Here is a 144,179-nt window from a genome sequence, read left to right on the forward strand (position 1 = left end):
AGCTTCACAAGCCGAGCAAGTTAGCTTCCTTCCTTATCCTCGGCTTCGAACTTCCGGGATAAACTGGGTAACTGCTATCAAAGTTACACCTCGTGGACGCATTGTCGTTGGAGAAGAACCGCCCTTGCAAGAAGAAGACGCTATCACTGAAGTTGAGGTACCAGAACAACCAACTGATGAAATCCTTTTGATCGACCCGCAAAACTTTCAATATGAAGATATTCCCGAAGATGCGACAGATGAAGCACGTGAAGACGAGTTCGAGAGAAGCGACGATGATGATTGTAATGATAGTGATGAGAACGAAAACGATTTAGAGTGATGTAATAGTGATGAGAACGAAAACGATTTAGAGTGATGTAATATATGTATCAAATGTTGGATTTCTCTATTGTAACATTTTCTAAAAGAAAGAGTAAGAAGTAGTATGAAATAAGATATGATGTTAGATGATATGTGACTTTGGGGTTTAGGGATTTCATTCTCGGTGTTTAGGGTTAAGCGTCGTAATTTCGTCGTAAATGGAAAAACGCGGGCCTGGTAATTTCGTCGTAAAACGAAAAACACGGGCCTGGTAATTTCGTCGTAAATGAAAAAACGTGGGCCTGGTAATTTCGTCGTAAATGAAAAAACGCGGGCCTGGTAAATTCGTCGTAAAATTACGTCGCTTTTACGACGAATCCTAATCTATATAAGGAGACGCCGAGAGCGAGGCTGCCTCGCTCATTCCTCCCAAATTCCTTTGCTCTCTCTAAGGTAAACTCTCTCTTCTCTCTTTTTTTTTTTAAATTAGTTTAGGTGATTAGTTAGGTAACGGAATTAGTTTAGGTGATTAGTTAGGTAATTAGTTTAGGTGATTAGTTAGGTAACGGAATAATATTTTTATTATGTCGTAATTGATTAAATTTATTTTAGTTTTTTTAGATGGCTCCTAGAAGAAAATCCAGAGCACCTAGCTATAGAGATTTGTTTGGCGACGATGGTTCCGGTACATCTTCTTCCGGTCCATCGTCTTCCGGTCCATCATCCTCCACCGCAGTTCCAGACTCTCAGCCTCCTCAGAGAGTTGCTTGGAGTCCTCCTCCACCGCATATGCCTCCACCGCAAATGCCTCCACCGCATATGCCTCCACCTCCTCCTCCAGCGGCTGCACCTGAGCCTGTCCCAGAAGGTGCAGTTCATCCGGATTTGCGTGTGCCTTCATATGCCCCATTCGCGAGATATACGGTAGAGGATTTGCTTGCCCAGCCTGGACGGGAGGGTTTGGATGTTCTAGACCCCGATAGACCCCGAGGAACTTATTGGTAAGTTATTAATTTTTATTACATTAAAATTTAAATTATTTTTATTTTTTAACGGTTAAATTGTTTTCCTTTCAGGTTTGGGGCTAACAACCGTGTTGGCCGGAGCGTTTCGAAAACGATTAAGGGTTACTACGACGGGGCATATCCGAACTGGAGCAAGACTCCAAATCACGTTAAGATCACTTGGTTTAAAATGTTTGCGGTAAGATTTTTAAATTTAATTAAATTTTCACTTTTAAATATGTATATATTTTTTAAATATTATTATTAATTGTAATTTTTCAAATTTTTTGTGTTTCAGCAAAAGTGGCATTGGTCTTTGGGAATCACCGAGATGGTGAAGGCGGAATTCGTTGCAAAAGCAAAGATCCGCCTCTGCAACACAGTCTCCGATTGGAAGGACAAGTGGGAGCTCGACGGGTATGAGGGAAAGCCCACTGAGCTCACGAAGGATGTGTGGGATGGCCTCATCGCCTACTGGAAGCACCCCTCTTCGATCAAAAAGGCCAATTCGTGCTCGGCTTCTCGAAGAACGAAGGATAAAGATGGTAATTTGCCCATGCTTCACAGAACCGGCCAAAAACCACATGCAGGCATCCGTCTAGAAGTTGTAAGTTTTTTTTTTAAATATTTATTTTAAAATATTCAATTAATATAATTTTTAATATTTTTTTTTGTAGTTGGAGAAGACGGGAGTCTTACCATCTCTGTCTGACCTATTCAAGATGACTCACGCCACATCCGACGGAGTTTTTGTGGATCCTGCATCTGAGAAACTCGCTCAAGCAGTGGCTACTCGGATTGAAGAACGGGAGACGCAACTAACTCAGGAGTCTCCCGATGGATTACCCGTCACATTGTCCACCGAAGAAGCCGACAGAATCTTCGAAGAGGTAGTACAACTAAAAATTTTTGTTTACATTATTTTTAATAACTATATTAATATATGTTTTAATTTTATAGCTGGCTCCTAGAAAGAAGGGACGAATAGTCGGTATAGGCTCTGTTAACCAAGTTGCAAGGGCAACTTCGTCATACACTTCGAGACGGGATGAAGAGACTTCTCAGATGAAAGCTCGAATGGATAGCCAGCAGGTTCGTTTAGACTCTCTTGAGGATTTGCTAGACGTGATGGCCGTGGGAAACCCGGTTATGCAGAGAATGTTGAGTCAGAGACGAGCCGCTCTTGGGTTGCCAGTACGAGATCCCCAAGAGTCCGATCCAACCCGTCAACAGCCGAGCAACCCCACCGACTACTTCGATGATATGTAGTTTTTTTAATATTTTGGTTTGTATTATGAATTTAAATATTATGACTTTTAAATGCTTTTTTATAAATGTTTTTTATTTTCATATTTCGTTTTAAAATTAAAATTATTTAAAATTCAGAATTTTAAATAAATTCAAATTTATATATATATATTTGAGGTTAAAAATAATATTCAAAATATATTATAAAACGAAACGTCGATGTAGGCTCGACGTAAACATTTACAACTGATTACCGTCGAAAATAATTACGAGTCTTTTACATCGAAGATTTTACGTGGTCTTTACATCGAAATGTTACGTGGAGTTTACATCGAAATATTTACGAGGGTGTTACAACGAAAATGTTTACGTGTGCTTTACATCGAATCCATTACGTGGAGTTTACCACGAAATTTTACGTGTCGTTTACGACGAATCTCTGCCCTGCGCTTTACGAGGAATATATTTCGTCGTAAACTTAACAAGTCATTTACGACGAAACGTCGGTTACGACGGGCGTTTTACGACGAAACGTGTTTCGCGGTTCATTCGTCGTAACATCCCGTTTACGACGAAGTTACAACGTATATTGCCCTCGTAAAAAATATGTTTTCTTGTAGTGAGAGAAGAAAAGGAAATAAGGTTGGTCAGCAAATGAATAAAGTAGGGAAAAAGAACATCATGGATGCGTTTGAGCTGAGGTTTAAGAAGGGATTTTCTGATTGGAAGAGGGACTACAAGAAAAAGTACGACAGCAGCAGAAAAAAATACATCATGATTAGGATGCTGACTCAGAACAGGACAGGACTTGGGTATGATTGGTGGAAAGAGCGCGAAAGGGTCAGTTTCTCATTTTCTCTTTTGTGAACTTAGCTGTTAAGATGTACTTGTGTTGAAATAATAGAACTTAGCTCAGTTTCTCACTGACTTACTCTTTCTCTTTTGTTATATAGGAGTGTCCTGGGATTAGAAAAGCTTCCTGCAAAGAAATTGATAACATGGATATGTTTGAAGCAGAATTTGGTAGTGTAGTAGTTACTGGAGCAGAAGGTTGGAGCGGTCAACATGGAGAAGCAAGCTTGGATTCGAGAGTTGGTGGAGATATTGGTGAGGATGAAGCTGATTCTCAGCCAGCAGCAGAGACTCAAGCATTGGAGACAGAAACCCAGCGCCAAGCTCCTCGCCAAACTCAACCAGCGGCTCAGACTCATTCTGGAAGTTCAATAGCAAAACGAAGGCGTAAAGAGAAAGATGTGGCTGTGGAGGCTTGTGAAAAAAGGACTGCTGCTCTTGAAGTGAAGAATATGCTAGCAAAACAATTGATGGAGCGTGAACAACCATTCAGTGTTGAGACCGTATTGGAAATGTTGTATGCTCTCCCTGAAGTGAGAGAGTGGTCGCCTTTATATGAAGCATCGATTGAGCTTCTGATAGATAGTGAAGGGAGCCGAAGGGGATTCATAACGATGAAGACAGATGAAGCGAAGACTAAGTTTCTGGAGCTTAGGACCAAGATAAAACGTGATGAGTGACTAGTTAGTGAATTGGAACTAGTATGGATTCACTAGTTTATGTTGAGTAGGAACTTAAGTTTGGTACTGCTTTGTGTTATGAAACTTAAGTTCAGAGGTTTATGTTCCTGGTCGGTTTAAATATTGAAGTTGCACAAAACGTTATGTAAACCGCTGTTACTGCTTTATCTTTTTTTTTTTTAATAACAGGTCTGATCTTGAGTCTTTAAACCTCATGTTCCTGGTCGGTTTAAATATTGTTTCTTATTGGTCTTGGTCGGTTTGCAACATATCACATGTCTTGTTTCTTATTTCTATCTTGAACATTTATTTATTTGAACTTGTTGCAACAGATCACATTTATTTCTATCTTGCTGGTCTTGTATTGGACAGTGTCTTATTTAGACTGATGATGATTTATTCAATATGGTTTTGTAGATGCTTGAAAGATGGATGTTGGAAGATGAAGATGGTGATTATGATGATGAACTTGGTTTGTTTGATGTGGCTATTACTGAGAGACTGAGTCATAGAACAGATCGAGGAGCAGGATGGCGTTATGTTCAACAACTTATGTACGAATCTGATCAGCAATGTTACGACATTCTGCGCATGAATCAAAGGACGTTTGAAGCTTTGTGCAAGATGATAGCTCAGCGATATGGATTGGAAGAGTCTCACCATGTCTACCTTGAGGAATCTGTTGCGATGTTTCTCGAGACTGTTGGTCAAGATAAGACGAATAGGGATATTGCTGCAAGGTATCAAAGATCGTTGGATACAGTACAAAGAAAGCTTGATGAAGTCTTGAGTGCTCTTCTCAAGTTTGCAGAGGATACACTAAAACCAGAAGAAGGCGAGTTTGCAAGAGTGAGTCCTGTTTTGAGAAACGATGATCGGTATTGGCTTCAGTTCAAAGATTGTATTGGAGCACTTGATGGAACTCATATCTCGGTTCGCCCTCCAAGTCAGAATGCAGATGCATACAGAAGCAAGATCCTACAATGAATGTTCTTGCTATATGTAACTTCGATATGAAGTTCATATATGCATATGTCGGTGTACCTGGTAGAGCACATGATACCAAGGTCTTGACTCATTGTGCGAGAAACGAGGCTTCTTTTCCACATCCTCCTCCTGGAAAGTATTATTTAGTTGACTCCGGATATCCGACCAGGACAGGGTATCTTGGTCCACATCGTAATATGCGATATCATCTTGGTCAGTTTGCTACAGGAGGACCACCAGTTAGTGCAAGAGAGTTATTCAACCGAAAGCATTCAGGTCTGCGATCAGTGATTGAGAGGACATTTGTAGTATGGAAAGCAAAATGGAGGATTTTGGATCGTAAGCATCCAAAGTATGGTCTGGTCAAGTGGATTAAGTTGGTGACAGCGACGATGACGCTACACAACTTCATACGTGATTCACATCGGGAAGATCATGATTTTGTACAGTGGCAAAATGGTGATGATGGAGAAGGAGAAGAAGCTGATAGTGACGGTGATGAAGAAGAAGGTGATGATGATGATGATGATGATGAAGATGATGGTGGTGGTGGAGGTGGTGGTGGTGGTGGACATATTGTATATGAGCCGACAGGTGATAGAGCGATGGAAGATTTGCGTGATAACATCACAAATGAATATGGTAGAGGTCGTTTACCCCTATTAAATGTTTTAGTTGATGATTTAATTTTTTTTTTTTTGCTTATAACTTTGATTGTCATTTAAATGTGATATTGATTTAAGACTTGATGTAATATTTAGCTTTCGTTTATGATAAATATTTTGAAGTATTATTTTGTTTCTAATTTAGCTTATGATGTATGAAAAAATTTATTACATTTGTATAATTGACCAAAAAATTATTACCAAGTAAACATAATATTTTAATGGATGTAAATATATTTAAACTATACTTTATTTATTTAAATACAATTTTACAAAAATTTTAAAATAAATCTGAAAAAATAAAAATAGCCGCAGCGTCTGTCAAACGAACAATCCAAAAATCTGCTTCCTGCGGCAGCGTCGGCGTCGACCTCAACTTCCTGCGTCTTCTAAACGAACAATAATCTGCGGCAGCGGCGGCAGCGTCAGCGTCTGCGAAACGAACAACAACTGTCCTCATTGACGCTGCCGCTGCCGCTGACGCAAACACTGCCGCCGCCGCCGAAACCTGTGGCAACCAAACGAACAGGGCTGTAGACGTACACTTTACTCAAAACAATCTCACGCCGCCTTTAATATCCAAAAACCATACTGATTAGCATACAAACATATACATATGTATACATATAAAGCAAACCCTTCCCTTCAATCTAAATCCTTCATCGAGCTAAAGAAAATTTATATCTCATGATCAACTTAATTGATGTCTTCCCCTTCACATCTTCTTCTCATTTTCTCTCAACAACAACAAATAGGAGATCAATAACTCATTCAAGATCAAAAATGGCGACAACAACAACATTCTATTTTCCCTCTCTTTCACTAATAATAATAATCATATTATTAATATCCTTCCTTCTCATCTAAAAGGTTCACCCTCCACTAGTAGTATTACTCAAGAACGTTTCAAGGGATCTTCAAAGCTTCTCGATCTCCTCCTAAGAGATTACACTCTAAACTCTTTCAAGAACCAACATTACACAATCAAGACCGGCGTTCTTCGGCGTATTCATCTCCCTTATAACTACTCCGGCATAAATCTCGACGCTATCAGGTTCCGTTGTGGGAGTCTTCGGCGATATGGAGCTCAGCTCCAGGAAATCCATATCGGTGTCGGAGCGGTTCTTGAACCGTGTGGTGAACGTCTTGTGGTTGTGAGACAGATCTTGGGATTAAAATGGTCTGATATCTATTACAAGAACTATGATCTATCTGGTTATAGACTTATCTCTCCTGTTCTAGGACTCTTAGCTTATAATGCCATAAACGACGTTGTTTTGGGTAATAATTTGAGCAGCTCTTATCAGATAAGTCTTCTCCTAGACGATGCTAAAGATCCGTCCACAGTTAATTTTTGGAAATATTTCTGAATAAACCAATGTGTGTGACTTTTGGGCTAGACGGGAAAGTAACGTTTGCAGGAGAAGTGAAGCCGTATGTCTGCGCCGTTAAAACTAACGGACATTTTGGTTTAGTGGTGACGGATGATCAGGATTCGTCCAAATCAGACGGTGGATGAGAAAATGAGATGAAGAAGGAGAAGATTGAGCGGTGGAGATCGGTTGTTGGTGGGCTTGTTGGATCTGTGACGGTGGGGGTGGTGCTTTTAGGGCTTGTGGTGGCGGGGGCTGTTGTGACGGCGAAGAAGCGGAGAAGAAGGGCAAAAAGGGAAGAGAAGGTGAGAAAAACTTATGAAGAAGAAGCTCTGAGAGTAGTGACAATGGTGGGGCATTCTACGGTTTTTGTTGCTTCTCCTACAAGGACTTTGCCTGGTTTCGTGGAACATGAGTGTGTTCCTAATTAATTAGTTTAATTTACTTACGTTTGGTTTCCATTTTATTTTTTCCCGTTTCTTGTAAAAATGTTTTATTTAAATATATATGCTTTTTTGTAACTGATTTAAATATATACTAGGTGGTATCCGCAATTTCACATGTATAAACATTGTATAATTAAAATTATATATTATGTTGAATAGTAATCATAACTATTAAAAATAACTTCTCAACTAAGCTGGAAGTCATCCAAAATTCTCCAGATGTGTTTTCCGGGATTTAAGATCATTTATATTCCAAGGGCGCAAAATGGAATTGCTGATTCACTCGCTAGGAATGCTCGTTTTTTTCATAGACCTCTTTGTTTTATTAGTTGTTCTATTCCGATCTTGTTACCCAGATCACCACAAGTTTGAGTAATAAAATAGCTGTTTGTTAGCAAAAAAAAAAAACTATTAAAAAAGCTTTTTTTATTTTAAATAGTTTAAAAATAAAAAATTTTGGTATTGTATAGTCGTAGAAGATTATTGAGATATAGCGATAATTCTATAAATTTTAATATAAGTCTCCAAAAATCTTTTTATTACATAATTTGTGATTAATAAAAAACCCAAAGATTAATGAACAAAAAGTTATTTTATAACACTTTCTACTTTCGCATTATTTTGTCTACCACTTTATTTTATTTAGAAGTAAAATAGTTACAAAATTTTCATTATTGTGTCAAATAATACTTTCTCACGTGTTTTTGATTTAGTGTTTAACATAACACACAATTGGTTAACCAAACAAATGCATCCTTAATTCTATCCAATCATCACACTCTCGTATCAAACAATTGTTTATTTAAAAGTGTTATTTTTGAAAAGTATTACTTACATTTTTAAAAAGATATTTTAATACATACATATTTTAATTTAATACTATTAATAATTATATATAAGAAAAATATTATCTAACATTTTAAATAACATGATGTCATTATTATAGACATATATACTTATTATTAATGTGAATAATTTTATTACATCAAAATAACATGATTCTATTTGGATAATTTTTTGTATAAATTTGTTATCATACATTGAAAAAGTTTATTTTACCGCAAAAAATACATATCATTATTTCGTAAATAAACTTAATTTATTTTATATTTTCCATCTTCTACCATTTTAATTTTAGAACATTTCGTATATATATTGATTTTTCTTACTTAATTTGTCTTCATGTTACAAAAACATATGAAACTAATTAATTAACAGTTATAGTAATACGTAAAACCCATGTATTTTGTCAAACAAATAAAAGATTAAGTATGTAAAAGTATAAAATAACCAAGAATAAAAAAAAACAATTTTTATTATTCTTCACACATTTCTTTTATATATGTGTCATTTTATTTTTTTCCTATTACAAAAATAAGCATGTCAATTTGATCTTAACTCTAGTCTTGTATTAATATATTGTTTCTGTTTCTTCAATTTATATTATAAAAAATGAATTAGTCTTAGCTTATTTTTATTATATATTATAATAAAAATATAAAAAAAATTTTAATAAATGAAAATTCAAATAAATGAATTAGTTTCCTTTTAGGAGGGCAATCACCTAGAATTCGCGGACAACCACCTAGAATTATAGATTTGGTTAATCTAGAATTAGTTTCCTTTTTAAAATTTTAATTTAATAAATAAAAATCCAAATACAAACAACCAAACAAATTAAGAGAATTAATTCTAAACTTCACCTATGTATAGTTTAATATTATTTTTTAAAAAACTTACCATTTGTTTTTATTTTTTTTAATATACAAGTACTTGAATCATTTATGACAATGATAACTCAACTATACTATCAACATTTTTCACTGAAAAATGGCTTAATGTTTTTAGAATATATATATATAGTGAGTATAAAAAATATTATTAGGTTTAGGTTAATTAGTTGTTTGTAATCTATGATTTATTGTATCATCTATTAATAGAAACATGTTTAAAATCGTTTATATAATTATTTCTATCATATCATATGTATTTATATGTATTATCCAAATTTTTATTATGTAATATATGATATTTAATTGTTTCTATACACAAATTATGTTAATTCTTATATCTTTAAAATGTTTAAATGTTTATATGGTAATATATATTAGATTAGGTAGTTATAGAATTAGTTTCCTTTTTAAAATTTCAATTTAATAAATGAAAATTCAAATACCAACAACCTATCAAGTTAAGAGAAATTAATTCTAAACTTTACCTATAAATGATACCTAATCAAAAGTCACTTAAGTGACTTCTGAATTAATATATAGTAGGATATACAACCATTATATTTATTTCTATAAAAATATATAAAATTATTTTAATAATTATAAGTAAATAATTTATAAAAAAAAATTGATGAAACATTATATATTCTTTCTATAATTATGCAATTAATTAACATAAAATATTATTTGTTATATTACTTGTGCTTTTTGGTAACTTGTATTAATTGGTTCTAGAATTTTTTTTTATTTTTAGATTTGATTAAAATAAATATTTAATAAAAATTATCAACCAATCAAATTATAACAATTTCATGAAACTTCACCTATAAGCGACACGTCATCAGAAGTCAATTAATACATAGGGGGATATTGTATATGTTGTTGGGAGTTATGGGATATAAGAATTTATTTGGTCTTTTTTAAATATCAGTAAGTTACAACTTACAAGTAACAATGATGAAATTATAAGGTAATTGTTGTATAATATAAACGTGGGAGTGAAATATATATGTATATTATATGTTGGAAACAAAGAGAGAGAAAGAATGTGATTGGATGAGAAGTGAGTGGAGAGGTGTGTGATAACACGTGAGAGAGAGAGGAGAGCTTTATTATTTTCTGTATTATTTTCTTCTTACTTCAGTCATACAAATAAGGAAGAGAAGGAGCTATTTAGAGCCCATCAAAGTCGGTTTAATTTACCGACTCAAAAGAAAAAGACAAAATATTAACACTGACATCTGGATGACGATGCAGCAAGACATTTGATAGGAAGGGAACCAGTGTCCAGTACGTGGCAATATTTAGATAATCATACGTAACACTCCCTCTTGTTTATCCATCATGTATTACATAATACCTCGTTAAAAATCTAATCATGGAAAAATCTATCAGAAGAGATTTTGTGAACAAATCAGTCGGATTGTCGCATGACCGTACATACTCGATGTCCACCTCTTTATTTTTCTTGAGCTCCTTTATGTATGAGAAAAATTTCGGAGGGAATGCTTTGTTATGTCGCTTTTGATGTAGTCTTCTTTGAGTTGAACAACACAAGCCGAATTGTCTTCAAAGATTTTCGTCGGCTCTTTCTCGTAGACTATTCCACTTGCTTCTTGTATGTGTTGACTCATTGATCGAAGCCACACACATTCTCGACATGCTTCGTGAAGCGCAATGTTTCTGCATGATTTGAAGATGTCGCAACCAGAGTGTGTTTCTGGGACCGCCAAGAGATCGCGGTTCCACCAATTGTAAAAACATAACCGGTTTGCGATCGAGCCTTATGAGGATTGATAAGTATCTTGCATCTGCAAAACCAACCATACCAAACTCAATAACAAAAGCAATATCATGTCTGGTACAGTTTGCAAGATATAAAAACCCACCGATAGCACTTATATAAGGTACTTCAGGACCTAATATCTTCTCGCTATCTTCGCAGGGACTAAAAGAATCTCTCTCAACAGCGAGAGTTCTACCAACCATTGGAATACTCAAAGGAGTCGCTTTATCCATATAAAAGCATTTCAATAATATTTTCAAATAATTTGATTGATGCACAAATATTCCTTCTCGAAGATGCCTCAATCTGGAGCCCAAGATAAAACTTTGTCTTGCCGAGATCTATCATTTCAAACTCCTCTTTCATATGAGTTCGAGCATCATCAACCTCCTTTTGAGTTCCAATTATATTCAGGTCATCTATATATACATCAATGATCACAAAGCCAGATGACGATTTTTTTTATAAAAATGCATGGACATATCGCATTATTCACATATCCTTTACTCAAAAGATATTCACATATCCTTTACTCAAAAGATATTCACTTAAGCGATTGTACCACATGCGTCCGGATTGCTTTAATCTGTAAAGTGATCGCTGTAACTTGACCGAACAAATCTCCATGAATTTTTCTTTCAATGCCCCTGGCATTTTTAATCTCTCAGGGAGTTTCATATATAGATATATATATATATATATATATCATTATCCAACGATCCATACAAATATGCAGTCACAACGTCCATGAGATGCATTTCAAGATTTTTAAACGCCGTTAGGCTCATCAAAAATCTAAACATAATTGCATCCATTACCGGGTAATATGTTTCCTCAAAATCAATTTCCGGTCTTTGAGAAAAACCTTGGACAACTAATCGGACTTTATATCGTCTTACTTCATTCTTCTCATTTAATTTTCTCACGAATACCCACTTATATCCAACAGTATTTACATTCTCAGGCGTTATGACTATAGGTCCAAAGACATTTCTTTTATTCAGGGAGAATAATTCAATTTGAATGGCCTTCTTCCACTCCTCCGAATCATGTCTTTTCCGACATTCTAAAATGGACCTTGGATCGGGATCATCATTTTCATAATCGATCTCTTTGGACCCAGAAAAGGAGAACATTCCATCAACATCTTTTATCTTATTCATGATCCATATCTTTTCATCTCGGGCGTAGTTGATGGAAATCTCATACTTTTTCGTTCCCTTCTCGTCATCTAGATAATTTTTATTTATGCCTTCTTTCAGAACTTTTTCAGTAACAGGTTCTTCTGGAACCTTTCCATTTATGTCTTCTTTCAGACATCTTTCAATATCAGGTTCTTCTGGAACCTTACTATTTTGCTCATCCAATTTCTTTTTCTTTCGAGGATTTTTATCTCTAGAACCCGCTGGCCTCTCCCTCTTTAACTGAACCCTATGTTCATTCATTTTATTTCCATCAGTTTGCCCTTTAGGAACTCTGGATAGAACATTTTCAGCGGGTATACATGATTTTGTCACCCTTCTCGTATCTGTGAACGCATCTGGTAACTGATTTGCCAAATTATACAAATGCACAATTTTCTGAACTTCCAGCTCTCTTTATTTCGTAGGGGATCAAGGTGTAACAACGACGGTGTACACCATGTAATCTCTTTAGGAATTCTATTAATTCCTCCCCCTAACGCTGGAAATTCATCCTCATTAAAATGGCAATCGGCAAACCTTGCCGTAAACATATCACCAATTACTGGTTCCATATATCTTATTATACTTAGTGACGTATAACCCACATATTCCCAATCTCCTTTGTGGGCCCATTTTTGTCCTTTGTGGCGGAGCTATCGCAACATAGAGCGCACATCCAAAAACACGGAGATGGGATACATCTGGCTCTTGCGCATATGCCAATTGTAATGGGGAGTACTTATGATATGCACTCAGTCTTAACCGAACCAGTGCAACCGCATGCAATATAGCATGACCCCATACATAAATTAGGAGCTTTGTTCTCAAGACTAACGGTCTTGCAATCAACTGCAACTGTTTTATTAATGACTCGGCCATGCCATTTTGTGTATGCACATGGGGAACTGGATGCTCCACATCAATCCCCATTGACATACAATAGTCATCAAAAGCTTGCGATGTAAATTCACCAGTATTATCAAGCCTTACTTTCTTAATGGCATACTCTGAGAATTGTGTTCTCAGCTTTATTATCTGGCAATGAACTTTGCGAAAGCCGTATTTCATGTCGTCAAAAGAGACACACTTGACCATCTACTAGATGCATCAATCAATACCATGAAATACTTAAACGGCTCGCACGGTGGGTGGATCGGACCACATATATGACCATGTATTCTTTTCAAAAACATTGGTGATTCATTGCCTACTTTTGCTTGTGACGGCCGAGTTATAAGTTTTCCTTGAGAACATGCATTACATGTAAACTCGCTTGTTTGCAAAAATTTTCCGTTTTTCAACGGATGGTTATTTGAATTTTGCACTATCTTTCTCATCATGACTGAACCAGGATGTCCTAGCCTCTCATGCCATATTTTAAATGTATCAATAAGCTTCATGTTTACCACGGCATAGGACTCAGTCATGGTTATTTTCGTACTATATAGTCCAGAGGATAACATTCTTAACTCTTCCAATATATGTTTCCTCTTGGACTTAATGCAAAAAAATTCAATGCCATCTTTACTTATAGTCTCAATATGATATCCATTTCTTCGGATATCCTTAAAATTCAACAAGTTTCTATGAGACTCGGGGGAATACAATGCATCACTTATTTCAAATATCGGTTCCCTTGGCATTGAAAATTTCGCTCTTCCAGAGCCCATAATAATCTTTGCATTACCAGATATTGTACTTACGCTTCCAGCGTAATCTCTTATTTTGAGACTGGAGAAATATTTCTTATCTTTAATTATCGTGTGCGTTGACGCACTATCTGCCAAACACATATCTCCATCCATAGTCTCAAAGTTTGGCATTTTATGAATATAAAACATATATTATTAAACACGAAACAAAACAAACATAACATATATCTTACAACAAAAGCTATAGATACTATAATACAATTTACTTATATCACATCGATTCTATATCACTTATCGATACTCTCTGGTTCAACCAGAAAGTCTGATACGTCGAGATGAGTATCATCATTTAAACCATGAAAGGATGACTCAGGTTCATCAGAGATGAAGTTAGTTTCACCTCTTCCTTTCTCTTTTCCCTTTTGGGATTCTCTATACAGATCGGCTAAATGTTTTGATGTACGACAGTTATGTACCCAATGACCTTTCATGCCGCATCTGTAGCAAACTTTTCCCGTTTACTTTTTATCATCCTGGCCCTTTTCATTCATTTCATTTTCGTGGAAGTATTTATTATTTCTTTCATCATAGGGACAAAATCTTCTTCCTCGTCCTCTTCCACGTCTATGATAACAGTTTCCACCACGTCCACAACCTCGTCCTCTCTTATTATCATAACTGGATGATGCAGCATTTGCTTCTGGGAATGGAGCAGATCTAGTGGGACGAGTTTGATGGTTTAAAGTCACGAGTTGATTATTCTGCTCCGCTACAAGGAGGACTTACATCAACTCCGAGTAACGGCTATATCCATTCGTCCGGCACTGTTGCTGCATGACTACATTTTCAGAATGGAACGTGGAGAGAGTTTTTTCGATCATATCATAATCACGTATTTTCTCTCCACATAACATCATCCTAGATGTAATTCCGAACATCACGGAATTAAATTCACTAACACTTTTGTAGTCCTGGAACCGAAGATGGATCCATTCGTGTTTAGCTTTCAGTAAGATCACATACATCTGGTGATCAAACCTCTCTTTTAAAGATTTTCAGAGGTCACAAGGATCCTCTTTTGTAATATATTCATCTCTTAAACCATCATGTATGTGGTTTCGTTAAAATATCATGGCTTTTGCACTTTTTTTCATCTGACACCATTTTTGAACTATCGATGGTTTCCAAAATCTCGTTTCTTCTAAGGTGCATCTTTGCACCCACTGCCCAGGTCATATAATTATTTTCCGTAATATTCAGGGCATTATTTCGAGCTTTGTCAAATTCGACATGATAACTGTATTTATAAAATAATAATATAAATATAGTAAATAAGGGAATTTAAATCTATAATTTAAATGCATAAATTAAAGGCATAAAATAAAAGCATAAACTTAAATTGCAGAAATTTAAAGAGCATAAATAAAATCGAGAAGCTTAGCCTACCACATGATCGGAGGAGTCATAGACTGCCATATTGAACATTATTTTTCAAAGTCCGAAGAGACATGGTCTACTATTTTGACTTTTACTTATTTCAACGTCCGAGGAGACTTAGTCTACCATTTTGACCTTTTGTTTTATTTATGGAGGCAAATCCTACCACGTGTTTCTCTGATCGTGAATGCATAGTTTACCATAACGATCAGTCGAGAAAGGCAACGCCTATCATCCAGAAAAATAAACGGAGAAGGCCTAGCCTCTCACTCCGGAACAATAATAAAATTTAAATAAAATACGTATATTGAAATACATAAATTTAAATATTACCTCGGTTGGTTTAAGAACTTTTGGATTGATAAGCTTCGGTTGGTTAGAGTTTCCGGATTAATAGACTTTACCGGTATATGAGAGTTCGAACATGTTGTATAATATAAAAGTGGGAGTGAAATATATATGTATATTATACGTTGGAAACAAAGAGAGAGAAAGAGTGTGATTGGATGAGAAGTGAGTGGAGAGGTGTGTGATAACACGTGAGAAAGAGATGAGAGCTTTATTATTTTCTGTATTATTTTCTTCTTACTTGAGTCATTCAAATAAGAAAGAGAAAGAGCTATTTATAGCCCATCAAAGTAGGTTTAATTTACCGACTCAAAAGAAAAAGATAAAACAATAACACTGACATCTGTATGATGATGCAGCAAGACATTTGATAGGGAGGGGTCCAGTGTCCACTACGTGGCCATATTTGGATAATCATACGTAACAGTAACATTATTAATTAGTGTAATATTGTTTCCTCTATTTAAATTTCAATTGATGATAAACTAAACATTACACAAATGTGATATAACCAACGCCGACGAGAAAAGAACGAGACAAAAAAAAAAAAGAAGAAGAACCTTTCCTAGAAGCTAAAGCAAGCGGACGAATTAAAAGTCCGAGAAAATCATGAACAAAGCTAAGAACTTAACAATATAGATCATATCACACAACAGAGAGAAATATCGTGTAAACTATAAACTGGAAGTACGTTAAATTAGGGGTGGGCACAGAGCGGATATCAGGAATTTTAAGGATATTCGTGATCCACTCCGTTTCCTACGAATAATTGATTTTTGATCCGGATTTGTAACTTTTTGAATATTCGGTTTTCCGGATATCTGCAAATATCTGAATTTTTCCTGGATATCCGATTCGATCCGTAAAAATAATAAAAATTAAAAAAAAAGAAAAAAAAAGAAGAAAATCTGATATAAAATAATAATATTTCTTTAATTTTTTTTAAAAAATGCATACTTTTAAAAAAATTAAAAACTAAAAAATTAATTTAGTGAATAAAAACATTATAAAACTTATATAGAGATATACAAGTATATATATTATATAATTTTAGAAACATATATACATATATATGTATATAACGGATCAGATTATATAACGGATCAGATCGGATGTCCGTTTTTAAAAATATTAGTATTTGTGATTTGCTTCGTCTTTGGCAGATACTAAATTTTGTTATTTGCTTTGATTCGTTAAGTTACGGATATCCGGATTTTTCGGATCAAATCGAAACGAATAATGGATCGAATCAAAATTTACGGATATTTTGCCACCCCTACATTAAATAAGGCCCAAAAACAGTAGTAGTAATTTTTTCCCCAAAATCATCTTAACAAAAGAAGAGATTCTTTCAGATCTCTATTTTTGACTAAAAGGAGATAAGGACCAAAATTTATATGCTAACTTTATATAGTTTCTAACTATAAGGGTTGTAACACATTACTTTTACTGGCCCAATAGGTCCAAACCGAAAATATTATTTGGCCATCTATAAGTTACGGATGAGTATTGTATTACACTAATATTACCCTTTTTTTATTACCCTGATCAGGGGATTATATATCTTCATTTATTTTTCCCTGATCATTTATAATCCTCGTAAAAATACCAGGTCGCTCTGTTTGAGTTTGAAGTCGCGATCGCACATCCGAAGAAGGACAATGATCCTTCTCATGGGTAAGCATACCACATGTAGAACAATGCTTAAATAACTTCTCGTACTTGATTTCGATGGTGACCTCATCTCCATCCTTCGACTCCACTTTCCTTGAGAATTTGAGAGGTTTTCTAGAGTCCACATCAATGAGCATGCTGCCCTCAGCCACATCCAAAGAATCAACATGAACATGGCCTAATCTTGCCCCAATGTTCCTAAGATTTGTATCCGTCCAAAGAGGCAAAGGGAGGCCAATCACTTGAACCTTAAAAGGGACGATCCACGGGTAATCATCATGAACAATGGGTTCCCATCGCACCAGCACAAACATACAGAAGTTGAAATGAAAAGGACCCTGTCGAAGAACAGAGCTGAGATCCTCTTCCGAAGTAAAATTAAGGAGAAACTTCCCATTGCCCAAGTCATTGACCGTAATGCGATCTTCCATACCCCATTGTGATGGCATCTTCTGAAGTAGCTTCTCAACGTTTTGTTTCTTCAGGTTGAGCACCTTCCCAATAAGCGAGAGACTGATAATGGTTGCATCAAATAAAAAAAGGGTTTATTATATATCTTCTGGACCATTGCATAAACAGTTAGAGATATGTTCCATTACACTAATACTCTTTATAGCAGTGCATTATAGCGCTTATTTATGTTGTGCTATGTTTAAGTTTTTAATAGAGTTTTATTTTTGGGAAACGCTACGAATATGTCGTCTTTAAAAAAAATGGTGACGCGTAGAATACATTGCATTACGTATTTTAAAATGCTGTCGAAACTGGAAGCGTGAATAAAAAAATTGAACCGCTTAACACTTAGTGAAATTTTTACTCTCCCTCTCATCTCACTTAGAGAAATTGTTCTTTCTCGAGTTTCAAGAAATTTATCGAGAAAATTGTTGGAGTGAAAACGAGAAGAGATTTCTCAATTGGTTCATTGTTTCTCGACTTTTGATTCATTTGGATCTGCTCTATTTGTAATCGACAAGAATTTCAAAAGCAGCCGAGGATCTAAACCTAGATTTATCAAGTACGCGAAGAAAGTTTTCGACTGAAGGTTTGTATTTGTCTTTGGCTTATCGATTTCATTGTAGATTTAGGGTTTAGAAACTATAATTGGGGGCTCATTGTTTGTTTATGTTTCAATTTGTGGCTTATTGTTTGTTTCTTTGTTTGTTAATTTTGTTTTACTATTTATGTGACTAATTTCAATACTTTCTGATTGGTCTGGGAGCTGTTGCGGGTTTCTTGTAATGGATAAGTCATGTGTTTGGCTTCCGAGGTATGAACTTGTCTACAACATTCTCTCAAAATCTTGAACTTGACTACAACTTTCTGTGCTAATCAAACGTTAATCGTTTTATAAATTTACAGGGCAAGCACTGAGTATGAGAAAGGTGCACGTGCTTTTGTGTATGCATCAGCAAAGAGATTGGGGAATCCTCTGTAGATGTTCTGTCCTTGTATCGGTTGTCGGAACGTGTGTCATAAAACCATAAGCACAGTACTGGATCATTTGGTAATTAAAGGAATGGATCACAAGTACAAGAGAAATGCTTGTTGGAGTATCCATGGAGAGATGAGGACTGAGAAAACAGTTAATGATCAACGTCCTGAGTTAGAAACATATGAGTTGTTTAGATCTGCCTTCTTTGACAATGAAGATAATTCAGAATCCTCGAATAAGGATGAAGAACAGCCTGAAGTTGTTGGAAGTGAAGAAGAACTTCAGTTTAAGAAGAAATTATAGGATGCAGAAACTTCTCTATACCCGGAATGCACAAACTACACCAAAGTTGCAGCAATTATGGGTCTCTACCGCATCAAAGTCAAGAGTGCGATTTCAGAGAATTACTTTGATCAGCTTTTAAGTATGGTTCATGACATGCTTCCCAACGGTAATGTTCTTCCAACATCAACATTTGAGATAAAGAAGTTCTTGAAGATATTTGGTTTTGGATATGATGTCATCCATGCGTGTAAGAATGACTGCATTCTTTACCGGAAAGAGTATGAGGATATGAGTAGCTGCCCAAGATGTAGGGCTTCAAGATGGGAGGTTGATAAGCATTCTGGTGAGACAAAGAATGAGATTCCAGCAAAGATACTCAGGTATTTCCCTATAAAAGAAAGATTCAAGAGGATGTTTAGATCTGAGATGATGTCTACGAATTTGCAATGGCATTTCAGTAAGGCTTCTGAAGATGGAACAATGAGACACCCGGTTGACTTATTGACATGGGCTCAGGTCAATGCTAGATGGCCACTTTTCGCAGCTGAACCAAGAAACCTAAGACTTGGTATATCTACAGATGGGATGAACCCGTTTTCTATTCAAAATACCAAGTATAGCACCTGGCCAGTCTTGTTAGTGAACTACAATATGCCTCCCACGATGTGTATGAAGTCAGAGAACATAATGGTAACCCTTCTGATACCTGGACAAACTGCACCAAGTAACAACATCGATGTTTATCTTGCTGCTTTGATTGATGATCTGAATGATTTGTGGAATGAAGGTATCCAGATATATGACGCATTATCCAAGGAGAATTTCACACTTAAGGCTATACTATTGTGGACTATCAACGACTATCAAGGTTTGGGGACCTTGTCTGGTTGCAAAGTAAAAGGGAAACAAGGATGTAATGTATGTGGGAAGGATACACCTTGTAGGTGGTTGAAGTTTAGTCGTAAGTACGTCTATTTGGGAAATAGGAAACGACTCAGGCCTGGTCATCCTTACCGACACCGAAGAGTTTGGATTGACAACACTGTGGAGAAAGGGACTGCTAATAGAATTCAAACAAGAGCTGAAATATTTGAGCTGCTTAAGGATTATAAGAATGAGTTTGGGAAACCTTTGGAGAAGAAAAGCAAAAGGAAAAGATCAGGTGTGTGTGATGTTGAAGAGCTTACCCATGAAGAATATGAAGAAGACTCTAATCAATGGAGGTGGAAGAAACGTTCTATTCTATTTGATTTACCTTACTGGAAGGTTAGTACTCTATCAAAATAAAAATGTATAAAGGAAATTTAAAATGCATATAATTTTCTAACCAATTTATGTTGCTCTATGTTGAGTTAGGATATGCCGGTGCGTCATAACATCGACGTAATGCATGTGGAAAAGAATGTCTTTGATGCCATTCTTTCCTTTTTGATGCACAATGCTAAGTCAAAAGATGGTGTGAAAGCAAAACAAGATTTGGAGGACATATGGATTCGAAGTAACTTACACACTCAACTACGTGGAAAGAAAACGTATTTACCCCCAGCTGCTAATGAGCTGAGCAAGGAAGAGAAGAAGAGATTCTGCAAGAGATTATCTGAATTCAGAGGACCAGATGGCTACTGTGCGAATATTCCAAACTGTGTCTCACTTGATCATCCTCTGATTGGTGGTCTGAAGTCTCATGATCATCATGTTCTTCTGCATAACTTGTTACCAGCTGCATTGAGAGGGTTGTTGCCAAAAGGACCTAGGACTGCAGTTAGTAGATTATGCAACTTCTTCAGTAGACTATGTCAGCGTGTAGTTGACCAGAGAAGCTAATAACAATGGAGTCTGAGCTTGTGGAGACGATGTGCCAAATAGAGAGGTTTTTTCATCCATCTCTTTTTGATATAATATTCCATCTCCCTATACATCTAGCTAGAGAAGCTCCTTTGGGTGGCCCGGTACACTTTAGATGGATGTATCCATTTGAATGGTACATAGTTATTTTGGTTTTTCTATTTTGTTGTTATATTTGTTATAAGCAAATATATGACAAATTTTGTTTATGATGGACACTTAGGTACATGAAAACACTAAAATCATATGTTAAGAACTTCACAAGGCCAGAAGCATGTATGGCAGAGGGTTACTTTGCAGCTGAATATATTGCTTTTTGTTTGGAGTTTCTCAAAACATCTGTACCAGTTCTAAAGTCTGCAAATCGTAATGAAGATGTTGATTTGGATGAGCATATACTTGAAGGGCGTCCAATTCATAAGGCTGCAGAAGTTACACTATCTGATAAAGAGCTTGACATTGCTCACAGATATGTGTTAATGAACACTGCAGTTGTAAATCCATATGTCGAGTAAGTTTTTATTTTTAGTTAATAATTCTTATTTAATATATGATTGTTGGTTGTTAGTTAATAATTCTAACTCTTTAGATTTCTAAATCAGAATGCATCTTGAAGATTTACAAGATAAGAACGTATGTTGCAGAAGAAATCAAACTCTTTTGTGGAAGTTACATGGTGAACGGTTTTCACAGTGGATAAAAGAAAAGGTATTTACAAAGTTCTCTACACATCTCTTTCTCTTTTACTCAGTATTGAAATTAAAAATGTTAGTCTAATGTTTTTGTTTATATCAGATCCCTAGTAATTCAAAAGAGCTTTCGACCAAGCTAAGATGGTTAGCATTTGGTCCAAGACATAATGCTCAAACCTATAATGGCTATATCATCAATGGACATCGTTTTCACACCGAATGCTTAAAGCGGAAGACTCAGAACAATGGAGTAGCATATGAAGCTATTTTTATATGTAGATCAAGTGTGAAAAATACCAATCACGTGGCAGATGTAGTTTCCTATTTTGGAGTGATACAAGAGATAACATTGTTGGACTACCACATGTTCCAGGTTCCATTATTCAAGTGTAAGTGGGCCAACAAAGGGAATGGTCTCAAGGAAGAAGATGGCTATATGCTTGTGAACTTCAGCATTAACCAAGCAGCATTTCTCCAAGATCCATACATTGTGCCTTCTCAAGCAAAACAAGTGTTTTACTCCAAAGAAAATGACTCAAATTGAAGTGTTGTTATGAGGGCACCTCCAAGAGGGTATCATGAGTTAGAAACCGAAGAAGAGTTCGTAGCTGCGCCAATATCCATCGAAGACAATGATGATCTGGGGAATGAATCTTCTTCTGATGATAGTTTCTGTGTTAGGGCTGATTGTGATGGTCCTAGTAGTTGAATAATTGGGCTAGGTCACTAGGTTTATTAGGTAGTTAGGATTATTAGGTAGTTAGAATTATAGTTTCTGATTGTTTACAATAGTTTCAGGTCAAACATTATGAAGCCGAGAACTGATGCAGCTATGCTTAGCCAAAAAGGCGAAGATGCGAGTGTTGAGCCATGGAACACTCAAAAAAGACGCAGGAGGCTTACTGGTCCAACAGTAGAAGAAACAACAACTGATATGCAGATTGGTACTCAGGAATCTGCATTGGAAGAACATCCTCTTGAACAAAATTCAGAGAAAGAAAACGAAAGAGAATCACCAGAAGACGCAGGAGAAAAACTAGAAAAAGGATACGCAGATGATACGCAGCATCCAACTGAACCAGTCCAAGGTGAGCAGTCAGAGACCAAGACAAAAAGACAAAGAGGGCGCACTAGGATGAGTAAAGTGGCTAAAAACATTGAAGACAAGGTTGAAATTGAATTTATAGGTCTCGATGAACATGTAGGGATGGATCAGTAACACTTTCCTCATTTCTTGGTCCTCTTATGAGAGAGCATGTACCAGTCCTTCTTGGAGATTGGAGACACCTTGATGAACAGACAAAGGATACAATAAGGAAGGAAATTCAAGTATTTTTTTAAAACTGAAAATATAAGAACTCTTTACATAACTTCTACCATTGTGTTAAGTTCTGAAACTTTTGTAGGCGAGGTTCAAAAAGACAGAACATTGGCAAAAAGAAGCCGTGTTAAAGTAGATGGGGTGTATATGGAGGTCTTCAAAGTCAAGGCTTGTTAGTAATGTGTGAGCTGTAGGGAGTATGGAACAAACTTATTAGCTTAAAACCAAGCAATGTTCAATCTGCGTCAGCTTGGATGAATTGGGTGAAGATGAAGAAAGGCAAAGAATTTAAGGTTGTTTAGGTTGAACAAATTTCTAAAAATATGTTTGCATATGGAGAATTCTAATCTTACTGTTTGGTTTTATTTGAAGGTCCAAAGTGACAAATTCAAGGAATTCAAGAGAAAGCAGATTCCTCACACCACTAGTCGCAAGGTAATGGTTCGCTTGGCTCATGAAATGGTATGATTCTGTTACTTCTACTTTCTGGGAAATTGTAATAATGTAATATCCTTTTGTCAATTGTAGAAGAAAAACAGTTCAGACCCCACAAAAGGGACTAGGAGTAAGGTATGGATAGCAGGACATACACATTCAGATGGGAGACCTGTGAGGCATGAGCTTGAAGATACTATTGTTAACATTCTAAATATTTTAGTGTATTATTGTTCTTGTTGTCTGAATCTTTAGTGTCTTATGCTATTACTGTCTTATTTTTGGAAATCAGCAAAAATCAAAACGATTGATATTGCAATGGAATCAACTGACAGTACGAATGTTACCGACGATGCTGTGAGTCAGGTCCTAGGAAAAGACAAACCAGGAAGGATTAGAGGAATGGGCAGAGGAATAACTGCTACGAAGATAGCATTCATGCATGCCAGAGACTCACATGTAATGATGCTTGAAGCTAAACATGCTGAATTGCAGGATACAGATCGTGGTTTGCAGGACGTAGTTCATGGATTAACTGCATCAAAAAGTGTAAGTTAACATCAATTTGGCTTTATAAGTTAGGAAGTTAAAGTTAGAATCATTACTGTTTAACTTTTTCTTTCTCTTTTTCTCTCAGAATCTTGATGGTGTCTCCAATTCTGAGGTCAATGATCTTAGCAAAGGACCTAGGTGTCAGATTTTAGACTGGTGTTCAGTTGATGATGTTGTCATCAGAGAAGGAGAATTCTGCTCATCTGAACCAACATACAAAATTGGATGAATTCCACTTGGTATGCATGTTGGTGCTATTTTAGTTAAGTCTGTTACAAATGAAGAAGCACCTATCTGGAGGCCTACGACATCTGTTACCACACTTGGCCAAGCCATTGGAATGAAAATTGCATGGCATCTTGATAAGCTCATTCTGGATGAAGACTACTCAGCGAATAATAAGACTGATGATTCAACGGTAAGTAAATATGTAAAGATGCTGGAGAATCATGTTGATAACTAATCTAGTGTTTGTTTTGTGTTTTTTTTAAACATGCCTTTGTAGGCTATAGATGCAGAAGGCAATAGAATCCTAATCTATGATTGGTCAAAGGAGGATGTACTTGTTGCTGAGGGTCGTCTCGAGTCAACTGACCCAAATAAACTGGTAAACAACATTCCTTTGGGTCCTAGTGCTGCTATTGTCAAATAGATAGGGTAGTAAATGAAGAAGGTTTTCTATGGAGACCAAATGCGAAGAAGTCGAAGATTTGTGATGCACTCTATGAGAACATCCCATGGCCTATCCATAAGATTCTTACGGCTACTGTATAAGCAAGCAGAGATGAACTGATATCGAAAAGTAGATCACATGCAGTAAGACTCTAAACATTCTCAGTCTTGATTGTTGTTGCTAATTTTCTTCTGTGGCTGAATGATTTGTTGTATGGAATTTCTGTTTAGAGTGCAAGTAACATCTCTAACACCAGCAAGATCGAGAAAAAGAAATGCATCCTCTTAGATTGCAAAGGATCAGGGGAGAAGGTTGTAGAAGGTCGAGTTTTCTCGACTAATTTAGATGATGTAGTTCATTTTGTTCGCTTAGGTTCAATGCAACCAAGATATGGGTTGATATTCCTCTTATTGAAGATGCACCGATTTGGAGAACTAATTCAGAACTTCAAATCATTGCTGATGCTAAAGGAAGTATAGTTGCTTGGCCAAATGACAAACTCCTTTACATATGAATGCTCAAGGAATGTACTTTAAGAAATCTATTATGTTTTTCTTTTAAAAACGTAAAGCTCTTAGTACTTAAAAAAAAAAATTATAAGTTTGTGTTAATTTGTATTATGTACTACTTGGAATATTTGGCGTTTTCCTTGTTTGTTAAATTATTACTTAGGTACACTTGTACATTTCTTAGTTTCAATATAATAACAAAAAATATAAATTATTAAATTCATAAATTATAAATAAACAAAATAAAAGGCTTTTTCCGAAAAACAGTTGCTCAAACAATCAAATCGAAAACCCTAAATGGTTTAGGGTATACAATTTAGGGTATAGTGTTCAATCTTGACACAAATTTCATAATCAAACTAATTTAAAATATAAAATTATATTTTTAAAATAATTATCAAATATGTTTCATCATTCAAAACCTAAATTCTCAACCCATAATATTTTAGGGTATAGAGTTTAGGGTATAGTGTTCAATCTTGACACATAATTCATAAAAAAATCAATAAACTAAAATAAGATTAATTTTAATTAAATTTTGTAACAATAATAACCTGAAATCGAATCTTACAATATTTTTCAATTATTCAAAACCTAAACTCTTTATTTTATCCACTAAGATGGTTAGGGTATACATTTTAGTGCCTAGTGTTTCAATCTTGACAAATATTTCATAAATTATAAATAAAAACATAAAAAAGAATTTTAAAATAGATTGTAATGTTGTTGTGGGAACCGAAATTCGCACTGTCGATTTCCGTTTAAATAAGGAAACTAAGAAAACCCTAGTTTCCCAGAGGACCCGGATATCTGTTAATTACCACACGTCAAGCAATCAGAACACGAGAATAACAACGATAAAAATAAGAAATCGAAAAGAGAGCAAAATAGATCTTATTCCGAATCTGCGTATGAGCGTTACAACAAGGTATAAGCCTGGGCTCGAGAGCTGTCGGCGAGATTCCTAGTTCTAGCAACCCTAAGACGGCTAAACCTAATTGAGTCGCAGCTCGAAATAACAAAAACGGAAAGTTGCCTAAATCGCTCTAAGTGCTAAGTTTGCTCTGAAAAAAGTTCCTCCCTTCTGCTCCTCGCCTAGGACTCCTTATATACTAGCTCCAAGGTCGGTTTACGCTTTTACTCTTCTGCCCTTAAGCCGTCATAGCATAAAAATGGAGATATTCCATTTTTCCCGATCTTCACAATTATCTTCAAAACTTCCGTATTTATCCGCGGAAACTTGACATTTATCCTTCTTCGCGGGCCAAGCGCGAACCATGCTGTGGTTCACGGGCTTTTGGTTAGGAAAAATCGTAGGATGGGCCTCGAGTCGTGTTTTAGGTCCCTTTGGGCCGTCTTCCGACTCGACACGTTTACTACGAGTTTTCCGCGGTTTCTAATCCGCGAAGTTTGATCGATGAATTAGAATAGCGGGAAACATAGACTGAGCTTGCTACGGTCTTCGGGAGATAGCATTCGAAGGTTTGACGAGAATGCAAGGACTGGTGTCGTATCGATGTTCGGAAAGGTTCAATCGCTACACAGCGACCGAACTTTGGCTCGAGCCCGGTCGCTATGTAGCGACCGAGCGAAACGAGTGCTCGGTCGCTACGTAGCGACCGAGCTTTGGCTTGAGCTCGGTCGCTACGTAGCGACCGAGCGGGACGATCGCTCGGTCGCTACGTAGCGACCGAGCTTTGGCTCGAGCTCGGTCGCTACGTAGCGACCGAGCAGGACGATCGCTCGGTCGCTACGTAGCGACCGAGCTTGGCTGAGCTCGGTCGCTACGTAGCGACCGAGCGGGACGATCGCTCGGTCGCTACGTAGCGACCGAGCTTGGCTGAGCTCGGTCGCTACGTAGCGACCGAGCGGGACGATCGCTCGGTCGCTACGTAGCGACCGAGCTTTGGCTCGAGCTCGGTCGCTACGTAGCGACCGAGCGGGACGATCGCTCGGTCGCTACGTAGCGACCGAGCTTGGCTGAGCTCAGTCGCTACGTAGCGACCGAGCTTTGGCTCGAGCTCGGTCGCTACGTAGCGACCGAGCGGGACGATCGCTCGGTCGCTACGTAGCGACCGAGCGGGACGATCACTCGGTCGCTACGTAGCGACCGAGCGGGACGGACGTTCAGTCGCTGCGTAACGACCTGTTTCGAGCTTTCGTCGGACGTCTCGATTCTTTCTTCCGCCAAGCTTTTTCGTAAGGAAGAATCTATTTCGAAAAGTACTCTTCGGAGAAACTCTTATTTTCTTCTTCGAACGTTTTGAATGTTTAAATTTGTCGTAACCGTTTTTGACCCCAACAGTTAGCCCCCCAGCCCGTTAGAGTTGTGACTCTAGCGGGCGGATAGATGACTTTGACAAGGTTAAGTGTATTGGACGAAATTTACAGTTAAAACTCCGCGGAAAAAAGTTGTCGAGGCGACATTCCGAACCCATACTTCTATAAGTAGTGAGCTCTTGTCATTCATTCTCTTCACACCTTTCCTCCTTCATTTTCTTCAAAACCTCTCTAGTTTCATAACTTTCCTTTCAACATGTCTTCCTCCCAAGGTGATAAGAAGGATTCCGACGTCGAGATGGGTGAGGCCACCTCTCTGGCTCCGGTTCCAACTTCTCCGGCGGAAGTGCCGGCTTGTGTTGCCGGTCATCTTTCTTTCCGAGAGAAACTAGTTCGTCGCCAAGCCGAGAAAGAATTGGCTCAGACTGGCTCCGAGTTCCCGTCTTCCTCCGCGCAGGTCGTTGCCCCGTGTCACGGGACCGGCTTCGCGGCTCTTTCCCCGCAAGTCCTACCTGCGGGATCTTCCACGACTCCGATCCTCGTCGAGGACAAAGAGAAGGCCGCTGACTCTATGCCTCCGCCTCCAGCCAGAAAAGAAATCGTTCTGGCATTGCGTGCTCCTAGCGCTGTCCAGGCTACTCAGCCTAAGAGTCGGAAGAGGAAACTGGCCAAGAGCGGTGACGGGGAGACTTCGCAGCGAGGTGGGTCGAGCCTAGCGTCGGGACTTCGCGGAAAGGTTTGTTTCTTGTTTGAATTCTCGATCGTCTGTCGTGCATTCTTTTCATGGACTTAGTCTTAAGAATTTTTTTGTTCGCAGTTCATATCGTTGATCGATGGGATGATCAGCGAATGTGGTTCTGAGACCAGTCGTCTTTCCGGGGAGTTGGTGGAGCTTCAGGGCAGATGGTCCGAAACCGAGGCTATGTTGACGGCTGTCGAGGACTCTCACTCTGCGAAAGTGTCGAAGCTCGAGGTTGCGATAGGAGAGCTTGAGAGGGACCTCGGGAAGACGGCGAGTTCCTTGCTTAAGGAAAAGAAAACCAGGAAGGCCAAATCCTCGGAGGTGCGTCGACTCCAGCGTCAGATCGAGAGTGACGCTGGACTAGCGCGCCGCGGGATCCAAGAGGCTACGGATGCCCTTCGTGCGGAGTTTCAGGCTCGCTTGGCGAAGATTTCTGCTTCCCTGGGTTCCCTCGAGCGTATCCGGAGCAGGGATTTCGCTTTGGCGACGATTGAGGGCGGGATGGCCGTGGTTCGGTCGTTCCAAAGTGAGACTCCCCCGACCTTGGAGGCCGAAGAGGCCCGACTGTCCGGCTGCAAGGGAGATATGGCGGCCGAGGATGGCGATTTCGATCTCATCCTGGCCGACCTAAAATCCGCTTGCTTCCTTCCGACGTGTCCAGAAGACCCAGAGGGGAAAGATCCGATGGTCGGAGAGAACGGAAGCGACGTGGCTCCAGGCTCGGACGAGGCGGCGGGTGAAGAGGGAGCGTAAGTTCTGAGGGTGACTTGGGTTAGATCTCTTGCGAGAGATTTGTTTTTTTTTTTTATGTCTTTATGCTTCGGCCTTGAACGGCCTTGTTTGTATTTCGGGACTGGCCGTGTGTGGCTTTGAATCCCTGCCGCTCCGCGGCTTTATGGTATGATAATCGGATAACGTTTTTTATGAATTTGTGAATAGTGGGGAGGAAGGTGATGAGTTGTCGTCTCATATCCTTCTTCGATTGTGAAATGTTTTATTCGAGACCTGTTTCGAGAGTTCTTCCGCGAGATGTGAACTCTGCGGGGGCGCTGAAGGTATCGAACGTAAACATAGAGGCGTGGTTTAAGAATCTCTTATCTTTTGATATCATGCCTTTGAGATGTTAGAGACCAGTGCGCTGGGTTTAGGGCAAGACCTAGGTTTACTTTCGGTTTAAGGATTGTGCGGTGACTAACCGGCTATCGTTTTTCCTGTCGCGATTTCTTCCTGATTCGTATCGATGTAAAGTCCGCGAAAAGTTCTCGGCTTATACGACTTGTTTGATACGAATCGAGCATCTCTCCGGAGACCGGAAGTGCTAGACCAAAATTTCGGATTTCTTTTATAGCGCTATTATCCTTGTGTCGGATGTAAGAGAGTCATCTCCATGAGATGGCTATGTCTGTTTAGGACGTTTGTGAGTTCGATGTGATCAGCATCGGACTTGGTGGCGTGTGCCGTTGTTTTGATTAATTTGCGCAAAATAAATGTTAATGTGTGCATATATGTGTCTTTTTGCGGAGATTTCGTTTGCTCGGAAGAAATCAATTTTGAGGCATCTTTTGCGACGTCTCGCGATGCTAAAGGTTCGATTCTCCCAAGCGGCCGACCAATTTCCGAAGACCTCGTTGCGATTTCGCGGGTGAGGATGTTTTGATAAGTCGAAAACACCAAAAGTGCGGTAAGAAGTTTTTCGATTTTTTGGGAGTATACGAGTATACGTACCCACTCCCCCCTTTTTAATAAGGGAGGACAGCTGAATTTGCCTTTCGGCAAACTGCCTACGTACTCCTTGCGGAGATCAAGCCGTCTCGTAGTTCAGTGATTGCGAGTTGGTTCGTTTAGTGATAGTATTTTTTGAGATGCATCGCATTCCAGGTTCTAGGGATTTTTATGCCCTGCATGTTGGCTATTTCGTAAGAACCTGGTCGGACGACTTTTTCGATTTTATAGGGACCTTCCCAGTTTGCTCCGAGTTTTCCCGCGTTTCGTTCAGCGGTGTTTTGGAAGACTTTGCGAAGGACCAGATCTCCCTGATTGAACCTTCGGTTCCGTACGTTGGAGTTATAGTATCTCGCAGCGGCGTGCTGGTAGTTTTGAATTCGGATGAGCGCTCGATCCCGGCGTTCGTTAATGAGGTCGAGATCGTCCAAGAGCATAGCATTGTTGAGTTCCTCTCGTTCGGGTAAGAACCTTCTTCGAACACCGGGAAATTCTACTTCTGCGGGAATCATGCACTCCGCGCCGTATACCAAGGCGAAGGGAGTTTCTCCCGTTGCTCGCCTTGGGGTGGTACGGTGAGACCAGAGGACTCCCTCGAGTTCGTCGGCCCATCTACCTTTTTTGGCCTCCAAGCGTTTCTTCAGTCCGTCGAGAATGGTCTTGTTGATTGTTTCAGCCTGTCCGTTGCACTGCGGATATCTGGGAGTTGACTTGTTGAGTCGTATCTTCCACTTTTCGCAGAATGCCTCGAATCGGGTGGAAATAAATTGAGACCCGTTATCGGTTACGATTTCGTAAGGAACTCCATGCCTACAGATGATGTTTTTCCATACGAAATTCTCGACTTGGACGTCTTTTATACTTGCGTACGAGTCCGCCTCTACCCATTTTGAGAAGAAATCGGTAAGGACTAGAAGGAAACGCTTTTGCTTTGAATTATGCAGAGGTCCGACAATATCCATGGCCCAGCGCATAAAGGGATAAGGCGACGTGATGGAGGAAAGAACTTCGGCGGGTTGTCGGATAGTTGGCGCATGCCTTTGGCATTTTTCGCATTTTCGTGCGAATTTTTCGCAATCTCCGATCATTGTTGGCCAATAGTACCCGTGGCGTTTGATTTTCACGGCTAGTGATCTTCCGCCGGAATGGTTGCCGCATGAGCCGGAATGTATTTCCTCCATTACTTTCCTCGCCTTTTCCCCTTCCAGGCACGTCAGGAGCGGTCCGGAGAATCTCCACTTGTAGATTTCGCCGTCCACTGTTACGTAGCGTGCGGCCTGTGTTCGGATCTTGCGAGCTGACCATTTTTCGGCGGGCAGTTGCCCGTCGATAATGTAGTCTCGAATCGTCTGAAGCCATGGGGTATCACAACCGTAATCGGATTGCTCCGATGGTGGTGGTATCGTAATCTCTTCTTCCTCGTCGTCTTGACCCTCTATGAGATTGACAATGACTGGGGGTCCGATACTCGGATGTTCGATGAACTCGACCGGAATTACCCTTTTGAGTCCTGGATCGGAACTTGATGCTAAGGCCGCGAGGGCGTCCGCCTGGACATTCTCGGAACGGGGGATCCGGGTAAGGGCGAAACAGTCGAAGTCTTGAGCTAGACCTTGGACCAGTTTGAGGTACGCGTCCATCCGTTCGTCTCTGGCTTCATATTCTCCGCTGAATTGACTGGCCACTAACTGGGAGTCGCAGTAAGCGTGGAGATTGCGTATTTTTAAGCCGTGAGCCAAACGTAGACCTGCGATCAATGCTTCGTATTCGGCCTCGTTGTTTGAGGCATGGAATTCCAGTCTGAACGATTGTTCCAGGATCTCGCTTGTTGGAGATGTGAGACGGATCCCGATACCCGATCCTTGCTTGGATGAAGATCCGTCGACGTGGAGGAGCCAGGTGGAATTTGGTTCCTCGTTGGTTATTGCTCCCGTTGGAAGTTCGACCAAAAAGTCCGCGAGCACCTGTGATTTTGCGCTCGTCCTTGGTCGGTATTCGATGTCATACTCGCTCAACTCGACCGCCCACTTCGCCAATCGGCCTGATTGACTTGGGCTATGCAAAATTGTCCGTAAGGGAAAAGTCGTGAGGATAACAATCGTGTGGGATTGGAAATATGGTCGTAGTTTTCGGGCCGATGTTACGACCGCGCATGCCAATTTTTCCATCAACGGATACCTAGATTCGGCATCCAGCAAGGTTTTGCTTATGTAAAAAATAGGTTTCTGCTCCCCGCGTTCTTCCCTGATCAGGACTCCGCTTACGGCTGTTGCCGATACCGCGATGTACAAGAACAAAGGCTCTCCTTCCACGGGTTTTGCGAGGACTGGAGGAGTAGCTAAATAACGCTTCAGCTGTTGGAAGGCGTTTTCGCACTCTTCCGTCCATTCGAATTTTTTATTTCCTCGCAGGACGTCGTAGAAGGGCAGGCACTTATCTGTTGATCGTGAGATAAATCGGTTAAGTGCTGCGATTCTGCCGGTCAGTCTTTGGACTTCCCGTTTATTCTTTGGCGAAGCCATCTCGATTAGAGCGTTGATCTGTTTTGGATTTGCTTCGATACCGCGGTTGGTGACCAAGTAGCCGAGGAATTCTCCTGATGCCACGGCGAATCTGCATTTCGTCGGGTTGAGCTTCATGTTATGGGAATTTAGTTGTGCGAAACATTCTTCGAGATGTGACACGTGATCCCTTGCTTTGAGGGATTTGACAAGCATGTCGTCGATATAAACTTCCATCGTTTTTCCGAGTTGTTTGGAGAACATTCGGTTCACGAGTCGTTGGTAAGTTGCTCCAGCGTTTTTGAGGCCGAAGGGCATTACCTCATAGCAATAGGTTCCGCGATCGGTAATGAACGCAGTCTTCTCACGATCGTCGGGATTCATCCTAATTTGATTATAGCCTGAGAAAGCGTCCATGAAGGATAGGAGTTCGTTGCCCGCCGTTGCTTCTACCAATCGATCGATATGTGGTAGAGGGAAGCTATCCTTTGGACATGCCTTGTTTAGGTCGGTAAAATCTACGCAAACTCGCCACTTCCCGTTTTTCTTTTTGACTACTACGGGGTTGGCGAGCCAGTCGGGGTATCTTACTTCCGTTATCGACCCAACTTTAAGCAGTTTTTCGACCTCATCGTTTACTGCGGTAGCACGTTCGGGTCCCAGCTTCCGTCTTTTCTGTTTGACGGGTTTGAATGTTGGGTCGATGTTCAGCTCGTGACATGTTATGTTAATGTCGATTCCTGGCATATCTTCCGCAGCCCACGCGAAAGTATTAAGGTTCTTTTTAAGACAGGTTATGAGTTCTGTCTTTAAAGGCTCGTGGAGATTGGCTCCGATCTCGACGCAGCGTTCTGGGAAGGCTTCGTCGAGACAGATCGTTACCACGGGTTCACAAGTTGGCTCGCGTTTTTCATCTAGAGCTGCGAAGATACGAGATTGCCAGAAGAATTCCGCTGAATCCTGACTTCGCGTATCTTTGCTGGAGGTCTCTTTCTCCGCTTTCTTAGGAGTAATTTCGAGGATCGGTCTCTTTCGTTTTAGTTCCGCGGCGAAACAGACCTGAGAAACTCTTGGATTTCCCCAGATTACCTCGACTCCGTTAGGGGTCGGGAACTTGAGGCAAAGATGGTAGGTTGATGGGATTGCGCGCATGGTGTTCAGCCATGGCGTCCCCATGATAACGTTGTAAGATGCGGGGCGGTCGACGACTAGAAACTCTGTGATGTTTGTCACGGTTCCGGCTTTGACAGCGAGTCTAATCGATCCGTAGGCCATGGTCGTTTCCCCCGAAAGCCCTAGCAGTGGGCTTGGGCATTTTGCGATCTCGGATTGACTGATCCCCATCTTTTCAAGAGTGTCTTTGAAGATGATATCGGCCGAGCTTCCGGTATCGATTAGTACTCTAGCGACGTCGATATCTCGAATTGTCAACTCGATAACAAGGAGATCGTTCCGAGGTTTGGCTCGATCGACCGTTTCTCCCCCCCTGAATGAGATGACATTCGCGCACGTCGAACCTCGCATGTCTGTCCTGATCGTTGAGTGGTTTTTGCGGGTTAGATTGATCCGTAAGTCCCCCTCCTTCTAGCGCCAAACTGTGGGAACCGAAATTCGCACTGTCGATTTCCGTTTAAATAAGGAAACTAAGAAAACCCTAGTTTCCCAGAGGACCCGGATATCTGTTAATTACCACACGTCAAGCAATCAGAACACGAGAATAACAACGATAAAAATAAGAAATCGAAAAGAGAGCAAAATAGATCTTATTCCGAATCTGCGTATGAGCGTTACAACAAGGTATAAGCCTGGGCTCGAGAGCTGTCGGCGAGATTCCTAGTTCTAGCAACCCTAAGACGGCTAAACCTAATTGAGTCGCAGCTCGAAATAACAAAAACGGAAAGTTGCCTAAATCGCTCTAAGTGCTAAGTTTGCTCTGAAAAAAGTTCCTCCCTTCTGCTCCTCGCCTAGGACTCCTTATATACTAGCTCCAAGGTCGGTTTACGCTTTTACTCTTCTGCCCTTAAGCCGTCATAGCATAAAAATGGAGATATTCCATTTTTCCCGATCTTCACAATTATCTTCAAAACTTCCGTATTTATCCGCGGAAACTTGACATTTATCCTTCCTCGCGGGCCAAGCGCGAACCATGCTGTGGTTCACGGGCTTTTGGTTAGGAAAAATCGTAGGATGGGCCTCGAGTCGTGTTTTAGGTCCCTTTGGGCCGTCTTCCGACTCGACACGTTTACTACGAGTTTTCCGCGGTTTCTAATCCGCGAAGTTTGATCGATGAATTAGAATAGCGGGAAACATAGACTGAGCTTGCTACGGTCTTCGGGAGATAGCATTCGAAGGTTTGACGAGAATGCAAGGACTGGTGTCGTATCGATGTTCGGAAAGGTTCAATCGCTACACAGCGACCGAACTTTGGCTCGAGCCCGGTCGCTATGTAGCGACCGAGCGAAACGAGTGCTCGGTCGCTACGTAGCGACCGAGCTTTGGCTTGAGCTCGGTCGCTACGTAGCGACCGAGCGGGACGATCGCTCGGTCGCTACGTAGCGACCGAGCTTGGCTGAGCTCGGTCGCTACGTAGCGACCGAGCGGGACGATCGCTCGGTCGCTACGTAGCGACCGAGCAGGACGATCGCTCGGTCGCTACGTAGCGACCGAGCTTGGCTGAGCTCGGTCGCTACGTAGCGACCGAGCGGGACGATCGCTCGGTCGCTACGTAGCGACCGAGCTTGGCTGAGCTCGGTCGCTACGTAGCGACCGAGCGGGACGATCGCTCGGTCGCTACGTAGCGACCGAGCTTTGGCTCGAGCTCGGTCGCTACGTAGCGACCGAGCGGGACGATCGCTCGGTCGCTACGTAGCGACCGAGCTTGGCTGAGCTCGGTCGCTACGTAGCGACCGAGCGGGACGATCGCTCGGTCGCTACGTAGCGACCGAGCTTTGGCTCGAGCTCGGTCGCTACGTAGCGACCGAGCGGGACGATCGCTCGGTCGCTACGTAGCGACCGAGCTTGGCTGAGCTCGGTCGCTACGTAGCGACCGAGCGGGACGATCGCTCGGTCGCTACGTAGCGACCGAGCTTTGGCTCGAGCTCGGTCGCTACGTAGCGACCGAGCGGGACGATCGCTCGGTCGCTACGTAGCGACCGAGCGGGACGATCACTCGGTCGCTACGTAGCGACCGAGCGGGACGGACGTTCAGTCGCTGCGTAACGACCAGTTTCGAGCTTTCGTCGGACGTCTCGATTCTTTCTTCCGCCAAGCTTTTTCGTAAGGAAGAATCTATTTCGAAAAGTACTCTTCGGAGAAACTCTTATTTTCTTCTTCGAACGTTTTGAATGTTTAAATTTGTCGTAACCGTTTTTGACCCCAACAGTTGTTATGATTATTAACTAATTAGTATTAATCATAACACATTTTTAATTTTATACAAATAATTTTAATACATTTTAAATTAAAAAAATGTTTAAATGACATAAGAACAAAATTTACCATAACAGCCAATCATATTATATCACCAGGATAACTATCCTAAACCACACGATCTGATTAACCTTCTCACATCTCACCGTTAAATCAGCATCAACTCTTTACCTACTAATGAAAACAATCTCTCTAATAAGAAAACTATCTCGTGACCCTAAAACCTTCTCACATCTCGTTTCTCCCTCAAAAGAAAGAAATCTCATATCTCTGCAACCTTCTCATATTTCTTAGGCTCCACGATCTCTGTAACCCTTACCCTCTTTGGCAAAATCTGTAACGCTCTCCGACGATGAACCCTTACTTTCGCCGTCTTCTGTGAAGAGATTTGGGTCAGGGTTCAGCTTTTCGGTGCCGCAAGAAGCAGATACAGAAACGAGGTACAATTAATCGTCTATTTGTTTTATCTAATCTTAAGTTTCACACTTTGATACTTAATCGGCACCGTAAGACTGCTTCTGATCCGTTTCTTTTTGTAGTTTTCCTCTCGGTTAATGCACGAACGAGCAAAGGTGGCAGGGACTCCTAAAGGTTAGGTCTTTCTTACATATGATCCTTAGATGAGACAATTTCTACATAGCAACTGATGTAGGTTTCTCTGTCTGCAGGGTCTAATTTAGGATTTCATATTGCGGTAACCTTATTTCTAATTGACAATTTCTATATTCAAATGCTAATCATAGGTTTTGAGGATTTTCATTAGCGTTAAAGGATTTTCTAATTGTTGCTTTGTGTTCAACGTTTAATTGTCGAGTTTGGTTTATATTTGGTTCTGCTTCTTTCGACTTTCGGGAGAGCTCTTGCTAACTATTGGGAATGTTTTTTTATGTTCAACATTTAATTGTTGTTTTTCTATTCTATGATTCAGAAATGCAAGCTAGGGGAGAACCAAGGGGAATCCTCATTTGTGGACTCCCTGCAAAAGGATTCATACCACATCTCCACCAACAGCCACGAGAAAAAGCAGATGATGATGTGGTCGAGCTCACAGAACGACAGTACCGGAGAGCTGAAGCAGATGATGATGTGGTCGAGCTCACAAAACAACAGTACCGGAGAGCTCTTGGATACTTGATCCTGCATTGAGGAAGATGAAGAAGACATCGATCCAATGTACCGCAGAGCTATGACTAGACTAACATGCGAAACAGTGCAGGCAACTCGTCTCAACTGAGAGGCCCGAAACAAGAGGAAGGAGAGTCTTCCAGAGGCAAGGCTCCGCGAACATAAGGAGCAAAAGCTGAATGTAATTTGTTCTTTTTTCATGAAGCTGAATGAATTTTCCAGTTTATGTTTTGGTAGTATGAAGCTAAAACTTGGTTATGATTAAAACATATGTTATTTTGTATTCGGATTAATAAAATTAATTAAATTTTCTATTCTAAATGAAATATATTAAATTCTATTTTCTATTTAAATCATATATATCAAAACTAATTAAATTTTCCAGCTACAAAAAATAATTTGCAAAATTGATTTTTGTATTGTATATTAGACTATTGCAGAAATAAAACGCAATTGTAGAGTACCCGACGAAGCAAAATAAAACACTGTATTACAAAATACATAACAATAGCGCTCAGTAAGACGCTATATAAAATGTTGTGCTAAACCAAATAATAACATAAATAAAACGCTATTGTATTACAAATATATACCAATAGCGTTTTGTAAAACGCTATTTAAAATGTTGTATAGTCTGATACGAGTACCAACTATGACATTAATAAACAAAGTAAATACATAAATAAAACGGTATTGTAAATTAAACTATTGCAAATAATAAAACGCTATCGTAAAAGTAACTATTGTAGCATAACAGGAAACCGCTACGATAGCTCTCGGACCTATTGTCGCGGTGGAAGACAGATAACAAACACATGTGTAATTTCTAACAACGTTGAGATATTATAGACAGCGTTTATTGGACACTATCAATAAGCGAATTTCCTGTAGTGAAGGGATCGAGGACGCCATTGATGGGAAGATGAGGTTTCAGTATGAAGATGAAGTGAGGAAGAATCCGTACTTACATCCTCATCATCATCGGCGTATTGTATATTAGACTATTGGGGAAATAAAACGCAATTGTAGAGTACCTGATGAAGCAAAATAAAACGCTGTATTACAAATACATAACAATAACGCTCAGTAAGACGCTATATAAAATGTTGTGCTAAACCAAATAATAACATAAATAAAACGCTATTGTATCCTCATCATCATCATTCTACTCCTCCTCTTAACCCTTATTATCTACGCCACAGTTTCCAAATCCTCCCACAACCGTCACAACACATGGCAACAACCTCCCCCTCCTCCAATAGCTCAGATCCGCCAAGCGTGTAACGCCACACGTTTCCCAGACCACTGCTTCTCCTCCCTCTCCAAACCGGGTCTGGTCCCGCAAGATCCTAAGCCGGTTCAGATCATCCACTCGGATATCTCACTCTCCTTCGAGACTCTCAATTCCGGTCAGTCTCAAATCAAATCAATCCTAGACTCCTCCGCAGGGAATAAAAACCGCACGAACATCGTCACCATTTGCCTCCAGATACTATCTTACTCGTAGCACTGAACGGAGTCGTCGGACGTCGCAGTCACGAGCGGGGCAATCAAAGACGCACGTGCGTGGATGAGCGCAGCTCTCGCTTACCAGTACGACTGCTGGTCAGGTCTCAAAGCCCACCTATTCTGAAACTTGTGAAGTTACTTCCATTTGTGTTTCACTCTAGCAGTTTAGTCTGACTGTCTGTATTCATCTTACCAAACATTACATAGAATGTCTTAAGCTTATTCCCCACTCCAAATTTTCCTTTGCAAAAATATGGTTGCCGGTGCTCGGCAGATATGAGGAAACGCTATTGGGAAAGCTCCAAAAGATAAGGTAAGCATGAAATGTGTTTGACCGTTATATGTTTCATTGCTCTCATTTAACATACTTATTTTTGGTTATATTTTTCTTCTGTAAACAGATATTGAAGAACTACATTGAGATTGAGCTCCAGCTGGGAAACATAGATAGATGTAGAAAGCTTTATGAGCTTTTGAGTGGTCTCCAGAGAATTTCTATGCTTGGAGCAAATACGCTGAGCTAGAGAGGTCTCTTGCTGAGACTGGACTAGCTAGAACTATCTTTGAGCTTGCAATATCTCAGCCAGCACTTGACATGCCCTAACTGCTATGGAAGGTAAAATATTCAGTCCAATAGATTCAAAAAAGTAAAATATTCCTCAAGACTTTTGAATCGCTTGGATCATTGAAATTTGTTTTTGTGGCAGGCGTACATAGGTTTTGAGATATCAGAAGGAGAATCAGAGAGGAGACGAGGTTAATATGAGAGACTATTGGACCGCACAAAGCATTACAAGGTGTGGCGGTGTAGGTTAGTTTTGCAAAGTTTGAAGCTTATGCTGCAGAACAAGAAGAAGATGAGGGAGAGGAAGACCAAGAAGAAATAGATGCTATTGAACTCCAGAAAGAGTGCTTCAGACGTGCCTGAGATAATTTAAAACTACATGTTATATGAATTTTGATTATAACCTTGAGACATGTATTAACTGTTTTTTTCTCTCTCTATCTTCTTTCTTCTGATCATCTATATTCGAGAGAGCCAACAACTACTAATTAAAAAGACTGCACCCGAGTAGAAAGAAGAATGAGCTACACTATTGGAAGATTGGCTTAACATGTAGACTAATTTTGGTAATCTCGAGTATGTGAGTGTGGTACAATCTAAGCTCCCGAAGAAGTTCAAGAAATCATTAGAGAAGATGGGTCTACAGAGTACATTTTGCAATTCATATATCATTTCTCAAGTTTTATCTTTCGATTTTGATGATCGAAGGCTTAATGCGAACATTTTGTTGGAATCTTTGGCAGGTATGAAGAATACATTGATTACCTATATCCAGAAAAAATCACAGACAACAAATCTCAAGATTCTTGAAGCTGCTTACAAGTGGAAGAAGCAGAAACTTGCAGCTTCTGAGAAGGATTACGATTATTACGAAGTTTCTTTTGAGTTATATCAAAACTGTGAGTTGATGTTTTGTATACTTTCTTAGTTCTCTGTACATCGCCACTCACCCTTTATGATTTTGCTGTTATTTTTTTTTTATTGTGTTAAAACTCACTGTTATTGTTTTTGTTTATTTTAGCATTATTGTTATGTTATAGTCCTTCGGTAAGTCCTCTGTACATCGCCATTGTTATTGTTTTTGTTTATTTTGGCATTTTTGATTGTGTTAAAACTCACTGTTAGTTCTATATGTACATCGCCATTGTTGTTATGTTATAGTCCTTCGGTTTACTAACATGTATCTAACAATTGCTTAAACTTTTAGTTTGTTTTATATTTGTCATACATTAAATTTTGTCTTTATTGGTTTTTGAATTTTTTTTTTCCTTAAAATTTCAGAGTATTGACTTGTAATTCCATTTTGAAATCGAATGTAGGCCTCATGGTGTTGTTGAATTGAGTGGTATTGTAAAAACAAAATCCAATGTAGTTCTGAAAATAAAACCTTATACTTTTTTTGTTAAATAACAAACACAAACTTCTAGCAATGTTTATAGTAGAAACATGTGGTCACACTTTTAACTCCGTTTCTCTTATATAAACATGATTCATTATTGAGAAAGAACAATGCGAATACATCCATATTTATGAGTTTAATATTCACAATTTGCCTAGATCACAATTTTACAATTCAATTTGCTTTGACACCATCCAATAAAATATTTTTAATTTGGATATTTGATTCAGTCTGTATGAATAAATAAAACATTATTTACAAATCTATAATTTAGTGAAAACTAAATTATTTACAAATCTATAATTTAGTGAAAACTAAAATTTTCACTAAATTATTTCATTATAAAAAAAAACACTGCATTTGTAAAACTGTAATAACTAAATAAGAATTTAATGGATAAAATATTATAAAAATTATATAGATAGAAACAGTTATGGAATATATATCACAGAATTCTTTGTAAAGAATAATAATACGATATTTTTTAACTTGTATATGAAACTCTCTATATGAAGCTTTACAACAAATGTTTCTTGATTGCATAGCTTTTGGCCATTTTTGACCCGCTCATCAAGGTTTATTCTTAACTAATCCTCAAATTCAAATTTGGTATATTTAGTTTTCTACCTCTTTAGATGGCTTTCACAATCAAACCTTCAGTATTTGTTCTTTCTGAATAATTTGTCTCGAGTCAGAAAATGAATTAGATATATTCTCTTCTGGTTTATGTTCGTATTGATAACAGATCGAATTCTAGCATAAAATTACAATATTGGAATGTCATGTCTTCCTTATTATATTTATTCACTGTATGCACATATTTTTATGGCAAGAACAATAGAAATTCAAGGTCTCAAGTCGCTGTCATGATGATGACACTAGGCGGAAGAAGGCATAAAACCAACTACAGCTCTGAAAACGGTGAAGAACTTGAAATGTTGAAATTCCATATGTCCACTTCAGCAAAGTACCTTCTCATTGTGGCGATCTTGCTCAAGAAATCCAGCCGCGCTAATGCCTGAATGTTTGACTCCACAGAGGAAATGGATAATCATAAAAGAAATCGGAAGTAAGTTTTAGAAACAATATATGTGTTTCTCTTCTTTGGTTTTTCTTCATCTTTTTTTTTTTTGCTTTTTTTGTGTGAAATGGCTTTAGTATCTGTGTTTCGCTTTTGGTGTATTTGTCTTATTTGATGACAAGTGTACGTAATCGTAATTATGCTGTTGAGATATACATTTCGTCTGAATTCATTCATTCTTATCTATTTTTATGAGGTCATTTACAACTATTATTTTACTATACCTATTTGATAGTTTTACAAATATGTAAAAATGTGTTTGTATGTTCAGTAGGCACGGTAGTAACACATGCTACTGCTAGGTTCATCACTTGATTCCCTAGCGATCGTTACTTTTTAGATCATATTTTTATTAGTTTCATAAAAGAAAAATACTGTCATTTACCTTTTTGAGTCAAAAAAATAATTCCACGTATGCTACAAAGTTTCACTGTCTGAGTATCTGACATAGATTATCATCAATTGGTTAACATAAAAACATTTCTAGTGTATTTTACTATATTTTAAAACATACTATAATAAATTTTAAGTTTACTCTAATTATTTTCTGTAAAATAACATTTCATCATAAAGTACAAAAACATATTATGTTTATAGAATAAAAATATATAGTTAGTTTAGAAAATAAATACAATTGGGTTAAAGCATATATATGTCTCTAAATATTATTATATAGATATAAATATAGAAATGTCTTGAAGATGTCGAAAGCAACTTTTATTTTTCTCAAAACACATCTCACCGCTGATAACCCATACCTGCTCATATTTTATATGAGAATCAAATTTTATATAAAACAAAATAAATCAAGTAAATAACAGAAAATTATGATGCTAACTGGTAGTAACTGGTAAGTGTTGATGTGTCAAAACGTAGATTCTATGTCATGTTGTTGAAATCTTATAAGAGATTATATTCCCATATATTTGGCTGTAAATATTTTTCTTTGCCTATATAAAAAAAATTAAAAAAAAATAAAATGATTAAAATAAAACTTTCTTTACAGCTATCTTTGACTAATAAAAAATATATAGATATGTGCATAATAAATACATAGTTTATGCTATAAATATGATATAAATCTCTGCCAACCATGTAAAAGTTTTTGTACCTCGGTAATGAAAATCTAAATATTATGTATTTCAGGTTTTTTAAGAAAGTATGTTAGTTGTTTAGAAAAAATAATTCTCTATGTTTATAGAACAACAAATATTGATTTCTTCAAAGAAACTAATTTCTACCAATTGGTCCTCCAAATATTGAGAATAAAAACATCTTGGTAACTGATCTCGAATGTAACATAGAAACCATTATCAATCTCTTCACCCCCCCCCCAGAATCTGAAATCATATGGTTAAGAGTAAGACCAAGTAAGAAACGGTTCAGAGATACTCATATTTGTTCCTGAAAAACAATAACAGCTTATTTTACCAAAACTGAGTATCACCCAAGAGTAAACTTAAGAAATGAGACCGATGAACACTAGAACAACATTCCAATCCGGAAAACCATTTCCAACCCAACTGGATGGCTAATGTCTGGATTGCCAATTTCTCACCAAAGTTGAGATTTCCTTTTTGAAAAATTATGCAAAGGCCTTACGGCCGAAGAGAACCTCAAAAAGAGTCATATACATTAGTTGTTAGATACAAATTATTCAAAACATAACAACTCACGTGATGATGCCATAGAAACAAAAATTCAAAACAAAAATTACTTACAAACAAACTAACCAACAACTTAAATTAATAAAATAGTATATATCAATACTAACCAAATGTTCATTACGCGACGTTTCTATATTGAAATTTTTTTGTTATGGAACTAATATGATCTTTATTATGCCACCGAGAAAGTGCCATCTCAATAATCTAGAAATCAATGCAGTGGTTGTTATTAGTATAAACAAGTGGAAAAGTTCTTGGAGTTGGTTTTACGATGAGTAACAAGTGCCTACACTCATCAACCACTACTCAGTTCTTACACTTTCATGTTTCAATGTTTTCTTACTTTGATTAGCTTTGCTTTACTATCTTCTTCGCACTCAATATAACATTCTACTCTTAATAAGAAATGCAACTTCAAATAATCACCACTTTCATTCCAATAGCACGTCGAACGACTATTATTTCAACATAAAAGTAAATTACCCTTATAACATACACACAAATTACCCTCATTATGTGTTGTGTCACGTCGGTCTCATATCAAGTCTTAGTCAACGGGCAACCAAGAGGGAGAATCCTACCAAAGAGAGGTTTAAGACAAGGAGACCCCCTCTCCCCCTTTTTGTTCATCCTGTGTACAGAGGCGTTGATCTCACTTTTGAATGGAGCGGAAGCAGAAAAAAAGATTGTAGGTCTCCGGGTTGCTAGGGCGAGCCCAAGGATCTCTCACCTTCTTTTTGCAGATGACAGTCTTTTCTTCTGTAAGGCGGAATTAAGCCAATGCAAGGAGATCATGGACATTCTAGATATATATGGGAAGGCATCAGGACAACGGCTAAATGCGTCTAAATCATCGATGTTTTTTGGAAACCGAGTGGAGTATTCTCGGAAGCAAGATATAAAACATGTCTTAGGTTTCTCTTCAGAAGGAGGCATGGGGATGTACCTTGGATTACCAGAACAAATCGGTGGCTCGAAGATGAAAGTATTCTCCTTTGTACAAGATCGGTTCAATGGGCGAGTTAACACTTGGTCATCGAGACTCCTTTCCAAAGGAGGAAAAGAAGTTCAAGTCAAGTCTGTGGCTCAAGCAGCCCCGACTTTTGTTATGTCGTGCTACTTGCTTCCACAAGGCATTACCAATAAACTAAGGAGCACAACGTCTAATTTTTGGTGGAGTTCAAAACAAAACAGCAGAGGTTTACATTGGATAGCATGGGACGAGATCTGTACCCCTAAGGATTTGGGGGGATTAGGTTTTCGCGATCTTCATGATTTCAATATAGCGCTTCTTGCAAAACAATTGTGGAGACTAATTCATTACCCGAACTCCTTATTAGCGCGTGTGCTAAAAGGAAGGTACTATAATCACACTTCTCCTTTGGAAGATAGACGTACATACTCACCATCATATGGATGGCGTAGTATCATGGCAGCAAAACCTCTACTCATATCTGGCTTACGGAAAACGATCGGCACAGGTCAAGATACGAGGGTTTGGAGTGAGTCTTGGGTTCCAGATACAGTGGCTCGACCACCTAGACCCGCCGACCACATTGTATACAGACTACCCCAACTTCTTGTTCAGTCCTTTATTAGGAATGATACCAAGGAGTGGGATATACAACTTTTACGTGAGTTCTTTCACCCAGATGATATCCAGTTGATACTTGGGCTGAAACTTCCTCGCTCTCGTGTTCCGGATGGATATGTTTGGAACCACACAAAATCAGGAGTTTATTCAGTTAAAACCGGCTATAACCTACTCCGGATGACCAAGTTGAGTCTTTCACAGGAAGGGGTTTTGGAACCAAGTATCACGAGCCTACAGAGTCATGTGTGGAAGATAAAGGCCCCAAGTAAGATGAAGCATTTTTTGTGGCAGGTTATCTCGGGTTGTGTGGCGACTGCCGAAAGGCTCATGTATAGACACCTGGGCACCGATAGGAGTTGTCCTAGATGTGCTGGCCCAGTGGAGTCGATTAATCATCTTCTTTTTGAATGTCCCCCTGCTCTACAGGTTTGGGCTTTATCGGACTATCCGTCCCTTCCGGGTTACTTCCCGAGTACATCAGTATACCAAAACATGAACTTTCTGTTTTGGAAGAGAAAATAGGTGGCTCCGCTGAGACCACAATTCGATACCTTCCCATGGATCTGTTGGTACATTTGGAAGGCGAGGAACGACAAACTCTTTAATGGTAAAGACGTATCTCCATTGGCTACTCTCCAACATGCGTCTCTCGAGGCAGAATGTTGGAAGAAGGCTAATGAGAAGGAGGAAACATATGAGGATCATGATGTTCCTCTTACTACAGAGGTTGAGATACAGCCCTCCTGGATACCCCGAATCCCTACCTGTCAAATTGATGCATCTTGGATCAATAATGGCAGCGTTAGTGGCTTAGGGTGGAGTCTTAGGGATGAAATGGGCTCGGAGTATTGCGGATTACGAGCATGTAACCGGAGCCTCTCAGCTTTGCATGCTGAGATGAAAGGTTTACTTTGGGCAGCTTCATGTATACGAGACAGAGGAATAACCTCGATACGGTTCGAGACGGACTGCTCAGATTTAGTGGACATGACAACAAACCCGGTGGACTGGCCAGCATTCGCAACAGAGATTGAGGTGTTCCAGAGGTTACAGGAAAACTTCGAGGATGTGAGTCTGTCTCATATTCCTCGGAGTAGAAATGGCCGAGCAGACGCGCTAGCAAAAGAAGCAAGAACGAGAGGCTATGCTTTTTCCCATATAGATCAGATCCGGACAGATGGAGATGCTCTTCGGAGAATCGGCACGTCTGTTCTCCACTTGATCTAGTTTAGATGGGTAGACGACAAAAAAAAAAAAAAAAAATATTACCACACTCCAATCCTTCCGAACCTAAAATATTACAAACCACAATTAACACACCGAATATGAGATAATTTTTTTGTAAAAGGAAACAACATAAAAACCATTTGAAGTCCTCACAACATATCAATGACATGTCTCTTTAATATAGAAACAACTATTGTTTTTTTTGGACAAACAACTATTGTAAACAAGCAAAGCATATTTTCTCACGTATAATTTCTCCTGACCTAAAATTTTCTAAAAGATAAAAATCATTAACATATACATCTTTTGCAAATGCAAACCTTAAACGCCAACCACGAAATCATACAAAAAATAATAATCTAAATCACAAGTAAGTATATCCCGCCCGTAGGGCGGACCGACCCTAGTGTTCTTATATTTATTGTTGCCTTGTCCAAATATATCACCAAATTAATATTTCAATATTACTTAAAATAGGAAACTATAGTACATCACCTTTTGTTTAATTGTTGTTGCTTTATAATTCAAACTAGTATTAATATGTATTGTTATTAAAAATTTAATTAAAAATAAATAAAAATAAATGCATCAAGTACAGATAAAAAATGTTCACATATCTTACAATTTTAAGATACCAAATTTTAAATTTGGATTTGCTAGATCCAAAATAACAATTATTCATATCCAGATCTGCCTACATAAAAAAAAAAAAGATCTGCCTACATAAGAATATCATATATATAAATGAACATAAATAATTAAATAATATTATGGAGTTATAATTTTATCTTGAAAATAGAATATAATGATGATCAATGGTTCGACTGAGGCTATAAAAATTTCGATGTATAAGTTTAGTTGTAGGTAATTTAGTTGTTAAAGTTTTTACTGTATGTTTTTTTTGCAAAGACTTTTGTTGTACTTGAATTTGTTAATTGTAGTTGTAATGTATATGATGTAGATATTTTAAAATAAAATATTTTAATAAAATATGTAAAATATGTCATGTATATATAAAATAATTATTTTGTTAATTAAGATAATTTATATTAATATTTTTTATAAATTATCAAAATTTATTGTTATTTAAAATGCAATATTTAAATAGTATTTATGTTATTTAAAATATTTCAGTAATTTAAAAAAACTAAAATTAAATATTAGTAGATATTTTTATTATGATTATCTTATTTTATATGATATTATAGATAATTTGTTCTTTATTTTACAGATTTTACAGCATATATAAAAGAAAAATGTAAGTTTTTAGCCTAAAAAGAAAAAAATGTTTTCTTTTTCTTACTGTAGCTTTAAAAGTAAAGGCAAAACATGGTTGGTAAAATTTAATAGAAACTTAATATTGACTTTAACTTTTAAAAATAAAGCTATATTGTAGTTAGTAAAGTTTAGTCATTTAAAAATGGGTAATTGCCACAAATACTACTTTTCATGTCTACACTAATCATTTTTACCTTCACTTTTAATGAAGGGTAACATACACTTATACTCCTAGAGTTAACTAATCTAGACTTAGTGCTTAGAGTTGAGCGGTGGGGTAGGATTTTTGGTATATAATATATATGATTCTAATAAAAATATAAATAAATACTTAAAAAATTAAAAAAAATGAAAACAGAGTCTCAAACATAATTTTCGATTTTCAAAATGAAAATTTGAAAAAAAATTAAAAAGAATTCGAAAAAAATTCAAAAAATATATATATACAAGTTCAAATTTGAAAAAGTATAATTCGAAAAAGCTACATTTTAGTATTTATACTAAACCACTTAAATTATTAAACGGTATAATTTAAGTTTTTAATCATTTGTTAAAAGTTAATCTCAGATTTTGAGTCACCAAATATATGCATGTAACATTTTTAGGATATTTTTTTGCATGTGAGATTGGAATGGTTTCCAAGAATCCGACGAAGTTCAGAAGCGGGTGAAAATCTGATCAATTAAAATTGATTCGACAACATCTCTGCCTAAATAAAAGCCAAGTAACTGTCCCAATAAAGCGTAAGATTGTTTTGACAAAGTCTAATTTCTGATGAATTATTATTGACGGCTTTAGAATCTGTGTTAAAAAAGTATGTTTATTAAAAATGGGTTATTTGTTTCTTTCTTTTCAGGAACAATGTACTCTCGGAGAAAATGAAATATTCCGAATACAGCTATCATAGAGATGTCATTTGTCTATGGACAACAACTTGCGGGTCAAAATCAAAGATAAGTTACTTCCTGATACTTTTGCTTCTTTAACATTAATATATAAGTGTAACTTACATATAAATATAGGTTGATTAGTTACAGATTTATTGACATGGGACATAGATGAGAAACTTTAGGTGTTTTATATTTGAGTCTGTTGACTAAAAAGTGTTACACCTCTTGACCTGGTCATGCAGTTAAAAGTTTGAAGACACATATTAATTCAGCTGAAGGACCATGGGACAAATACATAACGCCAAAGCAATACGAACCAATAAGTAAGTGCATTTTAGGAAGTTCAAATTGTATAGATTAGATTGCGAACTGATACTGGTAGTTAGGATAAAAACCGGAGATTGTTTGATGAATGTTGATTGAAGTGTGGTGTTTTTTTGTTTGTTTGATGGACTGTTTGAATTGTTCAATTTTCTACAATATCCTTATTGTAAAAAACTTGTTTGAAACAAATTGTTTTGCTTAACAGTAAATAAAAAGCAGTATCAAATTGGAAGTAGTATAACTTGTCCTGAGAAACAAATGCAAAACGAAAATCAAAGATTCGCATATATCTCTTTGAATACCACATTCATTGTTTGACGTTGAGGCTTGCCTTCAGGGTCGACAATCAAAATCTTCAGTCCTTTTTTAGAAGTCACTCTAGAAATAGCCACATATAGCTGCCCATGAGAGAAAACAGGTCTCGGTAGAAACAAACCAACCTCCGAAAGTGATTGACCTTGGCTTTTATTGATTGTTATAGCAAATGCCACAGCAATAGGTAGTTGCCTCCTCCTCATCTTGAACGGCAGTTTTTTTATCTGAAGGTGTTATTGAGAGTCTAGGAAGAAAAACAGTGTGACCGACCTTTTCCCCTGTAATGACTTTAGCCTGTATCATGAAGTCATACATTTCTGTAATCTGGAGTCTAGTACCGTTCATTAGTCCCCCTATAGGATCAATGTTTCTAAGCAACATCACAGGACACCCTATCTTCAATCTGAGACTATGGTTAGGTAAACCTGATGCCTTGATTTTGTTCAGAAAATCTGGAGTAAGAGCATGGTCATTCTTTGAAAACCTGTCTGAAGAGTCTATAGAATCAGAGCTCAAATAAAACTTTTCCTCACCTGCATTGACAACGAAAATTTTAACTTATAACAAACAAATCGTTCATCGAGAAGTCAGTAATCTTAACAAAAACGTATCCACAATCGAACCTGGCAGCTTGTCCAACATATGCTGATTAATCATGTTCACATCTTCATTAGTAGTACAAAGTATTGCTCTTTCTTGAAAAAACTTAGGATCTCTATGCTGCAGTAAAGAAACAGCATCCCCATACACTGCTTTGCTTATAGAATCTATTGGATCATCAGCATCAAGAATCAAAAACTCATCTGGAATAGTGATTAGAGCTTCGCCATCATTTCCATCACCAATTTTTCCATCTCCAATGTAATAACCCTCACGAGCCAGTTAATTTTTGGTCGAGAAAAACTCCGCTCGACCAGTTTGGAGTTGGTCGATCAGATTTAAAAATAAAGTCGACCCGGTGAATTAATACCTCGACGGGACTGTCTTGTGGTCGAAAGGCCTCTCATTGATAGTTCTGGTCGAGTGTTAATTATTATTGTCGATTTTTATTCATGCTGGGCGAGTTTATTTAGAGCAGGACGAGATTAGAATGATGAAAAATATTTAGTCGAAATAGTCCGAAAAATATCGACAAAACTCTTAAAATTATTTCTGAACAGTCACATGCTTTGCACCTTCTAGCCTACTTGCTTCCTCAGTAATTAGGTCACATGACCTGCACCTACTTGCTTGCCTGCTTGCTCATTAATTCAGTCACATGATTGTCACCAGCTGCTTGCAGCTTTCTTCTAGGGAGGGAAAGGACAGCAGCTTGCTGTTGGAAGTGCTGAAGCTGCTCTCCACATGTCTTTTCTCAGCCTTGCTTTGTGCTGAGTGAAACCCTCACCTGAAGCAACTTCTTATGTGATAAAACACCATCTTCTCTCCTCTGGACGTTCATAACCTGCAAGAAAAACCAGAGAAAAATTCAGAGAGAAAGAGAGAAAGAAGAGAGAAAAATTTGTGAGAAAAACTAGTTGAAAAATTCAGAAAAAAATTCAGAGAAGAGAATTGAGCATGGACAAACCTTTCTCACCATCCTGTGACTTTATCCAGTGTGTTCTGGTGTGGTTAAGAGCTGAAGGTTTGGTGTCCAAGAGTTTAGAATCACCCATGTTCTTCAGCCTTTGATTTTGATCGGTAAGATGGTTGTGAATCAGTTTCTGTGAGAAGTTTTGTTGGTTTGCCTACACTGGAGATAAATTCTGAATAAATCCAACCATGGATTCTTGTGGTGTTGATCAGGTTAATTTGTGGTTAGCTTGAAGAGAGACAACCAGTCAAGTTTAATTAGTTGAGTAAAACCGGTAAGCTTCAGCTTCTTGATTCAGCCATGTTTTGATGAGAACCAATTGATGTATGTTGGTTAACCTGTCAGGATCAGTTGTCTAAGGTCTTGTTCTCTTCAGTCTTGGTTGGTTTATGATTTAATCAGTCTCATAGAACCAGTAGACGAACTGATAAGAATTATGGGAATTAAACCGAACTGATTTGATCTTGTTTAGAACTGAATTGAGCTGAGTATGTTCTGATCTGATCTGAGCCGAGCTGTCTATGGTCTGAAATTGTCTTGAACTGATGTCGTCTGAGTATAACCGAGTTAAGCTGTTGGGAACTGATTAGAACCGGAGTTAGCTGAGCATGAACTAAGCTGATATGAACCGAGTTAAATTGTTAAAGCTTGAACCGAGCTGAACATGGTATCAATCTGTCTTGAACCGAACTGATATGAGAGAACTGAACTGAAATGTTATGAACTGAGTTGAGTTTCTTCTTGAACCAGACTAGTGAACCTTATGTTCCAACTGTTATGTTTTGAATTCAGATGGCCAAGGAGAGTATTCGGATCAGCCGGATCCTTGTGATGGTTCTGAACCGAGAGTGATCCAGAAGTGAAGTGTGATTAGCTTGAGCTCGGGTCTAGTCTTCCTTAGCCAATCTCATGGATTTAAAGGTGAGTCTAGATAGATGATGAATGAATTATGAATGAGTATGCATGATTGCATATTGAATATGGTTGATTAATTAAGAATTAATCATGAATTAATTAAGAATTAATCATGAATTAATTAAGGGATAATCATTGATTAATTAAGGATTAATCATGGATTAATTAAGGAGTAATCATGGTTGATTGATTAAGTATTATCTCTTGATCTATATTTATATATGAAGTATTTATCTAGTTTAAATACTTGAGAATTAATAAGAATAATTCTTTGAGGTTATCCCGAGCCTTAGTACTTGTTCTCAAGTACTAATCTATAAGTATTCTATTAATAAGTGCGAATCATGTGAAGTCTTATTGTATACTCACTCTCCCGAAAGTCCCGCATTGCCGTGAATTGGTCCTGCGATATGGGTCAAGGTCATGAAGACACGATGATGGGGTCGCACCCTGGAGGCCGTGTAACTGCATGCAGCGTTGGATGTTCTATCTTGGAATATCTGATGGAGATGATGGTTATATTTATTCCCCATTAAGCTCGGTTAGCCTTGGTGGTTTTCCGGGTTTAGCATATATATATATATTAAGAGTGAGTGATAGGCGGGTATCGTGGAGGTGATGTTTAAGATAGATTCACATGGATGGATTGAGAGGCCTTATAATTATATTAATTATGGAATATAATTCCACTGCATTCAAATGGTGTCGCTTGCTCGGGATACTATTGATATGTGTTTGGGTGTGGGATTAGACTCACTGAGTGAACTAGTTACTCATGACTCATTTGATATGCAGGTAATCAGTAGGTGGGAGACCTTTACTCTAGGACGGGAAGGAACGGCATTAGCCAGCGGTAGTTTTATTATCCTTGCAGTCGTTTTGATATACTTTATGTATAAGGTTTGTTGACCGAAAACTTCGAGGTTAATCTATAAGATTTTGTAAGATTGTTTTAAATGAATAAGTATATAGTGTATAAAGAATGTTTTTTTAAAGTACGGGTTCCAAATTATATTAGTCCTTGTCCGGACGAACCAACTATTGGGTATTACTATTAAGGTTGTAAAGCCTCGGGTTGTACCTAATAGGATATGTGTACTTAGGCGGTTGGCCTAGGGTACTTGGATTTATTTCGGGAACTTCGGGTTAGTCGTTTATGTACACATTGTGGCTTCTCGGTTTGGTTTCAGTTACGAGTGATCGGCTGTGCATGTTCTTGTTTGATTGTTGCACGGCTGGTCGAGTCAACTTATACTTAGACCAGATCGGGGTGTCACATCCAACATCTAAAATCCACTGCGAAAACTCATGTAATTCTTTTGCATCTTCAGGTGTGAGATCATTTGACATCAGCCTCATGTTCTTGGTTAGCTCTAAAACTTTAACATGCTTTCAGAGATAAGAAGAATTAAGTGATTCCAGAACTATTTCCGGCCTTCCTGCTCCATGAATAAGTGGCAGTACTTGTCTAAAATCTCCACTCAAGACAACTACTTTTCCGGCAAATGGTCTGTTATCTTTGTTTCCAATGATATCTGCCATGCTTCTATCCAAAGACTCAAAACAGTGCTTACTCATCATGGGAGCTTCGTCCCAGATGATAAGAGAGGCTGCTTTCACCAAATCCGCCTGATCAGCTCCTGGTACCAGATTGCAATAAGAAAACTCATCTGGGTTTATAGGAATCCCGAATCTAGAATGTGTGGTTCTTACTCCTGGTAGCAATAGAGAAGCTATTCCACTTGATGCCACATTCAGACAGATTTCACCCCTCATTCTGATAGCAGCAAAAAGCAGCTTCCACAAGAAGGTTTTTCCAGTTCCACCAAATCCATAAACAAAAAACACACCTCCTTTCTTAGTAAAAACAGCATCGGTAATCTCATCATAGATTTTCCTTTGCTCATCAGTGAGTTTTGGAAAGTCACGATCATGATCAGCTTTTAACTCCTCCCGGTTGTAACTGAGCTCATCCATAATCAGCACGTTTTCATTTATGATGTCTGGGATTGGCTGTGGCATAGAGGTGCAGTTAGCCAATGAAGTTCCATTACTTTTTAAAATCTTTTCGATCTCTATAAGGGCTGCTTCTTTTTTTTCTTCATCCGATAAATAAAGATCTGCGTCAATCAAAAGTTCAAAATCGTTAAGTGGTGTTTTAGTAACTGAATCCACGCAATCAGTCTCAAATAAAGACCATATTTTACCTGGTCGATGCAGTTGCTGTCTTCGTTTATATTGAATGTCCTCAGAAAGGAATTCCCAAGTATTCTCCCACACCTCTTCAGGCTTTGACAAAGTACCAGACATTAACATGATCACAAATGCATGGCGCATGTATGATGCCGAACCAGTAAAACTTGTCCTCACAAGCTCATTAATATATTCTTGATCATCTTCAAGTAGCCCTCTTGCAAAACATGTCTCTTTATATGTTTCATAAACAACACCGTTGAAAGTTCTTATGTCCTTATCCTCAAACGGACCTTTAACAATGTTTAGCAAGACACGCATGTAGTAAGCTTCCTCGATCTTACGTGGTGCATAATTGATCCTCCCAATACTAAATCCTTTCTTTCTATCATGAAACTTCTTGTCCTTTTTATTCCAAGTAAACATTGTTGGAATCTCAGCTAAAGTCAGAGTCCGAGCAACTTCACTAACCTTGCACAATTCGAACCAGCCCATAAACATAGTATTTTCAATGAGCTTTCGGCTGGTCACTTTTTCGTACGTGTCATCATCCTTAAAAACAATGATCTGTTTTCCTGGTAGGTGAAATTGTATTCTCTCAACTGGAGTTGATCTATAATGTATTGGGAACTGAAAGATCCTCCATCCACTTTCACTTGCAGATACATATCTGTAAAAAAATTAGTCATAGATGTAAACTTTAAAATATTTGAAAAATCAAAATATAAGCAATAACAGAGTCGCAATAATTTGCACCTGCAGTTAAAAAAGTCTTCGATCTCATTTTTACTCTCTTCTTTTGAAGCTGCATTTGTGCAAGTCTCAGAATTAGGCGCACTCACATCTGAAAAACATTAAAGCAAAACCGTTAGTAAAGAGCAGACAATGTCATACAAAAAAAATACACTACTCACAGCAGTTAAATAATTACTTCTAATGCACGTTAATCACCTGCTGGTACAGAACTATTTTCTTTCGACGAACCATTCTCCGGAGGTTCAACAGCAACAGTAACACGATCCTGCCCTTTATTAATATACTTGAATAAGTATTTTACAGCACCATTCTGATTGCACCATTCCAAATTAATGTGAGCTCGATAACGAAGAGACAACTCCTTGTTATAAGGTATGACATGGGTGTTGTCACACTTGAATCTTTTTTTCTCTATAAATCCATTCCCCTCTTTCCTTCTCCTATAAACTGGAAATCCTTCCTTGTTCACAAATGTTTTTTCAACATGAGGCTTAGGATACTGATTCGAACATTGCCCATTCTCCATGCATGGAGTGTTCAAATTAACAGCTCCACAAGGACCATGGATCATCATGTCCTTAACCACTTCATAAAGCTCTGGCTCTTTTTCTTTATCTGGAATTTCTGCTGAGATGATTTTGTCAATGTCATCGTTTGTTCTAATCTTGGAATTAGGATGCATGAATAACAGAATGTGTGCATGGGGTAGGCCACGTTTCTGGAACTCAATCGTATACATCGCTGAAAAAAAATATTAGACTGATAAATTACAGACCAAAAACAGGAATAGTCAAATCGTACTGAATAACTCACCCGAAGATGTCTTCCCCAAAAGTTGTTTATCTGTTAAATCTGTCATAAGAGATTCCAATTTGATTTTAAAGATTCTGGAGAGAATCTCTGGCCTATCTTCAGCACTAAGCTTTATGGGTTGTAGATGCCTGGTGATCTCCGGCCATTTAGGATTGCAAGTAAATGTGATAAAGTAATCAGGAAACCCAAAATATTTACAGATAGCCATGGCATCTAAATACATATTCTTCATGTATCTTGCTCCTCCCGTAAAGGATGCTGGTAGCACAAATCGACTTCCTTGCTCATGCATATCTGTTTTGCCCGAGTTTTCAGCTTGTTGGATAGAGTCATAGCTGTCCGATCTTAGACTTTTCTGGTTCATTCTAAGATAAAACAGCCTGTTCGCCTCTATTGTTGTATAACCATCGACCAAAAATTGCTGAAACAATCTCCTCGAATGGAGAAGAGTATGACACTCATTCTCTCTTTCTTGTAAACAAAACGCATACCATTGTCTCATGCTGAGTGCCTTCCTCTTTAGCTTTGCTGTTGCGTCCGTTTCCCTCTTTTGAATCCCAAGTCTGAACCCATCTTCACCATATGTAAAGATCAGAGGATATTGAAGAGCCAGATAAGTAGGGTGAATTTCACTAATCCTCTTAAGCCATCCCGTCTGTTTCTCTTGCAACACAATATCCCTTTTATCCATGTCCAAATTGAAATCTCCAGGAATTAGTGCAGCTACTTCAGATGCGGTAGGAGTATCATATGTTCTTCCATCTTTCTCTCGACTACTAATGATATGCATATGAAATGTCTGGTCAGGATTAGTGTCAAATCGATCACGTGCTGATCTAAATTGATGGACATAGGGGTTGCACTCGTCTAGCATAGCCATTAACGCATGTATAACTTTTTTCCTAAGTTCTTCTTTCCTTGCTTTTTCAGTTGATTTCTTGTATTTTCTGAGAAAAATATAAACACGAGGTCGTCCAGATTAGTTCAAACTCATTTATTAACGAAAATCATATCTCAAACTGGTTAAACTATGAATCAAAAAATTACCCGAGAATACCAGATCGGTTGACTATCTCATTTTCTGTGTCAACAATATAAAGCTGACCAAACTTGGGTTCACCGTTCGGTGGCTTTAGACTACCCATCAAATGGTAGTTCTCTCCTTGAAGCTGAAACATCTGAGGGCCAATACCTTTTTTAACAGAGCGGTCCACTTTCCCACCAAGAGAGGTAAATGAGAAAACCATGTTGATAACTCTAATATTCTCACGAAAATATCTACTCATTTCATCATCCTCTGTCAAAAATCTTTTCAATATGGCGGGGGATTCTTTTAACAGTGGCAGCTGAACCTGACCGTGCCCCCAACACATTGAAAATTTAGGTTTACGGGCATATCTCTTCCTGTTTATGCGCTCACCATACCACATGATAGCCCCACAATGCTCACATTTATGTGTTGCATCACCTTCGTCGATGTATACTGCCTCTGGAAAAAAAATGAACAAAACTAATTGGTAAATTATAGGCAAGCACAGTCAATATAACGAATTAAACCTAAAAAAAAAAAATTTAGCCTACTGTTTTTCCCCTTCGAAGAAGTTTTCCTTTTGGAGGGTCCAACTGTGTCTGATTCAATGTCAAAATTCACATTTGATTCAGACTCCATGTCACTTTCTTCACTGCTGCAATCATAATGTTGTTCTCCGTTGACTTCATATGCACCTTTTAATAAAAAAATTCATGTTACGTTCTTTCGCTATTGTCAATATCTTTAACATTAAAGAACATTAAACCATCCATAGTCTTCGTGCGTATTAATTACCCTCGTAATCATGATATATAGATTCATCATTTTCTTCACTCGAGTATCCATCACCATGAAAGCCGATTCCTTCTGTTTCTGTTGCTATAAATTAAAGCATGAAGGATATATAAATTCCTCAAAACATTGTAAACAAACAGATATATAAATTCCTCAAAACAATGTAAACATAATCAGTGAATTCAATACGCCCTTTATAACATAAACAACATACCATGAACTGTTTTTGATTTTTTTTTCAGAGGCAACAGCTTTTCCTTTTCCTTTTTCTGAAAACAAAAAGATTTTATAAATTATGCAGACATAACGTTATGATCTTGATAACTTCCCAAGGCTTCTCAGAATAATACGCAGAACAACACAAATAATACGCAGAACAACACAAATAATAATCACCTTTAGCTGTTAATCTGGACTTAGATGATTCAAACGTAGGAGTTAGAACCTCTTGTTGTGTCTGTGTCCTTACAGAAGGACTGACATCGGTCGTATCAGATAGAGGTATAGAGCTTGTAGGAAAAGAAGTTGGTGGTGTGTGAAGGTTAGAATGGGCTGGTAAATGACATCAGATAGACAATTAAAGAACAAAAAAACCGTAAACAGCAATAGAACACGTAGACAGGGACTACTGAAATAGCACAGGACTTACATGAAAAAGAATCGTTCTTTCTTAGTCTCTTAGCAGATGCACATGGGTTTCCTTTTACTTGGTAATCTGTTTTAGTTCCTGTAGGCGAAGTCGTTGAATGAATTCTTGTATTCGCTATAGTTCTCTCATCATGCGTTGCAGTGAGATAAGATTGTCGTGTATGTGTCGTTCCAGAAGGAACTTGATTGGTAATATCAGATAACACCATTACTTCTCCTTCAATGGAATTGGTTGTTCTCTTCCTCTTATAACGAAGACGTTGAGCTATCGAGCGTGAACTTAACGAAATGGGTGGTATCTGTGAGTTAGCTTGGGCTTAAGACAATAAAAAGATTAGTAATGCCCGACAATACAATCTCAAGCAAACTAAATTTTACATTCTAAGGAAGACTTACAGAAAATGTTGTCAGTCGTTTTTAACCTCTGAGCTGGTTCCTGTATGATTGTATTTTCCTTAGAAAAATCACTTGTCGCTGAATTGATAGTGCTTTGAGTGGACACTATGTTTGCTTGTGCTCTGTCAAGTATGAATTTGATTACATGAAAACAAAACACAACAGATCATTCCTGAACACAAATCCAATATCTTTATATACATAGGCAAAGGATGACTTACACAAGATAGCTGAATTCTCGTTGTTAGCAATAGTTTCATTGTTTTTTGTACTGTGTTCTCTCTTACTGGTAGATCCAGTTGGTACTGTCTTTTTGGTTGTATCTTTCATCGTTCTCTGCTGCAAAATAGACTCTGCTTTATTCTTTTGGCCAGATTGAAGAATAATTAGTTAGGGAAAAAAGGATACTATCTTGTTACTGGATTGCCCTTGCAAGTTTATTTATTGTCTCTATTATTTATGGTTAAAAAATAAACTATAGTATATTGAATTACCTTTGTGAGTATTAGGCGTCTATTTTATAAATATGTCTCAAAAAAATAATTGCTAACCATCATCAACTTTAATCTTCCAGGAGCCGGTTTACTTAAGGTGCAAGAAATCAGTTGATGATTTGGACATGGCAACAATGGAATCTCCCTCATAGATACGCCCATATAGAACTCCCCTTGATAAAGTAAGCCCATTCTTAAAACCATAGCTAATGCATTATAGGTATGAAACTGATTGGTAGTTAGGGAACACAGTGGATTGAAATACATAGATTTTTGGAGGTTAGGTATGTAACTGATATTGGTACCTAGGGAACATAGTCGATTGCGATACTTAGTTTATTTTTATGAATGTAAACAATCAAAACAGTTTACAAATTTTAGTCTACAGTTAAGGAAGTTTAGAGTAAATAATAGGTTACACAGCAAGCAATGCTATATAATAAATACTGAAATTAAAAAAAGTAAAGGAAAAAAGGCAAAGAAATTATCTGAAGCATTCTTTATTATAATAAGTTTAACCAAAAACATAACCAAAAATAAAAAACGAAAACCAAACAATTATTTAAAAAAAAAGACCAAAACAGGAACTTGCTTCAGAAATAAGAAAACAAATAAAACCAAACAAAAAAAAAAAACAGAAACTTCAGGCTCGCAGATTTAGGTCTTCTTGCCTGCTTCAGCCTCCAAATCACTCATCTTCTCCACCTTGATAGTTTTTAAGCGAAGGTTCTTTGAAGTCGAAGTGATATCGCGTGGTGGGTCTGACCATGCTCCTTTTTTCTTCGTGGATGGTGTGGTGGATGGTGTGGACAAACCTTCAATGTGTTCTTCATTGTCAAGGAGATTGACAGAGTTCTGAAAAATAAGAAACATAAACTTTAGCAAGTCTCATTATTAATACAACAAATGCATTAAAATTTAGATTACTGCACATCACTCAAAATAAGAATACAGTCATACCTCTTCTCCACTTGTAAGAGCTAGATCTTGATCAGACTCAGAACTCTCAACATTGGCTGACTCATTGAAAACAATTTGGCTTTCACGGTAGATTTTCCCAACCTTGTAGATTTCAGATCCATACAAAACATGTTCCTTTTCCACAGAAATTCCAAATGTGAAAGTCTTTCCAACAACAGCAAGGATGGCGTCAGGCAAATCTGCAGGATCCTCAAGCTTGATGACAAAAAGACCAAATCAGAAAATATTAGAAAAAATTCAAGTATCTCGAAAATAACTCAAAATACACAATATGTAATGAATACCTCTTCAAATGATCCATTCAAGAGAGTCGCAGCCGATTCGACAATCATTCCCTTGGCAATTTGGTCAAGTAACATCAGTTTTGTTTCTCCTGTGTCATCCTTAACAATCAAATGGAGCTTAAACCTACAATCAAAAACATCAGTAAGCAAAATTGCGTAAATGAGAGACTAATTACGAATGATTCAAATACATGCGGTTTGAATATAAAAAGTGTTCTAAAATTCTCACCTTGGTGACACATTTGAAACATTATCTTTGCACACCTCACACCACCAGAGATGTGTAGTGACCTCCTTTCCATGAATTGTCTTAACTAAAGTTCCCACTTTCACAACCTTTTTGTTGCATGTGCAGCAACCAAAGTAATACCAGCCACAGTCCGAGTCAATAGCATTGACTTTGCACTCGACCAAGCACTTCTCCACCTAGTAAATAAGGTGATTTTTAAATATAATTGAATCACTATAAGAAACAAACAACTTCAATAAAAAACGAAGGGTTACCTGAGTGGATTCAAGAAGTCCATGGATGGTTCTCTTGGGAAAGAGCATCCATTTGCCACGCTTGTCTTGGATACTTTTCACCTCTTCCAAATCAAGTATTTCATCACGACCCTCACAAATGGCGAGGGGTTTAACCTCATCAACAAACCTAACAAAGTGTTATAACCAAATAATATAAGAGAGTAGTTCAAAATTACATGTATAGACAGTAAGTATTATATAATTAAAAAAACACTACATTTGTTTGAAAGCTGCAGTTTCTGCTATGTCAGGATTAATCAAGAGCAGTGATGCCTCAAAAGCATTGGTGATTTGGAGTTCACCTGCAGATTTTTTAAAAGTAAATAAATATTATAACACGTTCCTTACAAACTTTATTATAAGGTCATTAATATATTGAAGTAAACTTATACCTCTAAATCTCCCGATCTTTGCAAACCTTATTAGACAAATGGGCTTCCCTTCTTCGTCTTTACTACACCCCTCGTAGAGGATCTCCGCAAATTTACCCCACAGACAGCAGGGAACACGAGCATCACTATTTAAAATATAAAGAAAAATATCAGCATCACCAATTTAAGTTGATATCTCAAAAAAAAATAGCTTGTTCAGGAATACAAACTTCATGTCCCGAAGGGTAAACTCCACTTTCATCCTTGGTTTGGCTGAGACTTGAATAGTTTCAAGATCTCCCAAGTACACAACTTGACCAATCACATCTGTAAAAATAAAACATCAATACTTAGACAGAGGCCACGAGAGTACAATAGATAAGAAGATTGCGCAAATAATTACCAATGAGAAAACATGTTTTGAGTGATCCACTCAAAACAGTCTGGAAGTCCACCAAGCTTAGAAACATGTCTTCGTTGATAAGAGGAGACCTTGTGATTGCCGTATTCTGAATGATGCTCATTTTGAAGGGATGATCGGTTGCTCGGTACATGCCAGTTGAAGGACTGAGGGTGAAATTCTGGATGTGCCTCCATGCTCCAACAGGAAGAAGGCGGCCTTTACTCTCCATGTAAGTTCTCTTGCAAGAGGCATGTATTTTACATCCCTAGTTCAGGTTGAAAAAAAAAAGAAAGTTAGTGAACAAACGCAAAGCTACATATTACGCTAAACAACAAATAACCAACTATGTATTAGAACACTCACAGCTTCATCGGATAGCACCATCTCGAGGGTGTCCCCGTGCACTGGGTTGTACTGCTTCCAAGAGTGCAGAACCTTCACATGTACTTTCCAGCCACTCTTGTAGGGTTTCACATCTTTCAAAGGGGTTACTTTCATTGCGGTAGACTTTTTTTTTTTGATTGCGAATGTAGTTGTGAGTAAATGTGAGAAAGCTTAGGCATGTTGTAGGTGTTTATACAGCAGTAGGTTAATCGATGGTTCTAAATGTCTGGTAAAAAAATATCTCTCGTATATTCTTAGTTCTCTATAGGAAACAGTTAGAGTATTGATCAAGAAAAGATATTTAGAGACCGATATTTCATACGGTTGTTTACATATCTTAACAATATTTACAATTCTGTTGGTTTAGATATCTTTTTAACATAAACGAATTAAATGAAACAAATATTTGGGTAGTTATTACGTATGCTTCATGGGCAAGCTAGTATATTCTGATTCATTAAAGGGAAAATCGTTAGAGAATTTATACGGTTAAGATTTTAAGGGGGTGTTAGTGGGAGTTAGATTTATGATGATTGAAAGTGGGAGTTAGATTTATAGAATTTATAGATTTTAAGGGGTGTTAGTCAGATTTATTTAACTCATAACACAAGATTTTGAGAATACTACTTATATACCTTAGATTCTTAGAATCATTATATCAATGTATTTTCATAAAATTTCACAATATACAAAACTCTCTACAACTCTTTCCAAATTTAACAAATCTTTCAACTTTTAAAATCAACAAACTCTATATAAATCTTACTCCCACTAACACCCCCTAAATATTTGTTACTGAATTTGCCTAATATCTGCTTGCCGTGGGCCATTTAGACAAATGTGTAAGGAGAAATTCGATTGGGCTAACAATCAAGCTTGGGCCATTTAAAAAACTTTGAAACAAAACGTGTTGTATGTAATTCACGTATTTACCCTTTCCTATTCTTTGAAATATAAAGAAACAAAAAAAAAAAGGGCAGGCTAAGGTAATTTTTCAAATAGGATCCTGCTTTAATAGTATAGATGTACACCGACCAATCAAACTAAAAGCACTTACGTAATTGTAATTAAGTATTTTCTCATTTTTGGAAAATATTGACTTTTCGTTTGCCGTTCAAAAAAAAGAAGACTTTTCATTTGATCATTCCATTAGGTTTCTTCATTTCAAACAAGACTCGTAAAACAAAATTAGAAAAACTAATATCATGTTTGAATTTTTTACATATACAAACACATTTTAAGTTTCTATTTACACCTACAGGCAAAATTAACTATACACTTCCCTATTTTCAAACTAAACGAAGATATGTAAACTATTAGATTCTTCCTTCTCTCTCATATCTCAAATCGGAACCACTTTCCCAAATACCAAATTCATGACCCTAATTTTGTTGATATACTTTTTTTTCTTCCGGTCCTGTTGAAGATAACAAGAACGAACGAGATCCTTTCTTAATCTTTCTCGCTTTTTCTCGATCCATGACGAAATTGAAGAAGCCCAGGGAAGCTCTCGTAGAAGCATCAGAAGATGGGTTACTTGTCAAATCTCAAGACCCCGAGTTCCTCCTCCGTGAATGCACCGGGTTTTCATGTCGCCGTCCCGCCTCGTCTCCGTCAGCCAGGAACACGGTGAAGAGCTATTTACTTCCGCCAAGTCTTCTTAGTTGGATCAAGTGATTGATTGGCGACCACAGATAGAAGCTTGGGTCAAGAGCTTCGAATCGAGCGCTTAGATCGTCGGGAGACGTGTGATATTGATCCGTCCTTCGCCGCATCCGAACCTTTGTAGAGGTGATTGCCGCCGACTTATATTGGACTTTCCAGGCGTTGCATTTGACGGGTGTGATGCTTTGTTAATGCTAAGTCAGAGCTTTAGGGTGATTCATGTTGAGTTTATCTAAAGGATGCCTAATACTTGAGAGGATCGTAGTAAAGTCAAGGTCTAATGCTGTTCATGCAAGAACCATTAGAGTAACTAGAAGAGATTCTTTTATACTGCCATTATGTTGAAACTCTACTTTTTCAGGGTATTGTGGATGATTTTGGTGTTCCTGGAAGAACAAACCCGAGATCAGCTGAGTTCCAACCAGCTTGGGTGTTTGCAAATGGAATGTTCGGTTTGGTTTTTTGTTTGAATAGCCGTAAAGCAAGGTCTTGGAGATTTGGTACTGGTAAGAAACCTATTGTAATTAAAACTGTGATTCTGGCTAAGTATCATGTCCACAAAGATGATGAAACCGAACCTCTAGGTAGAACAAATTGTGCCATCAGTTTGATAATTTTAAGAAAGTAATTTGCTGCTGGGAATCGTAGTGTAGTGTAGTCAAGGTGTATGATTCTTGGCTAGATAATTATTTTGATAGCTAAGACCTCTTCTCACTTTTTTAGCTAAACTTATATTTTCTTTTGTTTGTTTCTTACCGACGATTCAAGTTGTCTTCCTTGTGCACACTTTGTATGGATTTTCTTGCATCAAGAATGTTAAACCTGCCCATAATGCAGGAAAGATGTGTGTACATGGATGCCACATTATCAAGATCTGCCTGAAGTCTTCCTTGTCCACAATTCTATGTCCATAAAACAACCTTATGTACACAATTCAAGCGATTTTACATTTTGATTAGTAAACTATTATTCAAATACAATTCAATAAAATTTAAACTTAACAATTAACTAGATTTTGACCCGCGCTTGGAAAGCGCGGGGTTGTTGGATTTATATTATAATACAAAGTCTTATTATATCGAAAAACATAATTTTTAACAGCTATATAACCTACAAATTAGTTTATTTGAGATTTTATATGTACATTTTTACGTAAGTTTCTTTTCGACATGAGAATTATATCCGGATCAAAAAAACAAACCGAACCGACCCAAAATTATAGGTTTAGTTCAGGTCCAGAGAAGATAACATATTGGATTTTTTTTGACCCGCAGGTCTTTGTTTAAGTCCGGGTCCTACCCTAGACCCGATCATAAATATGTGTTTATTAGATATATTTGGATATTCCGAATATGTTTCCGGTATTATGGATACTGTTTTTAAGTTTTTGGTTTACGATTAGAGTTTTGATTTCAGGTAAATTTTTCAAATTAAAAAAAAAATTGGGTGTTTGGATAAAATTTTGGGTATTTTTCAGTTCATCGTGTCAGATGTTGAATAAAATTTTAAAATTTTAGGTATTTGAATTTTTTTGGTATTTGTTTGGAGTTACAAATACTTTTCATGTTTCGGATATTTTTCAGATTTTTCATATATTTCAAATTCTTTTAGAATCTTAATTACCCGAACAGATGTGGACCCATTACGTCCATATCAGGTCCAACAACCTTTTGATATAAATTTTTAACGTTATTGTACAAAAACATGGTTGATGAAATATTTTTCTGAGTAAAGGTATCATAAGAAATAATATTAAGATCTGTTAAAAATATTTAAAATATTGTATGTTTAGAATGAATAATGTATTATCAGAAAAATAATAAATAGTTATACATAACTCCAACAACTTTTTTATTTTAGATTTTTTAAAAATCTTTCCTTTTTAATAGTATTGATTCGTTTTAAGTGAAAAGTATATAAAAGTATAATATCTAAATAAATAATTTTCAAAATCTTGAATAATCAATATTGATATCGTGAAGTCAAGTTAGCTTTAATAGAACCAATGAATTTCTTCATTTTTGTGAAGGTAACATGAATATTCAGAAAAATCATTTTTAAATATAAAAATATTATCAAACTATAAACGGTTGAAAATTTAGTATATGATATGAGATTTTAGTGGGAAAGTTTATATATGAATCATATATAATATGATATGATTATTTTATAATATGATATGATTATTTTATTATAAACGAAAGAGGAAGTTAGAATGTACACATATATGTCTTGTAATTTATCTTGCTTTAAATCATATATTATATGATAAAAGTGATAATATAAAAATTAGTTTCAATGCTTTTACGATTAAAAATCAAAATGATAAATATAGTAATAGTAATGATAAAGATTTAGGAGTGAGATTTAAATAAATAAAAGAATTGACTAAATTATTGTTAGAGAAATATATGGTAACATATTGTTAGTATAAATTTAAGGTAATACCAAAAAATAATGAATTAAATGAAAGGGTCCAAACAACTTTGATAGGTAGATTTCTTTAGACTCTTTCTCTTTTAATAGTATTGATCCTTTCTAACATTTTCTTAATCTGAAGAATCTAATATGTTTTTTTTTTAATTTTAATACAAAGTGTTTAAACAAGTTTTAGATGAGTGTTCATATTTTATAGATCCACATCTTTTTCTGTCTAACATTTTCTTTGTCCACAGTTCATTTATTTTTAAATACATATTTTTTGTGGATGTCTTATCCATCTAATACTATCCACAATATTTTAATTATAAAGATATTTTCTATGTTAAGTTTCTAAAGTATATATAAATTGGATGTCGAAATGTAGAGGATGAAAAGTTAATATTTGAGATAAAAACAAGTAAAGAAATAGGGTTAAACTAATAACAAAACCACAAAAGCTCTCATGAAGAGTATTTTTGTCCGAGCAGATAGCAAGTCCCAAAGGAAAGTGCCTCAAATGTTGAATGTACTTTTGAGTGTAAGACAAATTCAGAATATAGACAAATTCAGAATATAGCCCATGGTGTAAACAGCTCATCATGTTCATGTTTGGTTCCACGATATTCTCCTTCGCGTAAAATTACGAGGAAAGTACTCGTTGATAACGTGTTTTATACAACTATACTTATGAATCTAATATTTTATATGTTTTTTTTGAACAACAAACTACTTCATTAAGAATCAGGGCCTAAACCGGCAAGAACGAGTGTGAGTTACAAGCAGCATCCTTAGCAATAAGGTCCGCAACAGAATTGAAACGACGAGGAATAAAGGAAAAGTGCAGAAAAGAAAAACATGATGATAGATTCTTGATATCCAGATTGAGTCTGTAGATCTCCGTCGGATGTATCTTCGTGTGGAGTGCATTGATCAGCACTTGGTTATCTGACTTCAAGCAGATTTTAGTGAACTGTAGTGTCTTCGCATGTAGTAGAGCCTCCCTTACTGCTAACGCCTCAGCCATGAGGGGTGATGCCACAAATTGTTCAGTCGAGGCTAATATTATGTAAAAAACGTAAAATGAAAGTATATCTCCTCTCTAACCAGAAAAAAAAACGCATGCTTTTTTCTTATCTTGACAATGATTTTGAGAACTAACAGTGATTTAACGACAACAACATAAAAATTAGTTGAAAATTATGAAAATGATGAGATAAAGAAAATATCTTCCTACCTTTAACGACGGGACCGGTAGACACACCTAATCTTTATATGGTCACTTATGAATTATGACTTATGTGATACAGCTTTCTTGCACCATTTCTTAGTCATATAACATCTAAAACAGTAAAACTCGCATAGTCTAATTTTATTATACAAAAATGATCTGAATAACTCAGTTCTGAATTAAGAAAATTCATTAGCAGAACTGTGACCCAGTTCCTACACATTTAGACAAATCAGGGATTCTAATTTCTAAACATATTTAAAATTTTGAATTGAGGCAACAGTCAGATACTTGAATTGCATGCTAAAATGGCTACTCTTTTCTTTTCACTGAACTTGATTTTTCTTGCACTCTTCACGGTTTTCTCTATTTAAGTTTAGGCTTGCTTCCAACTAGAGGTAATACAGAATTCTGATCATCTGGAGGTATCGTTTAGATTAGACAAGAAATTATAATCTTACTACTTTTTTAATAATTAGAAATAAACAATTAAAGTTACATAGCTTATAATTTCTTATTTTATTTCTAACTTTATTATTGTGTTTATTAGTATAATTTCACACAAAGGAATAGCAATACTATAAATTTGATTCTATGTACCAATAATAAATTTGTTAATAAAATTGATTAAAGTAAAATTAGTATATACACCAATATCTTATTATATAAAGTAGACATTCACTCTCTTCTCAGTTTGCCATGTCATTAAATAGAGAGAGGAGAGATCGACACATGTTCCTTACATCACAACTTCGTGTTTCATTTAAAAAAAAAGAAGGAAATTCGTGGGCTTCCGTTAATAATAGGAATTAAGCCCAAGACCTGAGAAGCCATTTTCCTTACTTTCACGCTGCAACTAGGGTTTGTGTTCTTCCGTCAATGGCGTCTCGAGAGATTGGAATCTAGATGACTGAAATCGAGTTATCAATGGAATTTCATTGCGTCCTTTCGTATTCGAATCTTCATGAGGAATCCCCCCTGGTCGAGTTTCGTTTGGCGTCATTTCATATGAAGTTATTCTCCTCTGAAATCGCCATTAACAACCATCTTTACTCCTTCGACCACAACAAACGTGATTCATTGCTTCTTATCTCTCTGGAGGCGGTGGATAACACCTATAAAAGGTCAACTTTTGTCCACTTAACATCATCTTCACAACTCTTAACAACTATAAACTTATTATCATGTTGTTGGGTGTTGACTTTTGAATGATTTTCGGAAGCAGAGAATCTATCTCTCTATTTACCTGTTGAATCATTTTAATGATGGTGATTTACAGGTGAAAGGGCCTGAGCCATAATGAGACCATCGTATCTGACTCTGTCGGACTGTCCGACTCGGACAGATCTTCGGAGCATCTCACGGTTTCGGTGACTCTTGCTTGGCTCAACAATTGTGGCAATGAAGATGGCGGTTCTTGCTTGGCTCAACGGAGGGGATTGGACCCTGTGGTATGAGCAGGAATAGATAATACTAGCTTTGATTTATGAAGATTCACTGGAATAGATAATTCAACATTTCGTTCACTTGGAAGAGATACAGCTCCTTCGGTGAGATGCCTTCCAATATAAGTGTTAATGATGACATTGATATGGTTTATGTATCCTGTTTTGGTGAAGATTGTATGTGTCTACTGTATTCATCACTTCTCTATGTTTTTCTGCAGATTTGTTTGTTTCCTCAAATACCAGTGCCTCACCCAATTAATTCAGTCTCGCCGTTCACCGCCAATTCAGTCTCGCCGTTCTCCGCAGACAGTGGTCACGCCTCTCTTTCGTTTATGGAAGCAAGAGATATGAAGAAAGGAGAGCTAATGGAGTTGACAACTTGACATACTCTTGAATGATGAAAAGGTTGGCCTCTCCATCTTCTCTGCATTTTTTTTACGATTTAAGGTGTCGTTACTGATTATATATATTCACCATCTTATTCACCCTTCTTCCTCTTCACAGTCGACGCTCCTCCAGGGCACCACTTCAAACTTTCAGATTCAACCGTCACCATCGCAACTTTCGTACATTAAAAAATTGCTAATTACGTCTTCAAATAAGTTTTCTGTATGTAATAATGCAACTTATGGTTAGGTTCTTGATGGTAAGCCATACAACATAAGTTGCGATGCTTACAGCTTTGTGATGTGCATCAGTGCCTATACCTTATCGTGATCTCAGTTTGGTTGATGTTTCTTCTACCGTTGTCCGTCAAGTAAGTGACACTTAATATACATCAGTAATTTTGCATTTGAAAAAAAAAATCAATAAAGGTGATCATGGTTTGTATATTTGGCTTTTATGGGGATTTAAAGATTTTCGGATGGTGATTTTTGATTTGAAGGTGGCTTTTCGGCAATTAGATCTATGGCCCTCTTTGTCGAAAGTTATACGCCCAAGTTTATGAAGAAGATGAATTTACATGTTCTTTCTTTTTGTGGTTGACTTTTATCAATTTAATATATAAACTGAAACCAAGTCGTAAACCATTTGTAATTCGTTTTAGTTTCTTCTCTGATTAATTGATGTCATATTGGATTGTATTCAGGTTGGTATTGGAATTGGATTTGGATTCGGATTCAAACCGGATTTACTTGAAAATAACATTATAACTCAGATTATCTGTATATTGAACAAATGATAGTTAATATTGAATTTGTAAATATATTCATATCAATTTAAATAAAATAATATATATTTTAATTAAATCTGTTTTAGTATGGTTACATTACACTAGCAATAAATTAAAAAAAATATATATATATTTTGTTAATTAAATTCGGTTTAGTATGGTTACACTATGCTAGCAAATGTCCTAGCAGAAGCTAACTCGACAATAACATAAACATATACCCACTAATGATTAACTCATCGACAATAACATCAACATATACTCACACAATATAATAATATTCTGTAGTAAAGAATTTGCGTCGGCCAAAAATATTGAATAAACTTGGATATAAACTAAAAAAATGAGGTTCACAATTTATTTTTGCCATGGTGATTAATCTCTGCTTATTATTTGTTCTTCACTACTTAGTTGAGTTCTCTTCAGTTTTTTTTTGGAAGCTTTATAACCAATATCTTCCAGAAGAAAAAAAGTATTAACAACATGTAACACAAAACACATAATGATTCAATAAATATATCTATCTTGATCCAAAACTATAGCACATGATACATTTTTAACTAATACATATATTATATTATGTTTTTTTCTTTCCCATGATAAATTTATAGTAAATTTAAAATTAATACTTATATTACTCGATATAGCAAATGAAAACAATATACGAGGTAATAAAATAAGTAAAACATCCACTAATTATACATTGAAACTGAATGATAAAATTTTATTAAAAATATAAGTACATTCAATATATACAAAATGTAAAATAATCGATGTCTTGAGTACTAAACCTAACCACAACAATTAAAACTCGAATATACTTACTATAAATAAAAAATTGAGCAAACATTTAACAAATGTATACCATTTCTATCATGAAAATCATATCATGCTAATACAACCTTATAATCTTTAACAATAAAAATAAATAATAAATAATTTTAGTTAGACATATGCAAAGATGATATAAAATGTGTTCTTATTATAAACAAAACAAAAAAAGAAAAATAATAACTAAAATAATATAATGTCAACAAATATATTTGACAACAAATATAAAAAACAAAAATAAGTGACAAAGGGTGTGTAGATGATAAGTAGATAAGGGTACTTTAGTCAATGTATAATCCCTAGTATACAGCTTGTACACAGTATATATACTGTATTATACTCATCTAATAAACTCAATTGAGCCAATACTTCTATATAGACAAAACAAAAGCCATTAGAAACAGTTGATTCTTAAAGAAAACACATATAGACAGAGGTTTGTTTACTTGTATACCTTCGAGTACTTCAGCAGCGACGAACATTACTAGACCAGAGATTACGTATTGTGGTACGGTGTATGGAACAAACAAGTTAAAACTGAAGAGAATCCCGATAAAGACTATGATCTCAGATGTCAAAAGGATTTGCCTGCAGTTAGAGATGAATGCATATCAAGCACCAAGAAGCATATGATCTAGAATTTCAGTTTGAGGTAAGGGTTCGAAGATGTACCTGTCTTCGAACATGTTACTGATGTAACTCCCGACAAGAATGTTGATTGGTAGCACTGTGAGGTCAAGGCACGCCAGGAAGATTGCAACAAAACTTGTTGTCCAACCAAAATAGTATGATGTAACAACACTAGATTCCGAAAGTATAATATCTCCATCGTGTATTTGAGCATGAAGTAGATAAAAAGTTGCAATACCTCATATCTTTGAAAGCTATTGCTGATTACTTCAGAACTCAAGGTGGAAGATGAAGATGATTGCTATGAAAGCGAAGAATCTGCAGAAGATTCTCGCAGACCTGCAAAATCTTTTGGTGATGCATATTCAAATCAGTTATTCCATCTGTTCGAAGACCTTCCTCGACCACTCTATTGTTTTCTTCTCTGTCCATCACTGCATATCATTCAAGAGAGTCCAATCAATACTCGTTTCAATCAGTAAAGGAACAGTTTTCCTATAAAAACTCTAACAAAAGTATTACTTAATGTTGTTTCATTGTGATTTCTGTGTGGCATACTGAAAATGAATTTTAATGCAGATACACAATAATAGTGTCCAAGTCAATAAGATTATTTAAAATAATTTTCAGTTTTCATTCAATAAATCTAAGGCATAAATTTTCTTAGAATTTATAAAATATTTGAATTGTTGTAAATATTGATATGCGTTCATGAGCTTCTAAAAATTTGTGAGTTACTTATGTATGTAACCCTATAGATCTCCGCTTTATTTTCTAATATTTTTTAAGAAATGAACATATAATTTGATAAATTTTATGAAAATACATGCACATTTAAGCAATAAATAAAACTATTTTGATTTGACTTAATTATAATCAGAAATAACTACAATTGAGTTTGAGTTTTAAAAATAAATGTAACTCAATATATGTACTCACAACATGAGTGACTCAACTAATCCAACTTATATCTAAATTCATAGATTTAACTACAATAAAATATATAATTTTATAATAATGATTTATCCACTTTATAAATATAAATTATAGGATGACTGAAAACATATTAATAAATAAAAATAAAATATTAACCAACTGTTACAGTTTAGTTATTTTGTAAAATTTATATATATGCATGAGACTTTATTATATTATCATTATATTAATATATGTAATTTGGAACTGTAGTTTATTTTTTATTTTTTCATTTTAAGCACAATAATCTTAAGTTAAATAATAATCTTACTAAAATATATTTACATATCTAAGACAACAATCAACCTAAATGCAAATAAGAAAATTAATCAAAATTTTAATTTATTTAAAATAAAAAAAATATTATAGTTGAATTTATAGGAATCGATGAAATCCAATATATCTAAATGAGAATTAAATTGATTATAAGAGCAACAAAACCGACGAGATATAACATATCAAAAATTATATGTGTAATTAATGTAATATAAAATTATTAATATAAATTATACATACAAATAATGAAGTAACATAAAATTAAAGTAAATTTCAATCAATTATTATAATATATTTACTTTATAAATATTAAAAATCTGTGCATAAACACGGGAAAGTCATCTAGTAAATATTTTAAAAGAAGTTGAACATGATAAAACCGAATCATTTTCTATTGTTCTTCATTTAGTAGTAGCATAGATATGGTTGAATAATTTATTACCTCTTTTTACGTAATTAAGAGTACCAAACAAAAAGTAGATCTAGATCTTCTCTCTCCGGTGTCCGGCGAGTTTTGCTGGCGCCGTGAGAGGGTGGGTTATTGTCCTAAGTTCTGTTTTATGAGGTTTGGTCGAGGTGTTGTGGTGGGTAAAGAGGGATCCACCAAGAAGCTTGTGATATTCTGGTGAGTTTATGTTTGGTTTGGGTTGTTTGTCGGTTCCTATCTGGTTTCTGGTACGCGGTGGTTGTATTCAGCCGGTTCAGATGTGGGTGCTTAAGCTTTCTTGGATCTGGTCAGACAACCTTCCAAACGAGGCATCAGATGTCAGAGATCTTCTGGTCATCTTCCTGTCAGCTTCTTTTCTTCTGGCTCTATTTTCCGGCGACCTGACTCCCGTGTTTCGGGCTTCGTCTCTGGCTTACAGTGGCTATCTTAGCACTATAAGGCTGGCTTTTGGCTCTGACGGTGTCCCTTTCTGTCCGGGAATCGTTGGCCTTTGTCTCGGATCAATCGTTTGAATATGAATCATGTTTCAGATTGGAAGTTTGCGTGAAGTGAAGTTGGAAACTTTGGTTTGGTCTGTTGAATACATTAGCGGCAGGTCCTCCTGTATGGTTGCTTAATTGCTTTGTGAATGAGGAAGTCCAATCCTCTGTTTAATGGCTATGAGTAGTCTTTGGAATTCTTTTTTGGTATAGGTATGGCGACGGAAAGTGTATTAGTCGTAGACTCATAATCAGGGGTTGGTTTGATAATTGTGGGGGGTTTTTGTGGCCTGGGGGTGTTAGCCTTGTAATGGTTTGGAAACAATGTTTAAAGTTCAATATAATCTAACAGATGACTTAAAAAAAAAAAGAGTACCAAACAAAAAGATGTTGAAAAAATATATTTTTTTGGAACACGTTAAAAATATATTTAATGGAGATTAACTACCCATTATATAAATGTCGTCTGACTTTGAGAGTAACCAAGCGACTTGTTAATCTAAACGATATTCAACCTGTTCATCTTCTTTCCCCGCCAAATCCAAACTCGGCAATGGCTGAATCTGACACGCGGGAGACTAACTGCGTGTACGTAGACACCAGCCTAGACACTCATCTCCTGGTTCTCCTTCACGACCGTGAAACCATCTCCGAGTTCAAAGGTAGGTAAAAGTGTATTTCACTTCAATCTCCATTCGATGGATCTGATGATGATTCTGGGTTCACCATACATATAGTGAAACTATGCAAGGAGCATCATGAGTGTTTTCCCGAACTTGGAGAAATTGATATATCTGCGGTTAAGGTAGCAACATCAGTTTGTGTGTTTTTAATAATGTTTTAGCTAAGTTGTGGTTTTGTTTCTTTCTTGACCTGCTAATTTAATTTAGGTTAATCGTGAGAATACGAGGGGTCTCCTTTTTGATTATCACTTGCCAGATTCTATGCTCTTGAGTATGGTTTTCAACGGCATCGGTCGTAATTGTTGGTTTTTGTTTGTTGATGCTGCCGTCAAAGTTGAAAATTGTTTAAACCATGAGGAAGACAAGAATGATTCTCTACTTTTCGAGGAAGAAGATTTGGAAGTTGAGAAGACAAGAAAGAAGAGAGAACTGGAACTTTCCGATGGAGAAAAGAGTTGGAAAAAACCAAAGGTTGATGATCTTAATCAATCTTCTGCTGCTGCTTCAGAATTTGATGTTGATGGGAGTCACGAGTTAAGTGGAAATGTTCAGCTTCAGCTTGAAGTTGTTGCTACTGAATCTTCACCGAGAAAAAAACTAGATGATGATACTCTTCCGGAAACAACAACAAGTAAAGGTATACAAATTTGGATCAGAGAGTACTGATCATCTGTTGTTTATTGAATCTAATCATAATGTTATTGTGTAGAAACTGAGATGGGTGAGAAATCTGTGGAAGACGATGTTGAAACTCATAATCTGGTTAGCCACCAGGCAAATCATTTAGCAACCAGATCAGATACAGAGAAGAAGAGATCAGAAGATGACATCAATCAGTCTTCTGCAGCTGTTATTTTTACAACTTCAAATGTAGATAGTGTTGCTGCTACTCCTGAATCCCTTCCAGCCTCTGGAGGAGAAAATCGTGGTAACCCTTTTGCTGAAGCAACTCAGAAAGGTAAAATCCCTTAACGTTCACAGCTCTCTCTGTTATGAATTCATAATGTTGTTATTTCTGATTCTGTGTAGAAATTGAGAAATCTGTGGAAGATGACACTGAAACCGAAAATCATTTGGACACTAACAGTAGGCTAACAGCCAGACCAGACGCAGAAAAGAAGAGATCAGAAGATGAAGCAAATCAATCCTCTGCTACTACTGCTATTACAACTTCAAGAGATATTGTGAATGAGATAGGTAAATTTCCTGGAAATGTACCTGAATCTCTTCCAATCTCTAGAGGAGAAAATCTTGATGATTCTTTTGCAGAAGCAACTCAAAAAGGTAATATTTCAGTTCGTTACTGAATCTAGTTAGTTATCCTTTATGTTCAGTTCTCAAGTAGTAGTTTGTATTATATATAACTCATTATTATGTTATTGTTGATTCTTTATAGAAAATGAGCTGGTTCAGATTTCTTCTATCGATGATGTGGGAAGAGATCAAACTGAAACTGACAATCTAGTGAGACACACAACAAATCATTTGGACACTGTCAGTGAGGTTACCACCAGACCAGATAGAGAGAAGAAAAAAAGAAGAAAGAAGAGATCAAAAGATGCCATCAGTCAGTCTTTTTCTGCTGCTTCAATTACAACTTCAAGAGATATTGTGAATGAGATTAAAGGAGTTCCTGCTGCAAATGTTGATTCTGTTGATGCTACTCCTGAATCTCTTCCAATCGAAAATCTAGGCATTCCTTCTTCTACAGAAGCAAGTCAGAAAGGTAATTTCAATGCTTTGCTGAATATAGTTTTCCTCTAAGATCAATTCTCTTCGGAGTTTATCTCATCAACTCATAATGTCATTCTTGATTCTTGGCTGAGTTTTGTTATTCTCTAACTTATTAGGTGATGTTATTTCTCGTGTAGAAACTGAGACGATTTATGATACTTTGGGATGTGGAAAAGCTATACCAAGTGCTGCAGATAATATCCAGGCCAGTAATGCTGAAGCCGATGCCGATGAGGCTAAATCAGTGAAGTCTAATACTAAGACCAAAAAATCCAAGACCCCAGCTGAAGAAGAAGATACTCTGGTCGTTTCCTCTGATGCACACAATGTTGATGAGTCTGTCAAAGCTGTGGAAGGAGAAGAGCCTGATAGTATTATCAGAAATGAAACCGAGGAAAACAATGCTTCTCTTGAGGTTGCAGACTCCCAAGAATTGTCAGTTGATGATGTAAACAATGCTGCTTTGGAGGTTGCAGACTCCCAAGAATTTTCAGTTGAGGTAAACAATGCTGCTCCGGAGGAGACCCCTCTCATCAAAGATGCTGAGAGCGATGCTTCACTTTTGAGAAAGTGCGCTGATGATGCTGTGGATAAGAGCCTTTCCAAGAAAAGTCTAACTGATGATATGGGAGACAATTTTGGTTGCAGCCAAAATCAAGAGAAACCAGATCAAGTGGCTGGTGGGGCTAAATCTAAAAAGGAGAAGAAGGGGCTTGATCTTCATCCAAGCGGTTCCTCTAATGGTTCATTGGGCTCAATGAAACCGAAAGAGAAAAGAGGTAGAGCTCAACAACCAGCTAGCTCAAGTACAGATCCTTTGCAGTCAAGGGTTCCAAATGATGCCAGTGATGTGACTTTTATGTCTAGGAAGCTAAGGTAACCTATATAGATCCCAATTTAACTTAAACCTCATGCTCCTTTCTCTCTATCTGACACGCTAATATTTGATCTGAGCAGGAAACAATCTGGACGGAGTAACAAATAAGTAAGTGACTTGTTAGCGGTATCATCTATAAGCTACACAAACTAAATATATTATGCTCATGAAACTTGTATGCCTTGTCTTGTGAACAGGTTTTCAGGGAGCCTACAAGATATCCTGAGAAGATCAAGCAGTTACAAGAAGGCTTTAATTAGAGCTCAGTCACAACCTGATATAGACGATGACTCTCCCGTAGATTGCATTCCTTCTTACCTATTATCATTTTCTGGTTTAGTGCTGACTAAAAACCCGGTAATGATGTTTAAAAGTCATGTCTTATATTAAAAGTCACCACAAGGGTCCACAACATTAGCTAGATGTTATGTCTTATATTTTGTCTTCATTGCCTCTTTTTCAAGTGGTTTCAATAATTATTCGTTTCACTTTGTAAATGGATCATATCATGTCTCACCACTCCTTGCTTGCTTGGTTTCAAAGTGTATTAAGTTTATCTTCTAGTTCCTCGGACTACATGGTTCTCAATGGGTTAATGAATAAATTTGTAACTAAGCCATTGTAGACAACACAGTTCGAAGAACTGAAACACAAACTTGGAATGACTTTGAAATGGATCAAGGAGTGATGAGATATGATAAAAGTATGCAGCAAAGGTTGTGGTGCTATTATCTTTTAAGTTTATGTGTCTTTATGTCAAATATGAGACTCTTGATACAGGTAAACCCATGAGCTATAATAAATAGAGTTGGCTCCCTAAAACTTGAACATCTAATTTCTCTTCATAGACTGTGCCGAATTGGTAACTGAGACCAACCAGGAAAAAACAGCGCATTACCGAGTAATACACTTAGGTAACCAAAATAAGTTTCCAATTCTCACAAAAGAAGCAGAAGATGTTATAGGAATGAAAAGAAAGGACAAAAAAACATAACCGGATATTTCATTCATAGTTAAACCGGGGAACGGAACATTAAAGAGTTTTACGAACACAGAAACAGAAACAAGAAACAGAACAGAAGCCCAGCTTTGCCAGCTTCTCGTTGCTGCTTCCACTAAGTAATGAACCTTTAAGCCTTTTTAAGGTTGAAGGCAAAGGTATCACATAGTGAAAGGAGCAAAAAGAAGCTTAGAGCAAAGACAAGCTTTTCCCCTATATCTATCTTTCTATCTATCACCTTCTTAATACACACACCATCCTACATTGTTCCATACTATATCAACAGAAGATCGTTTGTTTTTTTTAGATAGCACCGGCCTGCACCGTACCGTTTCTAAGGTACTTGGCCTTGTAGAAGTTAACTCTCTTAGGGGCAATGATCTCTGTCGCTCCCAACACACACTTATGGTAAGAGAAATCTTCTGTTGTTCCGTCTGTTCTCACCACCTCGAAGCAACGAGCATTCCCATGCTTTGAATTAGCCACCTGTAAGACAAAACCAGGTCAGAATCTTTTAATGTTTTTCAAGAAACATATAAAGAGTTTTTTTTTTTTTTTTTTCTTAGGATGATTTACCTTGATTCCTCGGAAGCCTGGTCCTAGCTTCTCATCTCTGTTGGGGTGAAAGAGAAGAGCCATCATCAAAAGTCTTTCATCCCTCTCATTCAACGTAGCATCGATCTCGTAACTAACAAAAGAATCTGAAAGTCAAAAGGTTTGAAAGCAAGAAAAGACTATTTTGTTTCCTTACTTGTAGAGAATACGTTTCAGTGACCGGGAAAGCTTTTCAATGTCGTCCCATGTAAAGATCGTTCTGAGCTGCGACCTGGTGAGTCCTTTCCCATCGAGTGTCTTCACTGCTTTGGAGAGAGCAGTATCGAGTAAGGGGAACGGCTGGACCGTGAAGTTGTCTGATTTGGGCAAGGAGCTTGCCTTTCTCTTTGGAAGCGTTGCTGTACTACTCAGAAAGTCATACACGTCTACTGGTGTACTACTAAACCCATGATCCTAATCAACGCATGAATACACCACTAATTTAAAAACCTTTACAAGAAGTCGTGACTAAACAATAATGTTAAAGAAGAAGTTATTACCTTTGGGGAGATGATGATTTCGAACTGATCTCCAGTCCCGAAAGAAGGAACTTTCCCCCAAGCTAATGCGTCGATAGATCCTTGAAGCTCGTCTGTAACACCTTCCTTAGCAGCTTTGAGAAAGCATTGACTTGGGCTCTGTAGATATTTAAACCAAATGTCACAACCGGAAAAAGAAGTTGGTAGAGTTTAGTTTACAATACCGAGAAGCAAGCTTGAGTAAAAGGTGCAGGAGTGGATTCAGCCTGTCTTTGTTTACTCCAACCTTTGGGGTTTAATGCCACAAACTCTCCGGTAACGGAGAGACAATCCGCTACAAGAAGCAGATGTTCTCGCAGCATCCCCTTACCAGTATCAGCCACAGCAGACTCCAAATCCTGCAACCATCACCAAAACTTTAGAAGCTGCAAGACTCCCACAAACTGTACAAAAGAAACTAACCGCTAGGAAGATGCTACGTCCAGCGTCAATTCCATAAACCGAGCAGCATTGTCGGATATTATCAGGATGGCTTCTTGTCCAATCGATCATATCCATAATGGGAAGACAGGTTTCAAGAAGAGCGCTCCAGATGTTCTTTTTGCCACGAACTCCATGCATTGTAACCTTCACGAAAAGCTCACCCGCCATATGTTTCTTGTTCCTTTTCGGCGCTTTTGGTCTGTCAGCCCATAAGATCTCCACCTTTTTAATCTCTCCGTAGCCTGCAAGAAACATCATATGACACAACTCGTACTACTAACAAAACAAGAACTGTCCGTTTTTTTTTTTTTTTTACCTTTGACCGGAGAGTCGAGAAGAAAAGGGATCAGGACAAGTCGAATAGCATCAAGTTCCAAAGAACCGTGTGTGGAGGCTTCAAGAACAGTAACTGTGATGCAGAATCTATCATCTTCCATTGACTTATCATCCCAAGAACAGTGGTTTCTAATCAACAACACATAAAATATATAACAGATTAGTATTGAATATAGACATAAAAATGCCAATACTGTATTTTTGAGGATGTATCCTACGTGCTTTGTATCTCCAAATCAATTACATCAAGCTTCAGCTCTTTCTTCCTGTTTGCATACTGCTTGTTTAATGAAGAGACAACAGATTCGACATCCAGTTGTTTCTGCTTCAGAACTTTCTGCACATTTACAAAAAAAAAAAAAAAAAAAGAAAAAAAGGGAAATACATTAGAATATTATTCCATATATAGACACATGTATGTGGTTTTGTACCTTGGAGATGTGAAAATGGCAAACCCACGAGCTCATAGGCATCTTTGTGTTTGTCCTCGGAGAAAATCTATTAACCAAAGATAAACATTTGTTAGGAGAAGCCATTGAAAGAAAAGACAGTTTCACGCTACCAACATTATCATAGACGTTGAAACAATCTCTGAGAAACTGAGCTTCTCCAAGTGGCTCTTGATGTCCAGTGCACCGAATTCGAACCCGTGCTTTTTCTTAGAAAGCGTTTCAGACAAATACAAAGACATCGTCTGTTCTTTTAGACCTTTCTTCGACCCACACTCTAACACATTCTGCACAAGAAGAAGAAGAAGAAGAAGAAAGTGTTAATAATGTTATATAAAAAACGTCAAAGGAGAAGTAATAAACCTTAAGATTCAGGAGAGGCGAAGTTTCAAGAAGGCTAATGGGCTGATCAAGCGCGCTGTAAGCAGCCTCAGTGAGAGCACAAGCAGAAAGTGATCCAACTGCTTCACCCGTTATGTCTTCTTCAGTCTCATAATGAAACTGAACTAAATGGTTCCCGAAAGAGTTTCTCACTGTCCCATCATAAGCAGCGTATATGTCTCTCATAAAGAACATCAGTTTCCTGTTAAGCGCCCCGGGGATATCAGCATTACCGCTGAATGAGCTGTCACGGCTCGTCACGGAGTGAACAAAAGACTCCAAAGGATTCAGACCCGTTAGAAACGAGTTCTCAATGACTGCGAACGGGACAAATGACTCATGCCCGGTTTGGTCTTGTCTCTTTGCGCCGCGAAGCGGGCTGTTGGGGTCGTTCCAGGAGGCGCAAGTCAGCTGACGCGGGAACCCGAAGGACAATGCGACTGAAGAGTTTTGTAGACCAATGCACATACTGTGCTGAGCAAGCTTCCCCATGTTCCCTTTGCTACCAGCTTTAGACATGATCAGAAACGAATTGGACTCGGCGGCGTATCTATACGCCAGAGACTGGACGTCTCTGTAAGCATCTTTGAATGCATTAACCGCAAGTTTGCTGAGGGTCGCTGATCTCTGTCTCTCGTAGCAGAAGCGGTCCAAATCTGCAGCCATATCTTCTACATTACCCGCGAGGAAGTCTCTACGGGACTCGACCATAAGCTGCTGCTTGTTGCAGACTTGTTCAGCTTCTTGCAATCCGTAACTAATCTCCTCTGTCAAGTTCCTCCGAGACTCCGGATCAGAGGCCAAGTACAGATCCGCTAAAGAAACACTCAGCCCACGCATCTGCAACTCCTGAGAGAACATTTCTTGAGTGGAGTACATGATGTCAAGCACTTTCTCTTTATGTTCCTTCAGCAAGCCCTGGATGAAGTTTCCTTCACCGTCACGTAACCAACCAGACCCGTCAGAGGAGGACAAAAGCCCTCCGTTGCTTACAACCACATCGTTCAGAGGGTAAGTATACTCAAACCCTGGAGGCAGAAGCATCCCAAACAGCTGCATCCCCGTCCATTGCGCCTCACTGCTCGAAGCTTTGATAATCGCAGGAGGAGGAAGCTCAAAGGGGCAGTACATCTGAAGCTGCTGCATCTGAGCTCGGTTCAGAAAACAGTTCGTCTCGACGCTGACCAGATAAGCCGCTGTCAAGCTGTCCTGTCCTAACGAAAGCAGGTTACGACCGTTCTGTCTGTTAACAAGCTGCTTATCCAAAGCCACAAGCTCGTCAAGCTCAACCTTGGCTTGGATCGACTGAGGAACGTACCCGTGGAGACAATCTCCATCGAAGTCACCGCGAAAGGGTAAACAGCAGATAGGGTTCAGGGAGACAACGGAAGTAGTAGGGAGGACTTTGACCGACATTGCGATAAGCGAGTGCTGATGAATCGAAGGCGGTCTGTTCATCAACACAGTGTCTCCATCTTTTAACGTCCGCAAAATGCTGTCTCCTGTTTGGAGATCGTCGATGACTCGGATAGCCACCAAGCTTCCTCCTCTCCTCACGTGTGTCTCTCCTCTCTCGAGGAGCTTGTGGAAACAGGAAGTCACGAGGCGTTCTCTGTTCCAGTCGTTGAGATTCTCTGATACTTGAAGCCTCTCTGCGATCCTCCGAGGTATACCGATCTCGTTAAGCTTGAGACAAGGGTCACCGACCACTACTGTCCTGAACGTATGGTCGCTTCTTTTACCAAGCAGCACATCTTTCATGAATCTTAGACCGCACAGTTTGGGAGTGTCTGACTTCTTCTGGTAAGGGTTTGCAGATTCTTGACTCGGTGACATGTTTTCTGAAAAGAGCTGTGCCAAAAAAAAACAAGAATGGACAGAGGATTACAAGAAAGACAAGAAGCTTATTCTATTACAAACTAGTGCTTACTCTTGAATACTGCATGCATTCAATCACACGAGCACTCAGCTCAAGCCCATTTCCTTCAAAGCCAACTAGTTTCTTGTAGATACGAGTCCGTTCATCCTAATCGTAATAAAAAAAAAAAAAACAAACCATAGAACATATGAGACATGTTACATCAAAAAGAAAACAGTTCAAGATTCATCTACTTACAAAAACTAGTCGAGCCCCGGTGAACTGATTGACCATTTCGGATACACGATGACCGTTTGGCGTAACTGGAAAAGATGTCAGAGGAAGAGAGTCGAACATGGGGATATCCTTCCTGATAAGCCTCTCATCAATCCCACACAGCAATGCATAAATCTGCCAGAATAACAGAAAGTGAAAAAGTTTATTCAGACCAAAACAGAAAGAAAAAAAAAACTGAGGATATGGATATTTAAACATGTCACTCTTGTATACCTACCTGTGCATGAGTTAGAATCCGCCTGCTTGGTTTCAAACAGCTTTCGTCGATGTTAGAGTCTTTAGGCAGAAACTCCCAATAATCTGGAGGTAGTGATGATAATCCCCGTTTACTGAGTTTGAACAGATTGTCTTCACTCACTTCACAGACAATTCCGGATCGTCGAAAGACTTCTTTTGTCGTTACCCGAAACCTCATTAGAGGGTAACCTGTATTTGACTGAAAGATTCAAAAAGAAAAAGAAAAAAAAACTGTAAGAAAGACAACTTATAAGGAGGAAGTTAGTTGCACTCAAGATTCTTCTTCTTACAGTGCAGTATCTACATCTCTCAGGCCGGTCTTCACTACTCTGTACAAAGCAAAAGGCAGTGTTAGTCACACATCGTTAAGTAACACAACCCTGACATAAAAAAAAAATGTGTTTGTAAATAAATCTCTTGAACCTGAGACTGTTTTTTTCGCATGTATTTACATCCAGGGCAGATCCTGTTCAACAATGTAGCAATCTCCTTAAGGAAATACGGGTTGATCACCGGGTACTTGAGGTTAATAACCCCAAAATGCCCTAAACAGAAACAAAAACAATCATTAATATGCAAATAATATCACCAAAACTGGATTCATTAATACCTTCGCAAACTTTTCTATCTTTGCTGCCACATGATCTGCAAATAGAATCTGGATTGGGGAGACCTAACCGGGAATCAGTAACCTGATTTGCAGCTTCAACATCCATCACAGCCATGTTCTTCTGTAATACAAAGATACCATTTACATTAAGTTCTCTACGCACTAACAAAAGATGTAGCTAGCTATAGGTTTTATTGAATATTCAGGGCAGCACTTACTCGGTCTTTGTTATTCGAAATGCTAAACCTTATGGACTTTAGAGTCCCCATGGGCACCTGAAGCTCCTCGCATTCTTCTTCCATGGTGCACAAGTACCTCCAACAAGATTATTCATCAGTAAGGCAAATTGTTTTATCAAAAACTTCTAGTGATCAAATTTAATCACTAGTGACATATCCAATGTGCAGAAGATGGAACAAAAAAAAAAAAAACAATCTTTTTAACAGTTCACAAATCACACAGAACCAGACAACTCTCTCTAGGAGCTGACCACAGAGAGAGAGAAACAGACAAGTATTGGTATGGACAAAAAAACTGTGAGCAAAGTATGTCTCTCCCACTGGCCTATCAAAAACAAGATCGATTTTTTTTTTTTAATGGAGATTTAGTATTGGATCACATATCGAATCTAGCATGAACCCACAAAGGATATCTACTCCTTCTCTCTCTCTCTCTCTCTCCTCACCCTGGAAATAAACTTTCTTTTGTTCGTACAAGACACAGAAAAGAAAGAGGTTCAAACTTTGAAAACACACATTCTCGAAAGTCTACAAACTTTTGGAGCACACAAAAAGATTAACTGAGAAATCTACTACAAAACCCTGTAAAGGAGGATCTATTCCAAACAAGTACACACACATACCAAAAGGTTCTAGCTTTAACCACACATTAACACTGAAATTTTCATTCTTAGCAAAAAAAAAAAAAAAACAGAGCTAAAAACCCACTAATCGAGTCTTGAGAGAAAACCAAGGGAAGACAAAAAACCCATTTTCAAGAAAGGCTTTGCAAAACATTAGACGATCTCCAAACGAAACAAACATGCATAAGCGAAACAAGCTGAATCCCACACTATCATCGAAAATCTTTCAAGGCTTCGTAAAAGAAATTAGATTTCACATATGAAAATCGATCAAAAAAAAAAAAACAAGTTAAATTCTCGAGAGAGTGATCAACAAAGAGAATCGTAAAGATGAAAAAGAAGAGAAAGAAAGCAGAAGAAGATTGAAAATTGAGAGCAATGTAGTCAAATTTGCTTACTGTTTTTTCGAAATCGGAGGCTAAGTCGACGTTTGTTCTCCTCCCCCACAAGGAAACGGCAGACAACAAAAGAGAGAGGAGAGAGGAGAGAGGAGAGAGGAAGCGGAAGAACAAATAATCTCCTTCAAAAACCAGACTTTGGAATGTAAAAAAGAAAAGGAAGAAGATGGCAATGTAAATATCTAAATTACCCTTTGACCTTTTGGGTAAAGATGTCAGTTATACAAAGGAAATTTTATGTTTACTAGTTTCAGTAGGTATCCGCCATGGGTTCTGGAGAATATGATTATTAGTTTCGTTATTTTTAATAAGAAAATATATCTTCTCTATTAAAAGAGAAGTACCATTTGTATCTACTATTTAGAAGTCTACTAGGACCATTTCATTAATCACATAATATGATATAACAATTAATAAGAATATTAATAATAAATTAATTTTAACTATAGATTTGAATTTTATTTTCAGTTATAACAAATCTGTTGAGAAAATTCTAACAAAATCATACTAAAATTTTAAATAATTTTTATTAAATATTGCATTAATTAATTTCGTAATTAAGTAATATAATGCTTTCATTTAAATAAATTATCATCTACCACTAAAACGGGTTCAAATTTGTTAATCATATCATATATTTTTATACAAATGAAGTTATTAACATATATTAAAATTTTATTTCTACAACTATATAATTTCAAAAATCATATGTTGAAGAATATTTTTTATTTGATTATTTCAAATTATGAAAACTCAAAAACATAATAAAAAAGTAAAATGTATAAAACAAACCCCTATATTAATAAAGTAATAATAAACTTAAACAATAAAATTAAAAAGTTATAAAATACATAACACTAATATATAAATTATATATTTAAATTTATATAATAATATCAAAATTAAATATTTATAAAATGAAAATATATCCGCACGATGTGCGGGTTAAAACTCTAGTTCTCTATTAAAAGAGAAGTACCAATTTTATCTATTACAAAATAGTCATACTAGAAGTCTATATCCATGTATTCAAATAAATTTTTTATTGCTTACATTAGTTTATTTAATGTATAACATTTCTCATGGTTATTTATTTAAGAGGATCTAACTCTCATGGTTAATAAATTCCTCTTTGAGGGGGTGGTGGCGAATGGACTGAATGATACAAATATATGTCTCATCCCGAAGGTAACAAAGCCAAATGCAATGGCTCAGTTTAGGCCCATTAGTCTGTGCAATGTCAGCTACATGATTATCTTTAAAGTCTTATGCCAGAGGTTAAAAAAAGTACTACCAGGCTTGATATCGGAAACCCAGTCGGCCTTTGTTGCTGGGAGACAGATTTCTGATAATATTATGATCGCTCAGGAAATGTTCCACGCATTGCAAACGAAGCCAAGTGGACGGAATAAAAGGATGGCCATCAAGACAGACATGAGCAAAGCATATGATAGGATGAAGTGGTCTTTTATTGAAGTTGTCCTGCGTAAGATGGGTTTCTCAGAAATTTGGATCAGCTGGGTCATGCGATGCATTACATCGGTGAAATATAAGGTTCTCATGAATGGATAACCAAGAGGGAATATTACTCCAGGTAGAGGATTACGCCAAGGAGATCCACTGTCTCCTTTCATTTTTATTCTATGCACGGAAGTGCTCGCTAGCCTTCTTAATCATGCAGAGATACAAGGGAAGATAACAGGGATGCGTGTTACACGCACGTGTCTGTCGGTATCCCACTTTCTCTTTGCTGATGATAGCCTTTTCTTCTGTAAGGCGGAGCCCCGTGAATGTGAAGAAGTAATGAAAGTAGTCAGAAGATATGGCAAAGCATCTGGTCAATGTATCAACTTTGACAAATCGTCCTTACTCTTCGGTAAGCGGATTAATGCAACTACTAGACAAGAGATTAAAGATGCACTTGGGATACATAATGAAGGTGGAATGGGCACATACTTGGGCATCCCCGAAGACATAAGTGGATCTAAATGTAAACTTTTTGCATTCCTGAAAGACAAGCTGATGCATAGAGTGAATGGATGGACAGGTTGATGGCTCTCAAAAGGTAGAAAGGAGGTGTTGATTAAATCCATCATGCTTACTCTTCCGACATACGTCATGTCGAGTTTCCTGCTCCCATTGGAGATATGCAAAAATTTAGCCAGTGCCATCGCCCAGTTCTGGTGGAGCTCGAATCCACCAAAGAGAGGAATACACTGGGCAAAATGGGAAAAAGTGTGCCTACCAAGAGAGGAGGGTGGAATTTGCTTCCGAATGATCCATGAGTTCAATATGGCTCTTCTGGCTAAACAACTATGGAGACTAGTACAGTTCCCTGATTCTCTGGTTGCTAGAGTTTTACGGGGAAGATATTATAGTTTGAGCTCTCCCTTGAGAGTAAACGCTGTGACTAACCCATCCTATGTGTGGACTAGCATTTCTGCTGCAAAAAAATTGCTACTACTGGGTATTAGACAGAAGATACATTCAGGCTATGAAGTTAAGGTGTGGGAGGATCCATGGATCCCATCGAACCCCGCGAGGCCAGCTGTCCCCATAGCTCCAATGATGCATCCTAATATGAGAGTAAGCGATCTTATTGATCAGGAATCAAAAGATTGGGATGTGGGACTTTTGGAGAATTATGTTCAACCTGAGGATATACCATTCATAAGGAGTTTGGCAATAAGTTCAACTCATCGTCGTGATACCTTCTGCTGGGATTTTACAAGGAATGGCCAATACACGGTCAAATATGGGTATTGGGTGGCCCAGAATCTATTAAAGATAACGGAGGAAAAGGATGTCTTAGAGCCAAGTATTACAAAGCTCCAAGCCTTTGCGTGGAAATTAAAGGCTCCTACGAAGATATGTCATCTTATATGGCAGCTGTTAACTGGTCACGTGGCAGTAACGAGGAACTTAGTTAGACGTAATATGAGGTGTGATAATTATTGTCCAAGATGTGGAGAAGTGGAGGAGTCCATCACACATGCAATTTTTGAATGCCCACCAGCTCTTCAAGCATGGTCTTTATCATCAACTCCGACAGGCCCAAATATTTTCCCGGTTTCGAGCGTCTACACAAATATGGATTATCTATTCTGGAGAAAGAATGGTATCATTGGGCCATAGCAAGATAGGGATCCATATCCCTGAATAATATGGTACATTTGGAAGGCTAGGAACGAAAAACTCTTCAGGGGAATAGATAGAGATCCCTTGGAACTAGTTAGACATGCAGAGAGTGAATGACAAGCTTGGTTTGATGCTAATGAAGTGGTACAAGCTGGGGCACAAGATAATATAAATGAGGAACCCCAAGTCGTACGCTTGAGAAATATTTGCTTGTTAGATGGCTCTTGGACATCTTCTGCTAACTTTAGTGGAAGCGGATGGGCATGGATGGATAGTTCTGGGAATACTCAACTTATGGGAGCAAGGAACCTTCCCCGACGTGAATCAGCCTTACACTCGGAAGTAGAAGCACTGCGGTAGGCGATGGAGAACATGCTACAATATTCGACCTGTCAGAACTTTGGAACAGATTGTAAGGAACTGATTGCAATGGTAAAGGACCCTCAGGCGTGGCCAAGCTTTTCGATAGAATTGGAGAGGATAGCAACGCTACAGATATGCTTCCCAGCATTCAACATCTCTCACGTTCCACGGACGCACAATCGGACTGCTGATTTTTTAGCTAAGACTGCTAGATATTTCCATAGGGAGTTACATTTTGTTGGTTGTTCTATTCCGGTTTGGTTACCCAGACCACCTCAAGTTTGAGTAATAGAATGGCCTTTTGACGTCAAAAAAAAAATGTATAACATTTATAAATAATTATAAAGACATTAATAACAAATCTATTTTAACTATAAATTTAAATTTTAGTTTTAGGAATAACAAAATTTGTTGAGAAAAAATCTAACAAAATCTTTTTAAAAAGTTAAATATTCTTTTCATTAATGCACTGATTAATTTCGTAATTAGTAATGTAATATTATTATAAATTAATTTTTATTAAATTTTTATTATAAATAAAATAATGAATTTTTTTGCTAATTTTATAAATTTTATAAGTATGTTCTACATTATATTAAAATATAAGTAATTAATTAATTACATATTAAAATTATATTTTTTTGCAAACATATTAAAATTATGTTGAATTGGTAAACCATTATATTTTGAAAAAAAATACTTTCATTAATATAAATAAATAAAATATCATTCACCATTTAAAGTTACTAAAATATCATTCACTTTTTAAAATGATTAATATTCATAAATTATGTAATAATTTTCACAAAAAATAAAATTGTTAACATATATTAAATTTTAATATTTAGAACTATATATCATTTATTTAGTTATTTTTAAAATGACAGCAATATATTATCATAAATTATTATATACAAAATAATATAAAATTTTATATTTATAAATGAAATCCGTGCGGGTTAAAATCTAGTTAATCTGTTTAATTTGGATATCGGTTTTGTTTTAGGTTGTTTTTTTTTGTTTTTAATCTCCTAAAATTAACTATCATTTTAAATCAATATTTATTTTGTCTGTTCGGTTAAAATGTTTGATGTTTTTGGTTTTTTTTCCTCTAATAATTAAAAATTACTATTATTTGTTTGTTTTCATGTTATGAATCTTAGATAATGGTGATGTCGAACCAATGATTTCATATTATAGTTTCTAAATGAATAATAGTTAAAAAAAGAAAAGAAAATTATTAAGACAAATCATTTTACTATAATTTGGTCGATAGTGAAAGAATCATTAAGAAAAAAAATATTTAACTTCCAAAAAAAATAGATATTTCACTTGTGGTAAATACTTACTTATAAGGTGTTCACGTCAATGTGCACATATATGTGTATGTAAAAGTATATAAAGATGGTTAATAAAAATATAAAGATACTGTTAATTAACATTAAATGACGTTTTTTTCAAAATAATACTTGAAAAATAAAATTATTTAAAAACAAAAATATTGTAAAATTTATATAAACTATAATATATAACTTATATATGATTCTTTATATATATATATATATATATATATATATATATATATATATATATTTGTTCCTATAAATATTGAGAGTTTGAAGAGAGGAATATTATACTTGGAAGAGAAAGAATTTGCTTTGATTTTTATCCAATTTTGTATAGAAATCTTAGAGAAAAGACACTAGTTTGTAAACAGGTTTTTTCTTTTGAATTCAATTTAACATTCAATTCAAAAAAAAAAAAATATATTGATATTTGTAATTTGCCTTTTTTTTTACGAATATTTCAGGTTAGTATTTGATTTGTTTCGTAGAGTAACAGATATCCGGATTTTTCGGTTCGAACCAAAACGGATAACGAATCGAATCAAAATTTATGAATAATTTGTCCAGGTCTATTCGTAAACAGTAAAATAACGTAAAGAATAACCATGCATGTGAATTTTATATTCAAAAAACGTAAAGTACATAGTGTGAACATATTTATGTACAATTTAGTTGAAAATCTCTCTACATGTGGCATGTGTCCATTTTAGTGTGAACGTATTTATTACAATGCTTTTACACGCGACATGTGTCTATTTTAGTGTGAACGCATTTATTACAATGCTTCTCTTTTAATATATAAGGAATGCTACGGGGACATTTTCAAAAATATCGTATTCATTAAGTGGCAAAAGATTTTTATATCCTTGTTTTATATATATATATATTTAAATATTTAAATAAATAAAAATATAAAAAATAATTTTTTTAGTTTTTTTCGAATTATACTATTTCGAAATTCAAATCCTAAACCCTAAAACTCAACTCTAAATCTTAAACCATCAATCCTAAACCCTATATTTTTTTTGAAATACGAAACCTAAACCCTAAACCATCAATCTTAAACCTTTTTTTTTTTGAAATACGAACCCTAAACCCTGAAACATCAACTCTAAACCCTAAACCCTGAAATATCAACTCTAAACCTTAAATCCCAAAACATCAACTCTAAACCCCTAAATCCTAAACCTTCGACTCTAAACCCTAAACTCTACTTCAACTCTAAACCATAAACCATTGATACTAAACCTTAAAGTATCAATAATAAACCCTAAACCCTAAAAAGTAAACTCTAAACCCTAAACCCTAAAAAAATAACCTTAAACCCTAAAACATCCACTCTAAACCCTAAACCTTCAACTCTCAACCCAAAACTCTAAATCCTAAACCCTAAACCCTAAGACCCTAGAGTTGATGTTTTAGAGTTTTGATTTGAAGGTTTAGGGTTTTAAGGTTTAGGGTTTAGAGTTGATGTTTTAGGGTTTAGATTTGGAAATTTAGGGTTTTAGGGTTTAGGGTTCAAATTTCAGAAAAATATAGAGTTTAGGGCTTAGGATTTAGAGTTGATGTTTTAGGGTTTAGATTTGAAGGTTTAGGGTTTAGAGTTTAAAGTTGATGTTTCAGGGTTTAGGGTTTAGAGTTTATGTCTCACGGTTTAGGGTTTAGAGTTGATGGTTTAGGGTTTAGAGTTGATGTTTTAAGTTTAGATGTACGTTTTAGGGTTTATGATTTATGTTTAGGGTTTAAAGTTGATGTTTTAGGGTTTAGATTTGAAGGTTTAGAGTTTAGAGTTGATGTTTTGGGGTTTAGGGTTTAAGGTTTAGGGGTTAGAGTTGATGTTTCATGGTTTAGGGTGTAGAGTTGATGATTTAAGTTTAGATAAGTTAACCATATGTTTTTTTGTCAAAGTTAATCAAATGGTTATTTTTTTTTTTTTTTTTTTTTTTTTTTGACAGCAAGAAAATTTACAGACTCATATAGACTCTGTAAACCAATGTGGTAACTCCGCATCCATGTGTATTTATAATCAAATGGTTATAAATGTCTTTTATTCTTCATTAATGATGAGAGTAAAAGTGGTTAGTGTAAACATGAAAAATTGTACTTTGAAAATGGTATCATTTGATTGGTTAAAGACTATTTAACTTTTAAATATTTTAGTTAAATCTAAAATAAAAGATAAGTTTACAACTAATTAATATCATTTACAAAATAGTTGATATTACAAATAATAATTTATGGTAACTAATTGTCAAAATTATAAAAAGTGTAATAATGTTTGATTTTTTTTATATATTTATATACTACGTAAAATAATTAGTAGAACACAATTTAGAAAAATCGATATAATAATTTCATATTCTTATATAAAATTATCTATCAAGGCTTATAAAATTATTTTATCTTAGTTTAAAATTATTTAAATGAGTTTATAAAATATTTATAGAAAATAAAAATTCTCATATATATTAAACGAGAAGTCACTTAAGTGACTTTTGATTACATATCGATCATTTGTGAAGTCTTAAATAATTGTTATAATTTGCTTGGTCTATAATTTTAATTTTATTTATTTTACTTTAGATTTAAAATAAATAAAAAATCTATAGCCAATTAATATCACTTGCCAAAAAATCTAAATTATATTTAAAATATTGATTTATGGTAACTAATTGTTGAAATTATATAAATAATATTAATGTTTAATCAATTATTTTTTATATTTATAAACTATATAATATAATGAACGATACTTTTTATAATTTTTAATTATTTTAATTAAATCTAAATAAAAAGTAAGTCTAAAACTAATTACTATCACTTGACAAGTATCCTAAATGATATTATAAATCATAATTAATCGTAGCTAATTTTTAAATAATATAGAAACTGTAATAATTTTTAATCAATTATTTTTATATTTATATACTACTTAAAATAATGAATATAAAACAATTTATAAAAATCAATATAATGATTTCATATTCATATAAAAATATAGTAGTGTCTATAATAATTATTAATCTCTTATAATATCCATATATGTTTTATAAATAATTAGGCTTTGAGGATCGGAAGGATTATATTTAACGGAATATGTGAAAGTTTGATTTAAAAATATTTTGCATTTAATTAAAACAATATAATGAATAATGTAATGTTATGATTGAAAAGAGTTCTAAGAAGGATTTTTAATTCATTGATTGCATGTTTTTAATTACTATTTTGAGAGAGAAATAAATATTTGACAAAAAAGTAAAAAAATTAGGAAAATAATTTTTTTTAATAAAAACGAGAAAATAATAGAGGTCGAAGAATATACATAATATCTGTTACAGAAGTTGATGTGATAATTACATATATAATTCCAAAAGCATTTTTTATTACTAATAATCAGTTATTTTTACATCAAATTTATAGAAATTTACGACTGATTTTCAAATTAATTAAAGCTAAAATTATATATTTAATGTTTCTAATAATTATTCAAAATTTATGATATTACATAATATATTTGTTTACAAAACTTATATCCACAAATTGACGGGCAACCACCTAGTTTGTTTTTACTTATTGGGGAAATTATACATTTACACTTTGTTGAGTACCCCTTTTCAAATTTACACTCAGGAGGAGGACATTTTCACAAATACCTAATTGTTTAGTAGCCGAAAGACAATAATAACCCTCGCAATTTTAACCTTTTCTCTCGAATCTCTCTAGCTCGCCATCGAAGGCGACGAGATTACAGAGCTACGACGGCGATTCTAGCAACGGCGACGACAAAAGGTCTTCTCTCTCACTAGTCACGCCGTCTCTCTGGAAAGAGCATCCGGTGACGACGAATAACAATCAGACTATACGATTCAAAATTTCATCTCAAAAAATGTCGTCTACTCCTCACGATTCTCCTCTACACGATTCTCCTATACACGATTCTCCTCTTCACGATTCTCCTATTCATGATTCTTATCTTCACGATTCTCTACAAGTAAGTACCTAAATTATTGTTTGTTTCAAGTCATTTTTTGAATTTGTTATTTCTGTTATAAGAAAATAGAAGAACATTGGTTGAGGATTGTCATGTTTCTAGTTAGATCTAAGAGAAATAGTATCGATAGTGAACATTGAGTTTTTTTGAAAAATTATAAGCCTTTATAAATGTGGGTTTCAAGTAATTATAAAATGCGTGAACTCAAGAAGTGTTGTCTTGTATTGCAGTTGGATAGCAACGAGTTTTGCACAACCTTGAAATTGCCTGGGAGGGTTTATGAAGCTGTAGAAACACCAGATAATCCCAAAGCGATAATCCATCACTCAAAGATTGATTATATCGAGAAGGTGGAAGATATATTAGGAAAAGAAGAGTTTTCTTTCATAGAGAACTCTCACATTGGGAGCATTTTGAAGTTGGTTAAAAGGAATAGGGTTCAATTTTCAGAAGAGTTGTTCCATTTTCTAATGCAGCGAAGAGTATTGACGCAAGGAGAGGATCTCTGGTTTACTTTCTCGGACCAGCCTATGAGGTTTTCACTAAGGGAATTTCATCTGACAACAGGCTTACGTTGTGAGGAAGATCAGACAATAACAGAGCCGCTGTTCAAAATAATGAAGAAGCCATACATTTGGATGCTGGGCAAGATTGATAAGTTTACGGTGAGAACGTTATATGAAATGTTTAAAAAGAAAGCACGAAGCATGCCAACACTAGAAAGATTATCCCTTGGAACAGCAATACTCACAGAAGCGGTAATTATGGCAGAAAATCCGAGTTCTAAAATCCCGAGAGACAGGTTGCAGCGTTATATGAACTATCGCTCACACAAGATTGCTTGGGGTAAAACTGCTTATAGAATCTTGATGAGAAGTGTAAAAAGTTTGAGTGCAAGTTCCTGGACAGGAGATAGTTATGAAGTGAGTGGTTTTGCGCTAGCCATAAATCTGTGGGCAATGTCATCAGTGAATGTGCTTGGTAAATCTTTGGGAAAGCCATGCGAGACATCCTCTTCTTCTGATCCGTTGTGTCTACATTGGGACTCAACAAGAACTCCGACAATAGCTGAAGTGTTAGAGCTGGAGAAGATAAACAATGTGAGTTTTTATAAGCGTATATAAATATATTCGTATTGTATTGTTTGAAAAGTGGATTTCTAGGGACTCCTTGAAAAGGTCCACAAATCGGTGTCTTGTAGGATTGTAAATTTGACATGTGTTTATACAAGATTATAAATGTACTTTTATAAGGACTATATAAATTAATATATAAGAGGTTTACATAGATATGTTTTATTTATTCTACAGGTTGAGGTTAGCACAGTGATTGGATTGGCTGAGGAATACAAACATTTGGTGGGGGCAACACATAGTGACGATGCTGACTTTCACAGTGTTGTGAAACTAGTTCAACAAGGATACAAAATGAGGAGAAGCGATTGGGAGAAAGGTTTTGTGGATATGTTTGTTGCAACAGAAGATATAGGTCAACAACGCAAGACAAAAGACGAAGATGCAGAGCATGGTGAAGATCTGAACCATAATGAAGATGAAGAGGAAAAGAAAGATGAAGAGGAAAAGACAGATGAAGAGGAAAATAAAGATGAAGAGTATCAAAAGGATAAGGAGCAAAGAAAAGATAAAAATCATTCCATGTCTAACAGCGAGAAACTTGATAAGCTAATCCAAATGGTTCGTGATTTGGATAAGCGAGTAGTAATGATCCAGAATGTTTTAGGAGTTAAGGTAACCAATTCAATTTTACCAATTACTTATCAAATTTCGCGTGTTATTCCTCTCTAATGATTTCACTTGTTTTTTTGAAGTTTAACGACAGTTCACCAAACAAAGAAGATTGTGAAAATGGAGCTAGTTCTGGTGATAGAAGAAGTGCACAAGATTATGAAAATGAAGAAGATACAATTAATGAAGAAGCAAACTCTGATGATAAAAAAAATGCACCAGATGATGAAAATGAAGAAGATACAATTGCTGAAGCAGCAAACTCTGAAGATACAATTGCTGAAGAAGCAAACTCTGGCGATGGAAGAAGTGCACTGGATGATGAAAATGAAAAAGAGATATGTGATGAAGAAGCAAAATCTGGTACAGAGCATCAAAGGGAAGAAGAGAATATTCTTGGGGAAATTGAGACTACACAAAAAATCACTCAAGACGAAGACACAGAAAAACTTGAATCAGAAAGTTGCTTGAAACAAACGTCGCAGGTATGAATCTAAAACAGGATATAAAGGTTTATAAATTTTTTAATTTAGTGATAGGCAAATTGAATTTCTTATTTCTTTTGTAGGTTACGTCGCCTACTCCAACATTCAATACTCCAAACTTTGATACAAGGGTACAAAATTAATATATTTTATAAGGCCTTGTAAAAGTTTAATGTATATAGCATAAACATCTAATTTTCAAATATTTTGTCTGAAGGTTTCATCGCCTAATCCAACATTTACGTCTCCTAAGTTTGATCTCCTTTCCCAAGAAAGTCATAGTGGAAAGGGTACAAATGAGGTATTTTATAAAGCTTTATAAACTATTTCATGATCGTTAAGGTCTCTTAAACAATTATATAAAAACGATTTGCATGAATCAGGTTCTTATGAGAGATGTTTATGAGATTCCTGTTTTCCAACCTCTAATGAAAATAAAAAAGAGATTGGTACAACAACACAGCCAGGTTTGTTTTCCAAACTTTATGAGTATTGATTTATTTTATAGACTTAATAATCCTTTGTAAAAAGGGGACTATTTTTTTTGTTCTGTAGGTAAACGAAGATGTTGAGCCTCCACTTCAAAAGAAGTTTAAAGCTGATACAGATAATGTTCCGCTAAGAAGAAGTGAAAGAGGTCAAATACCATCCATTCATACACAACCACCGTTTACAGGAGCAAGGAAGAAACATCCGATTCTTCATCCCTTTGAGCCAGTTGATAAAACAAGAAAAGAAAAAATGAGAGAATGGAAAATGTCAAACAAAAGAAAGTAAGTTTTATTTTATAAGAAGCTATATATTTCATGAAACTAGATATCTACATAAAAAAGTATGAGTGTCCAATGTAGGAAGCTGAGAATCAATCAAGAGATAGTAAACGCAAAGTGGTTTTCGGATATTGAAACTCCGGGAAAAAAACTTTCAAAAACGGTTAGACTATATGTGAACAAAAATTCTTTATAATCCCTTATAAATTTATATTAATCTTCTTTATAAAACTATATGATCGCTATTCTGAGTATTTGTTTTTTTTTTGTTTCAGCATATTGAAGCAGGTTTTGAGTTGCTGAAACTGAGACAGATAAACAATCCAGATTTGTTTCTGAACAAAACTGCCTTAGTTGTTGGAGTGAAGTTTCTTGAAGAAATAGATGAGTTTTATGATGAGTTTTTAGATGACAAGAAAGGTTTCCAATTTGGAGCAGGCTTTGACAAGTACAACATAGAGAAGAATATCAACTTCCTCTATTCGGCCATTGCAGTAGCAGAGAAGTATTGGCTTGGAGTTGTAATCAACTTGGAGAAGAGAAATATCACAGCATTCAATTGTGCAGCAATGAAGTTCACAGATGCGAGTTTGGTCCCTTACGTTAATGCATATGCGATGGCTCTCCCATTCATGATTCGCTACTTCTTCAAAGATGTCAGCATGGATACAAGCAAGTTCTCGATAAAAATTGTATCTGAAGGTTTCCCACAGGTAACATCTTTATAACCGCTTATAAATCTTTATGGTAGATTTGTATCCAGGTTCTTCAGATCAAATAACTTATATTATAATTTATCTGCTAATATATTACTAAAACATATTTGTTTAAGGTTCTTAAAATAGAAGACAGTGGAGTTTATGCATTGAAGCTGATAGAGTGCCATGCAATGCGTATAGTGGATTTGACAAAGCTGAGTGAAGAAAAAATTGCAATCATCCGAGAAAAGTTGGCGGTTGATATCTTCTCGGAATTACAATGAATACTAATGTGGGAATGAACAAAAACTTTATAGCTTGCTTATAGTTATGTGTGAACAACTATCTGTTTTATGCGTGTTTGGTAAACTTTGTTTGTAGAATTCTGAGTATTATGAGTTTATGACTTGGATTTATGGTTTTCCTTAAATTTAGAAAGTTCAATGGTAAATTTGTATTTCAGTAGCTTTATAACACATTATTACAAATAGTTTATAACCTCTTATAAAATCAAAACAAAATGGTTTATTACAAATGAATTTACGATATATAAAGGAGTATATAAAAGTTATAAAGATTTATAAATCGTTTTTCAAGAGCTCATCAGTTCATAAAACAAAAAAGAATTAAGGTTTATAAAGTTGTATAAACAACCAAAATGATTTATAAATCTGTATAAAATAATGTATAAGGGCATATAAATTTATATAAGATAAAAAACAAAACTTGTTTTTTTACCTCTTGTAAAATCAATCGAGTTTAGGATATATAAAGGGAAATTTAAAAGTTATAAAGACTTATAAATCTATAAAAAAAGTAATTTATAAAGGCTTCTAAATCAGTTTACAAATATTATATACAAAAATAATGATATGTAAACACCAATACGAGGATATATAAAGGGAAATTTAAAAGTTATAAAGACTTATAAATCTATAAAAAAAGTAATTTATAAAGGCTTCTAAATCAGTTTACAAATATTATATACAAAAATAATGATATGTAAACACCAATACGAGGATATATAAAGGAGAATTTAAAAGTTATAATGACTTATAAATCTATAAAAAAAGTAATTTATAAAGGCTTCTAAATCAGTTTACAAATATTATATACAAAAATAATGATATGTAAACACCAATACGAGGATATATAAAGGGGAATTTAAAAGTTATAAAGACTTATAAATCTATAAAAAAAGTAATTTATAAAGGCTTCTAAATCAGTTTACAAATATTATATACAAAAATAATGATATGTAAACACCAATACGAGGATATATAAAGGGGAATTTAAAAGTTATAAAGACTTATAAATCTATAAAAAAAGTAATTTATAAAGGCTTCTAAATCAGTTTACAAATATTATATACAAAAATAATGATATGTAAACACCAATACGAGGATATATAAAGGAGAATTTAAAAGTTATAATGACTTATAAATCTATAAAAAAAGTAATTTATAAAGGCTTCTAAATCAGTTTACAAATATTATATACAAAAATAATGATATGTAAACACCAATACGAGGATATATAAAGGGGAATTTAAAAGTTATAAAGACTTATAAATCTATAAAAAAAGTAATTTATAAAGGCTTCTAAATCAGTTTACAAATATTATATACAAAAATAATGATATGTAAACACCAATACGAGGATATATAAAGGGGAATTTAAAAGTTATAAAGACTTATAAATCTATAAAAAAAAGTAATTTATAAAGGCTTCTAAATCAGTTTATATACAAAAATGATGATATGTAAGCAACATTATGAGTATACGTGCTAATCATAACGAGTAAGTAATATGGTCTAGTGGTAAGTTGAGGTTGCTTAAAATTTCAATTTAGACAGAAACCCGTGTTCGACCCATGACCTCAACGATTTATCTGTTTTTTTATCATTTACCAAAAGGGATGGCAAAACAGTAAATTTAACTCTTCTCACGCGACACGTCTTCATCTTCTTCACTATGACACGTTTTTTTTTTTGCTTTCTTGTTTTCTATCATTTCTTCATCGTTTCTCTATGTCCGTAAATTTCAAGAAGAAGAATCAACACAACAATCTTCCCCATTTTGAATCATTATCGTGGCAAAAGGTAATTGAGTTTCATCTTCATTTTTGAATCAACAATCTAAATTGAATTGAATTTTTGTTTGAAACCTAATTGATTGACTTAAAATCTCAATCTGTTTCAGTTTCAGTTCCAATTCAACTTGAATCGAATTTAGCAAAAGTTAATTCAAGAACATTCACTGTATTCTCTTTTGATTTTTTATATTCAATTTAGATCAAATTGAAATTCCTATCTGCTTTTGTATATACACTCCAAAATCGAATTGAATTTTTGTATGGAACCTAATTGATTTATCTAAAATCTCAATTTGTTTCAGTTTCTTGGATGCATGTCGTTCATTTGATCTTAATTCACCTAGTTTCTTTCTTTTCTTGATTTTTTTTTTTGTGATCTGCATTTCCGATTCCTCCTCAGGAAGATGAAAAATAATTTGAAGAAAAAAGGAAAACTTTTGTCTATTGCCAAAGATTGTGAAGTAGAAGTATCTATTCAAGAAGATGGGTTCAGAGGTTCTTGGTATAGAGCTATCCTCGAGCAAAATCCGACGAGAGTAACAGGAAAAAAGCTTCGGGTTAGTTACAAAACTATGTTCAACGAAGATGGTGTAAGTCCTTTGAAGGAAACTATTGAAAGAAGTTTTATTCGGCCAGTCCCGCCAGAGTGTCTGAATGAGGGTGTCGTATTCAAGGAAGGGTCGGTGGTGGATGCTTATTTTAATAATGGTTGGTGGACTGGTGTTATCGTAGTTGAAAGGCCAGATGGTAGTTTTTTGGTTTACTTTGATGATCCACCAGACATAATGAGATTCATCAGAAGCCAACTGAGACCTCATGCTGATTGGATCGGCTCCAAATGGGTCAAAAGCAAAAACAAGGTATTGTTTTTTTTTGTATGTTTTAAGTTATAAAATTTTGAATGTTTGAGGGCTTTAGCTTATATATGATTGTTTTGGAATTGAAGGTATTGAGTCAACACATGTTTACGAGAGGGAAGTTGGTGGAAATGACCCGTGAAATTAGTGAAAGTGAAAAGGAAAAAATTTGGGTCCGAGCATTGGTAATTACAGAAGTTCGGAAACAAGGAGATGATAGAAGAAAATTTCTGATCAAAAGATGTACAATCTCACAAAATTCGAGTGATGAAGCGGAAGGAAAACATTTAATAGTTGATATTTGCAAAATAAGGCCATCTCCTCCTCGAGATCTTTGTGCAGAGTACAGTCTGAACGACTATGTTGAAGTGGTTGTTACCCATGGGTGGCGCAAAGGTCGAGTGACGGAAATTCTCCTTGAAAACAAATACAAAGTGTATTTCGCTGCCACAAAAGAGGATGCGGTTTTTAATTATACTGAGATTAGGCTGTCAATGGAGTGGCTAGGTGGTGGTAGTTGGATTCGCGCACATGAGGTATTTTCTCACACATAATTTGTATTCATTTTTGGTGCAATTTAAAATCTTCCTACACCATTTTTGCAGAGAGAATTTGAAAATAATGCTGGCACACCAATCAGACCCGGTCAAGATAGTCCTAGTAACACACTTGCCACCGATGAAGATGATACGTTGAATGATGATGCCACCAAAATCAGATCCGATCAAGAGAGCCCTAGTATCACACTTGTTTTAGAATCCAATGAAGAGGATAAGGTGAATGATGATGCCACAGAAATCACATCCTCTCTCGAGAGACACAGAAACACTTCTGTTTTAGAAGCCACTGAGGCTGAAACACAAAACCATGAAACCATATATGTAAGTTTTAGACTATCACCTATATATGTGTTCTCATAGGCTTCTTTTTCTTATCTTTAAACTATATATTTTTACTAATGATGTGTAGGGAAAGGAGTTACCATTACCTCATGAATCAGAAGATATGATGGATGATGTAGCCACTCCAATCATAGACCCTCAAGAGATTCCACGAGGTAAAATGTAGATTATGATTTATAAAAGCCTATAAATAATTTATAAAGACTTACAAATATGTGTAGTTTATAAGAGCAATAAATAGTTTACAAGGGCTTCTAAATCTATATAAAATTTTGACAATTATTTTGAAGGGCTTATAAGGTTTTATGAAGATTTATAAAATAAGGTAATATATAAAGACCTATAAACAATTTTAAAAGATTTATAAATCTGTATAAAATGATTTACAAATTTTGACAATAATTAATAAAGACTTATGAATCTCTATATAATAATTTATAAGGGTTAATAAAATTTTTTAAAAAGCATATAAATATTTTGCAGAAGCTTGTTAATCTATAATAGTTTATAAAACCGTTTTCTAAGCATTAAACCATAAATAAACTTGGGCCTTAAACATTGATAATCGAAATTGGGCCTTAGTGTAAAAAAAATAAAACCGTCACGAATTAGGGTAAAAAGTCGGGACTTTTCATCGCCTTCCTCCGTTCGCGTCTCTTCTGATACAGAGCTGAAGCGCATCTTTTGATCTCTATTTATACTCCGCCGTTCTACATTTCTTTGGTTACAAAAACTTACTTTTCACCATCGATTTCTCTTAACTCCGGTAATGTTATTGGTTCTTCTTAGCGATTCTTCTTCTCACTCTGTCATTTGCGATATATTTCATTGCTAGTTCTTTCGTTTTTGATGTGGTTAATCGATTTTAGAATGATCTATTATGATTTACAAGTGTTGATAAACAAAACCTTTATAAGTCATTATAAAACATATCTTTGACATTGCCATTTTGAATTGTTTCAGGTGAAACGATGAGTGAGTCTAATGACAAGATTGCTTTGCCAAAAAGAATCTCCGAAACTGGTACAAAAGGAGTCGTATTGCAAAGAATTAACAAGCGCTCCAATCTGAAGTTGGTTGGTAAAGTTGAAACCCTTTTGGGCAAAGAATTCAAGAAGCTTGAAGATTCATTCTTGGCTCCGGTAATTAAGATGGGAAGGAAGCAGAAGCTTATGGTGTTTTCAAGGCATTTGATTCATCACTTACTCTTAAGGAGAATTGATATAGGCGAGAAGGGTTTGTGGTTTACTTTTGGAGAACAACTAATGAGGTTTTCTCTAAGAGAATTCCACTTGACAACGGGTCTGCCTTGTGTTGTTGATAAAGATGAAGATGAAGCCGAGACTTCAGCAACAAAAAAGAAGAAGAAAGATCCATGGATGAACAAGAATCAAACTCTAAACACCTTGCTTAAGCTTCTTGTCGAAAAGAGTAAAGAGCTTACTGCTGATCAGAGATTAAGATTGGGAGCTACAATCCTTGTGGAAGGGATATTGATGGCAAGCAATCCGGTGACAAGTATTCCAGAAGAGCGTCTGCTTAGAGCTAGAAATTTCAAAGAGTTTTGCAAGTATCCCTGGGGGAATTTGGCCTTTGATTATTTACTGAAAGAAGTGAAGAGCTTTACCTATGCAAAGCTGACGGAGAATAATCAATACGCGATTTGTGGCTTTATATATGCGCTTCAGCTCTGGGCGTTATCTTCTGTGAATCAACTAGGCACATTCTTTGGTATTAGCGATGATGGAATTCAGTTTCCCTTGTGCTTGCATTGGAAAGAAACCAAAGCGCTTACTATTGAGGAGGTTAACAGATTCGACCAAATGGAGAAGGTAACCGTTTATAATGTTTTATAAAACTGTTTTAGTCTTTGCATTCTTCTTTTACCGATTGTTTGATCATATGCAAACACTTGTCAGGTTGATGTCAAATGTATCCTTGGAGATCCCGGATTGCATAGCGACTTGGTTGAAGATGTTGACTGTGAATTTGGAAGAGTTGTTGATCTTGTCAAAAGAGGATATCGTTTGAAGAGACAAGATTGGCTCAATAGAAGTGTCGACATTGCCGTTGCTGAAGCTGAAGTGGACGAAAATAATTCTGTTCCTGGGATTGATGCAACTGATCAAGAAAAGATTGAATTCCTCAATAATAAGGTAGTGTCTCTTGAAGAAAGAGTGAAGTACCTTGAAGGTCTTTTGAACATTCGTGGAGAAACTGTGAAGGTAAACTACTTTCTATATTTGTTTCGTGTTGTAAATGACAAAAAGATTCATATGCTTCTAACTTGTAACAGGAAACTGAGAAGTCAAAAGAAACTGAAGCCGCCACAAAAACCAAGGTTTGCTATCTATAACGTCTTCATATTCTTAATACAATGTGTGTGAGCTCACATATAATATTTCAGGTAAATGGACAGAATGCCGATTATGAACTTGACGAAAATGAAGTTTTAGGAGTTTATATAGATGCCAAAAGAAAGGAAATCGCTAAGGTTATTTTATTTTTGATATTTTATAATGTTGTTATTAAATTCGAAATTGCTAAGCTAGTTTTTTTTCTTGTAATATTAGAGAAAGAAGAATGGTGTAAGACCTCCACGTGAAGTAGGACATCAAGATGAAGATGATGTAGAAGTCGAAGTCAATGAAGTAAGCTTATTTATAACACTTTATAAATTGAAAACCGTTATAGAATTATAAATCATTAAAAATATGTAATTTTTTTTTTAAAATAGGAACAACCACAAGAAGAAGAGGAACAACAACAAGAAGATGATACAGAAGACGATGTGGACGATGGTGATAAAGAGAGTGAAAATCCGGAAACCAATGAAGTAAGCTGATTTATAAATCTTTAAAAACTGAACAATCGTTTTAAATTTATAAATCATTATAAATATGTAATCCTTTTATTGAAATAGGGACAGACACAAGAGGAAGAGGAACAACACCAAGAGGATGACGCAGAAGTCAATGAAGTAAGCTTATTTATAACCCTTTATAAATTGAAAACCGTTATAGAATTATAAATCATTAAGAATATGTAATCTTTTTTTTTTTTAAATAGGAACAGCCACAAGAAGAAGAGGAACAACAAGAAGAAGAGGATACAGAAGACGATGTGGACGACGGTGATAAAGAGAGTGAAAATCCGGAAACCAATGAAGTAAGCTGATTTATAAATCTTTATAAACTGAACAATCGTTTTAAATTTATAAATCATTATAAATATGTAATCCTTTAATTGAAATAGGAACAGAAACAAGAGGAAGAGGAGCAACAACAAGAGGATGACACAGAAGTCAATACAGATGTTGACGTCGGTGCTAAGGAAAATGGATCTGAAAACCCCGTGAAAGGTTCAAAGAAACGTGGAAGAAAGGTAAATATCTCTCAGTGTATAAGGGTTTATAAAATGTTGTTTAGTATAATCTATGTAACTTTTTTTATTGTGTCATCAAAATTGAAGGATGGAGAAGAAAATGAGGATGCATATGAAAAGCCCGTGAAGGTTACAAGGAAAAGTGAAAGAGTAACTAAGGTAAATATCTCTCTGTGTATAATGCTTTATAAAATGCTGTTTAGTATAATCAATGTAACTTTTTTATTGTGTCATCAAAATTGAAGGGTGGAGAAGTAAATGAGGATGCATCTGAAAAGCCCATGAAGGGTACAAGGAAAAGTAAAAGAGGAACTAAGGTGAATATCTCTCAGTGTATAAGGGTTTATAAAATGCTGTTTAGTATAATCAATGTAACTTTTTTTATTGTGTCATCAAAATTGAAGGGTGGAGAAGTAAATGAGGATGCATCTGAAAAGCCCATGAAGGGTACAAGGAAAAGTAAAAGAGGAACTAAGGTGAATATCTCTCTGTGTATAATGCTTTATAAAATGTTGTTTAGTATACTCTATGTAACTTTTTTTATTGTGTCATCAAAATTGAAGGATGGAGAAGAAAATGAGTATGCATATGAAAAGCCCGTGAAGGTTACAAGGAAAAGTGAAAGAGTAACTAAGGTAAATATCTCTCTGTGTATAATAGTTTATAAAATGTTCTTTCTGATTATCATTTCTGATTTACAAAGCTGTTATTAAAATCGAAATTGCTAAGTTATTTATTTGTCTTGTAATATAAGGGAAAGAAGAAAGGTGTAACACCCCCACGTGAAGTACAACAACAAGTAGAAGATCATGCAGAAACCAATGAAGTAAGCTGATTTATAAGTCTTTATAAACTGATTGACTTTTTAAATGTTTAATATGCTCTATGTAACTTTACTTATTGTGTCATTAAAATTGAAGGATGGAGAAGGGAATGAGGATGCATCTAAAAAGCACGTGAAGTTTACAAAGAAGAATGGAAGAGGAAATAAGGTAAATATCTCTCTATGTATAATGGTTTATAAAATATTCTTTCAAATTTCATTGACTACATCCAATTATCATTTCTGATTTTCTTAATTGTTATGCTTATAAAGGAACACAATGTTGGCACCCCCAAATCGAAAAAACAAAAGAAACAATTTGAGAAAGATTCAGCTGATGATGTGATAGGAAGTGTTTTGGAAGATCTTAAAAATGCCGATTAGAAGCATCGCGAATTTGAAGAAATGAAGCTCTTTCAGTTTTTTAGTACTTTTAACAAATATCTATGGAACTTTTTCAGTTTTAGTGTGTTATCTTTTGATGATGTCTTCAATGAGGAACATCTTTTGGCTTGTCCCTTAATCCTTCATGATGAGGAAAATATATTTTGGTTTGTACCTTAAACCTTTGCTAAGGAAACATATTTTATTTATGTTCATGCAAGTAAGCTAAGATATCAAACGAACATATAATTTCTACAATTAATCTGAATCCTAATGATTTATAAAGGGTAGTTTATGTAACCACACATTTCGTATAATAAATAACATAACTTCTATTAGACACCTGCAAAATTTATAAAGCATTATAAAATGATAGATGTAAAAATAAAAGGAACATAACTTCTATTAGACACCTGTAAACTTTATAAATCATTATAAAACGATAAAATGTAATAGTAAAAGGTTCCCCAAAATCTATTCGATTCCAATTCTCTCTTATAACATCATATAAAATAATCAATTGCACACAAGTTTTTATACTACTCTGTTATCAAATAGGCCTTACACAACTACCTTTGTTGTGTCCTTTCTGTCCACATCTGCTGCATTTGTAAGCCTTGGGTGATGGTTTAGATATGGGCCGATATTTTCCATACTCCCACGAACTTGGTATCCTCTTTTTTTTCCTCCTCCCACTAGGAAAGCGTGTAGATGGAGGGCGACAAACAAACGAAGCTACATGGGGAGGAATATCCCAATATGTTTTATCACCAACAGGATATACACTCTCTGAATATGCTAGTGTAAACCTAATAAGAAAATTAAGAGAATTAAATAAAGGTACAATAAAGACAGAAAAATGAAAAAGAAGTGTTGTAGAACAATATTTATAAAACCTTATAAATTTGATCAATTTTGTAAACATATATAAACGTGCTGATGTATTACCACAATGGCTGAGAGAACGGACCTTTCATTGGAGAAAAACTCATCGACATAATCATTTTCGTGCTTATTCCCAGATTTTGCAGCGGCAATTGCATGAGCACAAGGAAACTTCTCAATATCAAACACAAAACATGAACAATGCCTTGTTTGAAAATTCACCACTTGATCTCTTGTATCTCCCTTAACCTCAAACTCTGAATCATTGATTTTGGAAACTTCAAGGAAGCGAGACGTAAAATCATATAGCTCCTTCATCTTGTTCCCCACTTCGACAGTGACAGGGTGCATGTGACGAACTCCTTCCTCACGTCGTTCAGTGAACCACTTAGTCATTATCATCCTAATAGTGTCAAAAAGACAGACAATTGGATACTCACGACTCACTTTCAGCAAAGAATTTATAGATTCGGCCAAGTTTGACGTCATGATGTTGAAGCGATTAGCAGGAGAATAAGCTCGGGTCCACTTCCTGAAGTCTGCTTTACGAAGATAATCTGCTAATACAATGTCGGACTCCTCAATCTCTTGAAAATAGCAATCGAAATCAGCTTTGGTGTAGGCATAACCAGCTTCAACAACCAAAGGGACAAGTGTTGAACTTTTGAAATTGTCCTGGACATTCTTTTGAAAGTGAAAGATGCAGATTCCATGGTGAGCAACAGGATAATGTTGTAAAAGAGCTTTTTCAATAGAGGCCGCACGATCAGAGACAAAAACCAAATCCTCTTCATCAGGAATGATGGTTTTCAGACATTTCATAAACCAACTCCATGAGGCTTCATTCTCAGAATCAACTATAGCAAAAGCTATAGGATACAAGTGAAAATTACCATCTTGTGCTGTGGCAGCAAGTAGAGTCCCTTTATACTTTGATTTCAGATGGGCACCATCAACAGAAAGTACCTTCCTCATCAACTTAAACCCTCTGATAGATGGACCAAGCGACAAAAATGCGTATTTGAATTTCCCAACAGCATCAACTTCGATAAAAGTCACAGAACCTGGATTCTTTTCTTTTATCATGTGAAACCAACTGGGCAAAGCTTCATAACTGTCATCAGGAGTACCCCTAGCTATATCTTGGCCGTGCTCTTGAGACCTCCAAGCCTTTGAATATGTAATCACAACACCATGATCATTTCTAGCTTTTTCCATGATCTGTTTAGGTTTCAGCCCAATCTTTCCTCCTTCATAATGATTGCTGACCATAGTTCCCAACAATTTTGCAGTAGCTTGCCGATGACTAACAGTTCTCAGAGAAGTGTCACAAGTATGTTTAGATACATAATGACGAACAAAAAAACTCTGAGATCCTTTAACTGATTTTGCACGAAAACTCCAACTGCATCTTTCATCCACACAACTAAGAACATAACGTGTTTTGTCTGAATATTCTGTGTGGAACTCAAAGCTTTTACTAACTGCATGCAACCTCAACTTTGTGCTCATTTCCTTTTTATCCTTGAAAAACTTCCCGCAGAACAAATCATCATCATCACCACAACTGGGAGACAAGATATCTTCTCCCATGCTTTCTCTACCACGTCTACTGGAGAAAGATGGCAATTTTGACTTTCCAGACCCATATACAGCAAGTCCAATCGAGTCCAATCCTCTCTAAGATAAAAACATGAAACATATACATTAAAAATAGAATTTATAACCCATTATAAGACATTGATTAAACTCTCATATATTTATATTTGACAGAGGAAAAAGTTATATGTACCTTATTGCTAACAAGACCACTTGAAGGAGAAATAAGACTGTCGCTAATACAAGTATGTTGTATACCAGAGACTTCGTCAACTCTCTGAATGCTGTTCCATTCAGTCTCCGCGTGTGTTTTTGTTCCTCTCTAGAAAATTAAACATGTATTTATTACCTTTATAAGACATTATAATTATGAATGTTAAGGTAAGAGTTTTGAAAAGTACCTCAAATACATTACTACTTCCAGCAATAGGCGAATCATGAGTACTAGAAATTTCATCTTGTGTCTGAATCATGTTTGACATAATCAATGGTGATTTTTGTGTTCCTGTCTGAAACATAAAAACATAAAGCTAGTAATGAATCTTGTAATGAAACATAAAAAGATAAAGCTAAATATATAATCATTTACAAGGCCTTATAAAAATGAGAGTTGTAATAAATACCTCACGCGGATTACTAGTTCCAGCAATAGGCAAATCATGATTACTATTTCCACCCCGTGGCTGGATCATATTTGACATAATCATTGGTGATAATTGAGTTCTTCTCTGAAACATTAAAAAAAAAACATAAAAGCTAATAGTTAAAATATATTTGGTAATGATCCTGCAAAATGCACAACTATTATTATAAGGTCTTATAAATGTAAAAGTTGTAATAGATACTGCTATGGCAAACTTCTTCAAGCAATGAGCAAATCACTACTACTACATACTACCTTATAAAATAAATGATAACTCTAATAAACAAACAAGTTAGCAAAAGAGTTTCATGCAGTTACCTTAATGGTTACACATAGATGAAGGTCTCCATTCTCCTTAAGTTTGCTCAGATAAGATGTTACTTGACGATCATTCCTAATAAATGCTGGAGGAAGCTCTTTTGTACCAAAGTTTAATTTTGAAGGTGAGGCATAGCTAAGATTTACACTGTTTCTGTTGCCATCAATTCCAAAATCTTCTAAAACAGCCACAATCAAATCATTGTAGCTGATATCTTCATGAATCATACTAAGAGAGGATCCTCGTTGATCATCCACTATGAAATCCCAGTGAATTCCATTTATTAGTTTCCATTCTCCACATATAGAACAAATTTCGAACACCATAACCTGATTATAAAGAACATGGGTATTAGAGAAGGAATGATCAACAAGATATATCAATAAGAAAAATACATAAAACTATATTCCTCATAGCTAAAAATTTATAAGGTTTTATAAATCTGAGATTCGAAAACTTCATGAGAAAAATTCGTCTCCTTCCCAGAAACCGATCGATTTTGAGAAACCAAGCAAAAATTACAGAAAAGAGACGAAAATCACTTTGTTACGTTCGTGAAGAGAGATTGATTCGATTGAGCTTGTAGTCTTCGCCAAATCTCGTCGGACGTCAATGTCGCCTGAATAATCAAATCTCGCCGGTGAAAATGGCTGAAGTCGTCGAAACTCTCTCGACGGATCGAATCTCTCTCGCCGGAATCGATCTCTCTCGCCGGAATCGATCTCTCTCGAAGGAATCGATCTCTCTCGCCGGAATCGATCTCTCGTTGGAATCTCTCGATCGCCGGAATCAATCTCTCGATTAGGGGTTTTTGAATTTTCAATTTCTTGTGGGAGAAGACTTATGTTTATGTTTGATTAAATAAGGGTATAATGGTACTTTACCCACTAAAATTTTAAAGGTAAATTTGAAAAGTGTAAAGTTGAAAAGTGGTATTAGGAAAGTGGTATTAGTGGCAATTCCCCTTACTTATTTCCTAGGTTTATTATTTTCTAGTTTTATTTGTTTTTCTGTGTAGTTAAATTGCCTTATTTGTATAAATTCTGAATGTTCCTAGAAAAAGCAAAACTTTAAAATCCTCCCTCTACTAAAAATCTCACTCTTTTTTAAACCTATTTATTTTTTTGGGTCTACCTTCTGAACTATTTATAGTAGCTGTCGTTTCTTTTTCTTGAGTTCGAGACCAGTTAAAAAAAACAATTAAAAATTATAACTTATACCTGGCAAAATATAAATATATATAAAAATGTTCCAGTTTGTTGTAAACTAGTCAGATATTTTTTAAATTCTAATGTTCATCTACCGGTTTTACAGTAATGAGATATTTGCTAAAAACAGATTAATGTTTGGAAAAGAAAATATATATATATTTTTTTGGTCAAATGGAAAAGAAAATATATATTTGACAACTTGATGGCCCCTCTCAAGGGTCATACCTCAAACAGTATTTACAAGAGAAGCATGTTTGAAATATATACGTAGAATAATTATATTAAAGCTAAAATTATATATTTTAATGTTTCTAATAATTATTCAAAATTTATGATATTACATATTATATTTGTTTACAAAACTTATATCCACAAATTGACGGGCAACCACCTAGTTTGTTTTTACTTATTTCCTAGGTTTATTATTTTCTAGTTTTATTTGTTTCTCTGTGTAGTTAAATTGCCTTATTTGTATAAATTCTGAATGTGCCTAGAAAAAGCAAAACTTTAAAATCCTCCCTCTACTAGAAATCTCACTCTTTTTTAAACCTATTTATTTTTTTTGGTCTACCTTCTGAACTATTTATAGTAGCTGTCGTTTCTTTTTCTTGAGTTCGAGACCAGTTAAAAAAAACAATTAAGAATTATAACTTATACCTGGCAAAATATAAATATATATAAAAATGTTCCAGTTTGTTGTAAACTAATCAGATATTTTTTAAATTCTAATGTTCATCAACCGGTTTTACAGTAATGAGATATTTGCTAAAAACAGATTAATGTTTGGAAAAGAAAATATATTTTTTTTTTGGTCAAATAGAAAAGAAAATATATATTTGACAACTTGATGGCCCCTCTCAAGGGTCATACCTCAAACAGTATTTACAAGAGAAGCAAATATATACGTAGAATAATTATATTAATATGATAAATTAACAATTCCCCCCCCCCCCCCCCCCCCCCCCCCCCCCCCCGAAGTCTTTAAAGGGGTTATTGGTAACTGAATTCTCATGAGCTTTGTAAATTATAAGAATTAATTGTTACTGGTTCTTGGATTTCAAAAATCTTAATAGAACCATTGTTATTGGTTTACGAATTTTTAAAATCCATTCAAATCCCTTGTTATTTAAAAAGTTTACTTATTATTGATTTTATAATTCTAACTAAATCTAGTATTACTGGGAGATGAACTATATTCATTTTTACTCATAAGACTCAACTTTCAAAATATCTTATGTATCCATGTGATTTTCAAAATCCTTGTGATAAAAAAACTAGAAAACAACATAATTATTCTTACCAAATATCTATTGCACCTTAAATCCAAATTATATGTTCAAAACTATAATTCATTACATTTATATACTTTCACATTTTTGAATATATAATTATTTTTTAAAATATGATATTTTTAATATAAATATTAATAATTACATTTACAAAGCTTGATAACTTTAAAATATTTTTAAAACAAATAATTAAAAACTATTTTTTTGAATTTCAAAATAAAAAATTATAAAAATTATAAAAAAGCTTGAATTTGAAAACATATAATTTAAAATTATATAAAAACAACTTTTTTTTATTACTTATACATCTATACAACAAGAGGTAGAATAGTCTTTTAACTTTTTAATGAAACTTCTTTTGGTCATTTTTTTAATGCTCTTTTTGTGACAAATCTTTTAAAATGGCTATTTATTGTTCAATTTTGTATGTATCTGTATTATTTACTTTTTAATTTGAAAGAAAAAAAATAAATAATCATGGTATATGATTTAAAAAATAAATAGATTCTATATTTATTTTACAAAAACAAATTACAGAAAAGAGGTAATATAAATTCATGAAAATTTATATCAATCTAAAAATATTATGATCAATTTTCATAAGTCAATGTATATAAATTTTCACAATTCACATAACTTTTTAAAATCTATTAACTCTTAAAATTCACCAATTTTATGCAAATTCATCTCCCAATAACTCCTTTAACTAGGTGATAACCCGCGCCCTGCACGGAGCGAGTAGATTTAAAAGTATTATAATTTTTAATATGTAGACATAATAAAAGTTAAAGTTATAGTAAGAAAAATATATGTAAGAAAGTACGAGTTATAGCTAAGAATTTTAGTATGTCAATATAAATTTATATGCGATGGACTTTAAAATTAAATTGTATATTTGTTTGCATAAAGATAAATTATAAATATAAGATTAAATGAAACATAAGTAATAGTCTAATAAAATATAAAAGGAACAATGTATCAGAAAACAAAAGAAAATGAAAAATAGAGACAAAATAACTGCTGTCAATAATATTTTCACAAGTCTTTGTTTGCAATCCTATTATGAGCAATAGCAAAGAGATCATCTTGAGAAATTAAAAACATTATTTAACAAAATATGTGAATGCATGTATTACCTCAATCGTAAAGCATCAATTTCTAGAACACCAGTGGGGTCGAAGACAATTTTGGAAAACCCATCAATGTTAGTAACCTTCTTAAGTCGGCTTTATTATGAAAAATGAAAAATATTAGCAAGATATACATATAATATCAGCTCCAAAAGATTTATTATATACAATAAATACAATAGATTACCTTGTCCCTAATTAATTTTTCAACACTGTAAAACACATAATACTATGTATGCATCTATAGAATTCCATAAATCATTGAAAACATGAGCAAGTGCACCATAAGCGACACACTTAATGACGACGTTACTGTAAAAAAAAATACATCAGACCATGTGATACTATAAAAATGTATATCTTTCTCTATATATTCTCATTTTTTTTCTATAATATATTTGATCCCGTGATCAAGTCAATTGTGTTTCCTTTAAAATTTGAAGCATTAAGTTTTGGGAATAAAAAAAGGATTTTCGTTGACTTGAATCTAAAAGATCATAAAACGATTTGAAGCTCATATTAGTTTTTCAAAACATTATGTTAGACATGGTTAACTTGTTGCAGGATTAGATATGAACTGCAATACTGGTTATGATATTTTCTTACAAATCGGCATATCAAGCTAAAAGAACCAATTCAAACCGTAAAAAACAGATTATAAAGAAGTTTAAAGAACCAATTATTTACTCAAGCGTAAATGATTATAAACACACGTATATTTTATTGCCTTATTTAAATGAACCAATTCCAAGTTTTCGAACAAACAATAAAGTCTCTCTTTAAGTGGTAATAATATGTTGCCTTATTTAAATATTCATTTTTTTTTAATCTGAATGTAATGTAATGTTGATCGAAAATGTTATACTATAATGTAATTACCAGTGCCATTTGTTTGTAATTATTCTAGTTGAGAAAGAGCTTTTAAAAAAATGTGGTGAAAATATATGTGGTGATGACACCTAAAAAATGACACACATGAAACCAATGTTATTTTTTTATCAATTCTCCTCAAATAATAAAAAAAAAAAGATAATCTTACAAAGATAGAAGCGGAAGTGTGACGAAGAAGTCAAAGAGAGATACAACCATAAACTCAACAATCTCCTTCTTCCTTTAATTTTCTTACAAAGTCATCAATTTTTTTGGTGTACATTTAAATTACAATTTACATGCACTGAAACTGAAAGGGTGGGTTTACGCTAAAATAACATTACACTTTTAGCATGTGCAATTTACTTACACGTGTATGTTTTGAACTCAACTTGAGTTATGTAATACAAACGATCAGATTATAGTTTGTGTTATATAAGTATAAAAGTATAGTACATGCATGTATATATAGTTTGTGTTTGAAATAACCTAGCCATTTTCTATTACAAGATATAGTTATAGGCATTTGAACTTGAACTTTATGAATGTTTATGATTTATAATCTAGTAACTTTGAGCAACACTATTTTTTAATTATCCAAGTTTCAATTAATCTCTGGTTTGAAAATAATAAAATTAGACATATCAATCGGATTAAATCCGAATAAAGTTTTCACATGGAAACCGAAATGTAGTATGATACCCTGAACAAACTAAGACTGTCTAGATATTCATATATTACTCATTCTGACCAAGCAGAAATGAAAATTATAAGAAGAACTGAAGAACTAGATTCATAGATATTTTATGGGTTAATGCATGTTGGCCAGTTGGTCCTAGGCTTCGGTTTGGATGTTTGACATGGCATATTTTTATCTAACGAACTTTTCCATCAGATTAATTTAGGTTATTAACCTCTAACCTTGATTTGATCATTGATTACATTTATAAATTACTAGTACAATATTAAAGATGCTACGAGTTTCCATGAATGTATAATAACTTTGGAAAACTAAAATGTTGTCTATAAATTCAACAAATGCCCCCGAATATCATATGTCGTATAACAAACAATTAGTCTTTTTGAGGCGTAGTTTCTACGCTCGATTCTCTCTTTTTGCATTGGTACCTGATCAGCCATCAACATGAAATCGACAATTGGTATACATATTCGTTAGTTTTTATTCCTTTATCTTTATTTTTTTCCTAATTTATCAACTTTTAAGGTGCATCATTTATCATGCATCATATCATACATTTAATGAGACGGATTCATTTACAATATGGTACTATTAGCTAGCTGATTTTGGAAAGAAATAAAGTATACACTTATAATATAGATCAATTTAAGAAATCAATTCTGTGTTCAAAAGAGAAACAATTTTTTGAACCGACACAGAAGATACATAGTTGTCAGTTGATTACAAGTTTTGTAAGCAAGTCGTGGTAGGAAACAAAAATATGAAGGGCCTACCTTTTTGTAAAGCGACATATAATTTTCCACTAGAATCTCATGATCTCTGGTGTCCAGGAGGTACTTTCTTCTTTTTAGTTTGAAAATTTTCTCCTTCTTTTTATTCCAACTTGTAAATAATATTAAGATTCTTATTTCAGTATTTAAAGGATTTACGTATCTTTCTCTGTATACATTGCTTCCTGTCAAAATTTCCTTTTTTTTTTGATAAACTGTCAACTTTTCTTGGGATTTTTGCCAAAACTAACCCACAACTTGATTTTAATCCCAAACATATACCCAAACTTGAATCAAATGCAAAACTAACCTAAAAACCTAGTGAAATTACAGCTCAGCCCCTTGTGACCAAACAAAAAAACAGAAGCCATTTTTACGAATATAGCCCCAGTAAATCGTCTGAGTCGTCTGAGATGTTGGAAGTCGTCTGGACGACTGAAGTGTAAGTCGTCTGGTACCAGTTTATTTTAAAAATAATTTATAAATCTTGTAAAAAAATATTTTGATGCGTGAAAAATAAAAATTAAGTAATTATAAACAGTTTTAAGTGATATAAATTAAGATATGATAAAATTGATTTGTTTTGAAGATAGATGAGTGGAAGTAGTGAATCATGAAATACTTTGGTTTAGGAGTTTGGCAAACATATGTTGTAGTATTGTATGTATTGTTAGGGTTAGATTTTGGAAAACTAAAATGTTTTTTTCAAAAATTAGTTTTCACCTATATGTGTTTATTTCTGTGTATAGTAAACACTTTTCAAGTTTGATTTGGTTTTATGAAGTGTTTAATTAGATAATTAAAGTTAGGGGTTATGTTTAGGGTGTGGACGACTTATATTTCAGTCGTCTGTTGAATAATTTACTCGGACGACGTATATTTCAGTCATCCACATCGTACAGAACCTTTAATTTTACCAATGTACGTTTTAACCTAACCGGATCATTTTACTCGGACGACTTACATTTCAGTCGTCTGGTGAAGAAATTAAAACAGACGACTTACATGTAAGTCGTCCAAATATTCCCGCCTAAAATTTTCTAAAAAAAATATTTTCCCGCTTAAATAATTTAAACCAGACGACTTACTTCACCAGACGTCTGGAAAGTCTTCTATTTTAGTTTCCCGCTAAAAATATTAAACTCTTATGGACGACTTACATGTAAGTCGTCTGTTTTAATTTCTTCACCAGACGGCTGAAATGTAAGTCGTCCAGGAAGTCGTCTGAGTCAAAAATATTTAACCTAATTGGATTTTTTGTCTCCCTATATAAAGAAAAATTTACACATTCTCTCTCCTCCGCTCAATTGGCTGCAACAAAAATGTAATGTTCATCATTCTAAAACTCTTCAACCTCTCTCTAATCTCTTTGACTTGAAAACACCAAACTTTATATGAATTTTTCAGTTTTGTCTCATGTATTTCTTACTAATCTATCTCTTTTGCAGGTTTTTAATCAAATGGTACTCATCTTCCACTAATTTAAAGGTAGATCTATTAATTTTAGATATGTATTTTTGTGTGTTCTATAAATGTAGATTTATCTAATCTTCCACTCATTTTCTCTATTTTTAAGTCATTTGAACGTTTTTGGATATGCAGATTTTTCAGATCTGGATTTGATATGCAGGTTTTTCAGATCTGGAAGACTTCTGGGACGACTTACCTGTTAGTCGTCTGGAAGTCGTCTGGACTTCTTGGAAGTCTTCTGACAAAGTCGTCTGGACTTCCAGGAAGTCGTCTGGATTTTTTTCTGAGCGTTTTGGTAAGTTCTTATGTCTGATTTTTCTTCATTTGGTAACTTCTTGTTGTATAAAGTTCTTACTTTTTTCTCAAACTAAAACTCTCTAAACCCACTCTAATCTCTTTGACTTGAAAACACCAAACTTTATATGAATTTTTCAGTTTTGTCTCATGTCTTTCTTACTAATCTATCTTTTTTGCAGGTTTTTAATTAGATGGTACTCATCTTCCACTAATTTAAAGGTAGATCTATTATTTTTAGATATGTATTTTTGTGTGTTCTGTAAAGGTAGATTTATCTAATCTTCCACTCATTTTTTCTGTTTTTAAGCCATTTGAACGTTTTTGAATATGCAGGTTTTTCAGATTTGGATTTAATATGCAGGTTTTTCAGATCTGGAAGACTTCTGGGACGACTTACCTGTTAGTCGTCTGGAAGTCGTCTGGAAGTCATCTGGAAGTCGTCTGGACTTCCTAAAAGTCGTCTGGACTTCCTGTAAAGTTGTCTGGAAGTCGTCTGAACTTCCTAAAAGTCTTCTGACAAAGTCGTCTGAACTTCTTGGAAGTCGTCTGGACTTCTTAGAAGTCGTCTGGACTTCTTAAAAGTCGTCTGGTCTTGTCTACTCAAGTGGAATCCAAGCTTGTCTTTGTAGAGGAATGATCTATAATAGTTTTGTTTGTGGTCTGTTTTGTGAATTGCATGTCGACTCTTTTAGTTGTGAATTTTTTGTAAAATCAGTAATAATGTTTTCCAAGATGTATTAAATGTGCTAACAATGTGTTTACACATTTACAAATCAATGAAATAATATACTTCAGTAGCATTTTTCTTATCTTTGGATCTCTCATATGCAATAATAAACTCCAATGGCCTTTTTCTCATCTTAATAAACAAGAATGTTGGTAGCTTCATATTGATACAACATTTTAAGAAGCATTTAACCCTTCTTCCAACTCATAACAACAGTCATCATTATTGTCTATAACAATAATACTTAAAAGATGGAAACAAACAATAGTAACTAGTTAAAGCATATCATATTTTTTTATAAGTTTGTGTTGAAAAACTTAGTAAAACTAAGGGAGAGAACATATTTTGTAAATATGAGTTTTACATATCTTGAAGTTACTTATCACTCTTAAAAATACAAGTTATTCAAAAACTAACGTAGAAGACTTAAAAACTAGCGGAGAAGACGCGGACGACTTCAATCTAAGTTGTCTAGACGACTAAACTATACGTCGTCTGGTCAACGCAGAGGTTATTTTTGCAATTGACTTTGAAATCTGTTATTTCGGACGACTGAAAGTTAAGTCGTCTACTATTGTTTGGTTAAAAAAAAACTCCAAAAAAGCTAGACGATTTACATTTCAGTCGTCAGACGTTAGTTTTGCATTTGACTGGATTATTTCAGAAGTTTGACTTTTTGGACGACTTACATTTCAGTCGTCTAATGAAAATTAAAATAATAATATTTTTTTAAAAGTAGACGACTTACAGTTAAGTCGTCATAGGTTAGTTTTGCAATTGAAAAAAAAAACTTCAAGATTTAATTATATACAGACGACTTATAATTCAGTCGTCCACGAGACGACTGAAATGTAAGTCGTCCAGGATTTACCAGGTTTGAAATGTAAGTCGTCTGGTGGACGACTGAATTATAAGTCGTCTGTGTATAATTAAATCTTGAAGTTTTTTTTTCAATTGCAAAACTAACCTATGACTACTTAATTGTAAGTCGTTTACTTTTAAAAAAAAATATTATTATTTTAATTTTCGCCAGACGACTGAAATGTAAGTCGTCTGGGGAAGTCAAACTTCTGAAATTATCCAGTCAAATACAAAACTAACCTATGACGACTGAAATGTAAGTCGTCTAGGTTCTTTGGAAATTTTTTTGAAACCAAACAATAGTAGACGACTTAACTTTCAGTCGTCTCAGGTTACAGATTTCAAAATCAATTGCAAAAATAACCTCTGCGTTGACCAGACGACTTCCAGGTAAGTCGTCTACAGCCAGACGACTTCCCAAGTAAGTCGTCTGACGAACATATCTGGAAAAAAACTCGATGTCATATCTTAAATTGGTGAGATAAGTTCCTTAGCATACATAAGGCTTCTCCAAGCACATAGAATCACAAACGAAAGTCACCCACCCAGAATCGTTAGCTTCTATGACTCTATGAACCATAAAAAATTTAGAATCAAAATCTTGGGTTTTTTTAGCTCATTGTGGAGAGAAAGTGAGAGATATGTTGTGTTTAGTTCACAAGAATGGAAAAAGAAGAAGGATAAATCGATTTTGGGAGCATTAAGAACTTCAAATTGGTTGTTCATGGTGGTTGTGGTATTGATGACAATGGCAATCTTGTAATTACTTGAAGATGATGAGGGTGAGAGAGTAAAGATGTCATTTTCAAAAAAAAAAAAAAAATTGATGGCATTTTCGTAAATAATATGAACTTGTGGGGTGAATAGGGCAAAACCAATTTTCAAAAAAAAGGGAGGTTAGTTTTGTGTTTGACTTTAAGTTGTAGGTCAATTTTGCAAAAAGTCCACTTTTCTTTCTCCTTTTACCACCTGAAATGTGTATTGAAACAAAAAAAAAAAACATTTTAAGATACAAAGCAGGCAAACAAAAAATAAATCTTCATAATTAAAATCAAGTTTCCTTAGAAACAACGTATTAGACAGGGGAAACAAATTTCATATTAATATTATGTGTTTCAGACACTTGAATGATGTAACTTTTTTTCTGATAATCCGGAATATCCGGCGGATTGAGACCCAACCGACTGATTCTTTGGGAGCCTGACCACTAGCACCAGCCAGACCCGATTGTTTGCAAGGGGAATTAGATACGCATGTCACCTGGTCACATGGATGGATAAATCTGAGTTGGCACAGATTCGAACCCAAGTCCCTTAGGGACACTTGGGATTTCATGCGCCATCCGAACACACCCATGTGGTTAACTTGTTAGCTGACTATAATTATTTTTTTGTTAAAAGGTAAAAACAATGTACATGTTCAGAAATAAGCGAGCAGTATGGTTTGACAAGCATGAAAAGAAATAATAGAAACCCAAGAATGCAAGAAAGAAGCATAGAAAACACCATCTGATTATGTATATTTATAAACATCAAATAATGTAGTTCCATAAGCCCTATCTAATTTTGGTTTGGAAGGATAACATGGGAAATATTCAACTTATGGGGATGCAAAATTTAAGAAAGCGAGAGAGACTGTTTTACATTCGGAAGTGGAAGGAATGCGATGGCGATGGAGATCATGCTACAACATACATCATGTCAGAGCTTTAGGACATATTGTAAGAATTTGATCGCGATGATAAAAGAGCCTCAAGTTTGGCCAAGTTTTGCAACTGAGTTGGAGGCGATAAAGACACTAAAGATATGTTTTCCGGATTTCATGATATCTCATATCCTTATGGTACAAAATTTAATTTCAGACTCTTTAGCTAAGATTGCGAGATCATTTCATAGAGAGTTTTGTTACATTGGTTGTTTTATTCCGGTCTGGTATTCCGGTCTGGTTACCCAGACCACCTTAAATTTGAGTAATGGAATAGCCGTTCGTTGTAAAAAAAAACACATCTAATAATATATAGTGCCTCTACGAAATCAATATGGTTTTTATGATGAATTTAGTAGTTTATAATTGTTTTTAAAAATCCAGAATATAATAGAAAAATCTAAATTGGTATTATAGAATTAATATGATTATTAAATTTATTCAATAATATAAAATTAAGCAAAAATGATAGAGGATATAAAAATTATTAGCAAATCTATATTATTCAGTATCATTAGTTGTCATATATATTTTAAATCACATGAGATAATTCTGTAATTTTTTTTAAAAAAAAATGAATATTTTTGTAAATTACTAATTATTTTTATGGTTAATTTAGTTAGAACTGTAGTGTTGTTTGGATAAACCAAATAATGAATGACATATATTGTAACTATTTTTGTAAATTAAACATATTTATATGTTGCATTTAAAAATCCTTCTAGTGATAATCCTACTATATAAAAGAGACTAAATTCAAGGCTTTTGGGACTATCCACCTCAGCCAAAATATTCTCATCCAAAAAGAAATAGAAATAGACATCATTTAGAAGATAATTAACTAACATACGACTTTTGATATTTCTAGAAATTTCAAATTTGTAACTGCTAATTTATTAATAGAATCATATATCTATATTGAATTATGTTCTATTTTTAATCGTTAGACTTCAAAGGTAAATAAATTACTAATCTATAATATATATAGTTTATAACTTTATATTGTAGTTATAAATAAAGAGAAAATAACCGGGGAGGGTGAAGAAGCTCATGTACAATTATGTAATTAAAATGGTAAAATAGTGAGCATGATGAGGTGAATCTATGAAAATTTGTTGTACAAATTATGGTGCTTTCTTCGTCCACTATAATAATTTAAAATAAAATATATATTCACATAAATAAGTCAATATTTGTTGTTTTTTTTGGGTAAGATGTTAAGATTATCATTTTCTGAAAGGTTACACTGTTGTTTTTAAACAACTTATTACAGCAAGGAAACAAAAACAACCAACAACAACTCAAGGTAAAAAAAGCCTTAAGGAGGTCTTATACAAGAAAGATAAAAAGAAGTAGAGAAGAGGAGAAAGAAGAACTTGCCGGGTAAGAGAGGAGACGGTCACGCATCATACGGTCGAGAGAGGCAAGGATGACTGATGAAGGTGAGGAGACAGCTGTGAACACACGAGCATTACGCTCTTTCCACAGCAGGTAGATGGCTGACTGAAAGTAGAGCTTGATGACTGGAGTAGCATGCGCATCTGCGTTGACGCGAGGTTGATTGATCCATGCTGCAACAGAGTGTAGATCCGCCAGAGGAGAAATCTAAACTTAAGCAGCAAAAGGCTCTCATATCAAGCGAGAGAAAGAGCTCTCAAAGAAGAGATGATGGTGAGTCTCTATTTCCAGATTACAAAGGACGCACGTTCCTGAGACATTTAACCCCCAACGCCTCAAGCGATCTTTGGTTGGCACTCTTCTCCGCAAAGCCAACCATGATATAAATGCATTACGTGGAATATGTTCCTTGAACCAAATAGTCTTATGCCAATATTTATTGTTGATAGTGTTTATATTCTTTTCTGACATTATTATCCATACTTTTTAGTAAACTTATCCAAAGAGATTAGTTTGTGGAGCTAACCAAACGAGGAATATAGTGTTTACTTTGGAAAAAGTAATAGGTTGAATGATAGATGGCGTGCGTGCTTTTTCACATGGAAATCTGCACATATATTAAAATTGTAAGATTTGAATCATAGAGAAAATATAGTGTATATGACTGAAGTTGGTTCATTCTGAAACTAAAGATGGCAAAAATTCTTCTTTGTCAAAATGCATAGATGTGAATCTTATATGAATAGAGTTCTCCATTGCTTATAGCACTGTAATAAACTCTGTGTGTAAAGGAGAAAAAATGTTATATAAGTGAAAACAAAAATTATGATTTTTTTTCTTGTGCTTATAGGCTCTTCGCAATTTGACGAAGAAAGAATATATTGTGTGGAAATCTTTGGCTTGGTCAAATTTTATCCAGTTGTTTATAAAACTGTTGTTATCTGATTCATGTAATTTTTCAGTGTTGATTTAAAAGCCCAAAAAACCTATCTATACTGACTTTTTGATATTTTTTTTCTGTGATTTGAATTTAAAAAGAGATAAAACTTTCGATAAGTTATGTAAACTCGGAACAAGTATTTAGCTTTAGAAAGCATTTACATGTTTCAAACTTATAATATATACATACTAGGATCGGCCCGCCCTACGGGCGGGATATTCTTTATATGTGATCTAAGTTATTATTTTTTTGTATGATTTTGTGGTTCGTATTTTAGGTTTTCATTTGTAAGAAATGTGTATGATAATAATTTTTGTCTTTTAAAAAATTTTAGGTGAAAAAGAATTATATGTGATAAGATATGTTTTGCTTGTTTACAATAGTTCTCTGTTCAAAATTTTAATTTAATTGTCTTTGCATTTTATTTGAATATATATATATATCCCACTATATAAAAGGAGCTATTTTTAAGCTTCCTAAAGCTAGCCACATGCTCAAAATAATCAGGGCCAATCAAATTGCCACGTCACTGCCAAATTGGGCTTCAAATTAAAATCACGATCGGGCTTCCTGTGCGCTAACTCATTCTCCGACTCCGTATTTTTGTTTTGCGCCATCAGCCGAAGTGAAGCCAAACTCAGATAATTCACTTTCACCCAGCCCAGCCCATTAATCCCATCAATCTGATAATTCACTTTATCCTAGCCCAGCCCATTAACCCTAATCTACGTATTGTTGAGACTCAAGCCAAAGCGCACACAGCTTTCTCATCCTCTGAATAACCTAATCGCCGTCTCCCCCATTTACCTTTTTCTCATGGAGACCCATCTCGAAGCCCATTCCCGAGCCACTCTCTTATAAGCATAATCCAGTGTTCTAAATATTTCGTGTTAAATTTTTTAAAACACTCATATCTTAGAAATAGTTTAGAAAATATCTTTATATAAATGTTTTTTTCTTGAATAATATTTAATTATAATTTTTTTGTATCTTTTTAACTTTTATAATAAAATTATTGTTTTCAGATAGCTACAAAATATAAATAAGAATTATCTTATTTTTAAAATTTTTGATAATTTTATTATATTATTTTAAAATCATTTATTTAATATTAATATAACATATAAATTTTATATGATTAAAATAAATTTCGTTTTTAATTATATATAAAATTCATTAAGGGTATTATTTTAATTAACACATTAGCGAATCAGTTAGAAATTAATAATAAAACAATAACCTATCTAAAAGTCTAAAACCTAATAAAATATGACAAATAAGAAAAACTAACTAAATTTTAATATAAAATAGAAATTTAATATTACTAATAAAAAATTCATTTTAATATATATATAATATTAATTAAGGGTATTTTTAAATTAATAAATTAGTGACTTAGCTAAAAATAAATAATAAATCAATGATTTAGCGAAAACCTAATAAAAATATGACAAATAAGTAAATTTACTAAAATTATGGATAATATAAAATATAATTGATTCTTTAATACAAAATTAAAATAAGAGTTTTGTTAAATAAAACATAAGTTTGTCGTATCGGTCTAACAAAAAAAACAATCATTAATAGTGTCGTAGGAATTATGTTTTTCCCATTAGCGAATAAAATTGAAGCATAGTGTTGGAGGATAACTCAACGTATAGACAAGATTACGGAGATTGACATGGGAGTTGAGGTAACGGACACAACTGTTCTTTCGCAAAGAAACGCTCATGCTAGATATCCTGGATAAATGAAAGAGACATATCTTGACTTGGCTTTGTGTTAATGGATGGTGACTTTCCAATGCTGTTTGGAGTAAGGACCGATACACACGCACCAAATCACCACTGCAAGCGGAAGCTGAAGGTTTGCTATGGGCAATGCAGGTGATACTGAAGTTTAGACACAGAGAGATGGTCTTTCAATCGACTGTGAACAACTGGTTATGCTCATTCAAAAGGAGAAAGATTGGCCTGTGTTGGACTCAGAGCTCAACGAAATACAGACTGTATCTACAGAATTTTCTGAACTTTCTATTGCTTATATTCCTAGAGCTTTAAAATTCCGTATGAATAGCCTAGCAAAAGGTGTCTGATCACGCGCATCTCAATCAGCTTTTGTAAACCCTTTTGCACCAAGTTGGCTAGCCCCACAAGCTAGCATGAGGATGTCAAAAAAGAGAATAAAGTTAAAAGTGAAACTAAATATCCCAATGAACAAATTTATCAGAAGTCCATATTTATGTGGATGTCTATATAGGACAAACAATTTTTTAGACAATTATAGAATATAGTCACGAAAATCAATCCTAATATATATAATTTAAAAAAACCATCAAAATTTTCAATATTACACCAAATAAGAATATAAAGACCAACTATATTCTCTTTATGTATAATGTGTTGTGGTAAGATTCAAAAAAATTAACTTACTTTACAGTAAGGAAAAACTAGATTTTTAATTCCGAATTTACAATAAAAACATAACATTTTATAAAACTAAACAATTGACATAATAGTACAAAAATATGAAAAAAAAAAATCAAAATACTATTCGCGCGTAGCGCGGACAAGGACCTAGTATATATAAGAATCTATAAGGTAGTATAGAAATTTGAAACCATTTTGTTACTTTTTTTTGTATTAAATTTGAAATGTTAGAACTCATTGTTTGTTGTGGGTTTATTATTTGTAATTGTAGATTTAATGATATGAGTTAGAAATTAACTAATTGTTCATTTTGATCTACTTTTTTTTCGTTTTGATCATTTAGGTTTTACGTAAACCATCTTTTTGGTTTATTTCAAAATTATTTTTATCGGCCAACAAAGTTTGTAGTTTGCAATCTTGGTTTAATATACATACAAATTTTTAAAAAGAAGTTTGACCAATGATTTAAACATGTTATTATTCATATACAATTTGATGGCCGTATAATGTATATAACTATGTTGTATTTTTATGTTAAGATTTGAAAGAAAGATTATAACAACTTTGATGTTTTTTTTGTCAACAACAACTTTGATGTTTTAATGTATGTTAGGGCGTAGATGGTTTATTATTATTTAGATCATGTACGTTATACAGGGGTGACTGTGTATTGTTTTAAGAGTTCGGAGCATATAAAATACTACATATAAGTTTGGGTGAGGTTTATGTGGGTTTCTTGATTTTTTTTTTTTTTTTTTGACGTCAAAAGGCCATTCTATTACTTAAACTTGAGGTGGTCTGGGTAGCCAAACCGGAATAGAACAACCAATAAAAAATAACTTCCTATGGAAGGATCTTGCAATCTTAGCTAAAAAATCTGAAGTCTGATTGCGCGCCCGTGGAACATGAATGATGTTGAAGTCCGGGAAGCATATCTGTAACGTCTCTATCCTCTCCAATTCTGTCGCAAAGCTTGGCCACGCCTGTGGGTCCTTAATCATTGCAATCAGTTCCTTGCTGTCTGTCCCGAAGCTCTGACATGTCGAATGTTGTAGCATATTCTCCATCGCCCACCGTAGTGCTTCTACTTCCGTATGCAAGGCTGATTCAAGTCGAGTGAAATTCTTTGTTCCCATGAGTTGAGAGTTCCCAGCACTGTCCATCCATAACCAGCCGCATCCACTAAATTGAGCAGGATGTGTCCAAGATCCATCTAACAAGCAGATGTTACCCAAGCTTATGGCTTGGGGTGCCTCATGAATATCATCTTGTACCACAGGTGGTATCACTGATCGTACCACATCATTAGCATCAAACCAGGCCCGACATTCACTCTCTGCATGTCGAACTAGCTCCAAGGGATCTCTATCTATACCTCTGAAGAGTTTGTCATTCCTAACCTTCCAAATATACCATAATATCCAGGGATAAGGATCTCTGTCATTTTCCGGCTCGATGAAACTATTCTTTCTCCAGAACAGATAATCCATATTTGTGTAAACACTTGATACCGGAAATATATCTGGACTTGTTATTGGTTATGCATATACATATTGGTTGGTTAAATTAGGATTTCTTTGTGTTGGGCTTGGAAGTGCGTGGTTTGTGGGTCTAATGAGTATTATTTTTTCGTCCAAAATTTTTTGGTCTTGGTTTGTTACTTTACAAATACAACAATCAATATAAGATATTTTTATTTTTAGTTTCCATCTAATAATTTAAATTTTGCTAGGCTTAAAATAATATTAGCTTTCATTATTTATATTTTGTTAATTTTACCAGAAATCATATGATTCATCTTACCATTAAGATTTTCATGAATATGCAATTGTTTTACATTTTAAAAAGTTGGTTCTACCTTTATTATGAATAAGCCGAATGAAATTTCTATAACACACAAATTATGAATTAATTTCTGTTCTTAAACGTTTGTTTCTTAAACTCACTGGTATTATCTTCTTCTGTTTGCCATTTAATTATATTAAAGATTTAATATAGATAGTTAATGTTTACAAATATATTTGAAATAATTTTTATTAAGATAAAATGTTTATATTTTTTCCTAACATGAGTTTTAAATTTTTATACAAACTAGAGGTATCACCGCACTACGCGCGGTTTGTTTATCTATAAAACTTGCATGTTTATTTTTAATATTAAACTTAGATGGCAAAATTTAATTATATAACTTATTTGTTTTGATATAATATTTAACAAATTAGAAGGATTATTTTGAAAAATATAAGTTTTTTCTTCAAAATATTGTTAATTTATATTTTAATATATATTTTAGATTTAAACATAGTTAAAAATTCTATTAATCTTTTAGTAATCATGTTAAATTTTATTAAAAGTTCAAATACTCTATATTTAATAATGTTTTAATATTTTCTATCATTTATGTTTCATATATTTCTTTATAAGTAATCTGATTTAATTTTTAAACTATTATTTGAAGAATATGTAAATGATCTTCATTTCATATATATATATATATATGTATATATATTCATAAATGTGTAATCATTTTGAATACTTAAATCTGTAAAGTTTGATAACCAATAAAAATTATTCAATAATCTTTAATTTGAAACTATAGTTTTTTAATATTAAAATTTGTTTGGTATTTACTATTTCTTAAATGATAATTTATTAAGAAAATGTGAAATCTGAAGATTTCAATGAGAATGATTCCATGTTTAGATACTACGTAAACGTACTTTGGATAGATTATGCGTATTTCAAATATGCAGATGTTATTAGTCATTGTTGTTGTGTAAAAAATTATATATATATATATATATATATATATATATCATTGCAATATTGTTTGTTTTTAAGAGTAGAAACATACTTCCATTACTATTTTACACTCTTAAATTAATTATTAATTATTAAACAGTTTAAAATGGAGTTAAAATAACGGAAATCAGAATATAAATTTTCGAGATTTGAAAAACTTTCTCATATTGCATCGATTGGTGATGTTCTAACATAAATTGATCTTTACAGAAAATTATTTCATAATGCATTGATTGGTGACTAAATTGAACTTTACACAAAATTATTTGGTATAACATTATAAATAAATGATGGAAAATTAATCTAATGGTATATATATATATACATATATATATATATATATATATATATGATAGACTGGAAATAACAACTAAAAAAATTACAGCAAATTTCTCAAATTACTGTTTTAAGATTTAATAACTCACAAAGAGGAACATGACTATAACATGTTTCATTAAAGAAGTAAAAGACCATTCTACCTTTATTTTATAGATTTAAATATAATAATTATTTAAATAAAAATACAATAATAATTTTTATTTTTGAATAATACAGTTTTGAATTCGAATTTTTTTATTTTTTCAGATTTTTCAATATTTTAACTTGAAATCCCAAATTATTACTGAAACTAAAAAAATTTATGTTGAAATTGTGTAGTTTGTTTTAAAGAAAAATCATGTACATACCCCTCTAATTTAAACCATAATTCTATATTAGTTAACCATAGAAGTATAAATGTCTATTTATCTTTTAATGTAATCTCTTTTTGTCATTTTGACCCTTGAATGCTATATTTGTAACAAACAAATTCTAGGTCATCCTAAAAAACTTCTCAGAAAAGTATTTGTAATGAGCTAATCAAAAGCCACAAAGTTTCATTAATTATTTACTTTATTTAGTATATACAAATCTTGTATGTTCTGACAAACGTTTTGACATAACTTTATTTTAATTTATTTTGATATCAATTTTACAAAACATTTAGAGTAGACATCAAAGTAACTCTTAAGATAATTTTTAATTTTATTTTTACTGAATTTTAATTTTAATTTATAAATATGTTTTTTTTTAACAAATTAAACACAATGTATTCATTTAGTTAGTTAAACGTTTTATGCTGTTTATCTTAAAATATCATATGAAGTACACTCTAAGAGAATGCTAAAATTGGCTTAAATCGTAGAGAATTTATTGCGGTAAACCCAACTGCTGACTTATATATTTTAATTTGTTACAAATGTGTTATGTATGTTTTTTTTATTATTTGTTCCTCTTTTCTATAACATTAACTTAATAAGTTATTTTTTCGTAAGTGTTCTTGCATGTAAATGTTAACTAGATTTTGACCCGCGCACCCGCGCGGGTGTATTTTTCAAAAATATTTTGCTACTTGTTTTTTATGTTAATATTAGTGCTTGAAAAAAAACAAAATCTGAAGAACGAAACCGATCTTGATCTGAAAGTGTAATACCAAACCCGAACCAAAATTGATAGCAAAATATTTTGAAAAATATGTTAATATTTAATCTGCGCGCCTGCGCGGATGTATATTTTGAAAAATATGTTGATATTTGTTTTTCATGTAATTATTAGGGTTTGGCAAAATGAATCCGAGGAACAGAACCGATATCGATCCGAAAATATAGTACCAAACTCGAACATAAATTGATTAAATATTCAAATTATTCAAAGTTTTGTTATTTAGAGATCCAAATCTGATCTGAACCGAAGTATTCGGATACCCGAATTTATCTAAAAATATATTTATATACTTATATATATTAATTATTTTAGATTTAACGTATATAAAACATCAAGAATGATACTTTTAAATTGGTTTAAATACTTGAAAATATATATAGATAGTCAAAAGTAAATATCTGAAATAGTTAAGGTATACTCAAATCACCACAAATACTTAAAATAATTATTGATTTTGTATCCAAAAATTTTAAATCAAGCCAATTGATATGTTAAGCTTAAGTATTCTGACATATGTTATTTAAATTTATAGGAAATATATTATTTTATTTATAGATTTTGATAAATTTAAAATATATAATGATTTAAAACTTTAAAAATAATTTAAATGGATCCAAACTCGAACCAAACCCGCAAAGGTCTGAATCACACTTAAACCAAAATCTAGAAACATCCTAATAGGATTGAAATCTTTGACCCCGGAAATGCGAAACGCAAATCAATCAGAACCAAACTCGTATGGGTAACCGAAAGCCCATCCCTAGTCATTATTATGTATCGTATATTGTCATCATATAATTAATCGTATTTTATATGTACCATCATTTAAATAATTACATATATTATATTTTCAAAACTTAATATGAAATATAAAAACCATAATTTGAGTTGGTATTTCAAATTGGGCTTTGTATTGTATTTTTCTTATATATATGTTGACAACATTTTTTATAATGGTTATTGAAAAATAGTTTAGTAAAAATTCATTTTTGAATATATGTATATTTTTCAATCAATTTATGATATAAATCAATTTTGAATTATTATTTTGATTTGAAATATGTATATAAAGTTTAAATTTTGTTTTATGGTTAGTTTAGAAAAAAAAGTTTTAGGCAATTAGATTGACTCATTTTAAAACGGGCTCAAATAGATAGTTTCTTATAATATGATGGACTTTCAATTTTTCTTAATAACATAAGCCCATTACTTTTTTGCTTAATAATACTATCCTTATTTTCAAGCAAAAGTAATGGTTATTGAAAAATAGTTTAGTAAAAATTTATTTTTGAATATATGTATATTTTTCAATTAATTTATGATATAAATCAATTTTAAATTATTATTTTGATTTGAAATATGTATATAAAGTTTAAATTTTGTTTTATGGTTAGTTTAGAAAAAAAAGTTTAAATGATTTGACTCATTTTAAAACTGACCCAAATAGATAGTTTCTTATAATATGATGGACTTTCAATTTTTTTTAATAACATAAGCCCATTGTTTTTTTGCTTAATACTACTATCTTCATTTCCAAACAAAAGTAATATTTTTTTAAAAGACTACAATCCATGTTACCAAACACTCTTATTTTTTAAATTCATATACATGTTTCCAAACAATCTCATTTTGTACTTCAGTTTTAATAAGATAGATTACTTTATCAATATTGAGATTTGAGAGTATAATATATATTAAAGTGTATTATATATATATATATATTAAACTGTATTATATTTGGCTAAAAAAGAAGAATATATAGTGCAACAAACATAGTTAAGGAGAGAAAGATATCTCTAGATTCGATATTTTTTAATGATGTTGATTGATTGTTAATGTCCATTTAGTTATCATGTAGGGTTGTCTAGTATTTGTTTTGGCAGTTAATTTTTCATAGTCATCTTGATTTGTTATTTTATACGTCCGCTATGGTTGAATAAATCAATAATCAAAGTTTTTTTTTTTTTTGCAAAGGAATATGACATGGCAATTAGAAAACATATGGTTGGCTGATTTTCTTTGCTGATGTGGACAGCCTCTCCTTTCAAGTTATTCTCCTTTTAGTATAGTATAGATTGTGTTATTAAATTTAGAATTTTATATTTTATTTTAAAATTTATATTATTAAAAATAGTTTAACTAATGGATTTTTGAGATTTTGATGATTCTAAAGTTTTTTGGTACAACTTTTTTATTAAAAAAACAAATTTTAAATCAGATGATTTTGTTTAGTATTTTAACTAAATCACTACTTTTCTAATTCATTCAAAATCATCTACAAACTCACTAAAATCAAATATTCAGAAATACTATATCGAATGTACTACCCTTCTCTTGATCGAAACTAAAAGACAAATAAGTTTATGTTTGCCCATCCAAAATATTTAAATAGAAATCATGAAAAAGAGTATATTTACTGAAAATTAACCAAAAGAACAAAGTGCTATTGTCCGCCTCACCAATTTATGGGAAAACATTTACAAATGGAAAAATAAGACAAAAACCAAACTAAGTAACAAACTTTTAAAATAAACGACCACAGAAAAATTTACATCTAGAACATATAAATCAGGCAATGGCTGTAAATTTAAAATACGATCTCGTGCAGTCTGGACCTTTTTTAAGCTTCTTTGCTGGAGAATAAGATTCCTCATTGATGCTTACACTATTCTTCTGGTGAAAACTGAAAAGACAGCAGCTATAAATTCAACACGTTCGTGTATCTCTTGTCTCTTCTCACTTTTAGGTTCCCTTCATCTGCCATATACATGTCTTTTTCTCACATCAGACCTGTTTTATCAGTATTCAATCGACCTTTTTGCATTTTAGATATAAATATACACATATATATGGTACGACCAGCATGACCGGAGTGCGTATGTGAATATCATATTAGATACAATAGTTGAAGATGTCCCATGAAACAAAAACAGCTAGTACTGATAAGAGAAAAAAATCATACCCAATGGTCTTACATATAAACACCGTATTTGAAGAAAAAATTGACTGTGGAAAGGTTAGCATAAGTAAGAGATCATATAAACGATATATCTATAATCTAGAAAGCTACACTAACGAATTGGTATGAAAGAATAACTACTAAAAGATAAACATGTTGGTTAGAATGTGCCTCAAATCTTGGTGCTTTTGATCTCAACTTCTCTACTTGGTCATAAAGGATGTAGTGCAGGTAGTTACGAAGCAAGAGATTCAGAAGTTTTTCCTGCACCCACAAAATGACACCTCCAATAACCAAAACAAAAGCTGAATCAAGAGTTTCTAGTGTTTATAACAATTATCACAAAACGTATCTGCCCATCGCACCATGACGCAGTGTCGCAGAATGGCCCAAGGACGGACTGAGTACTGCAAATAGAAGTAAAATCGATCAGTTAATTAACTGTTGAGTCGATATAATAGACTGAAAATCAATAATCAATGAATTACTCACCCAATAATCTCAGCAAGATCACCATGCTTCTCATAGCTCAAAGAATCTATATATGCTGAAAAGCAAGATTTGGCCTAAAGGAGAAAAAGCAAAACACTTTGGAAATATGAAGACATCAAGATTAATAACAAATTATCTCAACGAAACCCCACTGAAATAAAGAAGTAACCTCTTACTTTTTCTAATCAGTCCGGAAAAGAAAGCCGAAGTAGTAATAGATCTCGATCTCAGCAGGCAAATGCTTTAAAGAGCATCGGCCAGCCAGCCTCAGCGAGGAGAATCGATGAGTTTGCCATTCTACTGGAAAAAAAGAGTTTCTAATTTTACCGTTTTATAACTGGATGAGGATTTGTGAGGATGATGTTCAAGGCTTACCTTTTTATAACTGGATCGCCACCGCCTCGAAGAGAGGTAAAATGCATTTAATGAGTAATTATGATTGGAGTGGGGCTAAGGAATAAAGAAGGTCTTCAATGGCGTTGAATCAATGAATCCTGTAACGGTCCTAAGGAGAAGAATCCGAGACAAAACGACACGAACGGAGCTAGCTAAAGAGATTCCTCAAGACGTCTAGAAATTCCATTGTCAGTCCACCTAATTACAGAAAGAAAAAGACGATGAGAGGAACCCTAGAAATCTGAAGATCACCATGGTTGAAGAAATAGCTCGACAATCGTGAGTAACTTTAATTTCATGTTACCAGCCCAACACTCAAAATGCAAATTATATATTTAGAAACCTAAAATAAAACATAAAGGCCCAATTGTGAATAATAAGTAGAAAACAACGCAAATTAAGGTCCAATGGAAAATAAGTAGAAAGCAACCAACGATTAAATGATACGGTAAGTTTTGCTAACAGGGACAGGTGTCGACACCACATAAAGCGACTTTCTGACGTGGATCTGACGTGGATGCATAGGAGTGAAGCATACATTTTTTTATATATATATATAGATATAATGTTTAAAATTATGCATATAAAACCTGTGTAAAATGTGCCTGAATATGTTTCTCTTATTTAATGTGTTAATCGTACTATATATAACATTATTTTAAAATTTCAAAAAGTTTGTCACATAGAAAAAACCATCAATAAAAAATATAATTCTCCATCTACAACAAGAAAAATGAAAAATTATAAACATATAAATTTAAATTAAGAAAAACTAACATTGGAAAAACAAGAAGTTAATGTAAAAGAAAAAACCGACAAATAATATTATAAATAAAATAAATTTATAAGACACAATCCGCGCGAACCGCGGAAAAAATCTCTAGTACATTAAGAATGGCTCATATGTTAATATCCTTCTCAAGTAATATATAAGAGATGAAACAATCAAAATTAATTCGTTAACAAAATATTTTCACGTTTTAAATAGAATTTAATGGATTATATCAAAAAGACATTAAATCTAATTACCCATAACATTGAAGAACACAAACATTAAACATAATTTAAACTAAAATGTCCGCCTCTCCATATAAATTTCCAAACACATTTAACCAAACTCAAAACTTATGCTTATATATCTTATTCCTTATCCTTATATATCCTATTCCATAATTCATCAATTGTAAAGTTGATTAGTTGGCTTGAAAATATAAAGATTGGATGCTATTTCTTCTATGTAGATTCCACTTTGTTAGTTTGGGTTGAAATTTCTGGTTCCTAACAAAATCATTTAATATCTGATTTGATTTTTAAGATGGTGAGATTTACAAATCCAGGTTTATAATATCCTCTAACTTAAAAATTAACTCTCAAGCTATATATAAAGTTGGCTTTTTCCTTTCTTCTGACAAGTGTCAAGAGGTTTTTGCGACACGTGTTATCCATGTATTTTTTTTATATTTTAGGTCATTCTTTCTTTTAGATTATTGTAATTTGGCCAAATACTTTCTAATCGTGAACTATCTAGTCATTTTCGCACTAACTATTATCGTTTGAAGCTTGATAATCTATTTTATTGGTCACTAAAATTCAAGATGAATAAAGAAATAAATAAAATAATAGAAATATATTTTACATATCTAATTTATTCACAACTAAACATAACATAAATTTTTGTTATTTTATTATTTTTTACCATTTTCTATTATTTAATTTACAAATTATATATTTATTTAACTATTAAAAATATAAAATAACTAAACTAATAAGAAAAAATTAGAGTGCAATACATAATTTAAATATAAAACTTCCACAGTCAGAGAGAAAAAAGTAAAATACATAGTAACACCAACTCAATAAATGTTTGGAGATGAAAAAAGATCAACAAAGAAGACTAGCCTATTTCATCTTACCCTCAAATGTTTTCTCTAGAACAAGCATATTTCAGAAAAAGGTAAAAAGATAAAATATGAGATAAAGCAATCTTCGGAACACAAATGATCAAGATCAAGCATCAGCACAAAAAATCAAAAAAGCGGGTCAGAGAAACAAGAATCATCGGAAGAACAAAGTCACCACGAAACAAAAAGACGCATGTCTAAAGCACTGGCAACACAACCATCAGCTAAGAGATAAGAAGCACCTCACAAACTAAACAAACACATACAAGGCGCTGATGCCAGCAAAGAACCACAAAACTTTGAATAGAAGAAACCAAAGCTCCAAAAGACTAACTCCACACACCTACACCAAAGGATGCATGAGAAGAAGATAAACAACCTGAGTGGGGAAGAATGGAAGCCAACCACCGAGAAACCAAAGCTTAAGCTTGAGACCATAAACAACCTTCCAAGCGTACAAAGCATACACAGAGAAAAACACTATCCAAACCTGGAGTAGCAAATATGGTGAAAGGGAGAGCCATAAGAGACGTGATCAGTGATGAAAAGTGCAACGAGATGAGAAAACAAAGATATAAAAAGAGAGAAAATGAAATCAACAAACCGTGGAGCCATCTTCGAGCTGAAAAAGAGCATAGAAGTCAGATCACCAAAAACCCGATCTTGAAACCAAGACGAGTAGAGACTATTGAAGGCAAACCAACGACGAGGAAAATAACATCAATGACAACTAAACTCTGACCCAACTCAACGAGATCTAGTTTCTAACCTTAGCCAAAACCTAAGGAAAAAGAGGACCAACATTGACCGAAATAACATACAACGCCGTAAGAAACAACCCCACAACATGGAACTAATATGCCTGATCTATAACAATTACCAGATAATTTCACAGAAAAAGAAAGTGAGGAAAAACAAGAGCATAGAGGTGAGTCTATTCCCAGTGTTGGTGAGAAGCATTGCACACCGGAGATGTAATCGTAATACATAGATGGTGATGGCTCAAGGTCAAAAGATGGGGGAGAGTGCAAAAAAATACTTAAAAAGAGTAATGTTCAAAAATGTGAAAAATTAAAATACAATTTTGACGTCGTTAATCTTAGAACCAAATGTCTAAAGAAAAAGTTATTGAAATTCAATATGTTTTCATCAAAAACTCACTTCACCACTAACAAGTAGTATTATACATACAACAATATATTATTAAAAAGACAAACACATAATATATTAAATTATTACCTACTACTACATAACATAATAAAACATCAAATAATGTTCTTCACAAATAAATACTGACCACATAATCACATTGTTTTAAGAACAATAAAACAATATTCAGCCCCCTAGTAATAAAATAGGTTTAACTAAAATTTAAATTTAATGTAACACTTCTAAGAAATGGTATTTAAATCCATAACACAAGAACATCAATATTTTGCATTATCATTAGGCCACCAACATTTGTTAAAGAACAAATTATTGATAAAGTAGAAAAATACTCTTTCTCATATATCACCACCGCTTCTAGTCACATTTGATACAATTCTTCGACAAAAGTAGATGAAAATTGATCCGTTAATGGAAAGTGGTTTATAGCAATTCTATGAGTGTGGTTGAGTTTGTATGATGTGGATAAAGTTACAATAGTTTTTGAGGGGTTAAGAATATTGGTTGTCGGTATAATGGAGAATTGAAACGATGATGACCATTTACCATTTGGTGTACTATTATATTTGAGGTTATTAATCTCTAGGCTACTTTTTGACTTATCTTTACATTCAGAGTCACTTTTTATATTTGAAACATTTTATTGTGGGCCAGCAATAAACTGTGGATAACTTTGACTTTAATAGACATTTGATGCGTGGACGGATGATGTGTGGACGGGTGATGCGTGGACGGAGATGCGTGGACGAAAATAAGGGTAAAAATTCAAGAAATTTCATTAGAGAAAACTCCACAATAGCTGGGCTTAATGACACAACCCCAACAACAATGTTTGTTTGTGGACAGGAAAGAAGATTTTGATTATGTTGTGGATATGAATACTGTAGAAACCCATTAAAAAGGGAATGGTCGAGTCGCGGACGATAAGGATCGATAGAGAAGTTTTGAAGTACAAGGTGGACGAAGAAGTGATCGTGAGTGAACTATGAGTCGAATAAGTTACTCGACCAAAGTTAGAAGATGTCTTAGATTGATTAGACTGACATTTTGGAAGCATCACATTTTTGGAAGTATGACGGTTTAGAAGCTCGATGTTTTGGAAGAACGACATTTCTTCAGCACGAAGTTTTCCGCGAAACTTTGTATCAGCGGAATATTATTTCAAAGACATTGGAAGCATGACGGGAATTAAGCAGGATGGAAAGCAAGCACGACATGATCGAAGCACGACATTAAAAGCCGAAATTGGACGAAAACCCTAATTTCTGTATTATGGAAGTTTTCGATGAAGCCGAAGGATCGAGAAATATTTACCGCCAAGGTCAGAGTTCAGATTATAGTTTATTAAAAATATTCAGCTCATCAGAGCAGGAGCAGAAAAATATTTGGAATGGATCGCGGATCAGAAATTTACCGAAAGAACCGAAATCAGACGAATGGATCGAGAAGCTCGAGGTGGCTCATTGCATGGGTTCAGAACGTGGTGTCAACAATCTAACAAGCTGAGTGTCTCCAGAAGCTCGAGGTGTCACCGTGCATAGAAGCTGTACATGCAGCCTGACATACGGAGGAATGCCGAGCTGCACTTTGTAATCAAAACGAAAATAAGAAAACTAACGAAGAAGCAGGAGAAAAAGAGGAACCAGTAACTCCGAAATCTAACCGAAAGACCAAGGTCCCAACGAACAAAAGAGGTAGGGAGATCGAGCAGGAATCACCAAGCTCTCCACCTCCGGCTCCGAAGAAAAGAGTTGACATGATTTCATGGGGGCAGAACAACAAAGCAACCGACGAAATCAAGAGCCAAACCGAAGGAAAAATCCGTTTCAAGATCGCGGTAGCAATCCACACACTAGAAAAAACCAACGAGGACACCCCTCCTCCCCAGGTAATGAAGTACAACCAAAACACAAGACCTCCTAGCATGAGATTTTCCAACTTCAAGCGAAAGAATGAAATGAACAAAATTTGCGAGCTCTTGGAGAAACCGATTCAGAAGAAAGACAGAATGCAGACCATCAATTGCAATCTGTCTGGAGGGCAGAGACATTACCAACCAGCACCGATTAAGAGATGGAACTTCCCGGCCCACAACGAGGGTAGGAAAATGATCGATTTCATATATGGAGGCTCGAAGTTCTGCAACTCAGTCGACTCAATCAAAGCATACCAGAGGAGAGCTGAGAACAACGTAGGAATTAGAGAGCCCTTAACAGGTCCTGACCACGAAATCACCTTCAACGAAAACGAAACCGCATAAACCACACGACGACGCTCTCGTAATTCAAATCGACGTCGGTGGCTGCGAACTATCTGTTGGGGTTAAAATCGGTCACGATGGAATCAATGTCTGAAAGTTCGTAAAAATCGGCATGAACGTTTTTAAGAAAAGTAATCTTCGTAAAGAAATCTTTACGAAGAGCCTTGTTGGGGTCGAAAACGGTTACGACAAAGTTAACGTCCAAACCTCCGCAAATACAAGTATGTCTTTCCGCAACAAATCGTGCTCGGTCAAGAGAGCGTCACAACGTATGTTCTGGAGATAAAGCTTTGTTCGAATTCTATTTGGATCGAACATAAGCTGTCGGAAACGTACCCAAACCAGCTACGGATAGGTTCGAGTATGACGATCAGAACACGGACAGACCAAGCTCAGTCACTACGCGACTACTGCACATGCACACTATCCGGCCGCTACGTAGCGACCGAGTGTCCGTCCCACTCGGTCGCTACGTAGCGACCGAGCTCGAGCCAAGCTAGCGATCGAGATCGAGCCAAGCTCAGTCGCTACGTAGCGACCGAGCATATGTCCCTCCGGTCGCTACGTAGCGACCGAGCTCTTCCGAAACGTCGATGCGACGCTAGTCCATGCATTCTCGTCTATCCTTGGATGCTATCTCCCAAAGACCATAGCGAACCCATTTCATGTTTTCCGCCATTCTAAATCGTCGATCAAACTTTGTGGTAAAAACCGCGGAAAGTTTGTTCTTTATCGAAAGAAGCCGTAATAAACGCTTTGAGTCAGAAGACGGCCCAAAGGGACCTAGAACATGACTCGAGGCCCAACTTACGATTGCTTAACCAACAGCCCGTAAGCCGCATGACGGTTTACGCTTGCTTCGCAAGGAAAGATAAATGTCAAGTTTCCGCCGATAAGTACGAAATTTTGAAGATAATTACGAAGATCGGAAAAAATAGAATATCTCTATTTTTATGCTATGACGGCTTAAGGGCAGAAGAGGAAGAGCGTAAACCGACCTAGGAGCGAGTATATAAGGAGTCTTAGGCGAGAGGCATGGAGGGGGGGTGGCGACTTTTTAGACTCAAAATTCTCTGCACTTAGAAACTTTAGGCTTTATTTTCGACAAGTTCGGTTTCTATGACTGGCACTCAATTACTAGACGAACTCGCCCAGGCAGTTCAATCTCTTGTCCAGCTCTATCAATTGAACTACATTTGGCTTGATTCTCGAAAGGGGTACGTAGGCAGCTTTTAACAAGGTTCAGTCCGAAATCAATCAAAAACCTTTTCTGTATCTTTTTCGTCTTTTGTTATCGAGCTGCGACTCAACTAGGTTTGAGCTTTTAGGCCGCTAGTATTAGGTAACTCGCTGACAGCCTTTGCAGCCAAAGCTTTTATGATCTCTTGTAATGATCGCAACACTCTTACGTGGACTCGAAATAAGATATACTGTTTTCTCTAAACTCGTTTGTTATCTTTTCACGATTTCCGCATATATTTGGTCACTTGTCGTTGGCTCTCGCAGAGATCTGGGACCTTTGGGAAATTTGGGTTTTCTTATTTTACTAATTTAAACGTAAATCTACAGTGCGAATTTTGGTTCCCACAGTTTGGCGCTAGAAGGAGGGGGGGGGGGGGGGGGGGTTACGAATTACTCTTACTCATGGCCTCAAAACGCTTGATCGAAACGATGTCTGGATATATGAAAGAAAAACTCGCAGCACTGACTGCTCCTATGGCGAACGCTTATGAAAACGCCGTAGTGTTCAACAAAATCAAAAACTTAGTCGCGACCTTTCACTAAAACAAGCTCTCGATTTCTCCCTGTAAACACGAAGGAAAACAATAAATATTATCAAAACTCCGTAAGTTTGGCTCATTACCGAACAAAAGAAATCTCCATGCGTAAGGCTTTTACCAAAACAAGTTTTCCGAAAACATTTCGGAAGGCTAAAACTTGTTCTCCCAAAAACCGCAGAAAACCCCTAGGTTAATCGCGGAAAAAGGAAGCACAGCAAATCGATTACAAAGCTCGGTCGCTACGTAGCAATCAAGCTCTAGCCAAGCTTGGTCGCTACGTAGCGACTGAGCACGCACAAGGCTCGGTCGCTACGTAGCGACCGAGCACGTACACAGCTCGGTCGCTACGTAGTGACCGAGCACGAACACAGCTCGCTACGTAGCGATCGAGCACGCACACAGCTCGGTCGCTACGTAGCGACCGAGCTCAAGCCAACCTTCACTTGCTACATAGCGACTTGTCAGGCCTCAAAAAGATCCTCCTTTGGGTTCTCTTTTGAATCCTCATCGAAACGCTTTTCGTTTCGTCTCAATCGGAGTGTCCTTTGAGATTTTACGGCGAAAACAAGTAGGACTCTTCTTGGCTTGCTTCCACTCGCTACGTAGCAACCTGTCAGGCCTTCAATCGCTACATAGCGACCTGTCAGGCTTCAGAAAGGTCCTCCTTTGGGTTCTCTTTTGAATCCTCATCGAAATGCTTTTCGTTTCGTCTCAATCGGAGTTTCCGTTGAGATTTTACGACGAAAACAAGTAGGACTTTTCTTGGCTTGCTTCCACTCACTACGTAGCGACCTGTCAGGCCTCTGAAAGGTCCTCCTTTAGGTTCTCTTTTAAATCCTCATCGAAACGCTTTTCGTTTCGTGTCAATCGGAGTTTCCTTTGAGATTTTACGACGAAAACAAGTAAGACTCGTCTAAACTCCTTCGGTTGCTCCTACTCGCCCTTACCTCCATCTTAGTGTGTTCTCCTTCAAATCTCGATCGAAAAGTCTCTTGTTTTGTCTTGATTGGAGTTACCATTGAAACTTTACAATAAAAAAACCGCAAAGACTTGTTTTCGTGCATGGATTCAGATTGATCGTATAAAACGGCAGCGGTTAACTTAACACCTTAGCGGCCTTAACTATACGACTACGTTGAACCTTTTATAAAATTGACGTCGTTTTTAAGGAGAAGATAACAGTCAAATTCGGAAGACAAATGACAAATTTCAAAGGATAAACACCAATATCGAAATGGCGACCATACACGAGAAGAGGAAGGGAAAATGAGCAAACAAAATTGAGAAGAGACAAAACTGCATCTTCGAGAGAACTAAGGTATTTTCGACTTGAAATTTTTGAAATCAGACTTGGAATTGTCGTAAGAAATAACTAAGAAATAAAAACGCCTTTGAGACTGCCATAGAACTTTAGGGAACGTAAAACCTAGGTGGATAGTCTAGCAAACTAAGTCTTAGGCGATTTTTCCTGTCTCGATATATCGTTCCATAACTGTTCAGCCAGATCTTGCAAACCGATCTAAACTCTCCGAAAATCAAGAAACGATCGCCATGCATATCAAGATCGCTTCCTAAAGAGAGAAAAAACTAGAGACATCAACGTCGTCTTAAAACCGATTCGTTACTAGCAATTTCTTGGAACCAACATATTCCAAGTCGTCAAAGTGGAAACAACCAAATCACAGTCCAAGCGTCGTCTTTAAATCGTCCCGGATTATCGATCATTCCAAACCTCAGAAAAAGAAACGTACACAACCCTTCAAAGGATCGGTTCAACCGTTTTCTTTCGTAAAAAAAAAGGGGAGTAAGTACATATACTATACTCGTATACTCCAAAACTTCAAAAACTTTTGCAAATCGTCAAGAAAACGATTTCGTCAAAGCAAATCGTCCCAATAGGCAAACGACAATCTAAAATTCGTCTAAACTTTAGCATCATATCCAGACGATCATGAACATAATCTCAAAGACTATACATCATTTCTTATCGCAATCATGCGTACAGAAAACCTGTATCAATATCAAACTGAAACTCGACGTTTAGCCAAAGTATTGAAGCCCTTTCCGGCTTTAGAAAGCCATATTCGTTTAAAATTTTCTACGAGAAATCTTCAATCACCAAGGCATTTCTTTCAGTTTCCGTTGTACCAAGTAAGTCACGGAAAAGCATCAAAAACATTTGCGACGAAGAAAACTCAAGAATAGATGTAGCATCGTGCACATTAAAAGGAACACTTTCCTCCTGATGGTTAGCTAGATCCCCCTCTGGTTGACCAATTCGTTCCAGAAACGAATGTGTCATGAGAATCCGCTAAAAAAAACCTATGAAAAACGTTATGCCACTAGATCGTAATGAAATAAACTTCGGTAACATTCCATGAGTAACTCCAAGCAACTTTCACCTAGGATCGAAATCACAGCAGAAACGTTTCTTGTAAAACCCGCAGAAACAACGCTACTTTGACATATGTATACGTATCACCAATTTACAACCTTCGTAAAACCGGTCCCCATTACTTACGCGAAAAATCCTTCGTACGATCAGACCAAGTCTTACGAAGAAATCTAAAGTTAACATAACATGCCTTATGAAGAAGTATGTCTTGTATAGCAAACCTCTTGGGCTTCGTCTTCCTCAGACAAAAAGACTCGATTGTCATAAGACTATAGGTCACATTATACGAAATATTCATCGTATAACTGAAACCTAGAGCGGAGAATGGTTTTCTACGACTATCGGCCATATTAGCACGGATAACAACTTGGCCTATCAATCTTGACAAGCGCTTTTTGGCCATCGATCAATTACGCCTTCCACTAAAGGACCAAACAAATATTTGCCACCACCTTTAAAGGACGATTGTAAACTAACATGACCTTAAATGTTAAAGCACCATGGTCTAATCCTTAACCTACAACATCCTTGGCTATCTGAGTGAACACATCCTTCTCGCCAAGCCAAACTATTTGAGAAACCATCGCTCCATCACTTAACAACTAAACGACAATCTAAGATTTGTCTTAAAACGTCGTGTGACTATTAAGAGAACAATTATCGTATAGCCCACAGTCGGAAATCATATGATAAATTCTTCGTAACGAAACTCAGTCCTAACAACCAAATGGTTAACGAAAAATCTAAACTTTTCGAAAATTGACCAAGTTCAATACGATCCACAATTCACTTGAAACCCGCAACGTTTTACCCATAATACGCGGCATGTAAGGAAAAATTCGTAACAAAGCTTCTAGAGTTATACGAAACATCCTAAAAATGCACGAAATAGATCTCGGAAGGCCAACACTTCACAAAGCACTATGAAGGAAAACGCTTCTTCCCATGGACAAATTTACGCGACACCTCAATCCTAATTCCTCGATCGCAAATCAAATTATTAGCATCCAAACAGGAACAACAATTTTGGCTGCGAACATCCGTAGTCAAACCAGAATGTTTCTCAAACGCCTGGCTAAAGACTAAACCCTTGCAACATCGCGAAACATCTTCAAGCCCGCGAACATTTCAAGCACGAACGCGGTATACGAAAGATTAACAAATCTTCAGCATCGCGAGACGTCGCAGACACCTGAAGATTCATTATTCGACGAAATTTCCTTCCTCGATAAAAACACAAGTCGTGTAAGCCGAGAACCTATCGCGTACTTTAAATCGGTATGGAATCAGGATGAAACTGAAATGGGATACGTCAGTCGAATTAGTCAGCGCACCCTCTAACAGCGCGCGTGCCCCTCGGTCGCTACGTAGCGACCGAGCTCTTCCGAAACGTCGATACGACGCTAGTCCATGCATTCTCGTCTATCCTTGGATGCTATCTCCCAAAGACCGTAGCGAATCCATTTCATGTTTTCCGCCATTCTAAGTCAACGATCAAACTTTGCGGTAAAAACTGCAGAAACTTTGTTCTTTATCAAAAGAAGCCGTAATAAATGCTTTGAGTCAGAAGACGGCCCAAAGGGTCCTAAGACATGACTCGAAGCCCAACTTACGATTTCTTAACCAACAGCCCGTAAGCCGCATGACGGTTTACGCTTGGTTCGCAAGGAAAGATAAATGTCAAGTTTCCGCGGATAAGTACAAAATTTTGAAGATAATTACGAAGATCGGAAAAAATAGAATATCTCCATTTTTATGCTATGACGGCTTAAGGGCAGAAGAGGAAGAGCGTAAACCAACTTAGGAGCGAGTATATAAGGAGTCTTAGGCGAGAGGCATGGAGGGGGGCGACTTTTTAGACTCATAATTCTCTGCACTTAGAAACTTTAGGCTTTATTCTCGACAAGTTCGGTTTCTATGACTGGCACTCAATTACTAGACGAACTCGCCCAAGCAGTTCGATCTCTTGTCCAGCTCTATAAATTGAACTACGTTCGGCTTGATCCTCGAAAGGGGTACATAGGCAGCTTTTAACAAGGTTCAGTCCGAAATCAATCAAAAACCTTTTCTGTATTTTTTTTGTCTTTTGTTATCGAGCTGCGACTCAACTAGGTTTGAGCTTTTAGGCCGCTAGAACTAGGTAACT

General features: G+C 35.2%; 7 protein-coding genes, 5 long non-coding RNA genes and 1 pseudogene across 28 annotated transcripts; 9 read left to right on the forward strand and 4 right to left on the reverse strand.

The window, feature by feature from the left end:
* The first annotated feature begins 6,304 nt into the window (after positions 1-6,304).
* Positions 6,305-7,948, forward strand: LOC125607323 (annotated as a pseudogene).
* Positions 7,949-19,161: 11,213 nt separating this feature from the next.
* On the forward strand, positions 19,162-20,910 carry LOC125607287. Its single transcript, XM_048777195.1, has 2 exons — positions 19,162-20,352; positions 20,443-20,910. The coding sequence occupies exons 1-2, from the start codon at positions 19,162-19,164 to the stop codon at positions 20,908-20,910; spliced, it is 1,659 nt and encodes a 552-aa protein (XP_048633152.1).
* A 17,072-nt stretch (positions 20,911-37,982) lies between these two features.
* On the forward strand, positions 37,983-40,445 carry LOC106405521. The gene is made up of 4 exons (XR_001281382.3): positions 37,983-38,734; positions 38,823-39,037; positions 39,129-39,633; positions 39,730-40,445. It is a non-coding gene; the product is annotated as an uncharacterized LOC106405521 (long non-coding RNA).
* Positions 40,446-47,444: 6,999 nt separating this feature from the next.
* Positions 47,445-61,563, forward strand: LOC106404775. Of its 2 annotated transcripts, none has more exons than XR_007326049.1 (3): positions 47,445-47,975; positions 61,067-61,167; positions 61,304-61,563. It is a non-coding gene; the product is annotated as an uncharacterized LOC106404775 (long non-coding RNA). The 2 variants fall into 2 exon arrangements; XR_007326050.1 differs by lacking the exon at positions 47,445-47,975 and adding an exon at positions 58,539-58,556.
* A 304-nt stretch (positions 61,564-61,867) lies between these two features.
* LOC106404778 lies at positions 61,868-63,995 on the forward strand. Its single transcript, XR_002658604.2, has 2 exons — positions 61,868-63,262; positions 63,349-63,995. It is a non-coding gene; the product is annotated as an uncharacterized LOC106404778 (long non-coding RNA).
* A 3,387-nt stretch (positions 63,996-67,382) lies between these two features.
* LOC106404540 lies at positions 67,383-69,169 on the forward strand. Of its 3 annotated transcripts, none has more exons than XR_002663000.2 (5): positions 67,407-67,760; positions 67,916-68,186; positions 68,303-68,489; positions 68,589-68,841; positions 68,942-69,169. It is a non-coding gene; the product is annotated as an uncharacterized LOC106404540 (long non-coding RNA). The 3 variants fall into 3 exon arrangements; XR_001281012.3 differs by having other exon boundaries at positions 67,409-67,760; positions 68,971-69,169; XR_001281011.3 differs by having other exon boundaries at positions 67,383-67,760; positions 68,589-69,169.
* Positions 69,170-72,361: 3,192 nt separating this feature from the next.
* LOC106403866 lies at positions 72,362-76,980 on the forward strand. The gene is made up of 8 exons (XM_048777196.1): positions 72,362-73,559; positions 73,635-73,702; positions 73,788-74,217; positions 74,290-74,538; positions 74,610-74,864; positions 74,977-75,317; positions 75,363-75,405; positions 75,452-76,980. The coding sequence occupies exons 1-8, from the start codon at positions 73,331-73,333 to the stop codon at positions 76,192-76,194; spliced, it is 2,358 nt and encodes a 785-aa protein (XP_048633153.1). The 5' UTR covers positions 72,362-73,330; the 3' UTR covers positions 76,195-76,980.
* Positions 76,981-77,176: 196 nt separating this feature from the next.
* Positions 77,177-84,344, reverse strand: LOC106406243 (DNA-directed RNA polymerase IV subunit 1). The gene is made up of 19 exons (XM_013846863.3): positions 84,176-84,344; positions 83,134-83,230; positions 82,916-83,036; positions 82,729-82,850; positions 82,596-82,634; positions 82,286-82,504; positions 82,030-82,182; positions 81,844-81,939; positions 79,896-81,764; positions 79,650-79,819; positions 79,515-79,581; positions 79,302-79,420; positions 79,064-79,212; positions 78,727-78,989; positions 78,489-78,662; positions 78,286-78,423; positions 77,943-78,199; positions 77,768-77,879; positions 77,177-77,677 (listed from the first exon to the last, which is right to left on the reverse strand). The coding sequence occupies exons 2-19, from the start codon at positions 83,215-83,217 to the stop codon at positions 77,495-77,497; spliced, it is 4,335 nt and encodes a 1,444-aa protein (XP_013702317.2). The 5' UTR covers positions 83,218-83,230; positions 84,176-84,344; the 3' UTR covers positions 77,177-77,494.
* An 8,226-nt stretch (positions 84,345-92,570) lies between these two features.
* On the forward strand, positions 92,571-97,125 carry LOC125607134. The gene is made up of 11 exons (XM_048776947.1): positions 92,571-93,013; positions 93,244-94,113; positions 94,324-94,761; positions 94,842-95,243; positions 95,327-95,374; positions 95,461-95,544; positions 95,627-95,710; positions 95,799-96,016; positions 96,095-96,176; positions 96,289-96,726; positions 96,846-97,125. Exons 1-11 carry the CDS (start codon positions 92,909-92,911, stop codon positions 96,993-96,995), a joined length of 2,919 nt encoding a protein of 972 aa, XP_048632904.1. The 5' UTR covers positions 92,571-92,908; the 3' UTR covers positions 96,996-97,125.
* A 2,072-nt stretch (positions 97,126-99,197) lies between these two features.
* Positions 99,198-105,371, forward strand: LOC106403865. Of its 14 annotated transcripts, none has more exons than XM_048776941.1 (19): positions 99,198-99,666; positions 99,753-100,199; positions 100,269-100,544; positions 100,633-100,720; positions 101,529-102,397; positions 102,485-102,790; positions 102,862-102,906; positions 102,973-103,059; positions 103,139-103,216; positions 103,303-103,401; positions 103,489-103,545; positions 103,635-103,733; positions 103,821-104,108; positions 104,195-104,266; positions 104,354-104,425; positions 104,513-104,584; positions 104,704-104,775; positions 104,870-104,941; positions 105,046-105,371. In XM_048776941.1, exons 1-19 carry the CDS (start codon positions 99,211-99,213, stop codon positions 105,154-105,156), a joined length of 3,666 nt encoding a protein of 1,221 aa, XP_048632898.1. In that variant the 5' UTR covers positions 99,198-99,210; the 3' UTR covers positions 105,157-105,371. The 14 variants fall into 14 exon arrangements, with proteins under 14 accessions (XP_048632898.1, XP_048632899.1, XP_048632902.1 ...); XM_048776942.1 differs by having other exon boundaries at positions 103,821-103,949; positions 104,037-104,108; positions 104,354-104,584; XM_048776945.1 differs by lacking the exon at positions 104,354-104,425 and having other exon boundaries at positions 103,821-103,949; positions 104,037-104,108.
* Positions 105,372-105,572: 201 nt separating this feature from the next.
* On the reverse strand, positions 105,573-109,561 carry LOC106441889. The gene is made up of 6 exons (XM_048776949.1): positions 108,602-109,561; positions 108,264-108,368; positions 108,042-108,149; positions 107,834-107,962; positions 106,127-107,721; positions 105,573-105,965 (listed from the first exon to the last, which is right to left on the reverse strand). The coding sequence occupies exons 1-6, from the start codon at positions 108,926-108,928 to the stop codon at positions 105,707-105,709; spliced, it is 2,523 nt and encodes an 840-aa protein (XP_048632906.1). The 5' UTR covers positions 108,929-109,561; the 3' UTR covers positions 105,573-105,706.
* Positions 109,562-124,017: 14,456 nt separating this feature from the next.
* On the reverse strand, positions 124,018-125,888 carry LOC125607289. Its single transcript, XM_048777197.1, has 2 exons — positions 125,304-125,888; positions 124,018-124,125 (listed from the first exon to the last, which is right to left on the reverse strand). Exons 1-2 carry the CDS (start codon positions 125,886-125,888, stop codon positions 124,018-124,020), a joined length of 693 nt encoding a protein of 230 aa, XP_048633154.1.
* A 5,713-nt stretch (positions 125,889-131,601) lies between these two features.
* LOC125607299 lies at positions 131,602-133,002 on the reverse strand. Its single transcript, XR_007338467.1, has 2 exons — positions 132,509-133,002; positions 131,602-132,430 (listed from the first exon to the last, which is right to left on the reverse strand). It is a non-coding gene; the product is annotated as an uncharacterized LOC125607299 (long non-coding RNA).
* Between the last annotated feature and the right edge of the window lie 11,177 nt (positions 133,003-144,179).

This window comes from Brassica napus, chromosome A3, assembly GCF_020379485.1.
Source record: "Brassica napus cultivar Da-Ae chromosome A3, Da-Ae, whole genome shotgun sequence".
NCBI classification, from domain to species: Eukaryota; Viridiplantae; Streptophyta; class Magnoliopsida; order Brassicales; family Brassicaceae; genus Brassica; species Brassica napus.

Bases quoted from the DNA above. Each gene is read 5' to 3' on its own strand.
- LOC125607289 (XM_048777197.1), bottom strand. From the start codon at position 125,888: ATGGATTATCTGTTCTGGAGAAAGAATAGTTTCATCGAGCCGGAAAAT. The intron at 124,126-125,303 runs GTTCCACGGGCG...TCCTCATGCTAG, and splicing joins CGGACTTCAACATCATTCAT to CTTGTGGGGCTAGCCAACTT.
- LOC106403865 (XM_048776933.1), top strand. From the start codon at position 99,211: ATGAAAAATAATTTGAAGAAAAAAGGAAAACTTTTGTCTATTGCCAAA. The intron at 102,398-102,484 runs GTAACCGTTTAT...AACACTTGTCAG, and splicing joins GATTCGACCAAATGGAGAAG to GTTGATGTCAAATGTATCCT. The intron at 102,907-102,972 runs GTTTGCTATCTA...ATAATATTTCAG, and splicing joins AAGCCGCCACAAAAACCAAG to GTAAATGGACAGAATGCCGA.
- LOC125607287 (XM_048777195.1), top strand. From the start codon at position 19,162: ATGGGTCTCTACCGCATCAAAGTCAAGAGTGCGATTTCAGAGAATTAC. The intron at 20,353-20,442 runs GTTAGTACTCTA...ATGTTGAGTTAG, and splicing joins TTGATTTACCTTACTGGAAG to GATATGCCGGTGCGTCATAA.
- LOC125607134 (XM_048776947.1), top strand. From the start codon at position 92,909: ATGTCGTCTACTCCTCACGATTCTCCTCTACACGATTCTCCTATACAC. The intron at 95,244-95,326 runs GTATGAATCTAA...TTTCTTTTGTAG, and splicing joins GCTTGAAACAAACGTCGCAG to GTTACGTCGCCTACTCCAAC. The intron at 96,727-96,845 runs GTAACATCTTTA...TATTTGTTTAAG, and splicing joins TATCTGAAGGTTTCCCACAG to GTTCTTAAAATAGAAGACAG.
- LOC106403866 (XM_048777196.1), top strand. From the start codon at position 73,331: ATGGAGATTAACTACCCATTATATAAATGTCGTCTGACTTTGAGAGTA. The intron at 73,703-73,787 runs GTAGCAACATCA...AATTTAATTTAG, and splicing joins TTGATATATCTGCGGTTAAG to GTTAATCGTGAGAATACGAG. The intron at 75,318-75,362 runs GCTTTGCTGAAT...TTCTCTTCGGAG, and splicing joins GTCAGAAAGGTAATTTCAAT to TTTATCTCATCAACTCATAA.
- LOC106441889 (XM_048776949.1), bottom strand. From the start codon at position 108,928: ATGGTGTTCGAAATTTGTTCTATATGTGGAGAATGGAAACTAATAAAT. The intron at 108,150-108,263 runs GTATTTATTACA...TTTATGTTTCAG, and splicing joins GAACTAGTAATCCGCGTGAG to ACAGGAACACAAAAATCACC. The intron at 107,963-108,041 runs GTACTTTTCAAA...TTAATTTTCTAG, and splicing joins GAAGTAGTAATGTATTTGAG to AGAGGAACAAAAACACACGC.
- LOC106406243 (XM_013846863.3), bottom strand. From the start codon at position 83,217: ATGGAAGAAGAATGCGAGGAGCTTCAGGTGCCCATGGGGACTCTAAAG. The intron at 83,037-83,133 runs GTAAGTGCTGCC...TTTGTATTACAG, and splicing joins TTTCGAATAACAAAGACCGA to AAGAACATGGCTGTGATGGA. The intron at 78,200-78,285 runs GTAATAACTTCT...TGCGTTGATTAG, and splicing joins AAATCATCATCTCCCCAAAG to GATCATGGGTTTAGTAGTAC.